Source organism: Tachysurus vachellii, chromosome 1, assembly GCF_030014155.1.
Source record: "Tachysurus vachellii isolate PV-2020 chromosome 1, HZAU_Pvac_v1, whole genome shotgun sequence".
Taxonomy (NCBI): Eukaryota; Metazoa; Chordata; class Actinopteri; order Siluriformes; family Bagridae; genus Tachysurus; species Tachysurus vachellii.
Window position 1 is genome coordinate 4,093,129 of NC_083460.1, and position 144,179 is coordinate 4,237,307.

Consider the following 144,179-nt stretch of genomic DNA (forward strand, 5'->3'; position numbering starts at 1 on the left):
GAATAATTCAATTTTACAGTTAAGTCAGGATCATGTCTTGTCCAGGGTGTGTTCCCAGGATCCACCACAAACTGGACCAGAATAAAGTGATTACTGCAGATGAAAAAAGATGAAGAAAAATGAATCATCGTCATCATCAATTTAGCAACTTATTATATTTTTACAACAGTTAATAACAGAATTGTACTTTCACATCTCTATTTTTGCCATTTTGAGCCAGACCACAGGTTCTTATCTGTATGGAAAGTCACATGCTCTTCCCTGGGTTTCCTCAAGCTCCACCAGTTTCCCCCCCACCTCACAAAAACATTCCCATAGATGGACTGTCATTCTATTCAACTTATATTCCAGCCTCATGCCCAGTATTCTCAGTATCCACTGTGACCCTGATGCGAATAAAGTGCTCATAAGGTGAATGAATGATGCATCACTTGTAACTGAAGTGGTACCCTTAAGAATACCTCTATTCTATCTTTAAAAAAAAAACTGAAAATGTTTCTAGTAAGCCATTTATAGCATTATGGAATATTCTTCCCTTTGTTCCATTAAGTGCAAAAGTTGTATTTGTTCATAACGCAACATGTGTTAGCGTGTAGTACTCTGTGATGTCTGTAAGCACTCCATTCAACAGTTGCAAGCAGAAAAGCTCCTCGCACCGTTAACCCAGTTTTAGAACAGTGCGCCTAATAATTTGGCTGGTGTCTTTATCTAGGTTTATAGCATGAGTTTTAATGAAAAAAAAGTTGCAAAAGTGATTAATTTTCAGTCTAACACAAAGGCATTTTCACTGATTCAAAGATTTTCTTAATGACACAGACTATATGGGCAAAAGTATGTGCACCCTGACCATCACACACATACAGTTTGTGCTTGTTCAGATTTATTCCTTCTTTACGGTTATAATAAGCTTCATTGATGTGGGAAGACTTTAGAGTAGATGTTGGAGCACGGCTGTTGGGATTGGTGTTCATTCAGCAGCAAGAGCATTAGTGAGATCAGACACTGATGCTGGGATGGTGAGGAGGTCTGGGTTGCAATCAGTGTTCCAGTTTATCCCAGAGGTGTTAAATGAGGTCAGTGAGGTCTGTGCAGGTCACTCAAGTTAACCTTAACACAGGGAGATTGTCATGCCAGAACAGTGTTTAGATCCAGCGACGCGACATTGTTATGCAACAGTCTATACACATGTCTGCTCCTAATATTGTGGCAACAGTTATTTATTTATTTATTATGGGAGGCCTATATGTAGGTGTCAAGAATCCACAAGCATTTAGCCATATACTGAAGCTACTGTACTAAATAATTGGCTAACTTTCTATTCCAGCTAGTTACATAGTAGATGTCATATAGGGATTTGAGGGCACCTACTGAGACAGCTTCAGTGTTATACTGAAATTTCTCTGTATGGTACATTTACAATACTTTGACTGTTTGATCTTTATAAACTGCAAAAATATTAGAAAATGTACTATTAAATTAGAAATAGGTCGAATAATCTTGACTATATGCAAGATGTTTAAACTTGGGAAATGCGTTTCAATTGTACAGCATTGTGTGTTTTGTGTGTTTGTGTCTGTGTTTGTGTGGACACTGGAGATTCATTCTGTGTTGTTAGCATTCATGGCTGTCTCTTATGGAGTTGCAGTAATTAGCAAGGGTCGGTGCTTGTACACTTTAAGTGGCTGGTGTAAGCTACTTATTGAACACTCCATAGCTCTCCTGCCCTTCACGCTCATTTCCACGCTCAGGCGCGGTCACGTTCAGGCGCGGTCACGTGTCGCTCTCCATAGTGCTGAAATTCCCGCTGCTCATTTCTGCATTCTCTGAGCAAGTAAGCTCTCCAGATGAATTAATCACTTTAAACGGTTAGAGGTCACATTTATTCCAATTACATCTTCAACTTTTACTCCCTATTATTTATTTATTTGTTTAATTTCATTTCATTAATTAATTAGAGCTTAGGGCCAAATCGAATTTTTCTTTCTTCTTTCGCATTATAAAACTTGGGGTACGTGGCGTGGTCAGAGGTTATTTAAGAAGATAGATAGATAGATAGATAGATAGATAGATAGATAGATAGATAGATAGATAGATAGATAGATAGATAGATAGATAAACAAGTGTAAAGACAGACAGGCAGACAGATAGATAGATAGATAGATAGATAGATAGATAGATAGATAGATAGATAGATAGATAGATAGATAGATAGACAGCTAGCTAGCATTCTTTCTTTCTTTTTGTATGTATGTATGTATGTATGTATGTATGTATGTATGTATGTATGTATGTATGTACTGTAATGTATGTATTTATGGATATATTTCTTATACTTTTAGAGACCTGTTTATTTATGATTGCTTATAGTTTTAGAAGTTGTTTATATTTCATTTTTGTTAATTTCAAATTTCAAACTGTTTTTTTTATTTATTTACTGATTGATTTATTGATTTATTTGTAGATGTTTGCATGTCATACATGCTTATACTATTAGACACTTGCTTTCGTTTGACTTCTAGACTTCTATCCTCAGCTTCTGTATTAAAATATAAAAATTTTCACAAAGGGTTTTGGATTTTTGGATTTTGATTTAACTTCTAAATAAACAGCACGCATTGTTTACACCAGTTACGAACGTTATGGACGTGTGTGAGCATCGGCGGCTGTGCGGTGCGGAGAGGAGGTGGGATGGGGTGGCGGTGTGTATGAGGGGTAGAAGGGGGGGCTGCTTGACAAAGGAGAGAAGGGGAAACGGAAGGGCGAGAGCGCGTGAGGGAAACGAGGTGTGAAATCCGCGGTCAGCGCCGACGAGGACGCCGGATGTTTCGCGAGGACGGAAGAGTGAAAGGAGTGTGAGAGTGAGAGTGAGAGAAAGTGAGAGGGGTGTGAGAGTGTGAGAGAGAGAGTGTGGACGCGAATCTGAACACCGACAAGTGATTGACGTTCATTCGGTGTTTGTGAAACGTGGACACATCGAGCGGAGCGCAAGGTACATCTGCGGTGGGTGATCTGAGCAATCAGAGGGACAGACCTCTGGCACCTTTAGGCACCAGATGACAATCGGCGTGATTTTTTTACTCTGAAATGTCCAGGGGACCGAACTGAATCCACCGAGACCGGATAAAGAACGGAAACGGCGACACCGCGACACAGCACTCAGCACGACCCGCCTGACAGCCAGGTCGGTTTTTTGTTATTCATCGTATGTGCGTTTATTAGACTGCGTTTATTTGAATGCACAATCTTATAATTAATAAACAATCACGTTTGCATTCTCATTGGATAAAACAAAACTGAGACTGAAAGTATAACCTGATTGTGGGTTTAACATTTGCTACCGACTTTAATGTTTAATATTGTTTTCTTCTTATTATTTATTTGTATTATTATTATTTTTTTTAATTTCACAAGAAGTGTTTATTGCTGCAGCTGCACAGCAAGCATTCAAAATGCAGACATAGCAAAACAGAGTACATCTGACCAAAGTGACCATCCACCACCGATACACAGCAGTATGGAGTTCTGCCAGAGAGAGAGAGAGAGAGAGAGAGAGAGAGAGAGAGAGAGAGAGAGAGAGAGAGAGAGAGTAGAAGAAGGTGAAAATCAGAAATTATACAGCAACAAGACTGATAGAAGAAACAAGGAATAAGCATATGAACTGTTGGAGGAGAGAGGGAAGAAGAGAAAAACAGATTCATAGAAAAGTACAGTAGAGTAAACAAAAATAAGAAATGATGGAATGAAAGATGTGTATGAACGGAGTGACAAAGAAGATGGAGGAAGGAAGTTTAGAAGAATAGTGGACAAGAGTGAGTAATGAATGAGAAAAAGACAGGAAGAGAGAGAGAAAGAGGTGGGAGAGAGAATAAAGAGTGCAATGAATGAAGGACGCTAGGAGAGAGTGAAAATAAAGAGAGAGATGATAAACACTGAAGAGAAGACTGAAGAAATGCAAGCAAATGTGAAGATGAGAGAGGGGAAGGGGATGGACAGATAGAATGTCTGAGAAAGAAGGAGACAAGAAGAAAAACATGGAAAGGAAGAGAAAATGTATCAGAGAGTAATAAAAAAAGACAAGTACTGAAAGTGAAAAATGGAGAATGGAAGGAATAAAAAAGAGAGAGTGTGTCTGTGTGTGTGTACAGAGAAACAAAACTGAATGGAAGAATGAGAGATGAGAAAGAAATAAGCAAGAACAGTGGGATAAAAAAGCAATGCAACAAGGAAAGGAAGGAAAGGAAACGTGAGGATTGAATTTAAAGACAAGGAAAGATGGTGTGATGGAGGGAAGTGCAATAAAAGCAGGAAATAAATCAAAAGTAGGAGAAAGTGAAGAGAGAAAAAAGAAGAGAAATGTGGGGAAAAAAGAGGAGAAGCAGGAGAATGAGTTTTAAAATGAAAAGAGGAAAGAAGAGAAAGAGAGGCAAATGGAGAAGTGTGAAAAAATTAAAGAGTTATGGGAAAGAAAGAACCATTAAGGATGAGTGTAAGGTGAGAGAGAGAGAGAGAGAGAGAGAGAGAGAGAGAGAAGAATGAAGATGAAATGATTGAAGGAAGATAAAAAAAAGGTGTGAAAAGACAGGAGCAGGGAGGAATAGAAGAGGGAGAGTGCACTGAAATAGTACAGGGGTGAAGGGATCAGCTTATTGGCCATTTGTCGTGCACAAAGGAGCCTCTCATATAGATGGATAAGTGGTGACAGGAAGTGAAGAGGTGAAGCTTTTTCTCCTCCATTTCATCAGACTGGAAGAGGAAGTGAGTAGATAGAACCGATCACATGTCAACAGCAGACAGCATAAAGAATAAAACATAAGGCATCTATATATATATATATATCTCAAATAATATAGTCAGTGCAGCATAAATAAAGAAGAAACCACTTGGTATGATTTATAGAGAAGAATGTTTATTAATGAAATATCATTAAAATATCATGATGTAATTATTTAAGCGTTTGAACACTAAATGGTCAAAAGTATGCAGACGCCTGTGGATGTCTGGACTCTGTAGAATTCCAATTTTGCTTCCCTGGGAAATTTAAGAGACTCAACCTACTGTATGCATGACAAAACCTCTGAGCTTCATGAAGACACGGTGTGTTGAGTTTGGTGTGGATAAATAAGGTGATGTGGTAGCTTAGTGGTTAAGGTTTTGGACTACTGATCAGAAGGTTTTGCCACTGCTGAGCCCCTGAGCAAGTTCCTTAACACTTAATTGCTCAGTTGTATAAGAAAATGAGATTAAATATAAGTCAATCTGGATTAGGTTGTCTGCCAATCCTGGAAATGGAAATGAATGCTTTGAGTGTCCTGCAAGGAGCCCTGACTCGGACTCAATTTCACTGAACACCTCTGGGATGAACTAAAACTGGAGCCTCCTCACCTAGCATCAGTGTCTAATCCCACTAAAGCTGTTGTAGCTGAATGAACATATGATGACATCAAGATATGCATTCTACATTCTACATTTATGACATTTAGCAGACACCCTTATCCAAAGTTACTTAGATTTCTATCTCATTTTATACAATTGAGCGTTAAGGGCCTTGATCATCTTCCAATTGGTAGCCCAAAACCTTAACCACTAGGCTCCAACATCTAATGCTCCAACATCTAATGGAAAGCCTTTCCAGGAGAGAAGAGTTGAGGTTATTATTAACAGTAAGGGGAATAAATCTGGAATGAGATGTACAACAAGTACATATGAGCATGATGTCCAAAACCTTTCTCCAATCAACTGATCCATGGAGAACACAGAGCTGGGCTCAATAAATTGGTGTCCCGTGGCTCAGTCTTTAAAATCTCATCCACAACCAAAGCACACGGTTTGTCGGTTTCACTTCCTGCAGTCAGGAAGGTTGATTCAGAGTCAAATCGCTTTGGTACTGCAAATCCAACCAGACTAGAGTTTGATTGGAGCCATACCGGGACCACCTTGCGGAGATGTTCTCGAAACACTTATTTTGATCCCCACCTGAGTGGATTTCTGTGTTGTCACCTGTACAAGTGAACCACAACAAAGAGTTTGATTCAAACAGACTAAACACTGCACGTGTGAAAACATCTTTGTATTATTATGTGGATATTCTAATCTAATCTAATCTAATCTAATCTAATCTAATCTAATCTAATCTAATCTAAGTGATTAGTAAGTGAATAAGTGAATAAGTGATTACTATAGAAACAATATTGTATTATTGATTAGAGAATTCAATGTTATGGCATAAGTAAAGAAGAAAACTCTCTGGTACAAGAAGCTATAGGAAAAAACACAAAGTTATGCTTGCATATGTTTTGATTTTGTGCTCTTTTCAGTCGTTCCCTTTCTCTTAGTTAGTAAAATGGCTTTCTTGAGTTGAAAAAAAAAAAAGCTTTTGGAAAAGCTTGTGAATAAAGCAATGACAATGGAAACTCACCAAAATAACAATAGCAAAAAATCCATTATATATATATATATATATATATATATATATATATATATATATATATATATATATATATATATATATATATATATATATATATATATATACGTATATATATATACGTATATATATATATACGTATATATATATACATATATATGTATATATATACATATATATATATATATATATATATATATATATATATATATATATATATATATATATATATATATATATATATATACTGTATATATATATATATATATATATATATATATATATATCTATGAAATTATATGCATTGTTTGCCAGGCAAGTCCCTCTGTAAGCTGTAACCATAGAAACCATTATGTATTAATAACAAACACATTATTATATGTCTGTGATTTGCCTTGCAGCCAGAACTACTGTCAGACCTTTTATTATAAACAAATGAATCCTAACCTTCCGACCAATCAGAACGGAGAATAAGAAGACGCTAGGCTGATTGTGATGAACATAAGCGAGAGTAATGTGTTCATAAACCTCTCTGAGTTTGTGACTGTGAAATATGTTGCGCATCTCTGAATCAAAATCGAATCAAGTTGTCGTTTCAGCCTCGGTTCCAAAAAACAAGGCAGATGTTGGATGTATCGAACAAGCTCATTTTTCAGAGGCCATGTATTGAATGTCAGCTTGATGACCTGTCAGTCACGGATTTGAGATATGTGCAATAAGCATGGCGTTAGGTATCAGACAGAATGGATTTTCCTGGCGTAGGGTATCGACCACAGCAAATGGAATCCACAGGTCGCTGTGGAGAGAAGCTGTGTGTCTCGTGTGTTCGGTGCAGCTCTAGTGACTAAGACTTCAGCTTCACTGAAAGCACAGAGCTGTGGTGTCACAGCCGGTTTGGACGTGCCGGGAATTAAATAGGCGACGATCGATCCGTTTAGCAGAGCACATGACCGGAGTAGAGATTCACATCCTTTTAGGCTTCTGGTGAGAATGCAATCGGATGAAATCAATCTTAACCTGTTCTTTCAATCTGTTTTGTGTGTTTGTTTGTGTGTGTGTGTGTGTGTGTATACGTACATTGATTCACACTGGCTCGTCCAATATGCGTGTTTTATATTTTCATTACTTGTTTCTTGAGTTAATAGGTTTTAAAATAGCTCAAATAAATAAATGCACAATTTAAACAGCACTTTGGGGGTCCAAGCACCACTGTTTTTTGCTAACATAGCCAGCAGATATGATTAAAGATGCTGGATAAATTAGTAAGTTGTTCATTCCCAGACATTTGCAGGACTAATAGGCATGCATTTCAACCAAGATGTGTGAACTGAACTAACGGTGTCAGGTCTTCTGAGTTTTGGGCAGGAATATATTATTAAAAGAAACACAGTATATACAGTAGAGTGTGATACAAACAAATTATGTTGGGACTGGACGCAGAATTTTCAGCTAAGCTTCAACTACAGGGAAAGCTGTGATGGTAATGAGTTTTTAGAATTAGTATGATTTGATCAATATGTATTACATACACATGAACCGGGTTATGTTGATTTACATATATACGATTTGACAGACACTTTTATCCAGAGTGACTTACATATAATCACTACATTTATCTATGTATTATGTATACAACTAAAAAATTGACAGTTAAGGGCCTTTGTTCAAAGGCACATCAGTGGCAGCTTTTTGGCCCTGGGATTTGAACTCACAACCTTCCATCCAACCATCCTTTCATGTGTCCAGTCATGCCATCCAGCCTTTTGCTCAGCCAGTCTTTCATCCATCCATCTTTCCATTATCGCTATCCTTCAATCCATCCCAGACAGCCTTAAAACAATGGGTCAGAGGTGGGATAATTATAAATTACAAAATCAGTGCCATCTGAAATTATCCAAGGTGCCATGGGGGTACATCAAGTACTCTTCCTGCCTCACAGCCCCAGGCTCCTCAGTTCACTCCTGAGCAAAGGTTTTTGCATTTAACAAATGCATTTATATCTATCTATCTATAACGTTTCCTCTCTCAGTTCTTAATACTCCTCATAATTTCCAAACAATTGGTGGATTAATGACCTAAACAGCATTTACCGATTAATACCAGAAATCACATCGCAGGCATTTTCCTGCCTTGTGCCCTGCGTTCCTGGAACAGGCCCTGGACCCACTGTGCTCTGGAAAAAGCATTTACTGAAGATAAATAAATTGACCAATATACATTTACTGGACATCTACGTATGAGGTTTTTATGACTGCAAAAGTACATTTTTTAGTGTAACCCAAGAAAAACATTTATTATGTTATCTTAAGGTTCACATTTGGACCTTTTTTGATGTATAAACTTTGTTGAGAATGATCAAAGCTGTGGGGCTTATAGACCTGTGATGTATTGTGCTTGAGTGCAGCACTCTTTAATAAGAGCGTTTTTTCCACACTAGTAGATGCCAGAGCACAAAATAAAATCAATAACTGAGAGGTTTTAAACCTCAAAAGCTCAAAAGTACACTAATAAACAACTATTCACCCATCTACTGAAGTTACTGTGGGTGACAAATAGAGTTTGGATTTAAGATTTAGTGAAAAGTCTATTTAGAAAGGTGAGCTTGGATCAGGTCGGAGAAGCAGAAGACCGATTATACGAGGGTTATACCTTGTTTTTTCTTGACATTGCTAGCAGGTGAATTTTTCTGTGAGTAGAAGTTTATTTAGCATTCGTGGAAGGTGTGAGTGCTTTGTAATTGTCGGAGGTAAAGCTGTAATGTTCGGTTTTCCGTGGCAAGCTTTCAGACTTATGAAATTCTAAGAGAGGCTACTGAAGGAACTGATGTTTAAAGCTATATAATGTAAGGGCTAATCCTGGGCTTTATTCAATACTTAATTACATTCACATTGTCTCAAAGCAGCTTTACAGAAGTATAGAAACAGAATAAAAATTTTAAGTTTTAAAAAGTTTACCTGAGGTGAAGGTGGCAAGGAAAAACTCGCTGAGATGATATGAGGAAGAAACCTTGAGAGGAACCAGGCTTTGAAGGGAACCCATCCTCATTTGGGTGACACTGGACAGGAAATAATGTAAATGTAATTAATGTCCTTTGTAGTTGAGTGGAATTGAGCGACCAAGAACTAATAGGTCAGCACAATTTTTGAGTTCATCACAGACCCCAATACTAATTCCTTCCTGCCAAAGTCTTCAAATGATCGCTGATGAAGACCCGACCATGAAGCTGACTGACACAACAGCGGTTCATAGTCGCCGTGACAGTCTCCAGGCGGCAGGAGTCACTGACAATGTTTGCTTAGCCTACTTAGAATTAATAATCCAGTTATTGTTATTGTACTTATGACAGAACCGTTTTAATCAGTGATGATGATGTGATTTGGAGTCTATAGTCTGGGCTAGACAGAAATCAGCCCCAGCTTTTCTTTTTAATACCATTCTTTGTATTTACTCCCTATTATTGGTGATGGTATTGTGCCTGGTTCTGGAAAAGAACATCCAAAATAACGAAATAATGCCAAATAATGCCAAAAACTAATATTGATGTGTTTTTTATTCGACAGACGATGAAGATGATTTCATGTTCTTGGCACACTTTACATTAGCATTACAAAAGCAGCAAACACATCAGACATTTAACGTCCAGACGAAAGTAATACACTGTGTCTCAGATTGTTTTTCCCAACGTTTAACTGTCAAAAAATTTCCTTCGCAAAATGATATCTTCAAGTAAAGGATTTCCAGTGTGTAAAAAAAAAAAAAAAAAAAAAACCTTTGGAGGATCGTTCAAAACATCCTCACAAAATAGAAATGTGATTTTTTTTGCTTATGTATCATCATCACAAAAGCATTTTGTCCAGACAAAGAGGACAAAACTATCTACACAAGCACACTCACATAACAACCTGCCAGAGAAAGTCTTTTGTCAGCGTATTAAATTTTTTTGTTTGCATGCTGTTCTGCCTTCAGTGGGTCCTGCTGAGCAATCACTAACTGACCAAGACCACACAAACACACAGTGATTTTGGTACATAAACTCAGTATTCCTTCACCGTTTTGGTACACCTTGCATCAGCAAATAAAAAAAAAACAAAAAAAAAAAACAATCAGCCAGGCTACATCGATTGTCTTTTGAGTTTAAACTTCATTTTCTACAGGTACAACAGGAAGCAGGACTCAGGACTCTTAAGCACAACCTCAGCAGTGCTGCGATCATTGATTCGCTGCTCTGTCCTGGTTTGAATTGGATGGTGGTGTGCTTACGAATTTGTTCGAAATTCTGCGTTGTTTTGAGTGCGCTTTAGATGCAAAGGGGTGTGTAAGCACTGATGACCCTCCAAGGCTCTGGTGTCGTTATGGAACGCTTAAGATGAGTGCAATGAGAGTGTAAATACACACAACCTTGACAACACAAAACACTTAGCCGGGCGGAAGTACTTTAGACGGCACAACAGGATGGAGCCGGAGTGCAGGCGAGAGGATAATTGAATGTTTTTCGCTGTTCTATTATTGCCTCCGTACATACAGGTACACATAAATACACTTAAGAACAACATTTACATAAACACGTAGATGAAAAAAAAAAGAAAAACACAAGCAGGCACTTGCACCAGAGAGACACATTTAGCTGCATTCAATGATACTAAACTTACTGCATAAGTCTGACAAGCCAAATGTAAGGTGTAACACATCACACGACAGGGCATGCAGTTAGGGGAAAATAATCAAAAAACAGGGTTATGTTAGGCAACTAGGCACTAAACAGAGTTTGGTTGTCACATGGAAGTGTAATGATTTATTCTTCTTATAAATCACACCAGCATCATTTCTTATTTATTGATATCCTGAACAGAACTTTATCCATTTAGGGTTACGTTTAAATATGTGGAAGGTCACTGAAACAAGCTAGTTTTTCTATGTCTTTCTCTCTTTCTCAGCTAATAAGGCAGAAAAGAAACAGCTTGTCATGTTATTGGGAATCTACAAAATCCTGCATCCTCATGCAAATAAAACCTACAGCTTAACCTCGCTCTTGACTCTTAACAGATCATTCAAATGATCTGATATATATGTGAAACCTCAAGCATACTAATTCCTATGCATTTGTTGTTGTTGTTGTTTTTTTTTACTAAAGATATATTATAAGGAGCGTGTTTATTATAACCCGTTGTTTACTTACTGTAATTGCAACGTGAAAGGACAAGTCCTGGTAGATTATCTGTGGAATGGACATCGGTTTGGATGCAAGTGCAAACTTTACTGATGCAAATGGCAATGCAGAGAAATTCAAAGGGCAAAGACAGACTTTAAACAAGCAATGGTTCAGACCATCAACAAAGGGACTAGAGTAAGCAGAGCAACTCAATGAAGTAAACAAACAGAGTCAAAACCTGACTATGCTGCACATGATAGAAAAAGCTTTGGGGATGTGATGAACTAGTGATGAGGATGAGGATGAAGATGAGGTGAGGTGCTTTGCACTGAACAAAGTTTGTGATGCGAATGTGTGTAGGTAAGCACACACATTCAATTAAAAGAAACAAGTGTGTTTGCGTGTATCTGTGGAATGTGATCTGGTCATGTGACATCAAGTCACGTTTTATTGGTCGATGTGATAAATTGTTCTCGTTACAGTGTCGTTATTTGATTGGACTTTATGTTATATGAATCTGCTATGTTGATTTTTGTGCTAGATATTAAAAATTTATCAAAGAGTATAAAATGTGTGTGTGTATTGGTTCAAGGGCATAAATCATATTCACCTGAGCCGCATCTTCAGCCTTGTGTGTTTCGTTCCTCGATAACAGCCAGCAGTGGCATAAAGGAGAACGGGTCGCAGTAAAAGCTCTGACCGTTAGCGTTATTCTGTATCATCAATATGGCGCATTTGGACAGGAGCATTTAATCAATGTCCTCACTTTTGCACAGTCACCAAGATAATAAGAGCAACTGAGTCACTCTTTGAGCATAATAAGACACTTGAAAGCTGTCACATTCACAGAAATAAGGAGGGAAGAAAAGAGAGAGAGAGAGAGAGAGAGAGAGAGAGAGAGAGAGAGACTGAATGAATTAGCCTTTAGGCCAGGCCATGGTGTCATGGAAACAGCAGAGAATGAGCCCTAATGGGTGATGGCTTTGGGGCATTGATTAGGGTTCAGTGCAGGTCAGAGATCATCTGAGCCACTGACTGAATGTGTTATTAAATAATTTAGCACAGTGCTGTCGAATGTTCGATTCTGATTAGTCAGTTTTCTCTAACAGCAGCTCTAAAGGTCATCTCACAGATTCATATAAATTCAGTCTCTCTGATACATTTTCAATTGTATAGTAACAACTTAGAGAACTTTCCTCACAATCTGATTAAAAAGTATCTGTTATTGATTATAGGGACATTTTTAATCCCTACCCCTTTTTAATCAGATTTTTTTTTTGTAATCGTTGTAGGCAGTAATTATTTTTTTGTAGCTTTTATTTTTTATTCAATTTTGCGACGCAATTCTGAGAATTGTTTGTGTATTTTTTTTTATGGAAGACTACACGATTGCTGAAACTGCAAGAACACGATTCTTTCATGTTTGCTGTACTCAAGATGGACGCATCTTGTGAATTGAAGAGGACATTTGTGACGACTTCACACGATGCGTCTCGGCCTGACTCTCGAAAAATTCCACCAAATTCCGTTATTTCTCTCCATTTTGTGTTTAATTCTGAAGTGAGAACAGAAACTTGTTTCCTAGATGATCCAGAACATCAACCAAAATGGTTGACATAGGATACAATATGTTTTTTTTTTTTTTTTTTTTTACGTTTTCCTCCATGGGAAAGTCTTCATTATGGATAACTTTATGTTTTTTTAACTAAACTCAGAAGCTGATACAGGAAAAAAGAGAGATTGACTGTTATAGCTGCTATAACGAGAACGTACTTGTATTGTGTATAAATAGTTAAGATGTACAGTACAATGCATTTCTCTATAATACATAAATCCTTTTGGCAGAATGCTGTGATATAAGTGGAATAAAACCTGCCTGCTGTACTAATTATATATTAGTTATTATATCTAACTCATCTTGTCAGTAAACATCATCTATTCCTCACTCATCATTTCCTGAGATCATTTTTTAGCAGTTTGTATTTATCTGAATCATTCTCTGTCTCTTGGCAATACTTCAGATGCACCGTATATGAATTCATATTCATACAACATTAAATACTGACACATTACTGTATGATAGACTTCCATTCAGCCGCACCGACCTCCAGATCCAAAAGGTGAGCAAAAGGCTGGGACCTGTTTTTTTTTTTTTTTTTTTGGCAGCAAGGCGGCTTGTTTTTTGGCAGAAATTTGACTTGTTCAGCATTAAACGATGATTCCATGATGCATCAAGCGACAGATTTAGAATAATTAAGCTGGAGAGGATTACAAAGGCCCGTAACAAACCATGTTGGCTTGTAGACAAATGATTAGTAAACGGCAACTGAGCTAGCATACAAAACATCCACTCAGACCGGACGCCTTACACGTGATCAAGTGTGAACGACCTTCAATACTGAATACGTTTGATTTTTTCTTTGCTCACGCAACGCATCCTAACGTCAAATTGTGTCTTGTTTTGGTCATAACCTCCTACAGAACAGACCTGGCACCAAACTCAACCGTGCCATGCTTCCACGTGGCTGTTCCGATAGATTGATGTATTCCAGCTGGCAAAAAGACAACAGGCCAAACGCTCTGCTGGTGCAGCTTCGTTCTTGCCGTATTAGCAAGCAAAGTGTGTGTCCGATGCGGAAGGCAGTGTGCGATTGGCAGTTCATTTCAAATGAGGGAAAATCCTTAATGAAGTGTATGTATGAGTGAGGGTGCCATCTGTTTTGCCATCTCTTCTTCTCGTGCGCAGACACACACACACACACACACACACACGAGGGCTTGTGCACAATTGCATCAGGATTGTTTTCTGTAAATGTGCAAATGTGACTATGACTTCATTGGGGCAGTGGTGGCTCAACTGTTTAAGGCTCTGGGTTGTTGATTGGAGGATCAGGGTTCTATTGGGCCCTTGAGCAAGGCCCTCAACCCTCCCTGCTCCAGGGGCGCTGTATCATAGCTGCCCCTGCACTCTGACCCCAACCTCCTCAGTTGGGGTATGTGAAGAAAAGAATTCCACTGTGCTGTAATGTATATATGGGTAATAATAAAGGCTTCTATGCCCCCGTTCTATGCCGTTCTATTGTGTCTGTATACAAGTGTGTTATGTTGCTGTATCATTTTTTGAGGGGGGAAAAAAAAAACAGCAGGATTTGTCTACTCTTGCTGAATATCATCGAGATTTTGCAGCCTCTCACTAAAGAAAAAAAAAATAGATTTACTGATATTACTTTTCATTACACATTCGACATCTGAACCCTGCACACTGCATTAGATGTTAGGACACTTTTTAATAGTATTTCAATTCTAATGCTAATTATTTTTAGTGCCATTTTAACACCTACAGGATCTTACTTTAGAGATCTCTAAAGTAAGACTGTTAAGAATCTCAACACCAAATAAAGACATTATAAAAGGTGATAGTGTGTGTGTGCCCTGCGATGGGTTGGCACTCCGTCCAGGGTGTATCCTGCCTTGATGCCCGATGACGCCTGAGATAGGCACAGGCTCCCCGTGACCCGAGGTAGTTCGGATAAGCGGTATGATGATAAAAGGTGATATCCTTTATAATATTTATTTCTTTCAAGCATAGGAATTGTATTATATACCACAAGTATTCACTGTTACTATTATACAAGTAGCTGTATATAATATAATCTAATGGGGAAAATATGTAAAAAATTGTAACAAAAAAGTCGACTAGAGTCCCGTCCAGCTTGTTACTGATGCATATAGCAGAACTACTCTTAAAATATACTTCAAACAGGAAGTAAGTTATTGAAGAAAAAACTAGTTCAGACCTTCTGTGATCTTGACCCTGTTCAGTCGTTTTCAAAATGTAATTCGCTCATCACAGTGATACTTCATATAAATTCTATGAGCATTTAACCAGACGAAAACCTCAGACAGACCACAGAAAGGCTGACGGCTAAACAGACAGGAAGCATAAAGATGGAGGAGTAATTAACATATTTGACAACGTTGACAGAAGATAAAAAAACCTTGTTGTGCCCTTGAATCAATTCTAAAATGTAGTCAGTTGAATTGAATCTGCTGAGTGCAAAAAATCAATCTGGAGATACTGTGGAGAAAGAAGATCTTAGATGGAACAACATCAGCAGCAGCACCACCACCAGCACCACAACAACCAACAATATCAGCAGCAGCAGCACCACCACCACCACCAACAACAACAACACCACCAACAACAACACCACCACCACCAACAACACCACCAACAACACCACCACCACCACCAACAACACCACCAACAACACCACCACCACCAACAACAACAACAACAGCAGCACTACCATTACCAATAACAGCAGCACCAATACCACCACCAAGAAAAACACCACCAACAACAACAGCAGCACCACCACCACCAACAGCAGCACCAATACCATCACCAAGAAAAACAACAAAAACACCACCAACAACAATAACAGTAGCACCACCACCAATAACAGTATCAACAGCATCATTGGCACCAACAACACCACCAACAACAATAACAGTAGCACCACCACCAATAACAGATTCAACATCATTGGCACCAACAACACCACCAACAATAACAGTAGCACCACCACCAATAACAGTATCAACAACATCATTGGCACCAACAACACCACCAACAACAATAACAGTAGCACCACCACCAATAACAGTATCAACATCATTGACACCAACAACACCACCAACAATAACAGTAGCACCACCACCAATAACAGTATCAACAACATCATTGGCACCGTCAACACCACCAACAACAACAGCACCAATACCATCACCAAGAAAAACAACAACAACACCACCAACAACAATAACAGTAGCACCACCACCAATAACAGTATCAACAACAACATTGGCACCAACAACGGCAACAACACCACAACAACCACCACCACCACCATCATCATCACCATCATCATCACCATCATCATCAACAACAACAACAACAATTCCTAGACAAACAATTAAAATAATTAAGACAATTAAAACACAGGACGTTATATGGGGTGCTGATTAGTTACACAGAACAGGTTTGAGACATGGACATGGGGCTGATGGGTAATCTGGCATAACCATGACAATAATACATCTTTAGATGGCCACTTGTTCTGTGTGTGTGTGTGTGTGCTTCTCTGCATGTCCATAATAAAAGTCTATGTCATAATAAGAGCTACACAGTAGTGAATGTTTACTGGTTTAACGTGGTTGAGCATTTTCCTGATCTACAGGCACCTTACAGTACATATACATTTTTTGTAGTGCCCTTTCTATTCTGCTGCTAAATCATCGTCGAGTAATTGAACTCGGAACAATTTCAGTTGTAAAACCTCTTCCCTACAAACATACTGGCACAACGGACCAAAATATTTAAACCAGCATCTTTCATGATTGTTTAACGACATTATCATCACCATCACAGTTTATTCTCCAGCTTACAGTTTACAGATACATAGCTTTATCTCCTCCATTGTTTGGGAGGCTGTTCACGTAGCAAATGAAACCCTTGGAAGCAAAACTCATTCAAAATGCATTTTTATTTATTTATTTTTTTTATTTTTTGCTCACTATTTCTTCCTGGCAGGAAGAGAATAGCGTCTGAGCAAAGGACAGTATGTCTGTTTGGCGCTGGCGGAAAGAGCTTGTCATTTCTCTGGCAATGTTTATCGGCCCATTTTTTCCAATTTCATGCTTGGAAAAGAAAAAATGGCTTATGTAGGGCACATTACATTAATCTCGAACCTCTAAATACTTGCTGAATTAGGCAGCTGCATGAAATATTAACGGCGTGTTCACGCCTCACTGCTCTGTTTATGTGAAGTTTTACTCGGCCGAAGTTGCTCCAGAAACACAGGTTTCGGAGATAATACATGTCCACACATCGCTTTTGATCAGATCCGAGGTGCTTTGTTATACATTATAGATATATTTGGCATGACTTTTTCCGTGACCTCTTTTTTAAAGTAGAGATGACATCCCACTGTTATGCGCTAATCTCTGTTTGCGATTCCTCCAGACTTCGGCTTTCATTGACATGCTTTCCCAGAGCCGGCATTCTGATCAGCATGCTGCTGTTCTCCTACACCATCTGGGCTCATCACGGAGCATGATTTTGATCTCTACTGAGCATTCCTGGATTTCTATGCAGTCTTGCTTTAAATCTAATGCCTGAGGGTTTGTGTTCGTAGCCTCAAAATAAAAAAGGGGAAAGACGGAATGACAGAAAAGCCTTCTAGGCAGTAGATTTATGTATGCGAATGATTACAGTGACAAAACTCTCCCAAGGGGTTGCAGGGTACGTGCTAGGCCTTGAGAGGCAAAAAATCCATCTCATCTGTTTATCCTCAGGAATGAAAAGAAAGAAGCTGAGAGGAGGGCGTGCCTTTTTTGCACGTCTTTCATTAACAAAAGCTGGAAAGAAACCATGGGGTTGCTCTCTGGAGACCGTTCTATAGGGCTGAGCAGAGCAGGAATAGATTCTAATATTACTTTAGTGGATGTTTTTGTTGTTGCTTGTGGTTGTATTCAGTGTAACTTGTGTGCGTTTGTTGTGGCTTCTTTCATTTCTTTCACCTTTTTCCAGGTTTCTCTCTTCTCTCTCTCTCTCTCTCTCTCTCTCTCTCTCTCTCTCTCTCTCTCTCTCTCTGCTGACAGATTGCACAGCTGATCTCCTCTAACGAGATGCCTGTCATAAATTGGTGCGGATGAAAGCGAGGACGAGGATAATAACCTGAGAGAGTGGCAGTGTTGTGCTCCTGCTTCTACATGTATTGGCGCTGTAGCCGGTCTAGTTCTCGTTTCATTAGGAGTCGTCTCACTACAGTCCTGCCATCCGGACTGGCAGTGCATTTGTAAACAGAATTTTCTGTAAGAATTACATATAAGCAGCAGAGAGAATTTCAGGACATGATTTTTGCCCTTTTCCTTTTGGTTTTGTCTGCAAGGAAATGACACAAGCTTCCTGTTGTTCTTTCGGTCTTTTGTTTGCCGGGTTAATTGGATCCCACCGACTGACGGCTCGTCACGATAATCAGACACGGAGTCTAAAATCAAATAGCTATGAATAGCTTGACGATGCAAAAATTAGGGGTCTCGCAAGGTCTCATAATAAGGATATATTTATAGATCAATATATATATAACTAAATCATATATTTATATATATCTATATTCTAAATCATACACATCACTGTACCATATTCAGATCTATTTACTTCCTCCATATTTTCCCTACATACTCTATATATTCGATATTCACTTTATTGTACTGTATCTTATCTGCAGTGGCGGTTCTAGGATTTATCTGTAACAGAGGCCATTAAGGGGCCACATGTTACATTCAGGGGCCAAGTACAGGGTACATTCAAGCACACAAAATAATTTATTCAGTACGGTGCAAATACATTTCGGCAGTCATTCCTTCTTCAAACGTTCGAGTGCCGCCAATTGGCTTAGTGGTTAGCACGTTCGCCTCACACCTCCAGGGTTGGGGGTTCGATTCCCGCCTCCACCTTGTGTGTGTGGAGTTTGCATGTTCTCCCCGTGCCGCGGGGGTTTCCTCCGGGTACTCCGGTTTCCTCCCCCGGTCCAAAGACATGCATGGTAGGTTGATTGGCATCTCTGGAAAATTGTCTGTAGTGTGTGAGTGAATGAGAGTGTGTGTGTGCCCTGTGATGGGTTGGCACTCCGTCCAGGGTGTATCCTGCCTTGATGCCCGATGACGCCTGAGATAGGCACAGGCTCCCCGTGACCCGAGGTAGTTCGGATAAGCGGTAGAAAATTAATGAATGAGTGCCGCCAATTGTTTGGGGGTGGAATTGCATCTGTGATTGTTGTGAAAAATTCTCCTGTTGCTCTTCTCGTCGACGATTGATGGAACGGGGGCCAATCAGGAGCCAATCAGATTGCTTATCTGTGTCTTTTTTTTTTACCTTATTGCTCATTGGCTCTATTTTTATATCAACTTTTATATCAATTTGTATTTAAAACTTAAACACACACTCAGAGTCACATAGACAGCTCTGCATTTATGATTTCTTCTTCTCTTGCTCCTTTAAAGTACCAAACCTACCAAACAGAAAAAAAACCCCTCTAAATTCAGGATTCTAGTATGGATCCTTTCATGTGCTTGCTCTCTACTTTTATTTTCTCCTTCAAAAGGCATTTTAGAGAGGGAAAAAAAAAAGAATGAATGGTCCACTTTGTTCATGTTCATTACACCCATGACGGTATTTCACGTGCGCTTTCTTAATCCCTGCTGATGGGATGTTATGAGCAAAGCAGGCTGAAAAATATCGGCTCAAATCTAGAAGGAGTTTCTTTATAGCATTCGGTGTTTTTTTTTTCTTCTTAAAAATAATGATGTCGATGTATTTATAATTATACTGGGGGAGTTATTTTGCCCTTCTCTCATGCTAGTCACCGCTGATCCAAGGTTTTGTTAAGAGTTTGGTTTGAAATCGTTCCTACTGTTTCATCTACGATTGACTTTTAATGACTGGCAATTAAGGTGCTAAGACAAGATAATGGAGGTCTGTGGAGAAGAATTTTCAGCTTGAAACTCTTTGTCAGGGGGCACGGTGGCTTAGTGGTTAGCACGTTTGTCTCACACCTCCAGGGTTGGTGGTTCAATTCCCGTCTCCGCCTTGTGTGTGTGGAGTTTGCATGTTCTCCCTGTGCCTCAGGGGTTTCCTCCGGGTACTCCGGTTTCCTCCCCCGGTCCAAAGACATGCATGGTAGGTTGATTGGCATCTCTGGAAAATTGTCCGTAGTGTGTGAGTGTGTGAGTGAATGAGAGTGTGTGTGTGTGCCCTGCGATGGGTTGGCACTCCGTCCAGGGTGTATCCTGCCTTGATGCTCGATGACGCCTGAGATAGGCACAGGCTCCCCGTGACCCGAGGTAGTTTGGATAAGCGGTAGAAAATGAGTGAGTGAGAACTCTTTATCACACTTTGTGTTCTTATGCTCATTTTGGTCAGTTCACTGCTTTCTTGTCTTGTTAGAGGAATTGGTTAGATGTTATGCAGCTCCAGAGTTTGATGCATTTTAATGTATTTCTGATGTTCCTCTTTAATATTTTGGTTTTATGTTCAGCTAAAAAAAAAGAAGAGGAGAGTGAGGATGAATCTCGCTATAAATCCATATTAAAAAACATTAAAAGGCAAGTGCTTGGCATTTAACAGAGCAAGTCCATCTGTGAGAGACAGATCTGGATCGAGAAGGAGTTCGATTGGACAGGATTCACATATAACCTCTCACGCATTATTCCTTCCAGCGCTGCGTCTCTTTCCTGCGTCTCTGCGTTTTTTTGGATCGAGGTGGTTTTAAATGGCTTGACCTTGAGGAACAAACATACAATATGTGATCCAATAAAAAAAACATGCAATTCCAAATATCCTTTTTTCTGAGCAAAAAAGACATCAGTGGAAGAAAGACATGAGAACATTTAAATTTTTACACTCTATAGAAAATATAAACGTTTTCTGATGGATTTTAATGACTCATGGTTGACTCAGCGCTCTCACAGCCGCGATGAATGTAACGTGGCTGTGTTCTATCATGCCGGTTAATGTCATTAACACGGATTTATTCTTGTGTGGGTGTGTACACATGCAGAGACCTTCTACACCATCAATTCTCAGTGCCACATTAATGACTAACTTCTCCAAATTTAAGCTGGCAGTTTATTATGAACATTGGGTCGAAAAAAGGAAAAGAATTTTTTGGTATGCTGAATTGGGAGGAAAACTCACCGGCTTGACTTCACTCTCTCACTCTCTCAGTGTGCCAAATCATCGGAGTGCCAACCCATCGCAGGGCACACACACACACTCTCATTCACTCACACACTCACACACTACGGACAATTTTCCAGAGATGCCAATCAACCTACCATGCATGTCTTTGGACCGGGGGAGGAAACCGGAGTACCCGGAGGAAACCCCTGACGCACGGGGAGAACATGCAAACTCCACACACACAAGGCGGAGGCGGGAATCGAACCCCCAACCCTGGAGGTGTGAGGCAAACGTGCTAACCACTAAGCCACCGTGCCCCCCGGCTTGAGTTCAAGGACTTGATAAAAAAAAACTCAAAAGCCGTGATATTATTTGACTGGTAAAAAAAGTCTTCCCTGATTCTCTATGTCAGGATGGAAGACTTGTTGAATTGCCCGAGACACAAATTTCTCATTTTTTGTATTCTTTTAAAATTGATGTTGCGTGTAGCCCTGTTCCTAGCACTGGCTCTGTCTCCTGAATCAGAATTAAAGTGTGATACAGATTCTTTTGCCGTCTCCTCGTATGTGTTGCGACTTAGGAATTGAGTTTTTCTACTAATTATATAGTTTGGCTTCTGTATTTTAAGAACTCAAATATCTATTCTATGGGGGAAGTCATGGCCTAATGGTTAGAGAGTCTGACTCCTAACCCTAAGGTTGTGGGTTCGAGTCTCCCCGGGTGCCGCAGCGTAAATGGCTGCCCATTGCACCGTGTGTGTGTTCACTGCTGTGTGTGTTCACTGCTGTGTGTGCACTTTGGATGGGTTAAATGCAAAGAACAAATTCTGAGTACGGGTCACCTTACTTAGCCGTATGTCACATGACTTGTCATCTATTCATCTTCATTAGCATTTATTCTACACATGGTCTCAGGGAGCCTGGAGCATATCCCAGGGTACTCGGGGCACAAGTCACCATGGACGTGGTGCCAACTCATCACACAAACAAATGCACTCACACACACTGCAGATTACAATTTAGAGATCAGCCTACAATGCATGTCTTTTAATTGGAGGAGGAAACCAAAGAACCCGGAGGAAATCAACAAAAAACGAGGAGAACATTTAAACTCGCAGCATGTAAGCTGGAGGTAGGAATCGACCCCCGACCTCAGACTTGCAAAGCAGTTTCTCAATTTCAATGAGGAATTTTTTCAAAAAGTCAGACGGTGATATATCACTGATTCTTTTTGTGCCATTATCACTCACAAGTTCTAAAACTAGAGTCGCACGGCCCGTCCACCTGCTCTCCAGCCCCATGTCACAGCGGTGCTTTGTTATAAAATTAGATCTACTCAAAGACTTCTATCTTTACCTGTTCAAGCCTCAGAGATCTCTCGTAGCGAGGCACCGTAATGCCTTTCACCAGTATGCACATTGCACCTGACATTTTCCAGACTCTTTTCTAGATCTCTTCTCATTGGTTGTGCCTCCAAGTGCATGTTAATGATATACAGTATATGTCAGGTTTGGTGGGGAAGACGCTGAGGACGAGTATGGCGAAGCATCGTGAGAGGAGACGGCTTCGGGATTAGCATTTTCCTGCTATTAGAATTTTGTCTGTTTCTCGAGGTGCTGCATACATTTGAAGATTGTAAATGTCATTCTAGGATTTTTGTTGTAAACAGATTAAAAAATGTTGTTGGTTTAAAGCCAACAACTGCGAGGACCGCATGCGGTTTTTTTGGAATTAATTCTTTTTCCTGTTTTGTTAATGAGGCAGTAAGGGAGGTTTTCTTGTTGTTGTTGTTGTTGTTTTTTTTTAGTGTTTTATTTTTGAGCCCAATTAGTCCTTCTTCTTTTGTTAGTCGACGTGTTCTCTTTATTATCTCAGCCTCGCTCTCTCCATGTTCTCCTCCTGTGCTTTTGTTTAAACGAACGTGTTCAGTATTGAATTTACATTTTAATAGCAATAGAGTAAACTTTCACACCAGTTTTATACCATGGATCAAACCCTAAACTATGATGTAACATTATCCACTTGTTTCCTGTTAAGGCTTGATATTTTTTAGGCATAAAATATTAAAGCCGTCTTCATGGCTCGCTGCTTTGTTTATTGTGAGGATCCGCACGGACTCGTTTTACAGAAGATGAAACATTTTCATGCTCCACAACCACAAATATTTTGAGGTAATGGATATTTTGGCAGCACTTTGGCACGGCGTATTGGCTACGACTTTGCGATGACACATAAATGACTAAACGATGGTTAATAATGTTACAACCTAATCTTTTTGAAATTCTGTTACTGACTCAGACAATCTGATCAGCATGCTGTGGAGCTCGTCCTCCATCTGGGTTCATCATAGTACGTGATTTTGATCTCTGCTGAGTATTCTTAGATTTACATCCATGCTTGTTTTAAAAAACAGTGCCAGAGGCTGTAATTTATGACTGTGTGTTTCTTATACGTGTCTTCATCAAAGGGAAGAAAGACAGAGTGATATAAAAGACTCATAGGTGGTAGATTCTGATTGCAGCGAGAAAGCATCCCTGGGGAAGAGCAGCGTGACAAGACACACTACACCTCATCTTTTTATCTGAGAAAATGTAAGAGACCGAGAGAGAGAGATGGAGAGACTTCAAGACTACATACGTACCCTTTTTGCATCCATCTTTAATTAACTGAAGCCCAAAACAGAAACAGTGAGAAAGGATCCTCAGTACAGGCTGTTTCAAGAGCAAGAACAGTTTGTAAAGCAAGAGCGGTTTCAATCCGTCTCAGGCTGCTTCGTCTTGCTTGAAGTTTTCTGTCACTTAATATCACATGGCCTCTTTTCACATTCGCTGCCACGCTATTCCATTTCACATACACTTGCTCAAGCATTAGATATCTGATTAGGTTCCTAAGGGGTGCACAATCTTTATTCTTTGCTTATTCCACAGCGGTATTGAATTCTATAAAAACATGTTCAGAAGCTGTGCATTAATTTTCTGACAGTAATTCAAATCCAGCTGTTATTCAAATCACGTTTATAGGAATGCGGTCATGCGGATGCTTTATTGTTACTATAGTAACAGCTGCTTCACAGGGTGTTATGTATATGCCAGGTTAACTATTATATATAACCATTTAAGGCTAAAAATAAATAAATGTCAAAAAAAAAAAAAAGATATTGCTTTACATATTATATATAATATACACTCACCGGCCACTTTATTAGGTACACCTTACTAGTACCGGTGTGGTCTTCTGCTGCTGTAGCCCATCCGCCTCAAGGTTCGACGTGTTATGAGTTCAGAGATGCTCTTCTGCATACCTCGGATGTAACGAGTGGTTATTTGAGTTCCTGTTGCCTTTCTATCAGCTCGAACCAGTCTGGCCATTCTCCTCTGACCTCTGGCATCAACAAGGCATTTGCGCCCACAGAACTGCCCTCACTGGATATTTTCTCTTTTTCGGACCATTCTCTGTAAACCCTAGAGATGGTTGTGCATGAAAATCCCAGTAGATCATCAGTTTCTGAAATACTCAGACCAGCCCGTCTGGCACCAACAACCATGCCACGTTCAAAGTCACTTAAATCACCTTTCTTTCTCATTCTGACGCTCGGTTTGAACTGCAGCAGATCGTCTTGACCATGTCTACATGCCTAAATGCATTGAGTTGCTGCCATGTGATTGGCTGAATAGAGATTTGCATTAACATGCAGTTGGACAGGTTTACCTAATAAAGTGGCTGGTGAGTGTGTGTGTATATATATATATATATATATATATATATATATATATATATATAATCTTTGATATGGTGATGTTTAATATAAGGAGATTATCAATTACTTAACATTTATAAAAGGAGACTCCATTCCCATTCAGTACTTTGTATTCAGAAGTTTCTACGACTGGAACGTCTTTAGGACAGAGGAGTTAAATTTCTTAGTAACATTTTAGCTGCATTTTCTTCTTTTTTTTCTTTTTTTTTTTTTATCATTAACTTCAAAAGAGGGAAGGTGAGGGAACTAGTGCTTTTAGCAGTAGCGTTAACAGAAAGGTTTCATGTTGACAAATTGCTGAGGTATATGAGGAATAAAACACTTCAGGAACAGCTGATATTGGAAAATAATCAACTTTGCACCAGGCTGCATCACCCCACCCTGCTGTTAATCATTTTCCAATAACAGCATGCCCCGAAGGACTTATACTTATCCTCATCTTTCAGTGCTCCCCTTTCCATCTCACTCTATTCCTATTCCATCAGTCACCTTTTTCTAATCCATTTCCTTTTCTCAAAGTTATTCACCTCTCTTTCTGCACCTGTGTCTTCTTTTCTTCTCTAGGCGCTGTCTGTTCTGAGATGGCTTTCCTCTTCCATTGTCTTTCACCTCTGCTGGTGGTTCTGGTACTATTACCTGTGCCCTGCACCGGATGTCCCTCTGGCTGCCGGTGCTACAGCCTGACAGTGGAGTGTGGATCCATCGGACTCAAAGAGATACCGCGAGGCATTGCTCATGGAACACAGGTCGGTGTTTGAAAACAGCATCGTTTCATGTATAACAATATTATTTCCTATTATGTTTCATTTAGACAGTCGTAGAGGAACCGTCAGCGACTATTAGATTTCGCGACAAATTTATCTATGATACAACAGATGTTGATCAAACTTCAGCAATAAGCGTCAAAGAAAAATAAACTGGATTACATGCATCAAAATCACAAGATACAATAAAACGCCGGACTCATAAATTGCATAGCAAAAAAAAAAAAATCTAATAAAAGGCAGAACAATATATGCGAGAAAAATAAAATGAAAGCACAAAGCACTAAGAAGGATTGAAGACTAAATTAAAGCAGAGTATTCCGCATCCTTTAGGCAGAACAGAGAAGCCGAGTCGAAATTAAAATTAGAAATGCACAAATATTGGGTATGAATCAGTCTAATCAGTTAGATTTTGTGCCATTTGATAATCAGACTATAATGCAGGAGCTTCTGTGTTCCTCTGTTTTAGGTTTGTTTTAAATGCTAATTAAAATACTCGACCAAACTCATTTTATATAACATAAAAAAAGAAATATCTCGTCCGTTTCACCCAAGCGCACAGATATAATCCTCCTCCTCTAAAGTAGCGCCTAGATTCCCTGTCTCTATACATTAACCTGTGCTGCAACCATGACGCCACAGCAGCCTTTCCATTTTCATAAGCTTCTTTACATGGATGATGCAAATAACCTGAGGAACCCCGTGCCATACAAATGAGCCCATGTTGCTCCGCCTGCATTAATCTGTGAAGAAACAATACGAGAGAGAAAGAGCGCGAGCATGAGCGATCAAGTAAAGTAATGAATTATGCAATTGATGCGGTGTTGATAAATCACTAAAGACAAGACGAAAAGCCTATACAAGCTCACTAGTTTTCACATAAAAAACTTTCTAATGCAAATGCCGTCTCTACCAATTGAGTTGTTTGCAGGTATGTGTACTGTGGAGACTCTGGGGAGAGCGTTTACGGAAGAGTCGATTCAGGGCCTAGAGCTTCCCATTGATCCAGTTCTCACAAAAAAAGGAAGTAACATAACGATAAGCTACCTTCTAGCAAATACTTTTATTATGTAATTGAAGTGTCACTCACTAAACAAACACTTTCAGATAAATATAAATGTCTTATAGGTTTTTATATGTTTTACCTCTGTGGCCTGTAAGAACCGGAGGACTTCCTAACAAGTCCACTGATTTATTGTCTGCCAGAATTATTGGCAACCTTGGCAAAAATATGCATTCATTTTTAGATCTTCAGTAAGCATTTTATCCTGGCCAGGGTCACGGTGGATCTGGAGCCTGTCCCAGGAATCCTATGGGATGTTAAGCAGGAATACATAATGCGTCCATAAGAGGCCCGTCCATTGCATGGCACCACCCACCTTCACACACTCATTAACACCTCAGGAAATATTGGAGTAACAAATTCGACTACTGGCCCGTGTAGGTGGTGGGAAAAAAAAATCAGATTTCTCTGGTATTCTAAGCACAAGTAACACAGTACCGCTGTGTTTATGTTTTTTTACCATTTCATTTTTCATCAAAAGTCCTAATCGTTCTACAGAGCAATGTTTATCTCCGATAGAACCAAAAAGATTGTTGGATGTTGTTGAGCTTTTATTTTGAACTCTTTACAGACTATATTCCTGCAGGATAATGCAATTGGTCAGATTCGGGCAGAGGACTTGTCTGGCTTGGGTCACCTGCACTATCTGTACCTGCAGAATAACAGCATCTCAGCTCTGGAATCCAGTGCCTTCGTGAGTCTGGGCCAACTGCTAGAGCTTGCGCTCAATGGCAACCGTCTCCATGTGATCTCTGCCGATGCCTTTCGTGGTCTTGAGCACCTGCGCATCCTCTACCTGGCAAAGAACCACGTCAACCGGCTGGAGGATTACACTTTCCGTGGACTGCAGGTGTGTGTTGTGGCTTCTATTCCTGGATATTTGAGTCCAGTTTGGATTATATAACACTGTGCAGAATAATTTCCCTGTCAATTAGAGTGTCATAAATACGACAGCGTAAATATGCAGATACAGGCTGTACGCACTGCACAAAATGGACGCAGGAACTGTGAACACCATAGATTTAAATGAAAGTAGTGGTTATGATGATGACAGTGATAAACATGAGGATGTCGAAGGTAACAAGAATGATCACACTGAAGATGATGCAGAGGAAAATGAGATCTTTTTTCTCCCCACTCAGCGTCTGCAGGAGCTGCACCTGCAGGAGAACTCGATGGAGGTGTTAGATGAGCAGGCTCTTATGGGCCTGTCTTCTCTGGCTCTGCTGGACCTCAGCAAGAATAACCTGCGCACCCTAAGTGCAGTCACTCTCAAACCTCTCATCAGCTTGCAGGTGCTACGCATCACAGGTATCTTCATAGACATGTGCACAGACTTAAAAAGAAGAAGATTCAAGCTGATGAAACCATAATTAAATATGGTTGATCCTGGTTAGGGGGGCACGGTGGCTTAGTGGTTAGCACATTTGCCTCACACCTCCAGGGTTGGGGGTTCGATTCCCGCCTCCGCCTTGTGTGTGTGGAGTTTGCATGTTCTCCCCGTGTCTCGGGGGTTTCCTCCGGGTACTCCGGTTTCCTCCCCTGGTCCAAAGACATGCATGGTAGGTTGATTGGCATCTCTGGAAAATTGTCCGTAGTGTGTGAGTGAATGAGAGTGTGTGTGTGCCCTGCGATGGGTTGGCACTCCGTCCAGGGTGTATCCTGCCTTGATGCCCGATGACGCCTGAGATAGGCACAGGCTCCCCCGTGACCCGAGGTAGTTCGGATAAGAAAATGAATGAATGAATGAATGAATGATCCTGGTTACAAAGAGAAACAATATTAAATGTAAGGAAAGAGGAACGAGACTAAAAAGGAAAGATGTTGAGCTCAAGGGAAATCTTTATTTTGGAGTAGAAGGCCATTTTAAGGAAAGACGGATTAGCACCATATCAAACATGTAAAGCCAGAAATCATGCACAAGGTTTGAAATTAAGTTGTGTAGGATTCAAATTCAAAAGATTCCTCTTTTTTTTTCCCTCTTGTTCACCTTTTCTCCTGCTGAAGCTTTCCTAATCACTCTGCATGTGACCTTTAAAAGTCATAACTTTCTCATATCTTAGTTAAAACTTGAAAATTCTCTTTTCCTTCTGTGTTTCTTGTTCCTCTATTAAACAAACTTGATCTGTTTAACTATACCATTTTCTCTTCTCCACTCCATTTCTCTTTTCAATTTCTCTATATTTTGGTTAGATAACACATGGCGTTGTGATTGTGCTCTTCACTGGCTCCGAGGCTGGATAAACACTGAGGGCCAGCGGTTGCTGAGCTCAGCCGAACGGAGGCTGCTGTGCTCTGAACCACCGCGGCTCTCGCACCTCAGCCTGGTAGAGGTGCCAGCTAATAGCCTGGTGTGCATCCCGCCTGCTGTACAGCTTGAGCCGAGGGAACTGAGTGTACGTTTGGGTGAGAGCATCCGTGTATCTTGTCAAGCTTCGGGTTACCCGCAGCCTCAGGTCACCTGGAGGAAGGTGTCCTACGGTAGGGCTCAGCTATCACCACGAGGTCTGGTGCAAGAAGAAGGGATAGATGGGGACAGCAGGAAGCCAGCGACAGCCAAGCCTGGGGGTAATGGGGTCAATGTGGGAAATCATGGACCAACAGATGATGTTGGGGACAGAGAGAGCTTTGATCAAGACATGGGCAGTGGAATGCTGTTTCTGAGTAATGTTACAGTGGCACATGCAGGACGCTATGAGTGTGAGGCTTGGAATCCTGGAGGAGTGGCACGTGTGACCTTCCACCTCGCTGTCAATGTTTCATCTTCATCCTTGTCCTCATCCTGGCCTCGCCTGCACCCTTCATCATCCTCCTCATCTTCTTCGCACCACCGCCCGTCCTTGGGGGATGTCAGTCAGGAGCCGCTGTATGAACTTGAGAGCATGGACTTCAGTGCCCTGGGCACAGCCACCCAAACAGCCATCGCTGTAGGTATCTCACTCCTGGCACTGACTGCCCTGCTATTGCTGTGCATGATTTACAGCCGCCACCGGCAACGGCAGAAAGAGGATGGTGCGTTTAGCAAGGAAGAGAGCATCCTATATGTCAATGACTACTCTGATGGACCGACCACATTTGCACAGCTTGAGGAGTACCGAGATGAGCGTGGCCATGAGATGTACGTGTTAAACCGGGCCAAGCCTGTGCTGCCTCCACCACCCACTTCAGTCCAGCATGGTGTACTACAGCCTAGAGAAATGCTCCAGGGCCAAGGCACTCTGACATCTACCATTGGATCACGCAGAGCCCCAGCAGAGGGAATAGAAGGTTCACCACCAGACCCAGAGGGACTATTTCTAAACCAGGGTCTGCTTTTTGACACACAGATTGCATATGAGATCCACTGCTGAAGAAGACTAAAAGCAGATCGTTAAAAGAAAGCAGTCCATAAGGCCAGTTATAGAAATACTCTTTGTGGCTTGACGTTAGCCCTATGGGATCTCTGATTAGTTTGCCTACCAATTCTATTTTTTGATTATCGTTAGAGGAAAGAGTAAAGCCGAATTTTGCGTCAAAATTATAACATCGCAGGCGAACCTTGCACAGGACACAGGATACAGAAATTACTGTCACCTGACATAACACATTAGAATTCAAACTCCCAAACAATTACCTAGGGAGACATGGTAGTACTGCTGCCCCCCAGCTCAAGGGTCCCCGGTTCAATCCTGAGCATGGGTTTCTGTCTGTGTGGAGTCAGTGTGCATGGTCTCCATGTGGGTTTCCTCTGGGTTTTACAGTTTCCTAGCACCTTGCTGAAAGCCTGCCTGCTAGATGGATTGGCTGCACTAAATTGCCCCTAGGCATGAATGAGTGTGTGAATGTGTGTGCGCATGGTGCTCTGTGATGGACTGGTGGTATATTCTTCATTCAAGCCCAGTGTTTTTGGGATAGTTTACGGATCCACTGCAGTCATGAACGGGAGAAGGCGCTTGCTAAAGACGAATGATTCAATAATAAAAAAAAAAACCCACAAAAACACCTTCAATAGTTAGAAGGCCTACTGAGAAGAAAACCAGCACATTGGACACTTCATTTATTTTTCACCAAGTTGAAAAACAGGAAGGATGCTTGAGCAAGCTGCTATACTCTAACAGACATTCATCTTTTTTTTTTTCTTTTGCATAGTGAGTAAAGGGGAAAGCCATTTTTTTTTCATCTAAAAATAATTTCTTGTTTCACCCAGACAGCATGAATAGTTTTATCATCTATTCTTACTGCCTATTCACATTATTAAATGTCTTTATGTTTTAAGAGTCTTTTATTTGTACCTACAAATGATTTTGATGCCCATTTAGTTGTGCATAAGAAGACCAGTGAGTCATATAGACAGAGAAAGAGTAAAGTTATGTCTGTATTTGTGATAGCCAACAAACTACTGAATTCATTGTCTTTAATTAGGTTGCTTTCTCTCTCTCTCTCTCTCTCTCTCTCTCTCTCTCTCTCTCTCTCTCTCTTTGCTTTTGACCTCTGTTTAAATAACACTGTGAAAAGTTCTAGACACTAGATTTCCTGATCAGTTACCAACATCTCTATAATTGCATTGTGCTCTGTTTGTCTCCAGACAGTATTTTGTATGACATTATAATATTGATCTCTGGAGTGTAGGTCTTTTTTTTTTTTTTTTTTTTTTTTTTAAATCTTGCCAGGTTTGTACAGAAAAAGCCTAGTAATTACTTCAGGGTAAAAAAAAAAACACTCCACAGCTGGTGACAGCATTTGAAGGTGTTCAGCTTAAGCTCAATACATTAATTTGGAACAGTATGTAATTTTTGTTTGTCAAATGTCCAATAAATGTGACTTTATGTTTATCTAAATAAATAAATCTGTTTTTTGGTCCAACTTTCGATCTGGATTTCTTTCAAGAAAAAACCTTGAAGTTTCATTATATATTGAAACTTATTTCTTTTTTCCTTAAAGCTATGATGGAATTTAAAAAAAATGACCAATGTACCGATGTTAAATTTGACCCTGACCAAATATATCTTATGGGCAGATGGAAGGAATAAATCACCTGGAGCTGTGCAGCTATTGGAAAATAATCAATGATGAAGTGAAATGAGGCAGCCAAGTATTAATGGTCAATGTGCACGGTGGCTTAGTGTTTAGCACGTTCGCCTCACACCTCCAGGGTTGGGGGTTCGATTCCCGCCTCCGCCTTGTGTGTGTGTAGTTTGCATGTTCTCCCCATGCCTCGGGGGTTTCCTCCGGGTACTCTGGTTTCCTCCCCCGGTCCAAAGACATGCATGGTAGGTTGATTGGCATCTCTGGAAAATTGTCCGGAGTGTGTGTGTGTGCCCTGCGATGGGTTGGCACTCCATCCAGGGTGTATCCTGCCTTGATGCCCGATGACGTTTGAGATAGGCACAGGCTCCCCGTGACACAAGGTAGTTCGGATAAGCGGTAGAAAATGAGTGAGAGTAATATTGAGGAAGTTCATTCATTCATTCATCTTCTTCCACTTATCCGAACTACATCGGGTCACGGGGAGCCTGTGCCTATCTCAGGCGTCATTGGGCATCAAGGCAGGATACACCCTGGACGGAGTGCCAACCCATCGCAGGGCACACACACTATCGAGGAAGTTGTGTTCCAGTTATCAGTTACACCATAGCGTGTACACACAGTCAACAAGAAAGGGAACCTGGTTAAAAATGTGGTTGAAACCATTAAGTAAATGCGCTGAGTCTAGTGTTAATTTCGTCAGACGAGACGAAATATGTTCGTCAACAACCTTTTTTTTCATGACTAAGACGAGACGATGACAAGACTGCACCACTGTCCAAAAACGCTGACTAAGACTAAATTAACATGCATTATTGTTGACGAAAAAAGACGAGACGGAAATGTTTTGTATAAAATAAAAACTAAGCTAAAATCTCTCTTCATTTTCGTCTACAATTGTCTCTGCTTTTTCATCAGCTGTTACGCCTTTAAAATGTTCAGCACGAGTTCGCGGCTTCGCTGTTGCTCAAGAAAAAAAATAGTGCGCTCCGTCTCTACGGTTAGAATCCTGTGTGTCCATGGCAACGCACTGTTTTTCATGGCAACGGTGTGTTATAGTTCGCAGCGGTCTGTTATCAAGAAAAGTCCACACGCCGCTCAAATAAATAAATAAATAAATAAATAAAAACTCCTGAACGCAAATCCACCCCTGGTCTAGGCGGCTTTTTGTGTTAAATTATATTTCCTGTCGCTGCACAGGCTCTTTTATTGTACATGACAGCTTATGTCCCGATGACCGGTCTTTGCATTACGATTAAAAGCAGCATCAATAAAGTAAAAAATGTGATGTGCAGTCAAGTTCGAGTGTATGCACTGTTTAAACGAGTGTTCTCAACTTCTCACTGATACTTTTGTGATTCGCGGAGTTTTGAAAAGTTTTATAGCCTTGATATTGTTTCTTATTCAAAAGTGGTGACAGAAAAACCTCAGCACCCCCAACCTGAAACCTCTTCCCACACCTCTGTCACAATCACATCATAATCAAAATTAATAATTAGGCTTAAAAGCAAATGTATATGTAAGGGAATCAAGTTTAACAATTACATGTAATATTGCTCCAAATATCATCAATAATGGTGTGTGCAATACCATGTATAACTTGCATTAAGTTGGTAATTTATATATATATATTTATATATATATATACACATCTACAGTTTTGATCTTAGGCTTTTCTCATTAAGTTATTTATTTCCACTATAACACTTGTGTTCCTGATATTATTGCATTTAATGAGGCCTCGTTGGATTTATTCTTACAATAGATTCCAGATGTGGTCAAGCTACAATTTTTTGACGAAAACTAGACTAAAATTAAAAGACTTTTAGTCGAATAAAACTAGACTAAGATACCTTGAGTTTTCTTTTGACTAAAACTAGACTAAAATGACGAGACTTTTAGTCGACTAAAACTAGACTAAGATACCTTGAGTTTTCTTTTGATTAAAACTAGACTAAAATGACGAGACTTTTAGTCGACTAAAATTAAGACTAACAAAAAAGATATGTGAATGACTAAATATGACTAAAACTAACAAGGACATTTGGCACAAGACTAAGACTAAGACTAAATTAAAAATAGGTGACGAAATTAACACTAGCGCTGACACTAAAAACTCCTTCTGAAATATGTTAAATAATTATTTGTGTTCTTATAGAAAGCTTTTGACTATATTTCATATTTCTACATATGTTAAACTAATCCGCGATCAGTATCAGGCTGATATAAACTGACAATTCTGGATGTAGCAGGAAAAATCCTGATTCTCTAACAAATCCGTGCTGAAATATCACAAAATTGTAAACAAGATCCAGATTAGCAGTACAAATCTGTTAAAATTAAAAATTAAGTTAAAATTATTATTATTAATGGTGCTTGCAAAGCAACATTATTACTATTGTGCCGGACAAAACTTCGGCGCGTAACTTGTCCCGCAGCTTATCAAAACATTTACATATCAAAACACACAACAATGAGGGGAACTTCCTCACGTGTATTTTGATGACGTCACGTGATGTCACGTGAAAATAAAAAATTAGCACAACATGGACATGTGACATATCAAAACGCTCAGCACAATGAGGAAAACTTTCTCAAGAGTATTCAGATGACGTCACATGCTCGTCTCGACTAGCCTCCGGGATTTGCCACGTGCAAGCATTTTCTTCAGGAAATGTACGCTCTAGTTTTAAATTGTTGTTTTGCTTTTGCACAGATTTTTTTTAAAGCTTTTTATAGCTAATAAAAAAAAATTGAAAGATGGCACTTTTCAAGCTTTCTGGGTTTGGGGTTCGCTCTACATATCAGAATCATCTTTTTGTCAACATCGTATGCTGGAAACTACAGACACAACTCAAATCCAAATGCTGTTCAGTTACATCCCGAGCACTATTCCAAGCCAATGAAAATTGAAAAGTTGTTATGCAGCTCAGGATTTCCCTAAGGCCATGCTGCAACCACTTCTTAATAGGTGCAAAATTCAACAGCACAGCAGAATGATGCTAACTCCAGGTTCTACAGGATATCTGGCCCATGGGGCATGGCAGTACATACAGTACTCTTGTATAACCTGATGGAATAATACCCTGCTAGTGATAAGCATAATCCTGTTTCTTTACATGATGCCGGATTCATTCTCTATTCTTCTAAATCTATTTGAAATGATTGACTGAAGCTTCATAGCCTCGAGGGAGATTCAGAGGAAACGTTAAACATATATTATTGATGCATATAAAGCTGAGAAACTTGGCATTTTTTTTATTTTTTGTGCATTTAGCTGTTTAGCATTCTGATCCTGTTGGAGATAAACGATCGTTGTTTGTAATATGTGTCATTCTGTATTTTCTTCCTTTAAAATGGAGGAATGAGGATGGGAGGGGTTGAGAAAAATGTTGTTTTTTTTTTTTTGCCCTGCCAAGTGCGCATTAGTCTGTGAGCACAGATATGGAGCCTAAATCCACATTGATAATCTTGCTTCCAGTGTGTTTGGCCTTGTTGATAATGTTCAAAATGTTCATGTTTAGAGATGCTTTCAGCACAGAGGTAAATATATACAGGGAATGTCGATAAGAAATATTACAAGGATGTCAAGTAAATTTTAGACATACTAAAGGAAAGGAAACAACAGTTGACAATATTTAGTTTCATCATTGCACTTTTTTTTTTTTCAGCTAAAACCGCAGTTAGACTTATATAAAATTATTATTCCATTAATCACACCTTCAGGGTTGCAGTGTGGTCTGAAGATAATATGAAGAAAAATGTCTTTTTTTTTAAATCCTTTTCAGTCATTTAATCAGTGATATTGACTGATTGACTTTGAAAGTATAGCACGGTTACCAAAATTATAGCTTAAAAGTCAATTATTTTTCCATTTTCAGTAATCGTTTGTATTCTTGATGTCCTCATGCCATTAGCATGGACGTTTACATGACTGCAAATGTTATGCTTAAAAAAATAATAATATAAGAGCGTTCACGGTCAGGTTTTTTTTTTATTAGGGTTATTAAGGTTGAAAAATGATTTAAAAATAAAGTGATATTTTAAGAGCTACTATGACTAAATGGTACTTTTTTTTTTTTTTCAATTACCCATAAGGAACAAACATTGGAGATTTCTGCCAGTCTGCATTCAGAGATTTCCTTCTGGGTCTTATTGGCAGCTCTGAAAACCAAATCATATATTGTTCTTTATTACTTTCTCATATACTTCAGCATCACTGAGATGTTCATTAATGCTTAAAAAGAAGTAATCAAGAACCACAATGCATAACGCTCACCAGGCCCGCTGTTTATTTGTATGCACGCTCCAATCCTTTTTTTTTTCCACGTTCCAGGTACACGGTTCACGACATTAATTAAAATCCCAGGTTAATATGACTGCACTCCTTCTAATACATTATCGTTGCTATAGTAACAGCGAATAGGCATGGATTTGCATGCTGGATGCTGCACATAAACATCCTACAGTGGCTGATGTGGTGAGGTTCTCTACTTGGAGACGTTCATTTGGCATGTTGGGAAGGAGTCTACAGTGTCAGCACTTTGTAACAGATAGAGATAAAGCTGTAACTTCAATGACGCTAGCATGCTGTGATGCAGAGACAGGCTGAAAAACTACCCCAGAGAAGGATGGGCTCAGTGAATTGCCACCACTTGGTGGCACTAAAGGTCTTACTGAGGTCTTACAAAAAAATATCTCAGTTCCTTACAGTTTATAGATGTAATCACAATGTGAGAGTCCTGACCATCAGCAGAAATATGTAGATCATCCTTAAAACGAAAGTATACACTTTCTTCCATATCCCACTTTTTTTAATTAGTAAAGACATGCCGAATATTAATTTTTTACATTTTTGTATTTTGTCTTTTCTTAGCAACAAACCTAGCTGTAGCGTCCTGTACAGAGTGATGTATATTTACCTCCTCGAAACAGCGACCTGATAAGTCAGGGTCATAGATTTAAGGGAATTCTTTATATAAGTTTTTAACTGTTTGCTGTTAATGCTGTGGGTTCATGTCCCGTGTTTAATTCTTGACATGTTTAAAAAATAATAATCACTTTTCACACATTTGGACAAAACAGTGCATTTAATTTTTTAAATAAATACAGAAGCCTTCATTACAGTAAAGATATGACTCTATATTTCTATCTGATTCTATCATGTAGATATTTGATTATCTATCTATCTATCTATCTATCTATATATCTATCTATCTATCTATCGATCTATCATGTTGCTTTGTCTTGAAAAATATTCAGCATATATTACACACAAAAAAACTGTGTAAAGAAATGAATTGATGGGATTATAAAGCTTAGTTCACACACACACACAAACACACACACACACACACACACACACACACACACGCACCCAAGTGCACACACACACACGTGCACCCAAGTGCACACACACACAAGTGCGCACAAGTGCACACACACTCACATACACACACACACACATACACACACACACACATGCACCCAAGTGCACACACACACTCACACACGTACACCCAAGTGCACACACACACACACACACACACACACACACCCAAGTGCGCACACACACGTGCACCCAAGTGCACACACACAAGTGCGCACAAGTGCACACACACTCACATACACACACACACACATACACACACACACACACGCACCCAAGTGCGCTCACACACGTGCACCCAAGTGCACACACACAAGTGCGCACAAGTGCACACACACACTCATATACACACACACACACATACACACACACGCACACAAGTGCACACACACACTCACACACGTGCACCCAAGTGCACACACGCACACACACACACACACACACACGTGCACCCAAGTGCACCCAATTGCACACACACGTGCGCACAAGTGCACACACGCACACTCACACACACACACACACACACACACACACACACACACACACACACACACACACACACGTCAGATCTTGAGCAGACCAAAGAAAAACTTCCTCCCAAACACAGACACGCTTCACCAGATACAAAAAGGGAAGTTCATGGTCTGAAAGAAAATAAAATCCACTGGCTTTCTTATTGTTTCACAGTAAATGACCCCCATATTCTGGATGCAGTAACACAAGAATGGTGGGTAGTATCACCGGTGTGTACAAGCACTTTGCAATGCTGGTGTTTTTTCAGTAGCCTGAGGAAAAATATCATTAAAAATACATTTTAAATAATTGTGCTTCCTGCTCATTATTATAAAGCACTGCATGTGGAAAAAAATTCAAAATTCACATTAGATATTCTACAAATATCTACAGTTTTATCTGTAAATACAGAAAGCAATAATAAAAATCTGAATACATTAATATATTATATTAACCACAAAGCTTCTGAATTCTTGATTCTCGATTCTAATTGGTCAGGAGGTGTTGACTCATTTCCTATAACATCAGGTACAATAATAATTTGGCTGTAATTCAAATCCCAGGTTAAGTTTACCGCACTCTTTCTAATATGTTATCGTTGCTATAGTAACACAGAGAATTGTACGCTGAATGCTGCATGTAAACAGATTTAAAAATGTGTGTAAGCGTCGATATGAAGAAGTTTCCTGTGAGAAGAGATTAAAATAGCTTAAAGTTTTTCACCATTCGTGTCATGTCAGGCTGGTGAGAGAATGACGGCTGTTTTTACATCTTGTATAAAATAAAATAACAGGAACTAACTTGTGTTTTTTTTGTAGTATGAGGAATTAACACTTTAAGATTTTCAGAGAACAGAAGAATAATTTACTTTGGTGTGCTAACAGTAACTGTGCTTTAAATGTACATCTAAATATCTGTAAATATCTGAGATTTGATTATACTCACTTCTCATTGCTGATGTTTTACCGAGCTGTAGATGACACTGTTATTAGAGGGGACTTCAGAGACCTGAAAATGAATAAAAGAATAGAGAATATGCATCTTTATATAGCTGACTTTTTTTCTAGCACTTATCCTACACAGGGTTACAGAGAACCGGGGCATCAACCCTTCACACACACACTAACCCCCAAACCCCTCCCCCCCAACCCCCATTCACACACTATGGACAATTTAAAGATGCCATTCAGACCACAAGACGTGTCCAAGGAAACTGGATCACCTGGAAGATTCCGCTGAGTTATTGTGAGAACATGCAAACCCCATATTTAGTTTAGATGAAGTTAAACCCCCAAACACGATGGTGCGAGGCAAACATTCTAACCACTATGTACCACCCACCTGAATAAATGCATAATTAAATGTCATTTAAAAATATCCATTGTAATTCATTTGGGTTTTGGTTTGAATTTAATGCTCGGCTGCTTTATTAACACATGGTTTAGACCAGGTTTTGTGCCTCAGTATTTCATTATATGTGAATCTCACCGTTGCCTGCTGAGATATTCTGACTGAGCTGTAGGAGACTTCAGGCTCAGAGGTCGATGATGCCTGTAGATACAAACACACAGTTACTTTAGATAGATAGATAGATAGATAGATAGATAGATAGATAGATAGATAGATAGATAGATAGATAGATAGATAGATAGATAGATAGATAGATAGAATTCAGTCAGACAGACAGATAAACAAGTGTATAGACAGACAGGCTGACAAGCAGACAGACAGACAGACAGACAGACAGACAGACAGACAGATAGATAGATAGATAGATAGAATTCAGTCAGACAGACAGATATATAAGTGGATAGACAGACAAACTGACAAGCAGACAGACAGACAGACAGATGACAGATGATAGATAGATAGATAGAATTCAGTCAGACAGACAGATATATAAGTGGACAGACAGACAGACAGACAGACAGACAGACAGATAGATAGATAGATAGATAGATAGATAGATAGATAGATAGATAGATAGATAGATAGATAGATAGATAGATAGAATTCAGTCAGACAGACAGATATATAAGTGGATAGACAGACAAGCTGACAAGCAGACAGACAGACAGACAGATGACAGATGATAGATAGATAGATAGATAGATAGATAGATAGATAGATAGATAGATAGATAGATAGATAGATAGATAGATAGATAGAATTCAGTCAGACAGACAGATATATAAGTGGACAGACAGACAGACAGACAGGTAGATAGATAGATAGATAGATAGATAGATAGATAGATAGATAGATAGATAGATAGATAGATAGATAGATAGATAGATAGATCATTAAACTTATGAATGAATACAATGCACTGAGCACATGAGGAAATAAGAACTTAAATAAATTAGAACATAGTGTAGCTGGAAGCAATATTAGAATAAGGAACTTGGGACAATTTGCAATTCAAATACATCAGCACTAACCATTCGAGACAAAGTGATCAAAAATTAAACCGTTTTATTCTTAAATTATTATTTTTCTTTTTAATTCATTCATTAAACCACCCAATAAGAACAGTGACAATATTTAAAGAACTGTTTTAATAATTACTGTATGGATATTTTATCTATAATTATAATGTTTCCTGCTTTGTTCTGAATTTTGGGTGAAAAGAAAAAAGAAAAAACAAAACAAAAATTGTCTGAACTTTCTGTATTAATATAGTTTAGAATTTACATTATATCCAAACACAACCTACCACGAATCTTGATATACAAAAAAAAAAAAACAAGAAGGAAAGGCTATAATTTAATTATCGCCATTATTAATGTCGCTCTGTTCTGTAGAAACACAAACTTAGAGTAAATTTAATGTACCTTGCGTTGTCCATGTGTCACAGTACTATATGTCACTTCATCCTCACATCGTTTGGGATTCTACAGTTGGACACACAAACGCACACAAAGTTGGGTGAATAATTAGCTAATTTTGTTTACCGTATCCTGTATTTAAAAAATATACTGATGAGGATTTTAAGATTTTCATAAAGAAAGTAAAACCTCATTTGGATGGCTCTGTGACAAAATATTATCATAAACCACATCAGCACTTATCTGTGTAAAAAAGGAACAACAGTTAACAAAAACTGTCAGTTTTCATACCTCTGTATGCTTATGCAATGGGAACTACATGAAGAAATCGTATGAAGTATAACACATACCAGACTGTGACTATATCCTTTGTTTGCAGCTAAAAGTTCAGCTGAAAAAAAAAAAGAAAAGAAAAAGTACATACTAGAACTGCTTCTCTTTTTTTCTAGAAGTAACAAGAAATTAAATTTTTAATACATATTTATTCATTGTCTTGACATAAAGTGGAAAGTGGATACAGATATGTTAAAATAGTAAATACGTACCACAGGGATTGTTGGGAAAACATTACATAAAGAAGTTACATAAAAAAAAAAGTTATTTATTTATATATATATATATATATATATATATATATATATATATATATATATATATATATATATATATATATATTCACTGCAACATATACATTTTTAATAATTATAAAAAAGCGTACTGACTGCGTTTCTGTTTAAGCTTCCAGATGCCCAAACCAACCACCATGAGCACCAACAAGAGTCCGGAGATGATGCCAAGAGTCAGTAAAGTGTCACTGCTGTGTGATTGGAGACATTGAAAATGTTTCCCAGATTTATTACTTTGTAAAGACATACATTTTTTTTTTACAGAGTAATTTTTCATTAATAGTGATCTAATAATTCTATGTATGAATAAATTCTACACATTTGGTAGCAGGGGTATAAAATATCTCAGTACTTACAAATGATATGGATTGTTTATTGTGTGATTTCTAGGAAGACCTGAATAGATTAAACATAAAGGAAACATAAGTGTTGGCATTTAAGCATAAAGTTTCAGTTTTATTTTGATGTTTTTTTGATTCGGAGGAACAGGAACATTTCAACTTCATGAATGTTTACTGAAATTATGGACTCTTTTAACTGGCAAAAAGTTAAAAACCTTTTAGTAGAACCAGCCTGACTAATTATAAAAAGGTTTGCTAGTATTAGCTGGTTTAGTTGGTCCTCTTACCTTGTCCTTTAGTCTTTTCAACAGTGGTTAACTGCTATCATGAGTTGGTTCACTTAAGCAGTTTGTTAGTATTAAAAGCCCCTCTAAACCCATAACTGACCAACTAGAACCAAGCTGAATAAATAATACCATTCTGACAATCTAAGCTGGTCATCATGTCCAACTGGAACCAGCTGGAGCAGCTAGTAGCAGATTATCCATTTTGAGACCATTTTAATTCAAAAACTGCCCTAAAATGGTTAAACATGATCAGCTAGAATCAGCCTCTATGTGTTCAAAACCTCTAAAAACCTTTATACCCCACTAAATAGAACCAGACCCCAAAGCACCACTACAACCACTAAACTAGAGCTTGATCAGCTAGAATTAGTCTGACCATCCAGACTGGTCAACAGGCTGGTTACTCCAATTCTAAGTGTCAAAAATCCCAATAAATTCATCAAAAAATACAGACCAACCTTACTTGCTGAGGCTGGTGACAAATTAAAGACAGCCTTCTGGCATGAATAATTTCCAACCAATGTTTTAGTAATCATATGTAATACCTGGAGCTTCACTACCAACACTGATGTGAACAGGAACCTGCAGATCTCCTGCACTGCACGAGTACCATCCAGCATCACTCTTCTTCATTCCACTCATCCTCACATTGAAGGTTCCTCTCCCATCATCACTGATGTACACTGCTGGAGTCTGGGATGTTTCAGTCCCCACTGAGTTGCATTGTTCATCTTTAAATCTGCACCACTGCTTCTGTGTATACTGATACGCAGCACTGTAGAGACACTGGACTGTGATGCTGCCTCCTTCCTCACCTCTCACTCTGCTCTCATTCACTGACAGATCAGGATCTGAATAAATAGGCAGTAAATGAGTGGTGTAAGGGAATCTATAACAATTATAATTCTGACTCATTTCAGCTTCTTACCTTGACTAACTGTCAGGTACAAATAATCACGGTCATCCGGCTGCCATTTATCCCCAATTTCTACAGCACACCAACTCGTTCCAGACTCAGAGACAGAGTTCAGTTCCACCGTCAACAAATTCTGCTCTGGATGATCAATGACTGATGGATTTCCACTTGAGTTTGCAGAGGCTACGATACTGCAGGTAGCCCAATGGTACCCTTTGCACCAGTATTTATAGTTTGCTTTGTACTTCTCTTCATAAAGACATGGAATAGTGACAGATCCTCCACTTTTTACAGCTACATTTTTCAGTGTCCTCATGCTCTCTACCTCTGCAAGCAAGCCACATTAGGAAGCAGTATTAGTGTTACTCAGACACTGAATCAGGACGATCAGAACATTCAGGAATCACTGTGTCACTACTGAGGTACATTTAATCTACCAGTGATGAAAGCTGTTAACAGCCACTGCTCCATGAAAGGAAATAAACAACAAGAGCTTCTTTAACCCTTTAGAAAATGAAGGATACCCAGACAGTATATGAGAATGATAGAGTTTTAGTCTTACCTGATATACAGAGGAAAAACCCAAGGAGAGTTACAGAACCACACAGTGAGTAAAAGGTCATGTTGCTCTAAGAGACTTGTATAACAAATACACTTCCTACTTGTGGCTGATGTAACTTTGTACTAGTTGACTTCCTGTTTTTTCTTTTTTGTCTCATTTCATTACATGCTTGGACATCCTTTTAGAAAACCGGTAGCAGAATGTTGGAAGTTCACTAATAGTGTAATAAATGCATACATACATGCATACATACACAAAAGACAGATAGTCAAAAATAATTGAAATAATAAATAAATTGAAATATTTTTATTACAAAAAATAAAAAATATCTATTTTATAGATATCTATCTATTTTATTAAAAATATTTTATTTTTATTTGTTCACAGAAGAACTAAAAGTCAGTGTGCACATTTTGCCTTTTGAGATTTGTCGGAAAGCCAGATGTTGAGTTATTCATCATTACTCTAGTTACATCTCTTAAACCTTTTATAAGTGCACACTGGCCACATGATCACACACTTTTGACTGCATCATCACCGAGTATCATTTGCAGTTGTGAAGTAACTGATGTTTCTGGGTCATAATTGTGAAAAAAGCTCGTAAAAGTAGTTACACTCAACTGCAGTCAGTTCTGCAGTCAGTACAGAGTCTGTTCTGTCTCCTTCTATATTTTCATTAAAATGAATAAAACTTTGCCCGATGACGCCTGAGATAGGCACAGGCTCCCCGTGACCCGAGGTAGTTCGGATAAGCGGTAGAAGATGAATGAATGAATGAATAAAACTAAAGGTTTCAACCAATGACTATTTTTGGCAATGAAATATTGGAGAGAATTTTTTTTTTAAGATATGGTAAACATGCAGTACATTTTATTTACAATATTAAACTCACAGTTCATAGCAAGTTTTGATTGATTTGGTTTATTCACACAACAAATTTTAAATCCTGTCACAATGTAAAAAGCAGTAATGTGAGAACTTGTCACCCAGAGGGAGCCCTTTCCAGAATACTAACTTCAAGGTGTGTTAGCATTTAAGTGAAGCACACTCTACACACCACGAGAAGTATCATCAACTCTGTTGCGTACGAAGCCATTTGTTTTGCATAGTGAAGAAGAACTCTCCGTGCTCCAGAATACCAATGACCACCTCTTTCGAGCACTTGCGAGCACTCCGTGACCAGAGTGGAGCCCCTACGCATGGCGTTACTTGAAATGAATCTCCATACAGGGAGAGCTCTAGACTGGACAAACTGGTCTGCTCCTCTTTCGTTTACTTTACCTAGTTAATCTATAAAGTGTTTGAATACCCAGCTGGAGGACATGACGTAGCTGTGCAGATTATTCAGCTCTGTCAGGGCACAAACTCTTTGTAAAAATTGTAAAATCCTTTACACTTGCTGCTCAGAGCGTTTGAAAGGATGCAGCACTGAAAGCCGTGTTCTAAGAAGGCTTAAACCCTTCCCTTCAGGTGGAGCTCATCTGCCAAGACTTTAAATTGCCAGATGTACTGTATCTCCAGAGAAGCGCTAGTGTCGTCTGTGCATACAGCTCTACCCTTTACTGTGGTCAAGCAGGTCATTGCTGTGCAGTCTGCCCTGAGAAGGCCACTCCATGCAGCACTATGGTGAGCCCTGACAATTGCCCTTTTAGTGTACAATTACAAATGTACAAACTCCCACAAAAGTTTCACCACAGCCCCTATTCTACGACAGCCAGACCCCAACCTACCATTTGTTCCACGTTACAGTATGTACCAACAAGTTCTGCACATGGATTTCACCACTCAGTCATTACAGTTAAATTACTGCATCTTAAGCAAACATTAAAAACATAAAAGTTTCAAATATTTATCAGACATTTACAGTATAAGCAGCACTTTGTGGGTTATTGCATTTATATGTAAATGTAAGTGCATAAGATGAATAAATATGTTAGATGTTTTTTTGAAAAAAATTGAAATATAGACATTTATGCTCCAGTGTCATATACTGTATGTGTCACATCCTGGAATGGAAGGAGACAGACTCGTACGCAGGATAGCTTCAAATGAAAGGGGTTTAATAAATAATGAAGACAAAGACAGAAAAGACGATAACTGAAACAATACAAATGACGACACTTAACATAGACTAGACATGACGAGGAGTAAACGTAACTAATGGTTCCGCGCTGCCATCGGCAACGCGGCTCACTTAAATATAAAAGACAATGATGACACAATAAGGATCAGGTGTGACGACAGGGAGGAGCAGACGAAGGTGGGGCAGACATGTGACGAGGAACGACAACAAATGCACATGGCCAAAAAGTCCGGGCTGAGTCCTGACAGTACCCCCCCCTCGAGGCGCGGCTCCCGAAGCGCAAAACCCAGACAAGGTCCGAAGGCAGATGGGGGGAGCAAGGAACACGGCAAAGACAGATGGGGGAGCGAGGAACACGGTGAAGGCAGATGGGGGAGCGAGGAACACGGTGAAGGCCGGTGGGGGAACGAGGAACACGGCGAGGGCAGATGGGGGAGCGAGGAACACGGCGAAGGCAGATGGGGGAGCGAGGAACGTGGCGAAGGCAGATGGGGGAGCGAGGAACATGGCGAAGGCAGATGGGGGGAGCAAGGAACACGGCGAAGGCAGATGGGGGAGCGAGGAACACGGCGAAGGCAGATGGGGGGAGCTAGGTCCACGGCGAGGCCGGTGAGGGGAGCAAGGCACACGGCGAGGCCGGTGAGGGGAGCAAGGCACACGGCGAGGTAGGTGGGGGGAGCAAGGCTCACAGCGGCACAGCCAGCGAGGGCCAAGCGACGTCCACAGCCAAGCAGAGGGGCCGACCGACGTCCACAGCCAAGCAGAATGGCCGAGCGACTTCCATAGCCGAGCTGAAGGGCCGAGCAACGTTCACAGCCGAGCTGAAGGGACGAGCGACATCCACAGCCGAGCTGAAGGGCCGAGCAAAATCCCCGACGCACCGCGGCCAGACCCACGTCCTGATGACCAGAATACAAAGGGTGGGAGGGTGGGAAAGATCCTTCGCCATGGGCCTGCAGCACCCCCCGCGGAAGAAGTGAAGCGACGCCTTCCTCGGACGGTTTTCTGCTTAAAGCTTTGACGTTTCCACTTTTATAATATATGGTATGATTTTAGGTTTAACAAACACGGTGCTACAATACAGTCAGACTACAGATTGAGTGTGATGTTCTCCCACAGTGAATGGTCTGTTCATCGTTACAGGGTCATGAGCCGAATCCATTCAGATTGTAATCAGATTCCAGCATAGTTTATTAGAATGTCCATGCTGCTTGTGCTACATCTGCTTTATGTACATATACAGTAGTCGAAATTTCACCATGTGAAGGGTTTTCCTAATCATCACTCATATTAACACTGGCTTCACTAGGCGGTTATAATAATAGCGTAGCATAGCAGTGTGTAATAATAGCATGCTTTAATTTAAAATCAGAAGATATTTTTCCTACAGGTTTTTACTCATTAAGCTTTGTGGGTTCTGCAGTGTGTTATGTTGTACACTAATGTTGTATTTAAGGACTGTAGACCATGTGAACAGAAATGATAAAAGCTAATGTAAAAGGATTTTGAGTTAAAATATAATGAAATAAAAACATGAAATATAAACACTTTAAATACATTTCAGATCAAGCAAAAGCCTAAAAAAATTAAAGTACAGAAGAGAATAAGTGAAATCTGATATCTACAGTGAGGAAACTGTTTTTTTTTTTCTGAATGACTGAGGGTCATGTGACTGTGATGTAAGTCTGTGGAGTGAGTGTGGGGCATGTTGTCCTTGTCCTGACTGACATTTTATCTGTTAGGATGTTGAGGATGAACACGCGACCCAGTAGAGATCCCTGAGGCTCCACAGCCAAACAGTAAGTCAACCTCTAAAGGGAATAAACACAATTGCTGTGTGAAAGTTTTGTAATTTACTTTACATATTTGAGTGGGTTAAGTATAAATTTTTAATCACAAACCTCTTACTGGTAAACCTCATAGCTGTAGAGGGTCTCATTAGTGACATCATTTGGAGAAACCTAGAACAGGATATGAATAAAGTCCCTAACAGATTAGTGAGTAAAGTGTTTATTATGGATTTATACACTTAGATCTGTAGCTTGGACTGAACTGGAACAGACTCCATTTAACAGAGTTTACAGAGCTGTAGGTCACATCCTGCTTATTATAGTAATACTAATACTACTACTACTACTACTACTACTACTACTACTACTACTACTACTACTAATAATAATAATAATAATAATAATAATAATAATAATGTAGACTTCCACCAGTGGATTGCCATCTTTACCTTTGGCTTGCTTTTAGCCACAGTGCTGTATGTAATGGAGTCTTCATCTGTAAACGTGGCCTGTTTTTTACTCTAAATCACACACACACACACACACACACACACACACACACACACACACACACACACACAAAGATTTGTTTTAAATTATTATAATTATAATTCCAAGTTTTATTGTTACTACATGAAGTGAAATTTAGAGATTCCTGTTTAGGACAAAATAAATCACAGAAATGCTTCATACACTTTAAACAGACTTTATGAGACATTTCATCATCAGAGTATAAATACAGAAACTAATATGAAACACAGAACAGGTGAAGACAACAGGATAACATTGGACCAATGGATTGCCAGCTTTACCTTTGGTTTAGCTGTAGCCACAGTGCTGTATATAATCGAGTCTTCAGCAGAACAAGTGGGCTTATTCTTAGCCTAAACCACCAAGAACAACAAGAACAACAAGAATAATCATCATTATTATCATTTAAATGCAGAATTGTACCAATGTATTGATCTTACCTTTGGCTTAGAAACAGCCACTGTGCTGTATACAATGGAGTCTTCATCAGTGTTCGCCTGTTTCACACACACACACACACACACACACACACACACACACACACACACACACACACACACACACACACACACACCACTATTTATAATTTATTATTATTAATACAGTTTATTAATTCTATTGTTCACATTAATGTAACTGTAATCTGAAGTCACTTAACCAAAATGACATTTTATTTATTTATTATCATTTTTAATTTTATGTTTATTAAAAAAAAACTGCAAAAATATGTCAAATGTTAAAACTGCCATCTCTCTGGGGAATGTTTGTGGCCAGAGTTTAAAAAGATTTTATTTACTGTTAAGTAACAGCACTGATGAGAAATTGTGGTGATGAAAGTTCATTAAAAGTGCTAAAAGGTACTAAAGGCACTGAAATAAGACATAAGACACAGTACTAACTGTGGGAACAGTGGTGTCATTGCTCCTCTCTCTGATCCTGGTTTGATTCTCTAACTCTGGAATAGAGAATAAGTAAATAAATAAAAATAAGTTTACACATAGTCAACTGAATTCAATATTTATTTAATTGTATTCAATTAAAGCAACAATAACAACAACAATAATAAATATAGCTGCAAGCAGCGATACCGGGGTCAAGCCGATCAGATGCGCTCAGAACATGTCGCTGATGAACCATACCAAGTTTCGTAGCGATATGGCATTGTATTGGTAAAATACTGAACTTAACGTGAAAATTCAAAATGTGTGTGTGTAAGTGTGTGTAGGTGTGAGTGTGTGTGTAAGTGTGAGTGTGTGTAAGTGTGAGTGTGTGAGTGTGTGTGTAAGTGTGAGTGTGTGTGTAAGTGCGAGTGTGAGTAAGTGTGCGAGTGTGAGTTTGTGTAAGTGTGAGTGTGCGTGAGTGTGAGTGAGTGTGAGTGAGTTTGTAACTGTGAGTGTGTGTATGTGAGTGTCAGTGTGCGAGTGAGTATGTGAGTGTGCGAGTGTGAGTAAGTGTGCGAGTGTGAATGAGTGTGTGTGTGTGTGTAAATGTGTGTGTGTGTGTGTTCCTCGTATGTGAAAACATACTTGGCAATAAAGTGTGTGTGTGAGTGTGTCTGTGTGAGTGTGAGTGTGCATGTGTGTGTGTCTGTGTGTCTGTGAGTGTGTCTGTGTGTGTGTGTGTGTGAGAGTGTGTGTGTGTGAGTGTGAGTGTGTGAGTGTGAGTGTGAGTGTGTGTGTCTGTGTGTGTATGTGTCAATGTGTGTGTCAGTGTGTGTGTGTGTGTTCCTCGTATGTGAAAACATACTTGACAATAAAGTGTGTGTGTGTGTCTGTGTGTGTGTGTGTGTGTGAGTGTGTGTGTGTGAGAGAGTGTGTGTGTGTGTGAGTGTGTCTGTGTGAGTGTGTGTGTGTGTAAGTGTGAGTGTGTGTGTAAGTGTGAGTGTGTGTGTAAGTGCGAGTGTGAGTAAGTGTGCGAGTGTGAGTTTGTGTAAGTGTGAGTGTGTGTGTGTGCGCGAGTGTGAGTGAGTGTGAATGAGTTTGTAACTGTGAGTGTGTGTATGTGAGTGTGAGTGTGCGAGTGAGTATGTGAGTGTGCGAGTGTGAGTAAGTGTGCGAGTGTGAATGAGTGTGTGTGTGTGTAAATGTGTGTGTGTGTGTGTTCCTCGTATGTGAAAACATACTTGGCAATAAAGTGTGTGTGTGAGTGTGTCTGTGTGAGTGTGAGTGTGCATGTGTGTGTGTCTGTGTGTCTGTGAGTGTGTCTGTGTGTGTGTGTGTGTGTGTGAGAGTGTGTGTGTGTGTGTGTGTGTGTGAGTGTGTGAGTGTGTGTGTCTGTGTGTGTATGTGTCAATGTGTGTGTCAGTGTGTGTGTGTGTGTGTTCCTCGTATGTGAAAACATACTTGACAATAAAGTGTGTGTGTGTCTGTGTGTGTGTGTGTCTGTGAGTGTGTGTGTGTGAGAGAGTGTGTGTGTGTGTGTGAGTGTGTCTGTGTGAGTGTGTGTGTGTGTGTGTGTGTGAGAGAGTGTGTGTGTGAGAGGGTGTGTGTGTGTGAGTGTGTGTGTGTGTGTGTGTGTGTGTGAGTGTGAGTGTGAGTGCGTGTGTGAGTGTGTGTGTGTGAGTGTGTGTGTGAGTGTCTGTGTGTGTCTGTGTGTGTGTGAGAGTGTGCGAGTGTGAGTAAGTGTGTGTGTGTAAATGTGTGTGTAAATGTGTGTGTAAGTGTGTGTGTCCCTCATAAAGACCTTTGTGATTCTGATTCTGATGTTGCAAGAATTTTGCCTCTAGGCCTTACGATTCAGCACAAAATTGGGTTTTTGGACTGTTGGTGGCGCTAGACGGTTTGAGCTAGACACACTAAAGTTGCTACAGAAACTTCTAAGACTGGCCTCTACATGTGTGCCAAATTTCATAACTTTCCTACGTACGGTTCTATGGGCTGCCATTTACTTCAATGACGGACGGAAGAATAATAATAATAAGAAGAAGAAAACTAACGATAACAATAGGTGTCTACGCCCTTCGGGGCTTGACCCCTAATAATAATAATAATTATTATTATACATTTGTGCCACTAGAGGGCACCATCACCTCACCTATATTTACATTTAAATTCTTCCTAATCTTTACACTCATGTTCTGTGTACATCAGTGGAGCTCAAACTTTTTCTGCTTACTGTGGTTGATCTTCAAGCCCCACCTTTCCTCCATCACCCCACGAAATGGTGATGAAATACTCCAAGTTTACAAGGTCGAATTTATTGAAATATCAACTTCTAAATCAATAAAATCAAATAGCATGAAGTTCCAAAATAGAAGAAATAAAAGTGCAGTCGTGTTTCACTTTATGTTGAGTTAAAACACACATGGGTCTGGGCTTTGTCGGGGTTTTTGGTGTTTGTTTGTGGTCCATGTCACACATTTAGACACTGATGTTGTTATGCCCACTACATACACTACTGTCTCTCTATGTGAAGGTTTTTAAGATTGTTCTGTTGTAAATATTTTCCTGACATTAAACTATCATTTTCTCACTATTTTTCCTTCCGGTGCCCTAAATGATGTTTTACTTTAAATGCTTTAATGGCTCATTTGTTTGTTTCTGGTTGCTTTGAGTGTATGAACTTTATTATCCACAAAGAAAAGCATTAATGAAGATAGACACAAAACCCCTGCGCCCTGTCATGCCTTTATTCCCCACTAGGGAGCGACAATAAGACCCGCGGGACTACAGGGTTCAGAAAGCTCATAACCAGCAATCAACATTATCTCCAGAGGAAAAAGACAAGTGATATTCATGACATTACACACAAATACAGTGTAAAGGCTCAGACTGTAATAACTGGTGAGTTCACAATCAGTGTATGTGACTTTCTTCCCCTCTGTTCTCCTGTTTTCTATTTGCCCACAGATTCTAGGTGTACTGTGTTTGACTCCTGACTGATTTATCTGACTGTCAAATCTGTGAATCTGTCCTCTGGTTGTATGAACACTGTATTATATTTGATTGTGTTGAATTTCTTGTTAATGAACCCCCAGTGAATGGATTTTCATATCTCAGACCTGTGCATTTGAAATAATAGAAGAAAGAGAACTAATTCAAAACTACAGACACACCACAGACACTTACCACATTTCTTTCTGAGCATACAGATGATGATGACCAGTATCACCAGTGGCAGAAGAAGGGCCACCAGGTACCAATGGTTCAGGGTCCAAACCAAACTATTGACAAACATTTGAAGCATTATTTAGCACAGACTGGCTGAATCAACTGCAGTGAAAATATTCATTAATTTAGTTCATCATTAATAATCATGCATTAATAATCCTTCATTCATCATCAGTAGTTAAATCATCCTATTGGCATGTTCTCTAGTTAGGCAGAAGTGGAAAGTATCAAACTATTACAACATTTACAAATATTTTAAACATTCTACTTTAATAAAGTACTGTACCAAGAGTACATGTAGTTATTTTATTACTTTATACCTGTGGTGTAAATTGTCATAAAATATAAAATTATATTAGTAGAAAACTTTCTTTCCTAAATCTGGTACTCATTGATTTCATGTTTATTTACATAAGATCATGTGACATGAGAAAGTTTCAACAAGCAAGAAATGATCATGTAATGTTCACATGTTTGTCTTTGAATAAGGCAACAAATTTACAGAGAAAAACATCATGGTCTAAAGTGTTCAACATTTTCTGCGAGAGAGAATAAAGATGTGTTTGTACTTACGTGGTTTCATTACGGCTGGGAACTGTCACAAACACTGTGGGCGAGAAATAACTCAGATTAGAAACATGTGTTAGGAAGAACTGATACACTAATTTTCTTCCAAATATGTACATCTGATGTTACCTGAATTGTGCTTTGAGTCAGATCTGTTTAAAACAGAAAAAGAAAGTTTGGTCACTTTAAATATTTTTCCTTCATTCATACAGTATACATTAGCTCATGGTGATTGCCTCTCAGACAGATTTATAATGATATCCATTATTTTATGATGTTTATTTTTCACATCACTTCCATCTTTGAAAAAGTTTGTAAATATAAAACATGTAAAACTGCAGAGGAAAACACCATGCCTAAATAACATGAAGCTTTCCTACTTACGTGTACGTATTGTGTTGGTGAGCGGTTGTAGTCACTGTTGTAGTCACTGTTGTAGTCACTGTTGTAGTCACTGCTGTTGTCTTTGATGTAGTGACTGTTAACAAAGTAAAATAATCAGTGTGATTTCTTTCTCATCATTTGTTAAAGTTGATCAGTGTATATGATAATACCTGGAGGTGGATCACTGACACTGATGTGAACAGGAACCTGCAGATCTCCTGCACTGCACCAGTACCATCCAGCATCACTCTTCTTCAGTCTTCTCATGGTCACACTGAAGGATCTTCTCCCATCATCCCCTCCTGAAAACTGGGATGTTTTAGTCCTCACTGTGTTGCATTGTTCATCTTTAAATCTGCACCACTGCTTCTGTGTATTCTGATACGCAGCACTGTAGAGACACTGGACTGTGACGTTGTCTCCTTCCTCACCTCTCACTCTGCTCTCATTCACTGACAGATCAGGATCTGAATAAATAGGCAGTAAATGGGTGGTGTAAGGGAATCTATAACAATTATAATTCTGACTCATTTCAGTTTCTTACCTCGACTAACTGTCAGGTACCAATAATCACGGTCATCTGGCTGCCATTTATCCCCAATTTCTACAGCACACCAACTCGTTCCAGACTCAGAGACAGAGTTCAGTTCCACCGTCAACAAATTCTGCTCTGGATGATCAATGACTGATGGATTTCCATTTGAGTTTGCATAGGCTACGATACTGCAGGTAGCCCAATAGTACCCTTTGCACCAGAATTTACTGTTTGCTTTGTACTTCTCATCATAAAGACATGGAATAGTGACAGATCCTCCTCTTTTTACAGCTACATTTTTCAGTGTCCTCATGCTCTCTACCTCTGCAAGCAAGCCACATTAGGAAGCAGTATTAGCGTTACTCAGACACTGAATCAGGACGATCAGAACATTCAGGAATCACTGTGTCACTACTGAGGTACATTTAATCTACCAGTGATGAAAGCTGTTAACAGCCACTGCTCCATGAAAGGAAATAAACAACAAGAGCTTCTTTAACCCTTTAGAAAATGAAGGATACCCAGACAGTATATGAGAATGATAGAGTTTTAGTCTTACCTGATATACAGAGGAAAAACCCAAGGAGAGTTACAGAACCACATAGTGAGTAAAAGCTCATGTTTCTCTAAGAGACTTGTATGACAAATACTCTTCCTACTTGAGGCTGATGTTAATTTGTACTAGCTGACTTCCTGTTTTTTCTTTTTATATCTCATACAGTTACACCCTCTAAAAAAGTCACAAATAATTGAATGTATTAATTGAGGTACATTTTTAAATTAAAGTCAGTGTTGAACAAGTCACAGGCAATAATTGCAAGAAAAAACAGACTCAGAAAGAAACTTTGCCAGCTATTGACACTAAATATTAAGATTATAAATCATTACTCATCCACTTTAAACCTTCTATAAGCGCAGACTGGTCACATGATCACATTTTTACACAGAGACCCTGCACCATCACAGGGAATCATTTGCACTTGTTAAGTGACTGATGTCTCTGGATCACAGTTTCTGAAATGCATTATAGGTTATATGGTAACACAACCAGGTTATAACTGCAAAAAGAGCTCTTAAAATAGAGCACAACCTCAGAAATCGGTCATTTTCGCTGACATTGGAGCTCTTTTTCTCTATTTTCATTAAAATTATTAAACCCAGATGCTACCAGGAAGTTCATCAGGTTTCACACAATCACTCAACACAGAGACTTGAACCTGCAGTACATTTTATTTCTAATATTAAACCTCTGTTCATAGCAAGTTTTGATTGATTTATTCATTTGATTGTTTTATTCACACAGAATTACACCGTTTTTGTTTTATTTATAAAAGTAATAAAGCAGGAAAAACAGGCAGAAGGCAAGTTTTATTTTTTAAGGTGTTAAGTGCTAATTTAAATTCCTCACTAAGTGACACAGCTGTTCAGACATCTACAGGAAGTTTAATGAGGAGCCAAAACAGAGAAGAGACGGTGGGATCAGTGGAGCAGTGCTAGAAGATCAGAGTGAGTGAGGTGTAGTGAGGGGTGTGATAGAGGCTACTGGTCTGTTTTTGGCTCTGTATGCAAGCCTCAGTGTTTTATATTTGATGTATGGAAGCCAGTTTGGGGGAAAATAGCAATGTGGTGGTTTGGGAGAACATAGGAAGGTTTTAAAGAAGTCCTGCAGCTGCATTCAGGATCAGTTGTAGAGGTGGAATGGTGCTCAGAGGCAGACCTGCAGGAGCGAGGTGCAGTAGTCCAGCTTCTTATATTCTCTATGTCACCAAGATCACGTCCTTCAGTTGTCTGCGATACAGAACATCTCTGGCTCTCTGAAACAGAAAACACACCAGGGGTCAATCACAGTGTGTATTACAGCTCACCAGGTTACACAGAACAATAAAGAGACGAGAGATGAACATGCATCTGTCATTGTGATCATATCTGAATGATAATTATGTGAAAAGTCTTATATAATTTGATTGGTTGATGTCAGCCCTGTTCTAGAAATATCACAGCCATCATTATAAAGCTGATTTTGGATAAGTTTTGATACAGTTTTAATTAAATCTAAATGTGTTTTGATATTAATGAGTTTTAAGTGAAAATACAGGAAAAAAATGTAATTACGAAAAAAATCATCAGAAAAAAATATTTTGACCTCAACATGCCACTTTGGTGCTTTGACCCATATAATAATGGAGATTATGGGCAAAGTATAGAAATATTAACAATAATAACAATCAACAACACCGTCATCCAGCCTGTGTGTGTGTGTGTGTGGTTGTGTTTGTGTGTGTGTGTGTGTGTGTGTCTATGTGTGTCTGTGTGTATATTTATGCATGTGTGTGTCTGTGTGTGTATGTGCATGCGTGTGTCTGTGTGTGCATGTGTATGTCTGTGTGTGTTTGTGTATGTGCATGCGTGTGTGTCTGTGTGTGTGTATGTGCATGCGTGTGTATGTGTGTGTGTCTATGTGTGTGTGTCTATGTGTGTGTGTCTGTGTGTACAGTATGTGTGTGTGTGTGTGTGTGTGTGTGTGTGTGTGCATGTGTGTGTCTGTGTATGTGCATGTTTGTGTATGTGCGTGTGTGTGTATGTGCGTGTGTGTGTGTGTGTGTGTGTGTGCATGTGTGTGTCTGTGTATGTGCATGTGTGTGTATGTGCGTGTGCGTGTGTGTGTGTATGTGCGTGTGTGTGGGTGTATGTGCGTGTGTGTGGGTGTATGTGCGTGTGCGTGTGTGTGTGTGTGCGTGTGTGTGGGTGTATGTGCGTGTGTGTGTAATCGCACTTATTAGCACCTGTTTGTTGTATGCAGGGCTCTCAAGTCACTCATGTCTGTCTTTTGTCACACTCTCCTGTCACACATTGTATTTCTCACACAGAACAACCACTGGAGCTGCGAGCATCACTTTGAGCACAGAGTAAGTCATGATCTCCTGTTTTAATGTTACAGCAAATTCACAACTTGTTTGACACAAACACTGACATTGTGACTGCTGTTAGAGACGTTTCCCAGATAATCAGCATCAGTTTTTCATGAGTGTCTGTAACTTAGCCAACAGTTTTACAGCCTGTTCACTGACAACACCTGCTCAGAACAAGTAGTCTAGTCCAGTGCTTCTCAAACCGGGGGCCCTGAGATGGTGCCAGGGGGCCCTGGCTTTATGACATTTTATAAAATAATGAATTCATGATAAATTCTGAGTAATTAAATCTCAGAAAAATAAGGCTACTAACCAACAGCACTACACTGTATAATTTAATATGTTTTGTTTAATTCAAATCTTAAGTTTTGGAATGTTTTATGTCATAAATCTTCTTTTGGGGGGGCAAGTAGGGATGCACTGTATACATGGGGGGCCGCACGCCAAAAACTTTTGAGAACCACTGGTCTAGGCCTAGTCATATGTTCGTTATCACCCGATGACTGACATTGTCCATATTTGAATCTGCACCACTGCTTCTGTTTATTCTGATACTCAGAACTGTAGAGACACTGGACTGTAACTGTGCTTCCTTTCACACCTCTCACTCTGCTCTCAATCACTGACAGATCAAGCAGTTCCTCTTCCTGCTCATCACACTTTGTGCTCTAAAAGCAGTGTGAAGAGAAGAAGGCTGACAAAGGAACACATTTTTATAGCTGTTATAACTGAGACAGACTTCATTGCATGCCTTGAAGTGCAGACACATGGTATACTATTCTTAATAAATCTTTTCTACTTTTATTAATTCATGTTACTTTAAGCTAAATTTTAAAGGTTTTAAACAAGTCCTGCAGCTGCATTCAGGTTCAGTTCTATAGGTGGGATGGTGAGAGGCACACCTGCCAGGAGCGAGGTGCAAGAGTCCAGTGTCGACATATAACAAGGGACTGTACAAGCACCTGAGTGGCCTGACATTTATCATATAAACATTTAACAAGTTAGAGAATGGGAAACTTTTTTGTACTAAACTTTATTGCAATCAAAATAAACTCAATAAATTCTATACGAGGGGGGCACGGTGGCTTAGTGGTTAGCACATTCATCTCACACTTCCAGGGTTGGGGGTTCGATTCCCACCTCCGCCTTGTGTGTGTGGAGTTTGCATGTTCTCCCCGTGCATCGGGGGTTTCCTCCGGGTACTCCGGTTTCCTCTCCCGGTCCAAAGACATGCATGGTAGGTTGATTGGCATCTCTGGAAAATTGTCCGTAGTGTGTGAGTGAATGAGAGTGTGTGTGTGTGCCCTGCGATGGGTTGGCACTCCGTCCAGGGTGTATCCTGCCTTGATGCCCGATGACGCCTGGGATAGGCACAGGCTCCCCGTGACCCGAGAAGTTCGGATAAGCGGTAGAAAATGAATGAATGAAATTATGTATATACATAATTTCATTCATTCATTTTCTACCGCTTATCCGATCTATCTATCTATCAATCGATAGATAGATAGATACTGTCTGTGAAGTTGTAGGATCTCACAGCCTGAAAAGATTTTATTTACTGTTAAGTAACAGCACTGATGAGAAATTGTGGTGATGAAAGTTCATTAAAAGTGCTAAAAGGTACTAAAGGCACTGAAATAAGACATGACACATTACTAACTGTGGGAACAGTGGTGTCATTGCTCCTCTCTCTGGTCCTGGTTTGATTCTCTACTCTGCAATAAAGAATTAATAAATAAATAAAAATAAATGTACACATAGTCAACTGAATTCAATATTTATTGAATTGTATTCAATCAAAACAATAAATAAATAAATAAACAAACAAACAAACAAATAAATAAATAAATAATACATTTGTGCCACTAGAGGGCACCATCACCTCACCTATATTTACATTTAAATTCTTCCTAATCTTTACACTCATGTTCTGTGTACATCAGTGGAGCTCAAACTTTTTCTGCTTACTGTGGTTGATCTTCAAGCCCCACCTTTCCTCCATCACCCCATGAAATGGTTATGAAATACTCCAAGTTTACAAGGTAGAATTTATTGAAATATCAAGTTCTAAATCAATAAAATCAAACATCATGAAGTTCCAAAACAGAAGAAATAAAAGTGCAGTCGTGTTTCACTTTATGTTGAGTTAAAACACACATGGGTCTGGGTTTTGTCGGGGTTTTTGGTGTTTGTTTGTGGTTCACGTCACACATTTAGACACTGATGTTGTTATGCCCACTACATACACTACTGTCTCTCTATGTGAAGGTTTTTAAGATTGTTCTGTTGTAAATATTTTCCTGACATTAAACCTTCATTTTCTCACTATTTTTCCTTTCTTTGCCCAAAATAATGTTTTACTTTACATGCATCAATGACCCATTTGTTTGTTTATGGTTGCTTTGAGTGTATGAACTTTATTATCAATAAAGAAAAGCATTAATGAAGATAGACACAAAACCCCTGCGCCCTGTCATGCCTTTATTCCCCACTAGAGGGCAACGATAAGAACCGCGGGACTACAGGGTTCAGAAAGCTCATAACCAGCAATCAACATTATCTCCAGAGGAAAAAGACAAGTGATATTCATGACATTACAGACAAATACATTGTAAAGGCTCAGACTGTAATAACTGGTGAGTTCACAATCAGTGTATGTGACTTTCTTCCCCTCTGTTCTCCTGTTTTCTATTTGCCCACAGATTCTAGGTGTACTGTGTTTGACTCCTGACTGATTTATCTGACTGTCAAATCTGTGAATCTGTCCTTTGGTTGTATGAACACTGTATTATATTTGATTGTGTTGAATTTCTTGTTAATGAACGGCCAGTGAATGGATTTTCACATCTCAGACCTGCGCATTTGAAATAATAGAAGAAAGAGAACTAATTCAAAACTACAGACACACCACAGACACTTACCACATTTCTTTCTGAGCATACAGATGATGATGACCAGTATCACCAGTGGCAGAAGAAGGGCCACCAGGTACCAATGGTTCAGGGTCCAAACCAAACTATTGACAAACATTTGAAGCATTATTTAGCACAGACTGGCTGAATCAACTGCAGTGAAAATATTCATTAATTTAGTTCATTATTAATCATCATGCATTAATAATCCTTCATTCATCATCAGTAGTTAAATATCCTATTGGCATGTTCTCTAGTTAGGCAGAAGTGGAAAGTATCAAACTATTACAACATTTACAAATATTTTAAACATTCTACTTTAATAAAGTACTGTACCAAGAGAACATGTAGTTATTTTATTACTTTATACCTGTGGTGTAAATTGTATATAAATAAAATATAAAATGATATAAGCAGTAAATTTTCTTTCCTGGGAATATGGTACAGTAGGTTTGATCACTTGAAATATTTTTCCTTCATTCATATACATTAGCTCATGGTGATTGCCTCTCAGACAAATTTATAATGATATCCATTATTTTATGATGTTTATTTTTCACATCACTTCCATCTTTGAAAAAGTTCATGAATATAAATGTAAAACTGTAGAGGAAAACACCATGCCTAAATAACATGAAGCTTTCCTACTTACGTGTACGTATTGTCTTGGTGAACAGTTGTAGTCACTGTTGTAGTCACTGTTGTAGTCACTGTTGTAGTCACTGTTATTGTCTTTGATGTAGTGACCTAACAAAGGAAAATAATCAGTATGATTTCTCTCTCATCATTTGTTAAAGTTGACCAGTGTATGTGATAATACCTGGAGGTGGATCACTGACACTGATGTGAACAGGAACCTGCAGATCTCCTGCACTGCACCAGTACCATCCAGTATCACTCTTCTTCAGTCTGCTCATGGTCACACTGAAGGATCTTCTCCCATCATCCCTGACGTACACTGATGACTTCTGTGATGTTTCAGTCCTCACTGTGTTGCATTGTTCATCTTTAAATCTGCACCACTGCTTCTGTGTATTCTGATACGCAGCACTGTAGAGACACTGGATTGTAACGTTGCCTCCTTCCTCACCTCTCACTCTGCTCTCCCTCACTGACAGATCAGGATCTGAATAAATAGGCAGTAAATGGGTGGTGTAAGGGAATCTATAACAATTATAATTCTGACTCATTTCAGTTTCTTACCTCGACTAACTGTCAGGTACCAATAATCACGGTCATCTGGCTGCCATTTATCCCCAATTTCTACAGCACACCAACCCGTTCCAGACTCAGAGACAGAGTTCAGTTCCACCGTCAACAAATTCTGCTCTGGATGATCAATGACTGATGGATTTCCATTTGAGTTTGCATAGGCTACGATACTGCAGGTAGACCAATGGTACCCTTTGCACCAGAATTTACTGTTTGCTTTGTACTTCTCATCATAAAGACATGGAATAGTGACAGATCCTCCTCTTTTTACAGCTACATTTTTCAGTGTCCTCATGCTCTCTACCTCTGCAAGCAAGCCACATTAGGAAGCAGTATTAGCGTTACTCAGACACTGAATCAGGACGATCAGAACATTCAGGAATCACTGTGTCACTACTGAGGTACATTTAATCTACCAGTGATGAAAGCTGTTAACAGCCACTGCTCCATGAAAGGAAATAAACAACAAGAGCTTCTTTAACCCTTTAGAAAATGAAGGATACCCAGACAGTATATGAGAATGATAGAGTTTTAGTCTTACCTGATATACAGAGGAAAAACCCAAGGAGAGTTACAGAACCACATAGTGAGTAAAAGCTCATGTTTCTCTAAGAGACTTGTATGACAAATACTCTTCCTACTTGTGGCTGACGTTAATTTGTACTAGCTGACTTCCTTTTTTTCTTTTTTTATCTCATACAGTTACACCCTCTAAAAAAGGCACAAATAATTTTATATAATTATCATTTAATAATGTTTTAATTGAGGTATGTTTTTAAATTTCATTCAACAAATACTAAAAGTCAGTGTTGAACTGGCCACAGACAATAATTTAGACTCATGAAGAAACTTTGCCAGCTATTCACACCAAACATTAAGATTATAAATCATTACTCGTAAACTTTAAACCTTCTATAAGCGCAGACTGGTCACATGATCACATTTTTACACAGAGACCCCACATCACCACAGGGAATCACTTGTTAGTGACTGTGACTGTGACTCAGACACAAGTGACTGATATCACAGTTTCTGAAATGCATTATAGGTTATATGGTTACACAACCAAGTTATAACTGTAAAAAGAGCTCTTAAAAATTGCCACACTCTACTGCATTCAGCACAAAACCTCAGAAACCGGTCATTTTTAACCTAGATGACATTCTACTCTTCTTACCTACTCTGGAGACCCATGTTATCCATGTCCGCAAAGTTCTACAATGACACTTACAGAACGAGCTATTTGTAAAAGGGGAAAATGTGAATTTCACCAAATCACAACTTTTTCCTGGGGTACAAAGTAAGCGCTTTGACCCATTGGCCAACTCCAACCAGCATCAAAGAGTTGCAAAGATTCCTCAGCTTTGCAAATTTTTCAAACTGCACTGGTCAGAGTCTGCACAGGTCTTCGACAACCTCAAGCTCAAGTTTCCCCACTGACCCTATTCTATGACACCCAGACCCCAACCTACCGTTCTTCATGGAGGTCGATGCCTCCTGCTATGGGATTGGGGCCATACTATTCCTGTGCCATGGGACCCCAGCCAAGCTCCACCAATGCACATTCTTTTCAAGAAAGCTTACTCTGGCCAAAGCCAACTATGATTTGGATCATGTGGATAGAAATTTTAGGAGTGGAGTAACTGCCATACCATGTGTAACTGCCATACAACGTGTACATGGTTATCCTTATGTGACAATCTCATCCAATACAATAAAGAAACAAAGTGAAATTAATGCAGCAAAAAGAGAGAAACGATTAAAAGACAGAGAGAGATTAAGAGACAGAGACGATTAAGAGACAGAAAGCAAAGAAAAAGGAAGCTGTGGAAAAACTAAGAGAAATGGGGAAATTGTTATATGACATAAATAAATTAAATATATCTGATTAAAACTGTAAAGAAGAAGATCCAAAAGGAAGCTGATTCAACCCAAAGAGGAACAGACACTGTACCTAGACAGTTGGATCAAGACCCATCATCTTGCTGAAAGAAGATTATAGAATTGTTATAATTTTTCTTTTTCATTTTATAGAATGATACGTTTCCTTTACCTTTTATATGAATTTATGTAACCATTTTGTGATTAAGAAATGATATAATGGTCAATAGCATGTTTAAATATTAAGACAGAGAGTAACAGTGAAAGCTTATAAGGAAATCACAAGGCACAGCCGTGCAGCTGAGGAGAATTCTCAGGATGTTTTGCAGAAGCATGAGATCATGAGAGACCTGACAGGATGCTGACAGAAGCAGAATGACCGTTAAGAGATCATACTAATAAATGGTATAAATAGGGTTTTAGAACCAGTTATTGGTGTGCGTTCACCTTGAGGCAAGTTCATTGTGCTATACTTTGTTATTGCTTATAGAAGGTGCATCAGGAGAACAAACCCAAGCTTACACTTGGAGAGTGTTTCCTGGTTTGTTTTATCTTTGCATTTTACTTATTTCTACTTACGCTAGAATTGTTTGACTATTTGAAGGAGATTTTGTTTGTAATTTTCTTTTCTTTTACCTTACATATATTACACACATCTATTTGTATTACACTACTTTTAATAAAAACAAGGCCTCCCATTGTGAGGATCCTGAAAAGACAAAAAGGTCTAAGTCTGACTCCTTCATCTAAAGATTCAATCAATAGATTAGGTAGAAGGACTTAAAGAGGATCCTTTGTTAGAAGACAGAGGGACTACGAAGGACACCTGTGTTCAAGGTAAGACCAACTCTGATAAGTTGATCTTGTGTTTTCAAAACTAACCCGTGCAAACTAGGACACATCCTTTAGTGGGAGGGTGGAAGGGTTTCCTACGCACTCCGAAAACATGTGTTACTAAAGGACACATATGTCAGTATAATTACTTCAATCATCAGGAATTAGGTTCTATTAAGGAGACTTTGGAGGAACGGGGTCACTGGGGCTTGGTCCTAGTCATAAATACCCCATAGTGTGGCACATCATAGAAAAAATTCAAAGAGCACAACAAAACTAACCTCGTCCACCCGAATGCTCGTCAACATTACAGTATGTTCCCACAAGTTCTGCATCATCCTGCACATGGATTTTTACGCTTTTACCATCCATAAATATGTGGTGTGATTTTAGGTTTCATATTGGTTTAGGAGCCAGTTTAACAAACACAGTGCTACAATACAGTCAGAATCTAATCCATTCAGATTGTAATCAGATACCAGCACAGTTTATCAGAATGTCCATGCTGCTTGTGCGCCATTATCTTGAATTATTTCCTTAATTATATTTTCTACCGCTTATCCGAACTACCTCAGGTCACGGGGAGAAATGTTACAGTTACAGTAGTAATGTGTCTTATGTCTTATTGCAGTGCCTTTAGTACCTTTTAGCACTTTTAATGAACTTTCATCACCACAATTTCTCATCAGTGTTGTGCCTATCTCAGGCGTCATTGGGCATCAAGGCAGGATACACCCTGGACGGAGTGCCAACCCATCGCAGGGCACACACACACACTCTCATTCGCTGCATAATAATAGCATGCTTTAATTTAAAATCAGAAGATATTTTTCCTACAGGTTTTTACTCAGGATTTTGAGTTAAAATATAATGAAATAAAAACATGAAATATAAACACTTTAAATACATTTCAGATCAAGCAAAAGCCTAAAAAAATTAAAGTACAGAAGAGAATAAGTGAAATCTGATATCTACAGTGAGGAAACTGTTTTTTTTTTCTGAATGACTGAGGGTCATGTGACTGTGATGTAAGTCTGTGGAGTGAGTGTGGGGCATGTTGTCCTTGTCCTGACTGAGATTTTATCTGTAAGGATGTTGAGGATGAACACGCGACCCAGTAGAGATCCCTGAGGCTCCACAGCCAAACAGTAAGTCATCCTCTAAAGGGAATAAACACAATTGCTGTGTGAAAGTTTTGTAATTTTACGTTACATATTTGAGTGGGTTCAGTATAAATTTTTAATCACAAACCTCTTACTGGTAAACCTCATAGCTGTAGAGGGTCTCATTAGTGACATCATTTGGAGAAACCTAGAACAGGATATGAATAAAGTCCCTAACAGATTAGTGAGTAAAGTGTTTATTATGGATTTATACACTTAGATCTGTAGCTTGGACTGAACTGGAACAGACTCCATTTAACAGAGTTTACAGAGCTGTAGGTCACATCCTGCTTATTATAGTAATACTAATACTACTACTACTACTACTACTACTACTACTAATAATAATAATAATAATAATAATAATAATAATAATAATAATAATAATAATGTAGACTTCCACCAGTGGATTGCCATCTTTACCTTTGGCTTGCTTTTAGCCACAGTGCTGTATGTAATGGAGTCTTCATCTGTAAACGTGGCCTGTTTTTTACTCTAAATCACACACACACACACACACACACACACACACACACACACACACACACACACACACACACACACACACACAAAGATTTGTTTTAAATTATTATAATTATAATTCCAAGTTTTATTGTTACTACATGAAGTGAAATTTAGAGATTCCTGTTTAGGACAAAATAAATCACAGAAATGCTTCATACACTTTAAACAGACTTTATGAGACATTTCATCATCAGAGTATAAATACAGAAACTAATATGAAACACAGAACAGGTGAAGACAACAGGATAACACTGGACCAATGGATTGCCAGCTTTACCTTTGGTTTAGCTGTAGCCACAGTGCTGTATATAATCGAGTCTTCAGCAGAACAAGTGGGCTTATTCTTAGCCTAAACCACCAAGAACAACAAGAACAACAACAATAATCATCATTATTATCATTTAAATGCAGAATTTTACCAATGTATTGATCTTACCTTTGGCTTAGAAACAGCCACTGTGCTGTATACAATGGAGTCTTCATCAGTGTTCGCCTGTTTCACACACACACACACACACACACACACACACACACACACACACACACACACACACACTTCTATTTATAATGTATTAATTACATTAATGTATAAATTAATACAGTTTATTAATTCTATGATTCACATTAATGTAACTGTAATCTGAAGTCACTTAACCAAAATAACATATTTTATTTATTTATTATCATTTTTAATTTTATCTTTATTTAAAAAAAACTGAAAAAATAGGTAAAATGTTAAAACTGCCATCCCGCTGGGGAATGTTTGTGGCCAGAGTTTTAAAAAATGTGAATGTTGTAATTTCTTCTTTCCTGTCTTGAAAACAGATATATAGACAGGTTGTAGGATAGTTGTAGGATCTCACAGCCTGAAAAGATTTTATTTACTGTTGTAATGAGTCTGTCTGTGTTTCTGTCCTGTTTCTGTCTGCTGTCTTTCCCTGTGGCTAATTGTTTGCTCCGCCCACTATTTGGTTTCCATGGACATTAATTGTACTCATTCATCTCCTCAGGTGTGTTGTCTTTGTCTTTGATTGTCTCTGCTTTGTCATTGGTTCCTGTCAGCTATATATACTCTGTTTGTTCACTTCCCTGGTGTTGGTCGTTGTCTGATGTTGGATGTTGGTGTGCCTGTTCCTGTGTCCTGTTAGCTCTGTTTGCTGCCTTGTTCTGTCTGCCTGTCTGTTCATCTGTTTCTTGTGTTTTGGACTATTAAACTCTAAACTGCATTTGGATCCTCACTCGCCTTTGTCCTGCAACGTAACAACTGTTAAGTAACAGCAGTGATGAGAAATTGTGGTGATGAAAGTTCATTAAAAGTGCTAAAAGGTAATAAAGGCACTGAAAAAAGACATAAGATACAGCACTAACTGTGGGAACAGTGGTGTCATTGCTCCTCTCTCTGATCCTGGTTTGATTCTCTAATTCTGGAATAGAGAATAAATAAATAAATGAATAAATAAAAATAAGTTTACACATAGTCAACTGAATTCAATATTTATTGAATTTTATATAATTAAAACAAATGAATAATAATAAGAATAATAATAATAATAATAATAATAATAACAATAATACATTTGTGCCACTAGAGGGCACCATCACCTCACCTATATTTACATTTAAATTCTTCCTAATCTTTACACTCATGTTCTGTGTACATCAGTGGAGCTCAAACTTTTTCTGCTTACTGTGGTTGATCTTCAAGCCCCACCTTTCCTCCATCACCCCACGAAATGGTGATGAAATACTTTTTTTTTAGTTTACAAGGTCGAATTTATTGAAATATCAAGTTCTAAATCAATAAAATCAAACATCATGAAGTTCCAAAACAGAATAAATAAAAGTGCAGTCGTGTTTCACTTTATGTTGAGTTAAAACACACATGGGTCTGGGTTTTGTCGGGGTTTTTGGTGTTTGTTTGTGGTTCATGTCACACATTTAGACACTGATGTTGTTATGCCCACTACATACACTACTGTCTCTCTATGTGAAGGTTTTTAAGATTGTTCTGTTGTAAATATTTTCCTGACATTAAACATATTTTCCTGACATCATTTTCTCACTATTTTTCCTTTCTTTGCCCTAAATGATGTTTTACTTTAAATGCTTCAATGGCTCATTTCTTTTTTTTATGGTTGCTTTGAGTGTATGAACTTTATTATTAATTAAGAAAAGCATTAATGAAAATAGACACACAAAAAAACCTGCGCCCTGTCATGCCTTTATTCCCCACTTGGGGGCGATAATAAGAACCGCACGACTACATGGTTCAGAAAGCTCATAACCAGTAATAAACATTATCTCCAGAGGAAAAAGACTAATCCATTCAGATTGTAATCAGATATCAGCACAGTTTATCAGACTGTCCATGCTGCTTGTGCTCCGTTATCTTCATTATTCCCGTAATTATATTAAAGAGAAGGATTTCATTTTGGATGTTTATGTACATATAGTAGAAATTTCACCATGTGAAGGGTTTTCCTAATCATCACTCATATTAACACTGGCTTCACTAGGCAGTTATAATAATAGCGTAGCATAGCAGTGTGTAATAATAGCATGCTTTAATTTAAAATCAGAAGTTATTTTTTCTACAGGTTTTTACTCATTAAGCTTTGTGGGTTCTGCAGTGTGTTATGTTGTACACTAATGTTGTATTTAAGGACTGTAGACCATGTGAACAGAAATGATAAAAGCTAATGTAAAAGGATTTTGAGTTCAAATATAATGAAATAAAAGCCAAAGACTAAAAAAATGAAAGTAAAGAAGAGAATAAATGAAATCTGATAGATACAGTGAGGAAACTGAGGCTCATGTGACTGTGCTGTAAGTCTGTGGAGTGAGTGTGGGGCATGTTGTCCTTGTCCTGACTGGGATTTTATCTGTTAGGATGTTGAGGATGAACACGAGACCCAGTAGAGATCCCTGAGGCTCCACAGCCAAACAGTAAGTCATCCTCTAAAGGGAATAAACACAATTGCTGTGTGAAAGTTTTGTAATTTTACTTTACATATTTGAGTGGGTTCAGTATAAATTTTTAATCACAAACCTCTTACTGGTAAACCTCATAGCTGTAGAGGGTCTCATTAGTGACATCATTTGGAGAAACCTAGAACAGGATATGAATAAAGTCCCTAACAGATTAGTGAGTAAAGTGTTTTTTATGGATTTATACACTTAGATCTGTAGCTTGGACTGAACTGGAACAGACTCCATTTAACAGACTTTATTCACAGTTTTGTTTTTGAAAGCAGTGTTTACAGAGCTGTAGGTCACATCCTGCTTATTATAGTAATACTAATAATACTAATAATACTAATACTACTACTACTACTACTACTACTACTACTACTACTACTAATAATAATAATAATAATAATAATAATAATAATAATAATAATAATAATGTAGACTTCCACCAGTGGATTGCCATCTTTACCTTTGGCTTGCTTTTAGCCACAGTGCTGTATGTAATGGAGTCTTCATCTGTAAATGTGTCCTGTTTTTTACTCTAAACCACACACACACACACACACACACACACACACACACACACACACACACACACACACACACACACACACACACACAAAGATTTGTTTTAAATTATTATAATTATAATTCCAAGTATTTTATTGTTACTACATGAAGTGAAATACAGAGATTCTTGGTTAGGACAAAATAAATCACAGAAATGCTTCATACACTTTAAACAGACTTTATGAGACATTTCATCATCAGAGTATAAATACAGAAACTAATATGAAACACAGAACAGATCAAGACAATAGGATAACAAATCAGTAATAGAAATATGTAGAATTGGATCAATGGATTGCCATCTTTACCTTTGTAGCCACAGTGCTGTATATAATCGAGTCTTCAGCAGAACAAGTGGGCTTATTCTTAACCTAAACCACCAAGAACAACAAGAACAACAACAATAATCATCATTATCTTCATTTACATGCAGAATTGTACCAATGTATTGATCTTACCTTTGGCTTAGAAACAGCCACTGTGCTGTATACAATGGAGTCTTCATCAGTGTTTGCCTGTTTTACACACACACACACACACACACACACACACACACACACACACACACACACACACACACACACACACACACACAATTACATTAATGTATAAATGAATACAGTTTATTAATTCTATTATTCACATTAATGTAACTGTAATCTGAAGTCACTTAACCAAAATAACATATTTTATTTATTTATTATCATTTTTAATTTTATCTTTATTTAAAAAAAAAACTGAAAATATATGTAAAATGTTAAAACTGCCATCCCTCTGGGGAATGTTTTGGCCAGAGTTTTAAAAAATGTGAATGTTGTAATTTCTTCTTTCCTGTTTTGAAAAAGGATAGATAGACAGGTTGTAGGATCTCACAGCCTGAAAAGATTTTATTTACTGTTAAGTAACAGCACTGATGAGAAATTGTGGTGATGAAAGTTACTAAAAGGCTCTGAAATAAGACATAAGACACAGTACTAACTGTGGGAACAGTGGTGTCATTGCTCTTCTCTCTGATCCTGGTTTGATTCTCTAACTCTGGAATAGAGAATAAATAAATTAAAAAAATGAGTTTACACGTAGTCAACTGAATTCAATATTTATTGAATTGTATTCAATTAAAACAACAACAACAACAACAATAATAATAATAATAATTATAATAATAATAATAATACATTTGTGCCACTAGAGGGCACCATCACCTCACCTATATTTACATTTAAATTCTTCCTAATCTTTACACTCATGTTCTGTGTACATCAGTGGAGCTCAAACTTTTTCTGCTTACTGTGGTTGATCTTCAAGCCCCACCTTTCTTCCATCACCCCACGAAATGGTGATGAAATACTCCAAGTTTACAAGGTCTAATTTATTGAAATATCAAGTTCTAAATCAATAAAATCAAACATCATGAAGTTCCAAAACAGAAGAAATAAAAGTGCAGTCGTGTTTCACTTTATGTTGAGTTAAAACACACATGGGTCTGGGTTTTGTCGGTGTTTTTGGTGTTTGTTTGTGGTTCATGTCACACATTTAGACACTGATGTTGTTATGCCCACTACATACACTACTGTCTCTCTATGTGAAGGTTTTTAAGATTGTTCTGTTGTAAATATTTTCCTGACATTAAATTGACATTTTCTCACTATTTTTCCTTCCGTTGCCCTAAATGATGATTTACTTTAAATGCTTTAATGGCTCATTTGTTTGTTTCTGGTTACTTTGAGTGTATGAACTTTATTATCAATAAAGAAAAGCATTAATGAAGATAGAAACAAAAACCCTGCGCCCTGTCATGCCTTTATGCCCCACTAGGGGGCGACAATAAGACCCGCGGGACTACAGGGTTCAGAAAGCTCATAACCAGCAATCAATGTTATCTCCAGAGGAAAAAGACAAGTGATATTCATGACATTACAGACAAATACAGTGTAAAGGCTCAGACTGTAATAACTGGTGAGTTCACAATCAGTGTATGTGACTTTCTTCCCCTCTGTTCTCCTGTTTTCTATTTGCCCACAGATTCTAGGTGTACTGTGTTTGACTCCTGACTGATTTATCTGACTGTCAAATCTGTGAATCTGTCCTTTGGTTGTATGAACACTGTATTATATTTGATTGTGTTGAATTTGTTGATAATGAACCCCCAGTGAATGGATTTTCACATCTCAGACCTGCGCATTTGAAATAATAGAAGAAAGAGAACTAATTCAAAACTACAGACACACCACAGACACTTACCACATTTCTTTCTGAGCATACAGATGATGATGACCAGTATCACCAGTGGCAGAAGAAGGGCCACCAGGTACCAATGGTTCATGGTCCAAACCAAACTATTGACAAACATTTGAAGCATTATTTAGCACAGACTGGCTGAATCAACTGCAGTGAAAATATTCATTAATTTAGTTCATCATTAATCATCATGCATTAATAATCCTTCATTCATCATCAGAAGTTAAATCATCCTATTGGCATGTTCTCTAGTTAGGCAGAAGTGGAAAGTATCAAACTATTACAACATTTACAAATATTTTAAACATTCTACTTTAATAAAGTACTGTACCAAGAGTACATGTAGTTATTTTATTACTTTATACCTGTGGTGTAAATTGTCATAAAATATAAAATTATATTAGTAGAAAACTTTCTTTCCTAAATCTGGTACTCATTGATTTCATGTTTATTTACATAAGATCATGTGACATGAGAAAGTTTCAACAAGCAAGAAATGATCATGTAATGTTCACATGTTTGTCTTTGAATAAGGCAACAGATTTACAGAGAAAAACATCATGGTCTAAAGTGTTCAGCATTTTCTGCGAGAGAGAATAAAGATGTGTTTGTACTAACGTGGTTTCATAACGGCTGGGAACTGTCACAAACACTGTGGGCGAGAAATAACTCAGATTAGAAACATGTGTTAGGAAGAACTGATACACTAATTTTCTTCCAAATATGTACATCTGATGTTACCTGAATTGTGCTTTGAGTCAGATCTGTTTAAAAGAGAAAAAGAAAATAAGTTTCGTCACTTGAAATATTTTTCCTTCACTCATATACATTAGCTCATGGTGATTGCCTCTCAGACAGATTTATAATGATATCCATTATTTTATGATGTTTATTTTTCACATCACTTCCATCTTTGAAATGGTTCATGAATAAAAAACATGTAAAACTGCAGAGGAAAACACCATGCCTAAATAACATGAAGCTTTCCTACTTACGTGTACGTATTGTGTTGGTGAGCGGTTGTAGTCACTGTTGTAGTCACTGCTGTAGTCACTGTTGTAGTCACTGTTGTAGTCACTGTTGTAGTCACTGTTGTAATATTTGATGTAGTGACTGTTAACAAAGTAAAATAATCAGTGTGATTTCTGTCTCATCATTTGTTAAAGTTGACCAGTGTTTGTGATAATACCTGGAGGTGGATCACTGACACTGATGTGAACAGGAACCTGCAGATCTCCTGCACTGCACCAGTACCATCCAGCATCACTCTTCTTCAGTCTGCGCATGGTCACCCTGAAGGATCTTCTCCCATCATCACTGATGTACACTGATGAATTCTGGGATGTTTCAGTCCTCACTGTGTTGCATTGTCCATCTTTAAATCTGCACCACTGCTTCTGTTTATTCTGATACGCAGCACTGTAGAGACACTGGACTGTGACGTTGTCTCCTTCCTCACCTCTCACTCTGCTCTCATTCACTGACAGATCAGGATCTGAATAAGTAAATGAGTGGTGTAAGGGAATCTATACCAATTTTAATTCTGACTAATTTCGTTTTTTTACCTTGACTAACTGTCAGGTACCAATAATCACGGTCATCCAGCTTCCATTTATCCCCAATTTTTGCAGCACACCAACCCGTTCCAGACTCAGAGACAGAGTTCAGTTCCACTGTGAACAAATTCTGCTCTGGATGATCAATGACTGATGGATTTTCACTTGAGTTTGCATAGGCTACGATACTGCAGGTAGCCCAATAGTACCCTTTGCACCAGAATTTACTGTTTGCTTTGTACTTCTCATCATAAAGACATGGAATAGTGACAGATCCTCTTCTTTTTACAGCTACATTTTTCAGTGTCCTCATGCTCTCTACCTCTGCAAGCAAGCCACATTAGGAAGCAGTATTAGCGTTACTCAGACACTGAATCAGGACAATCAGAACATTCAGGAATCACTGTGTCACTACTGAGGTACATTTAATCTACCAGTGATGAAAGCTGTTAACAGCCACTGCTCCATGAAAGGAAATAAACAACAAGAGCTTCTTTAACCCTTTAGAAAATGAAGGATACCCAGACAGTATATGAGAATGATAGAGTTTTAGTCTTACCTGATATACAGAGGAAAAACCCAAGGAGAGTTACAGAACCACATAGTGAGTAAAAGCTCATGTTTCTCTAAGAGACTTGCATGACAAATACTCTTCCTACTTGTGGCTGACGTTAATTTGTACTAGCTGACTTCCTGTTTTTTCTTTTTTATCTTATACAGTTACACCCTCTAAAAAAAGCACAAATAATTGAATGTATTTATTGAGGTACTTTTTAAATTAAAGTCAGTGTTGAACAAGTCACAGGTAATAATTGCAAGAAAAAACAGACTCATGAAGAAAATTTGCCAGCTATTGACACTAAATATTAAGATTATAAATCATTACTCGTCCACTTTAAACCTTCTATAAGCGCAGACTGGTCACATGATCACATTTTTACACAGAGACCCTGCACCATCACAGGGAATCATTTGCACTTGTTAAGTGACTGATGTCTCTGGATCACAGTTTCTGAAATGCATTATAGGTTATATGGTAACACAACCAGGTTATAACTGTAAAAAGAAATCGTTCATTTTCGCTGACATTGGAGCTCTTTTTCTCTATTTTCATTAAAATTATTAAACCCAGAAGCTCCCAGGATGTTCATCAGGTTTCACACAATCACTCAACACAGAGACTTGAACCTGCAGTACATTTTATTTCTAATATTAAACCTCTGTTCATAGCAATTTTTGATTGATTTATTAATTTGATTGTTTTATTCACACAAAATTACACAGTTTTTGTTTTGTTATTTTATAAAGGTAATAAAGCAGGAAAAACAGACAGAAGGCAAGTTTTATTTTTTAAGGTGTTAAGTGCTAGTTTAAATTCCTCACTAAGTGACACAGCTGTTCAGACATCTACAGGAAGTTTAATGAGGAGCCAAAACAGAGAAGAGACGGTGGGATCAGTGGAGCAGTGCTAGAAGATCAGAGGGAGTGAGGTGTAGTGAGGGGTGTGATAGAGGCTACTGGTCTGTTTTTGGCTCTGTATGCAAGCCTCAGTGTTTTATATTTGATGTATGGAAGCCAGTATGGGGAAAATAGCAATGTGGTGGTTTGGGAGAACATAGGAAGGTTTTAAACAAGTCCTGCAGCTGCATTCAGGATCAGTTGTAGAGGTGAAATGATGCTCAGAGGCAGACCTGCAGGAGCGAGGTGCAGTAGTCCAGCTTCTTATATTCTCTATGTCACCAAGATCAAGTCCTTCAGTTGTCTGCGATACAGAACTTCTCTGGCTCTCTGAAACAGAAAACACACCAGGGGTCAATTACAGTGTGTATTACAGCTCCCCAGGTTACACAGAAGAATAAAGAGACGAGAGTTGAACATGCATCTAGTAATTGTGATCATATCTGAATGATAATTATGTGAAATGTCTTATATAATTTGACAGGTTGATGTCAGCCCTGTTCTAGAAATATCACAGCCATAATTATAATGCTGTTTTTGAATAAGATCAATGATACAGTTTTTTAATTAAATCTCAATGTGTATTGATTATTAATGAGTTTTTAGTCAAAATACAGAAAAAAAATTTACTTACCAAAAAAATCATCAGAAATAAATAGTTTGACCTCAACATGCTGGTGCTTTGACCCATATAATAATGGAGATTATGGGCAAAGTATAGAAACATTAACAATAATAATAATCAACAACACCGTCATCCAGCCTGTATGTGTGTGTCTGTGTGTGTGTATCTGTATGTTTGTGTATCTGTATGTTTGTGTATCTGTATGTGTGTGTATGTGTCTGTGTGTGCATGTGTGTGTGTATGTTTATGGGTATGTGTATGTGTGTGTATGTGTCTGTGTGCGTGTGTGTGCATGTGTATGTGTCCATGTGTGTCCGTGTGTATGTTTGTATGTGTGTGTCTATGTGTGTGTATGCGTGTATGCCTGTGTGTGTGCATGTGTGTGCATGCATGTGTAAGTGCATGCGTGTGTATTTGTCTGAGTGTGTCTATATCTGTGTCTGTGCGTGTGTTTGTGTATGTGCATGCGTGTGTATATGTGTGTGTGCATGCGTGTGTATGTGTGCGTTTATGTGTAATAGCACTTCCTTTCCTGTTTGTTGCAGGGCTATCAAGTGTCACGCATTTGGGTCTTTTGTCACGCTCTCCCACCACACATCCCACCACACATTTACAGTCCCTTCTTAATGTTAATAATACAAGTCGTAATCTGCGCTCTAGCCGATTCTTTCATTTCTGCATTCCTAAAGTCCGTACGTCCTTTGGTCGATGCTCTTTTCAGTTTTCTGCTGCATATGATTGGAATCATCTGCAGCTGACTCTTAAGCTTAGTTCATTTATATCGCTTTCTCCCTTTAAATATTCAATTCAGTCACTAACTCAAGATCACTGTTCTTGTTTTTAGTTTTTTGTTTGTTTTTACATTTCACTGTTTATAGCTGTGTTTGTGTATTGTATTTGTTTTTAAGTTGACTCTTTGTCAGGTCATCATTGTAAATGAGAACTGGTTCATGAAAACATCAAATTTCTCCCGCAGAAAAACTTTTTGGCTATTTATCATATATTTAATAATCCGCAGCACCCAAAATGTATCTGTCCGCACCGCTGTCTCTATGGAACCGGGCAGGAATCAAGCGCGTCTCCCCTGGAGTTCTTAGTCGAACCTGACACTTATCAGCCAATCAAAAAAAGAGGCTATACAATAGCCAATCAGAAAATAGCACTATCTGGATAAGATTTAACGCAACAGGCCGTGTGTGTGTGTGTGTGTGTGTGTGTGTGTGGGGGGGGGGGGGGGGGGGGGATTTTATTATGTTCATTTTTCACATCACTTCCATCTTTGAAATGGTTCATGAATAAAAAACATGTAAAACTGCAGAGGAAAACACCATGCCTAAATAACATGAAGCTTTCCTACTTACGTGTACGTATTGTGTTGGTGAGCGGTTGTAGTCACTGTTGTAGTCACTGTTGTAGTCACTGTTGTAGTCACTGTTATAGTCACTGTTGTAATATTTGATGTAGTGACTGTTAACAAAGGAAAATAATCAGTGTGATTTCTGTCTCATCATTTGTTAAAGTTGACCAGTGTTTGTGATAATACCTGGAGGTGGATCACTGACACTGATGTGAACAGGAACCTGCAGATCTCCTGCACTGCACCAGTACCATCCAGCATCACTCTTCTTCAGTCTTCTCATGGTCACACTGAAGGATCTTCTCCCATCATCACTGATGTACACTGATGAATTCTGGGATGTTTCAGTCCTCACTGTGTTGCATTGTCCATCTTTAAATCTGCACCACTGCTTCTGTTTATTCTGATACGCAGCACTGTAGAGACACTGGACTGTGACGTTGTCTCCTTCCTCACCTCTCACTCTGCTCTCCCTCATTGACAGATCAGGATCTGAATAAATAGGCAGTAAATGAGTGGTGTAAGGGAATCTATAACAATTATAATTCTGACTAATTTCGTTTTTTTACCTTGACTAACTGTCAGGTACCAATAATCACGGTCATCCAGCTTCCATTTATCCCCAATTTTTGCAGCACACCAACCCGTTCCAGACTCAGAGACAGAGTTCAGTTCCACTGTGAACAAATTCTGCTCTGGATGATCAATGACTGATGGATTTTCACTTGAGTTTGCATAGGCTACGATACTGCAGGTAGCCCAATAGTACCCTTTGCACCAGAATTTACTGTTTGCTTTGTACTTCTCATCATAAAGACATGGAATAGTGACAGATCCTCTTCTTTTTACAGCTACATTTTTCAGTGTCCTCATGCTCTCTACCTCTGCAAGCAAGCCACATTAGGAAGCAGTATAAGCGTTACTCAGACACTGAATCAGGACAATCAGAACATTCAGGAATCACTGTGTCACTACTGAGGTATATTTAATCTACCAGTGATGAAAGCTGTTAACAGCCACTGCTCCATGAAAGGAAATAAACAACAAGAGCTTCTTTAACACTTTAGAAAATGAAGGATACCCAGACAGTATATGAGAATGATAGAGTTTTAGTCTTACCTGATATACAGAGGAAAAACCCAAGGAGAGTTACAGAACCACATAGTGAGTAAAAGCTCATGTTTCTCTAAGAGACTTGCATGACAAATACTCTTCCTACTTGTGGCTGACGTTAATTTGTACTAGCTGACTTCCTGTTTTTTCTTTTTTATCTTATACAGTTACACCCTCTAAAAAAAGCACAAATAATTGAATGTATTTATTGAGGTACTTTTTAAATTAAAGTCAGTGTTGAACAAGTCACAGGTAATAACTGCAAGAAAAAACAGACTCATGAAGAAAATTTGCCAGCTATTGACACTAAATATTAAGATTATAAATCATTACTCATCCACTTTAAACCTTCTATAAGCGCAGACTGGTCACATGATCACATTTTTACACAGAGACCCTGCACCATCACAGGGAATCATTTGCACTTGTTAAGTGACTGATGTCTCTGGATCAAAGTTTCTGAAATGCATTATAGGTTATATGGTAACACAACCAGGTTATAACTGTAAAAAGAAATCGTTCATTTTCGCTGACATTGGAGCTCTTTTTCTCTATTTTCATTAAAATTATTAAACCCAGAAGCTCCCAGGATGTTCATCAGGTTTCACACAATCACTCAACACAGAGACTTGAACCTGCAGTACATTTTATTTCTAATATTAAACCTCTGTTCATAGCAATTTTTGATTGATTTATTAATTTGATTGTTTTATTCACACAAAATTACACAGTTTTTGTTTTGTTATTTATAAAGGTAATAAAGCAGGAAAAACTAGTTTAAATTCCTCACTAAGTGACACAGCTGTTCAGACATCTACAGGAAGTTTAATGAGGAGCCAAAACAGAGAAGAGACGGTGGGATCAGTGGAGCAGTGCTAGAAGATCAGAGGGAGTGAGGTGTAGTGAGGGGTGTGATAGAGGCTACTGGTCTGTTTTTGGCTCTGTATGCAAGCCTCAGTGTTTTATATTTGATGTATGGAAGCCAGTATGAGGGAAAATAGCAATGTGGTGGTTTGGGAGAACATAGGAAGGTTTTAAACAAGTCCTGCAGCTGCATTCAGGATCAGTTGTAGAGGTGGAATGGTGCTCAGAGGCAGACCTGCAGGAGCGAGGTGCAGTAGTCCAGCTTCTTATATTCTCTATGTCACCAAGATCAAGTCCTTCAGTTGTCTGCGATACAGAACTTCTCTGGCTCTCTGAAACAGAAAACACACCAGGGGTCAATTACAGTGTGTATTACAGCTCCCCAGGTTACACAGAAGAATAAAGAGACGAGAGTTGAACATGCATCTAGTAATTGTGATCATATCTGAATGATAATTATGTGAAATGTCTTATATAATTTGACAGGTTGATGTCAGCCCTGTTCTAGAAATATCACAGCCATAATTATAATGCTGTTTTTGAATAAGATCAATGATACAGTTTTTTAATTAAATCTCAATGTGTATTGATTATTAATGAGTTTTTAGTCAAAATACAGAAAAAAAATTTACTTACCAAAAAAATCATCAGAAATAAATAGTTTGACCTCAGCATGCTGGTGCTTTGACCCATATAATAATGGAGATTATGGGCAAAGTATAGAAACATTAACAATAATAATAATCAACAACACCGTCATCCAGCCTGTATGTGTGTGTCTGTGTGTGTGTATCTGTATGTTTGTGTATCTGTATGTTTGTGTATCTGTATGTGTGTGTATGTGTCTGTGTGTGCATGTGTGTGTGTATGTTTATGGGTATGTGTATGTGTGTGTATGTGTCTGTGTGCGTGTGTGTGCATGTGTATGTGTCCATGTGTGTCCGTGTGTATGTTTGTATGTGTGTGTCTATGTGTGTGTATGCGTGTATGCCTGTGTGTGTGCATGTGTGTGCATGCATGTGTAAGTGCATGCGTGTGTATTTGTCTGAGTGTGTCTATATCTGTGTTTGTGCGTGTGTTTGTGTATGTGCATGCGTGTGTATATGTGTGTGTGCATGCGTGTGTATGTGTGCGTTTATGTGTAATAGCACTTCCTTTCCTGTTTGTTGCAGGGCTATCAAGTGTCACGCATTTGGGTCTTTTGTCACGCTCTCCCACCACACATCCCACCACACATTTACAGTCCCTTCTTAATGTTAATAATACAAGTCGTAATCTGCGCTCTAGCCGATTCTTTAATTTCTGCATTCCTAAAGTCCGTACGTCCTTTGGTCGATGCTCTTTTCAGTTTTCTGCTGCATATGATTGGAATCAACTGTGGCTGACTCTTAAGCTTAGTTCATTTATATCGCTTTCTCCCTTTAAATATTCAATTCAGTCACTAACTCAAGATCACTGTTCTTGTTTTTAGTTTTTTGTTTGTTTTTACATTTCACTGTTTATAGCTGTGTTTGTGTATTGTATTTGTTTTTATGTTGACTCTTTGTCAGGTCATCATTGTAAATGAGAACTGGTTCATGAAAACATCAAATTTCTCCCGCAGAAAAACTTTTTGGCTATTTATCATATATTTAATAAGCCGCAGCACCCAAAATGTATCTGTCCGCACCGCTGTCTCTATGGAACCGGGCAGGAATCAAGCGCGTCTCCCCTGGAGTTCTTAGTCGAGCCTGACACATATCAGCTAATCAAAAAAAGAGGCTAAACAATAGCCAATCAGAAAATAGCACTATCTGGATAAGATTTAACGCAACAGGCCGAGGGGGTTGGGGGGGGGGGGGTGCACTTTTGCTGTCTTCAAAACTTGAGAGACCCGTTGTTGTATGTATGTATATTAAAAAAAAAAAAAACCTTTGTGTGTCTGTGTGTGTGTGTGTGTGTGTGTGTGTGTGTGTGTGTGTGTGCATGGGCATAAATTTCATTGGGGGGGTCAATAAATATTAAATTTCTCATGAGCAATTTTTGAAGGGGGACACAAATAATACAGTCAAATTGTACTTACAGTATAAAGATATGTCATCATAGTGAAAAACTTTGCTTTTATCATTATTATTGTAGCATGGAGACTGCGTCATTATGGTTATTTTCAAAGTTTTTCTCATGTTCAAATTTTTCTTTTCTCCGTCATTTTATCTAGTCTATGACACTGCAAGGCAAGACAAGTTTATTTATACTGTAGCACATTTCATACACAATGGTCATTCAAAGTGCTTTACATAAAGGAAGTAAAACTATCATAAAAAATAATCACAACAATAAAAACAAGGAATTAAAAAAGGTTTAAAATTTTATTTAAAATTAATTAAGACACTTAAGAAGAGAATAGAAATTGATTATACAAAAAAATACAGTGAGGTCAGTTCGGACGTAACACAGAGCTCATTTAGTAAATGCACCGCTAAACAATAGGTTTATATATTAACATTATGCCAAGTCGTCCCAAATAAAACAATGCATGGGAAACGGCTTTGGCGTACAGTATTAGTTGCAGTGCACTATGCAACAAGCTATTGTTAACAAGCTAACGTTAACTAGATAAGTCATATTTTAATCGCTAATATAGCAGATTCATGTAAAATCAGCATTTTTGCCGCAACTAATTTATAAATGAGTCTGCATCAACTACATTAAAGAGAATCGCTTTATTTAAAGTGAATAAAATCCCCTACTTAATGGAGTTCAACAGTAACTGAGCCGCAGTCACACACCTGACTCGTGTGTGCAGAGTAGGTGAGATGAACTGGGAAAGTAGGCAGTGGGTCAAACCACTGTGAGGAAGGGGAGGGGAGGGAAGGTGAGGGGAACTCAACTGTTTCTAAATGCATTTTTTGCGTTTGTTTTTTTTTTTTTCTACTTACACAATTATTTAGGTATACATACATACATTTTCACAATAGAGAGTGCGATATTTAAAGGGGGGGGGACAATCCTCGGATGGGGGGACAACCCTCGGATGGGGGGGGGGGGGGGGGGGTTGTCCCTTCCGGCCCCCCCAGGATTTACGCCCATGTGTGTGTGTCTGTGCATGCGTTTTTTATGTGTGTGTTTGGGTGCGTGTCTGTGTGTGTATGTGTGTCTGTGCGTGTGTGTGGGTGTACAGTATGTGCGTGTGTGTCTCCTAGCACGTTCCCTGTTTGTTGTATGTATATATATATAAAAAAAACTTTGTGTCTGTGTGTGTCTGTGTGTGAGCATGTCAGACATCCCAACCTGCAAAAAGTATTTCCGGGAGGTATTATTTTTGCGCTTATTGAGGCACACACGCACACTAGCACACACGCAAGGTTTCTCGCTTCCCCTCACTCTATGCCATGTGCGCGCTACAAGGTTTGGAGCGCAGTCACTGTCGCGCATGCGTGCTCTTGCTCGCTCGCTATAGATTCCGGGAGATTTTAACTAATTCGCGGGCATCAGGGAGCCGCTATCAATATGCGGGAGACTCACTTCGGATGTCTGGCGTGTGTGTGTGTGTGTGTGTGTGTGTGTGTGTGTGTGTGTGTCTGTGTGTGTATGTGCGTGTGGGTGGGTGTCTGTGCGTGCGTGTGTACCATCACTTCCTTCCCCGTTTGTTGTACTGTATGTATGTATGTATGTATGTATGTATATATATATATATATATATATATATATATATATATATATATATATATATATATATATATATAAACCTAAAAATCTTAATAATGTAACCTAGTGAACCAGAGTTAATATATTCAATGAGAGATACTTAAGCACTTTTGTACGTTGCACTGGATATTTGTAAACAGAAATAAATAATTAAATAAATAAATAAAGCCCTAAAAAACTCATTTCATTATACTTTAATAAAGAAGTACCCTTACAGTAATCATAGACTTTTTGTCAGACTCCCTTATCCAGAGTCACTTATACTATACATGTGTACTATACTGTGCACTTGAGTGTTAAGAGCCTTTCTCACAGGCCCAGTAGTGGCAGCCTGTTATTGGTGCTGGGATTTGAACTCACAACCTTCCAAGCAGTTGTTCTACTACCCTCACAAACTGTCAGCTTAAGTACTGTAACCAGACAACATGTAGTTATTTACTTCCCTCACTGGTGCACATTATCATGAAGCATGATTTCATGTGTATTTACATAATCCCATGTGACATGACAAAGTTTCTGTAAGCAAGAAAGTATCATGTGTAATAATCACCTGTTCACTTACCGCTTAAATACTGCAGTGTTTGGGTTTGAACTCTAAGCACATGTTCATCTTTTCCATAAAGCAACACATTTACTTATCTATAAAACTGCAGAGAAAAACATCATGGTCTAAAGTGTTTAGCATTTTCTGCAAGAGAGAATAAAGGTGTTTTAAGACTTACATATTTTCATCACTGCTGGGGACAAAATTCAGAAACTCTGTGAGTGAGTAATAACTAAGATTAGAAATATGTGTTAGGATGAACTGATACACTAATTTTATTAAAAATATGTACATCTGATTTTACCTGAATTGTGCTTTGAGTCAGATCTCTTTAAAACATAAAAAAAAGTTTGATCACTTTAAATATTTTTCCTTCATTCATATACATTAGCTCATGGTGATTGCAGCCTCTCAGACAGATTTATAATGATATCCATTTTTTTATGATGTTTATTTTTCACATCACTTCCATCTTTGAAAAAGTTCATAAATATTAAACATGTAAAACTGCACAGGAAAACACCATGCCTAAATAACATGAAGCTTTCCTACTTACGTGTACGTATTGTCTTGATGAGCGGTTGTAGTCACTGTTGTAGTATTTGATGTAATCACTGTTGTCAAGACAAAGGAAAATAATCAGTGTGATTTCTGTCTCATCATTTGTTAAAGTTGATCAGTGTTTGTGATAATACCTGGAGGTGGATCACTGAAACGGATGTGAACAGGAACCTGCAGATCTCCTGCACTGCACCAGTACCATCCAGTATGACTCTTCTTCAGTCTGCTTATCTTCACACTGAAGATTCCTCTCCCATCATCACTGATGTACACTGATGAATTCTGAGATGTTTCAGTCCCCACTGTGTTGTATTGTCCATCTTTAAATCTGCACCACTGCTTCTGTTTATTCTGATACGCAGCACTGTAGAGACACTGGACTGTGACGTTGCCTCCTTCCTCACCTCTCACTCTGCTCTCCCTCACTGACAGATCTGAATAAATAGGCAGTAAATGAGTGGTGTAAGGGAATTTATAACAATTATAATTCTGACTCATTTCAGCTTCTTACCATGACTAACTGTCAGGTACAAATAATCACGGTCATCCGGCTGCCATTTATCCCCAATTTCTGCAGCACACCAACCCGTTCCAGACTCAGAGACAGAGTTCAGTTCCACCGTCAACAAATTCTGCTCTGGATGATCGATGACTGATGGTTTTCCACTTTGCATAGGCTACGATACTGCAGGTAGACCAAAAGTACCCTTTGCACCAGAATTTATTGTTTGCTTTGTACTGTTTTTCATAAAGACATAGAATACTGACAGATCCTCCTCTTTTTACAGCTACATATTTCAGTGTCCTTCAATAGGTTCACACTGGTCACATGATCACATACTTTTATAGAGAAACTGCAGGGCTATCAAGTGTCACGCATTGAGATTGACAGTCACGCATTTGGGTCTTTTGTCACGCCTTACCGCCACACATTGTATTTCTCACACAGAAAAACCTTTTGACTATATATTTAATATGCCCTGGTGCCCAAAATGTATCTGTACGCACCGCTGTCTCTATGGAGCCAGGCAGGAATCAAGCGCGTCTCCCCTGGAGCTCTTAGTCGAGCCACTGGGGGGTTGGAGATGTCAGTCATGCCTGTCTTCAAAACTTGAGAGCTCTGAAACTGCATCATCACCGAGAATCATTTGCAATTGTAAAGTAACTGATGTAAAAATAGTCGCACTCAACTGCAGTCAGGACAGTGTCTGTTCTGTCTCCTTCTATATTTTTATTAAAATGTTTAAAACTTAGGATGCTACCAGGAAGTTTATCAGGTTTCTACCAAGGATTTTTTTTCGGCAATGACATTTTGGATTTTTTTTGGCATAATAAAAAAAAATTGATAATTTAATTATGACATGGTAAACATGCAGTACATTTTATTTATAATATTAAACTTCAGTTCATAGCAAGTTTTGATTGCTTTGGTTTATTCACACAACAAATTTTAAATTCTGTCACACTGTAAAAAGCAGTAATGTGAGAATGCAACCAGTTGTCCCCCAGAGGGAGCCCTTTCCAGAATTATTCCAGGTGCGTTAGAATTTAAGTGAAGCACACATTACACACCATGAGAAGTATTTTGCGTTTTGCATTTGTTTTGCCTAGTACTTTTATTGTCTTTCTGTGTATGACTTACTGCTTTTGTTTCTTGGATTTATTTGCCCCTGTTTGTTTAGTTTGCCTCACTAACTGCTGTTTCTGGTTTAATTATCTCTCTGCCTGTCTGCTATGTACACAAGTGTGTTTTGCGGTTTGGAATTGTTTGCTTTGTCTCATTAAAGTTTTGCATCATCCTGGACATGGATTCCATCACTCAATCATGAAAGAATAATTTGCCTGCTGCAAATCAAGCGGATGTAGCACAGCTTCAAACACTGGTAGCCCAGCAAGTGCCCGTGACCAGAGTGGAGTCTCACTCTGGCGATACACATCGCGATACTTGAAATCAATCTTCTCACCAAGGCAGCTCTAGACTGGGCTGTTGTGGCATGGGATGTAGGCGAAAAGGTGCGCTCCTCTTTCGTTTACTTTACCCAGATAATCCATAAAGTGTTTGAATACCCAGCTGGAGGACATGACGTGGATGTGCAGATTATTCAGCTCTGTCAGGGCACAAACTCTGCGGCTAACTATGCGGTAAAATCCTTTACACTTGCCGCTCAGAGCGGTTGAAAAGATGCAGCACACTGCCACACCCGTATTCCAACCTTTGTCCAATCCTAGTGTCGCGCGACTCTGACGTGTGTGCCAAATTTCAAGAGTTTTCGAGCATGTTAAGGGACCCCAATTGGCCAATGTGTGGGGGGAAAAAAAAAAAAAAAAAAAAAAAATTAATACTCCCGAGGAAAAACAATAGGGCTTCGCACCATTCGGTGCTCAGGCCCTAATAAATGGAAGTGTGTCAGTCACAAAGGTGGATTTTTTGTCAGCTTCATGCGGTAAACTTTTAAATACTCCTCCTAGGGGATTCATGCAATTGAGACCAGACTTGGCCACCATAACGCAGAGATATTGCAGATGCGAAATTGCGAACGGATTTTTGATATCTCAAACACTGTTGCCATGGCATCGTGTCAAAGTTTACTTTTATTTCAGGCATATTTAAGGCTTTTGGCGTGCTTGTATTAACTTGAAATTTGACACATACATCACATTTGTCGGCTGTTAAGTGTGGACAAAAAGGTCAGACAAAGGTGTGTCTCTTAAGTGGCTCACTAGCGCCCCCATTTCTCTATAATGTGGGGTTTCATTTACCTACAGTCCCCAAATGGGTCAGTAACAACATAAAATAGTCCACTGATATTTACCCACTTGATGCACTTGCCCACCGTGCATTGTTTTCTGGAAGGCACCGTATAGCGATGAACAAATGTGCGAAGGCCCGTCATCGCTGCTTGCAGCTATATTTTTTATTTTTTTATTTTTTTTCCCCCCACACATTGGCCAATTGGGGTCCCTTAACATGCTCGAAAACTCTTGAAATTTGGCACACACGTCAGAGTCGTGCGACACTAGGATTGGACAAAGGTTGGAATACGGGCGTGGCAGGGGGGCTCTGTAGCGCCCCCTGTAATGCAAAAACAAACATTGGTGCACAGATCGGGCAATTATGTACGCACATGTACGAGAGTTGGTACGCATATAGATCTCATCGACCCGAACAACTTTCGCGCTCTAAACTATGAGCTCCGCCCAACAGGAAGTCGGCCATTTTGGATTGTTTTATAAGTGCATGCGGTGAACTTTTAAATACTCCTCCTAGGGAATTCATGCGATTGACATCAAACGTTGTGAACATGATGCCGAGACATTGCACTTGCTAAATTGCGAAGGGATTTTTGATATCTCGAACGGTGCTGCCATGGCGAGGCGACAAAGTTATGGAGTATTCAGAGAAACAGGAAGTCTCTAATATCTAAAGCAAAAAATGTCTTATTGGGATGACACGCGATGTGTATGTTCGGCCAAGGACTCCGATCGCATCGATGTGCCTATTGTGAATCTCGGACATAGCGCCACCAACAGGCACCAGGAAGTGTGTCAGTCACAAAGGTGGATTTTTTCACAGTTGCATGCAATGGACTTTTAAATACTCCTCCTAGAGGATTCATGCGATTGACACCAAAAGTGGTCAACATGATGCTTAGACATTGTACATGATAAATTGCGTAGGGATTTTTGCTATCTTGAACGCTGTTCACATGGCAAAGCGTCAAACTTTACTTTCTTTTTCAGGCATATTTAAGGCTTTTGGTGTGCTTAGATTAACTTGAAATTTGACACATACATCACATTTGTCGGCTGTTAAGTGTGGACAAAAAGGTCAGACAAAGGTGTGTCTCTTAAGTGGCTCATTAGCGCCCCCATTTGTCTAAAATGTGGGGTTTCATTTACCTACAGTCCCCAAATAGGTCAGTAACAACATAAAATAGTCCACTGATATTTACCCAATTGATGCACTTGCCCACCGTGCATTGTTTTCTGGAAGGCACTGTATAGCGATAAACAAACATGCGAAGGCCCGCCATCGCTGCTTGCAGCTATATTTTTTAATGTTATCTTTATTAAATAAAATAACTGCAAAAACATGTAAAATGTTAAAACTGCTATCCCTCTGCGGTATGTCTGTGTGAATGTTGAAATTTCTTCTTTCCTGTATTGAAAACAGTTGTAGGATCTCTCAGCCTGAAAAGATTTTATTTACTGTTACTGTAAGTAACAGCACTGATGAGAAATTGTGGTGATGAAAGTTCACTAAAAGTGCTAAAAGGTACTAAAGGCACTGAAATAAGACATAAGACACAGTACTTACTGTGGGAACAGTCGTGTCATTGGTTTCTGATCCTGGTTTGCTTCTCTACTTCTCGAATAGAGAATAAATAAATAAAAACAAATCTACACATTCATTCATTCATCTTCTACCGCCTATCCGAACTACCTCGGGTAACGGGGAGCCTGTGCCTATCTCAGGCGTCATCGGGCATCAAGGCAGGATACACTCTGGACGGAGTGCCAACCCATCACAGGGCACACACACACACTCTCATAATCACACACTACGGACAATTTTCCAGAGATGCCAATCAACCTACCATGCATGTCTTTGGACCGGGTGAGGAAACCGGAGTACCCGGAGGAAACCCCCGCGGCACGGAGAGAACATGCAAACTCCACACACACAAGGCAGAGGCGGGAATCGAACCCCGACCCTGGAGGTGTGAGGCGAACGTGCTAACCACTAAGCCACTGTGCCCCCCTATTATTATAATTATTATTATTATTATTATTATTATTATTTTTTTTTTATTATTATTATTATTATTATTATACATTTGTGCCACTAGAGGGCACCATCACCTCACCTATATTTACATTTAAATTCTTCCTAATTTTTACACTCATGTTCTGTGTACATCAGTGGAGCTCAAACTTTTTCTGCTTACTGTGGTTGATCTTCAAGCCCCACCTTTCCTCCATCACCCCACGAAATGATGATGAAATACTCCAAGTTTACAAGGTCGTATTTATTGAAATATCAAGTTCTAAATCAATTAAATCAAACATCATGAAGTTCCAAAATAGAATAAATAAAAGTGCAGTCGTGTTTCACTTTATGTTGAGTTAAAACACACATGGGTCTGGGCTTTGTCGGGGTTTTTGGTGTATGTTTGTGGTTCATGTCACACATTTAGACACTGATGTTGTTATGCCCACTACATACACTACTGTCTCTCTATGTGAAGGTTTTTAAGATTGTTCTGTTGTAAATATCTTCCTGACATTAAACTGTCATTTTCTCACTATTTTTCCTTCCTAAATGATGGCGATGTGAGCGGTTGTGGTGTTTTGAGCTGAGACAGAAATATGGCGTCCACTTATTATAATAAGTTTTAAACTGCATAGTTGCCAAACATTGTTAGCGATACATTTGTAAAGACACTTTTGGAGACTTTTAACAACTGATTTGTGTTCGGATTATGGAGATGGAGGAATCTGTGGAGATGGAGGACTCTATCAGCTAAAGAAAAGAGGTGTCGTAGGGATCTTCATTCTTATGCCTGTAAAGCGTCTTAAGGAGGTACAGTACCTGTAACACCAACCCCAATACTCCAGAGAAACGTCCAACAAAGATAGTTAAGAATGATGGGGAGAATGAACCGTCTTTGGCTGAGATGCAAGAGAACATTATCCGCGTTGTGACAGGTGCCATCGATACAGTCCACAGGATTGGCAAACCTCCAGAGATGAAGAACAACGTCACATCGCGACCAGTAATCATCAGGTTTCTTTCACGGACGGCAAGAGACTTGGTGTGGAGATTTGCCAAAGCTAATGAATATTTACAAAGAAAGCATCTTCGCTTCAAAGAGGATCTGACTGCTGCAGACTGGCCTCTTGTAGAAAAGGCACGCAAAGAGGGAAAGAGAGCATACTTTGTAGGTGATAAGGCTTACATAGATAAGAAAGAGGTTCGAGTTACCTAAGGTTTCGTTAACTGGAACATATATTGATCGGAGCAAGCAACTTTTCTTATTTTCGTGTAAGCGACAGCCGACTTATGTAGGCTATATTGGTAACAAGTTGTAGTTATGTTAAGAATGGCATCTATACAATCTACTTAAAAATGTTTGAAAAAGTGTTCATATGTAACGGTAGATAATCTGCATTTACTGGCGGTTACATATTTATTATATGTTGCAGAGGATTATGTAGAAGATATTTATGCGACAACAGCAAGTGAAAGACCCTAGTTTAGGAACTAATTTTTTGTTATAAAAAGGGTAAGTTTTCATGTCTATTTCAGATTTTTCGATTAATGTCAGAGGTTTACGTGATCCTTTGAAAAGGAAATCATTATTTTTATATTGTAAAGAAAGGGTGTCGATTTTTATTTCGTACAAGAAACACATTCTTGTAAGGAAGATGAAAGGTTGTGGAGAAGTCAATGGGGAAATGACATACTGTATGGTTTACACATTTCAGCACTAGGACTGCAGGGGTCGCTATACTAAAGGGAAAGTTCATGGGTCAGGTTCTTAGCCACGAAATTGATAGTTTGGGAAGAATGGTAATAATACATGTTAACATTGATCAAACTCGTTACATGCTTGTAAATTCATATGCCACTAATAATAGACGGCTAAATGAAACGTTTTTCACAAATATCGAAATTAATCTGAAGCAAATTAAAAATAAATTTCCCTTGGCAAAAATTGTATGGGGTGTGGGGGGTGATTTCAATAGTGTATTTGATGAAGTTATGGATCGATGGCCATCGAGAAGCAATGAAACTCGTTGTGAAATCGTTGTGAGAATATATACATGGAGCAACAAAGATTATTCCAAACAATCACGCATTGATTTTTTCCTAATATCACATGAACTGGAACAGTATGTCCAGACTGTTTCTATAGAGCCGTCAGTTTTAACTGATCATAAGGGTATATCAATTATGATTAATATGCATGGTCCAGCTGAATTTAAACTAAAAAGGGGTTATTGGAAGTTGAATAAAAAGTTATTAAATGATGATCATTTTAAAACGATGGTATCAAAGTAACAAAAAAATAAGCATTGGTTTCAGGCTGAAATAACAAAAATTTATGTGAAACACTGGGAAATAATGAAATACAAAATTAGGAACTTAGCTATTTCAATGTTGCTTCAGTTAAAAGACAAAAAGAATATAGTGTTATAAAAGAAATAATGCACCTGTCTAGTAAAGTTAATTTGAATGCACAGGATTTGATGGATATATCATCATTACAAGTACAATTGGATAACATTTATCAAGAAAAAGCAGAGGGTGCTTTTATTAGGTCAAGACATAAATGGTTGGAACAGGGCGAAAAAAATACTAAGTATTTCTTTAATTTGGAGAAAAGTAATGGCGAATTGACTTCTTTAAGCAGGTTGTTAATTAATAATACAGTTACAGAGGATGGAAATAAGATATCAAAGTTTGTTACTCAGTTTTATAAAGACCTGCATACTTCCAATTTTGTATCTCCTGATCTGAATGACTTTCCGTGTTAAAGACAAGGCCAAAGTTATTGATAATGATTTTAAATTGTTTTGTGATGGTAATTTAAGATTAGAGGAAGTTAAAGAGTGTATTGGCAGCCTTAAAGATAATCGTTCTCCAGGTAATGATGGACTTGTTAGTGAGTTCTATAAAGTGTTTAGATATAAATTAGCTCCCTTTTTGTTAGCTGTCTTCATAGAATCTGTTGAAAAGGGGGAATTGCCCGCTTCTTTAAGACAAGGCGTTATTAATTAATTCCAAAACCAGATAAAAATACTCTATGTTTAGAAAATTGGAGACCCATTAGTCTATTAAATAATGATGGCAAACTATTTGCTTTAATTTTTGCCAAAAGACTGAAAAAAGGATTGGAAAATATTATAGATGAGGAACAGACTGGATTTATTCAAGGAAGGCACATTAGTAATAATATTAGATTAGATCTTAGATATGATAGATTACAATGAATATGTCTTAGATGATAGTTTTATCTTTTTTATTGATTTTCACAAGGCATTTGATACCATAGAGCACAACTTTTTATTTAAAGCAATTGACTTTTTTGAGTTTGGCTGTTATTTTCAAAAAGCTATTAAAACTGTATACAAAGGATGTACCAGTTCTGTAAAATTAGCAAGGGGGACATCTGGAAGATTTGAAATAAATAGAGGGATTAGACAGGGATGTCCGATCTCTCCCTTTTTGTTTTTATTAGCAACACAAATAATGGCTCTTCACATAAAAAAAAGGACATTTTCAGGGAATCACAACATTAGGAAAAACATTTAAGTTGTGTCAATTTGCAGATGACACTGCCTTGTTTGTGAAAGATAGGTATGAAATCAGTAAAGCAGTGAAATGCATAAAAGATTTTTCAGGTGTTTCAGGGCTAAGAATGAATGTGAATAAGTCAGTTCTGTTTCCTCTTAAAGATTGTAATTTACCAAATCTTTGTAATATTCCAACTGCAAATCAATTAAAATATCTAGGAGTTGTTATATGTAAAGATGAATATTTGCGTAATAGTTTAAACTTTAATCCAATTATTAACAAAACGAATAAGAAGTTTAATATGTGGTTATAAAGGGATTTGTCAATTCAGGGGCGGGTGCTTTTGTCAAAAGCCGAAGGAATCTCCAGATCAGTATATGTGTCATTATCATTAGACATTCCCCCTAAAGTTACAAAACAATTAGATAAAATGCTTTTTGATTTTATTTGGAAAAACAAGCCTCATTATCTGAGAAAAGAAATTTTATGCAATTCCAAAGATCATGGTGGTTTAGAAGTGTTGAGTTATGATGCTTTAAACAATGTATTTAAAATAAATTGGCTTATTAAATATTTAAAAGATAAAGACAGTATTTGGAACTCCTTTCCCAACTATGTATTCAAGCAATTGGGTGACCTCTTGTTTTTATTAAAGTGTAATTATTCAATCGAAAAAATACCGGTTAAGCTTGCAAAATTTCATAAACAAGCTCTCATGGCATGGACACTGGCCTATAAGCATAACCTTTCACCTAGGAGATATTATATTTGGAACAACAAAGACATCCTATATAAAAATAAATCTCTTTTTTTAAAATACTGGGTTGAAAACAATATTATATTAGTTAGTCAGCTTTTAATTAATGATGGAAATTTATTGACATATAGAGAATTTTTGAATAAATATAAAATACCAGTTAGACCTAAAGAATTTGCTGTTGTAATGGATGCAATTCCCCAAAAAGTATTGATACTTCTGAGGAATGCATTACAGGAGGAAGATCTAAATTTTACAGATATCAAGGGTTAAATATTTATTGGTAATACGAATATTTTACAAAATAGAGTCTCAAAAAACTATATTAGAAATATACTCAATAATATTGTTTATCCTCCAGCTCGTTTTTTTCTGGTCTACTGTGTTTGGGGATGTGAAATGGCGTAAAGCTTGGCGAACGGTGGATAATAAACGGTGGAAGTAAAAGAAGTCTCTTTTAAAATAATGCATAAAATATACCCGGTAAAACATGTGCTGAAACGTTTTAAATTATATATAGATTACTCCTGTAATTTCTGTAAAGATGAAAAGGAAACTATTTTTCATTTGTTTTTCCATTGCCTACATACAAAAATATTTTGGATTGAGATTCAGAATTTAATTATGAAAAAACTGAACATTGAATTGCAGTTGAGTGGACTCGATATAATGATACACTTTAATGATCACGGGATTGAAAAAGAGAAGGCATATTTCATACAATTGTTATTATTAATGGGAAAATTTCACATTCATAAAATGTAAAATAAAAAGGCAATTCGAGCTTATAATATTGTAAGCAGATATGATGTATAGGGTAGCACCCTTTTCCTTTTGTTTGTTATAATTTTGCTCTTGTCATCTGGCATTGTTATTTTATTTTAGTTGCTGTGTATTTGTACTTTAAAGAATATATCTCATTGTATTGTTGGTTTCATTAATAAAAAAAAAAGTGCCCTAAATGATGTTTTACTTTTACTTTACAATGTCCTATTTGTTTGGTTATGGGTGTTTTGTGTGTATGAACTTTATTATCAATAAAGAAAAGCAATAAAAAAAAAACCTCTGCACCCTGTCATGAATAAGGTGACAAATTTACAGAGAAAAACATCATGGTCTAAAGTGTTCCGCATTTTCTGAAAGAGCGAATAATGGTGTTTTGGCATTTACATGGTTTCATCACTGCTGGGAACTGATGTCACAAACACTGTGGGTGAGAAAGAACTCAAATTAGAAACATGATGAACTGTTTCTCTAATTTTCTTGCAAATATGTACATCTGATGTCACCTGAATTGTGCTTTGAGTCAGATCTGTTTAAAACATAAAAAAAAAAGAAAGTAAAGTTTGATCATTTGAAATAGTTTTTCTTCATTCATATACATTAGCTCATGGTGATCATGAATATAAATGTAAAACTGCAGAGGAAAACACCATGCCTAAATAATATGAAGCTTTCCTACTTACGTGTACGTATTGTCTTGGTGAGCGGTTGTAGTCACTGTTGTAGTCACTGTTGTAGTCACTGTTGTAGTCACTGTTGTAGTCACTGTTGTAGTCACTGTTGTAGTCACTGTTGTAGTCACTGTTGTAGTCACTGTTGTAGTCACTGTTGTAGTCACTGTTGTAGTCACTGTTGTAGTCACTTTTGTAGTATTTGATGTAGTGACTGTTGTCAAATCAAAGGAAAATAATCAGTGTGATTTCTTTCTCATCATTTGTTAAAGTTGATGAGTGTATGTGATAATACCTGGAGGTGGATCATTGACACTGATGTGAACAGGAACCTGCAGATCTCCTGCACTGCACCAGTACCATCCAGCATCACTCTTCTTCAGTCTGCTTATCTTCACACTGAAGGATCTTCTCCCATCATCACTGATGTACACTGTGGAATTCTGAGATGTTTCAGTACTCAATGTGTTGCATTGTTCATCTTTAAATCTGCACCACTGCTTCTGTTTATTCTGATACGCAGCACTGTAGAGACACTGGACTGTGACGCTGCCTCCTTCCTCACCAGACATGGAATAGTGACAGATCCTCCACTTTTTACAGCTACATTTTTCAGTGTCCTCATGCTCTCTACCTCTGCAAGCAAGCCACATTAGGAAGCAGTATTAGCGTTACTCAGACACTGAATCAGGACGATCAGAACATTCAGGAATCACTGTGTCACTACTGAGGTACATTTAATCTACCAGTGATGAAAGCTGTTAACAGCCACTGCTCCATGAAAGGAAATAAACAACAAGAGCTTCTTTAACCCTTTAGAAAATGAAGGATACCCAGACAGTACATGAGAATGATAGAGTTTTAGTATTACCTGATATACAGAGGAAAAACTGAAGTGCATTATAGGTTATATGGTAACACAACCAGGTTATAACTGTAAAAAGAGCTCTTAAAATAGAGCACAACCTCAGAAATCGGTCATTTTCCCCGACTTTGGCGCTCTGATTCTCTATTTTCATTAAAATTATTAAACCCAGATGCTACCAGGAAGTTCATCAGGTTTCACACAATCACTCAACACAGAGACTTGAACCTGCAGTACATTTTATTTCTAATATTAAACCTCTGTTGTTACAAACTCAAATTTTTCTAGGGGTTATTGAGAACGTAAACAAGTAAAATAAATAAATGAGCCCTTATCCCAGCTCTTCTCACTTCTTAAACTGGTACTACCCAAAAAAGGTTCACACAAATCCCCTCTTTGTTAACACCGTAATCGAAAAGAACACCACACCAAAGAAAATACTCATATTTTCTTTATTGTCCAGGGCGTAACAAACCAATGAATACAAACTGTAAATAAGCCTAAACAACCCAAAGCGTCAGGAGAGAGCAAAGGCCAAAACAACAAACAAAACAGAAACTTACTTAAAAGTAACTATGTAACTTCCCTGCCCAAAATAACAATAAAATTAAAGACAATATTCTTACCTCTCTCCCTGACTAACGAAAAACAGGTAAAAAATAGAGAAGGGGGTATATGAACCCAAACAAATCGGCACCCATCTCCCTACACAGGTTGACCAAGGCAGACTCACACATTAACACTATGTTTACATTTGACCAATTTCACAATAGCAGCCACAACCGCCACGGTGCTGGGATAGCGGATAAGGAAAGTCTCTCCCGTGCGCTGGGTCTCTCCTGTTTTATCTCTCCGGCACGCCGTATAGCAATTAAGCCACACTGCTGCTAATTGGCCTCAGCTGCTGATGATTTAGAAGTGCTGCTTAGCAGGGAGAACACCACAACAACATCCCAAAACCTACACATTACGTAATGAAACGTAACACCCCCACCGTTAAAATCATAAACCACCAACACCGTTTATGATAACCAATCAATAACTCACTTTGACCCGACAACCACAAATTGTCATCATAAGGACAGTAATCTATGATCTGGACAATGCATCCGCAACAATATTGTCTGATCCTTTTTTATAGCAAATATCAAGATTAAATTCTTGAATGGCTAGAGACCACCGCATAAGGCGTTGATTTAAATTAGACATGCGTTCAAGAAAAACTAGCGGATTATGATCTGTGTACACTATTATAGGGGTCACACTACCACCCAAGTATACTTCAAAGTGCTGTAGTGCCAGCAACATTGCCAGTGCTTCCTTCTCTATAACACTATAGTTCTGCTGACACTTGGAGAACTTTGAGAAATAAGAGACAGGATGTTCTACACCAACTTGATCCTCCTGCAACAGGACCGCACCCGCTCCTGTGGCTGAGGCATCAACTTGCAACTTGAATGGGACATCAAACTGAGGGGCTTTGAGTATAGGAGTACTACAGAGCAAGTCTTTCGCAGCATTAAAAGCATGTTCACAGCTGGATATCCAGATAAACCTTTTTGTAGTGCTTAATAAATCGGTTAGTGGTGACACAACAGAGGAAAAGTTTGGACAAAAAGCACGGTAGTATCCACACATTCCTAGGAACCTTCGAAGCTCACGTTTATTAGAAGGAACAGGGTACTCAAGAATAGCTGTAATTTTGGCTTCAACAGGCTTGACCATCCCTTGGCCAACTTGCTTACCCAAATAGGTGATTTTTCCTTTCGCAAACTCACACTTAGCAAGGTTCAGGGTCAATGAAGCATCAGCTAACCGCTGAAGTACCTCTTTGAGGCTGAATAAATGTTCTGCCCAGGTAAGTGAGTGGATAACTACATCGTCCAAATATACTTCACAGTTCTCCATATCTAACACTGAATTCATTAACCGTTGGAAGGAGGCGGGTGCATTTCGCATCCCAAAAGCTAAAATAATATTGTAGAAAACTGTCTGGAGTAACAAAGGCTGATATTTCTGATGCTCGCTGAGTCAGAGGCACCTGCCAGTATCCTTTAAGAAGATCTAGCTTTGTTACATACTTGGCATTACCCACCCTGTCCACACAGTCTTCCATCCTAGGAAGCGGGAAGGAATCAGCCTTAGTTACCTTGTTGACGTTGCGAAAGTCAGTGCAGAAACGATAGCTGGAATCAGGTTTTGGTATGAGCAGGCAGGGCGAACTCCAAGGACTCTGACTCGGCACAGCAAATCCATACTTCAACATATATTCCACTTCAGCCTTCATTATATCCCGCTTTTGAGGGTTCACTCGATAAGGATGCTGTTTGATTGGAAACGCATCTCCAACATCAATGTCGTGGGAACAAACTGTAGTTTTTCCAGGCACATCTGAAAACAGACTAGAGAATTCATACAGCAAGTTAGTCAAATCATTAGCTTGACTCTCACCAAGATGAGCAAGATAAGACTTCAAATTGCCTAGAATGACAGAATTCTGTAGGCATGTGGAGGAAACTTGAACTTCTGTTACCCAGTCCATCTTCTTCCATGGTGTAGCTGGAAACCATAGCAACGGTTGAAGTTGGCACACACACAATCTCACACTATCATTTGCGGTTTTGTCACACTTTGTTTCACTTTTACACTGTGTAGTCACATACCTTTTTAGCATGTTAATATGGCACATACGGCTTTTACGTCTGCGGTCAGGTGTGTCAATGACGTAATTTATGTCACTCACTTTCCTTTTAACTACGTAGGGACCAGTAAATTTCGCCTGGAACACAGAACCAGGGATAGGCAAGAGAGCCAGAACAGAATCACCAGGCTGGAAGGATCTGACAACAGACTTATCATAGTGTACTTTCATTTTGCTTTGTGCTGTTACAAGATGTTGTGCTGCCACTTCACGAGCATGTTGCAGTCTCTGACGAAGAGACTGGACATAGTCAGGAACAGTCATAGGGGTCGGATGTTCAGCCAACAGTTGTTCACTTAACAATTTTAGCGGTCCTCGTACAGCATGACCAAAGACAAGTTCTGCTGGACTAAACCCTAAGGACTCTTGCACTGTCTCTCTCACAGCGAACAATAGAAAGGGAAGACCTTCGTCCCAATCTTTTCCTGTCTCAACACAGTAACTCCGCAGCATCGTTTTTAAAGTTTGATGGAACCTCTCAATCACCCCCTGTGACTCTGGATGGTAAGCAGTGGATAACTGGTGACTTATGCCAAGCTCCTTCAAAATCTGTTCAAACATTCTTGACGTAAAATTGGTGCCACGATCTGTCTGAATTATCTTGGGCAAACCGAAAGTAGAACAGAACTTGATCAGCTCTTTCACAACCGCTTTGGCTTTCAAATTACGCAAAGGAATTGCTTCGGGGAAGCGTGTTGCAGCACACAATAGTTACCAAATACTGATGCCCTGTCTTGGTCTTCGGCAACGGGCCAACACAGTCAATGACAAGTCGTTCGAATGGCTCACTCATGACAGGTATTGGATTAAGCGGAGCAACTGGAACTCTCTGGTTCGGCTTTCCGGCCAGTTGACAAATTTTGCAAGCTTTACAAAAGGCAGACACATCAGCTTTTATACCAGGCCAATAGAAGTATCTGGAAATTCGATAAAATGTCTTCGTCACGCCCAAATGACCGGACATTACATGTTCATGGGCAAGTCTTAACACATCTGCACGATAGTCAATACGTAAAACTATCTGTCTTACCTCCTGACAATTCTTATCATCAATATCTGGTTTCCATCTGCGCATCACCAGTCCATCTTCCCAGAAATACATCACATCTGACAACGACATTTGCCCAAGATCTGCAGCTTTAATACTTTCAGCTAGTGTTGTGTCCCCTCGTTGTGCTTTCATCAACTGTTCTCTGCTCACTGTTAAGGGGATTTTAGGCTCTGCAATGGAATCATGCTTTAGCTCTGGCTCTACAGACAGTATACCCTCTACTGGAGAAGAGCCAGAAACTAAAAAGGAATCAGCGATATTTACCGTATCGGTGAATTTCTGAGCTTGTGCACGGGTCACTACGCATGCCGGAAATGCTGAAGGAAACAAAACAGAAAGATCAGATTGCTCCTTTTCAATCGGGGTTTGAGTCACCATTGGAATAGGAAATACTTTGCCACCTGCTAAATCATTTCCTATTACTACATCTACCCCTTCTACAGGTAACAGTTTACGGACACCCAGCTTGAATGCGCCACTAACCAGATCTGACTTCACATGAACCATATGCAAAGGCACATTAACACAGCGCATCTCAATACCTCGAACTAATACATCAAAATTAGTGTAAGTATCAGCAGAAAATGGTAAACAACTGTCAAGAATAAAGGATTGAGCTGATCCAGTATCTCTTAACATAACAACTGGCTTAAACTCAGCATCAGGAAGAAGGGAAACCATGCCTTCTAACATAAATGGCTGATAACTTTCCACATCAGTTGTTCTTGGTTTTGGTAAAGACTGAGAAAGTGCCACACTTTTAGTTTTCAAATTCTTCTGCTTCCACAACTGACAGTCTGCAATCAGATGTTCAGGACTCAAACAATAGAAACAAACATTCTCGTTTCTCATTATTGCCAGATTTAGTTTTACGTACTGTGACGGCGGCACGTGCACCACCGCAAACACACGGAGGAAAAACCGCTCTTCGCCCACGGCATCGGCAACCCGGAAGCGGGAGAGTGGAACAGGCGGTGGTTCAGCACCCTGGCCAGCGGCACTAACCGCGAGCCCCCGATCTCCAGCACCTTGGTCAGCACCGCGGCAAGTGATCCCGGACCAAAAATCCCGGACCAATCAGGAGCGCCGCTGGAGCGTTCACCCTCCAGGAGGAAAGCACAGCAGGAAGCAAGGCTCAGCGACTGAAGAAAGGAAAGGGGGGCGTGCTAAACGGAACTAATGTTGGTTATCTTTCTTCCCTTGTTTTTCAGAGACATCCAACTGACCTGGGACTCCACATTGCTGGCTGAGCCTTGCTAATATCCTGGGAGGGCTGCTGTATTATTCTCCTGCCGTCCTCCTCTTGCTACCGGGTTGTGGAGCCTGATTCTCTGCCCAACCGCCCCTACAGGAAGGACTCAGTTTTCTGCCTTCCTAATTTCTGGTTTTTGCTTTGAGTGAGTGAGGAAATAAATACCTCATTTCTTGGGTTCTCTCACACCGTCTCTGTGCCCTTTTTTCCGTGTCCCATCTCTCGAAGAGCCCTACAGTACACTCTTGGAAAAGTTTTCCCCTCTAACAGGGCGCATTACACGAGACGTTACATTGTGCACATCAACCGATCTCGGAGCAAAACTTGACTGTCGCTCTGCAGGAAAAACTGCACGATGTGTCAGCACAAACTCGTCAGCCAAAACGGCTGCGTTAGACAAGCACGCAACTTTTTGTTCGTTCAAGTAAACTACCAAATTCTCTGGCACACGATTCTTAAAGTCCTCTAGCAAGACTAACTCCCGTAACTGTTCCAGGGTCGTTATCTTGGTAGAGGCACACCACTTATCAAAGAGGACTTTTTTCTCCCTCGCAAACTCTACGTAAGATTGCCTGGCTGTTTTCTCATGTCGTCTAAATTTTTGTCGATATGCTTCTGGGACAAGTTCATACACACACAAAACCGCCGCTTTAATTGTGTCATAATCAAGAGAAGATTCAATTGGCAAAGCCGAACAGACTTCTTGTGCTTTTCCTGTGAGACTACACTGCAACAACAGGGCCCACATGTCTTTTGGCCACCCCAATTTGCCTGCAACTCGCTCAAACGCAACAAAATAAGAATCTGCTTCTGCTTCCCTGAATGGTGGTACAAGTTTAATATATCTACTAGGATCAAACAGAACATCAGAAGATGCAGGACCACGCCCTCCAGAGAAAGAACTAACTACAGCCGATATAGGAGAGGAAACTGATTGAATTTTAGTACGTGGTAAAGGGACTGGTTGCTCAGCCATACGCTGGGCTTCTAACGCCAGTCTCCGCAATTTAATATCCCTGTCAGCCTCCGCTTCAACAGTTCTCAATATAAGCATTTGGGCTTCACACTCCTGTTTCTTTATCTCCAATTCCAACTCTTTTAACTTAACTGCTAACCTAGGGTCTAGCACAGCCACAGCATCCGTGTCAGGTGGATCTACACTATCCAATTCTTTAACTGCTGTAACTTCGAGTTGTTCTAGCGCTCCACTATCAACGCTTTGTCTTGGTAAAATTCCCTCAACTACTAGTTTATCATACAGCTCATCCTTAATGACCTGTTTGGTAGCCTCTCTAGGTATATTAACCCTAAAGAAGTCTGCTATCATCACAAGCTCACTCTTTTTACAGCGGTTTTCAGTAGTTGGCGCAAGCGTAAACGAGATTAGATCAAATTCCATCATTAACTCGAACACTCTCCTTTCACTCAAAACAAAAACAGCCAGCAACCCAACCCGACGCTGCGTTATATGGTACCAAATCGTGAATTTAGACGTGACGTTCATACAACTGTCACAAAACAATGGTGAAAAATTTCACAATTTTGGACAAAAGACTGGACGAAAGACAAACAAGCTCCCATTAATTTAAGATCCCGGACGAGCCCCCATTTGTTACGAACTCAAATTTTTCTAGGGGTTATTGAGAACGTAAACAAGTAAAATAAATAAATGAGAACTTTCCTTTGCCCTTATCCCAGCTCTTCTCACTTCTTAAACTGGTACTACCCAAAAAAGGTTCACACAAATCCCCTCTTTGTTAACACCGTAATCGAAAAGAACACCACACCAAAGAAAATACTCATATTTTCTTTATTGTCCAGGGCGTAACAAACCAATGAATACAAACTGTAAATAAGCCTAAACAACCCAAAGCGTCAGGAGAGAGCAAAGGCCAAAACAACAAACAAAACAGAAACTTACTTAAAAGTAACTATGTAACTTCCCTGCCCAAAATAACAATAAAATTAAAGACAATATTCTTACCTCTCTCCCTGACTAACGAAAAACAGGTAAAAAATAGAGAAGGGGGTATATGAACCCAAACAAATCGGCACCCATCTCCCTACACAGGTTGACCAAGGCAGACTCACACGTTAACACTATGTTTACATTTGACCAATTTCACAATAGCAGCTACAACCGCCACGGTGCTGGAATAGCGGATAAGGAAAGTCTCTCCCGTGCGCTGGGTCTCTCCTGTTTTATCTCTCCGGCACGCCGTATAGCAATTAAGCCACACTGCTGCTAATTGGCCTCAGCTGCTGATGATTTAGAAGTGCTGCTTAGCAGAGAGAAAAAGAGAGAGAGAAAAAACAAAACAAGGGAGAACACCACAACAACATCCCAAAACCTACACATTACGTAATGAAACGTAACACTGTTCATAGCAAGTTTTGATTGATTTATTCATTTGATTGTTTTATTCACACAAAACTACACAGTTTTTGTTTTGTTATATATAAAAGTAATAAAGCAGGAAAAACAGGCAGAAGGCAAGTTTTATTTTTTAAGGTGTTAAGTGCTAGTTTAAATTCCTCACTAAGTGACACAGCTGTTCAGACATCTACAGGAAGTTTAATGAGGAGCCAAAACAGAGAAGAGACGGTGGGATCAGTGGAGCAGTGCTAGAAGATCAGAGGGAGTGAGGTGTAGTGAGGGGTGTGATAGAGGCTACTGGTCTGTTTTTGGCTCTGTATGCAAGCCTCAGTGTTTTATATTTGATGTATGGAAGCCAGTTTGGGGGAAAATATAACAATGTGGTGGTTTGGGAGAACATAGGAAGGTTTTAAAGAAGTCCTGCAGCTGCATTCAGGATCAGTTGTAGAGGTGGAATGGTGCTCAGAGGCAGACCTGCAGGAGCGAGGTGCAGTAGTCCAGCTGCTTATATTCTCTATGTCACCAAGATCACGTCCTTCAGTTGTCTGCGATACAGAACATCTCTGGCTCTCTGAAACAGAAAACACACCAGGGGTCAATCACAGTGTGTATTACAGCTCACCAGGTTACACAGAACAATAAAGAGACGAGAGATGAACATGCATCCGGTCATTGTGATCATATCTGAATGATAATTATGTGAAATGTCTTATATAATTTGACTGGTTGATGTCAGCCCTGTTCTAGAAATATCACAGCCATCATCATAAAGCTGCTTTTGGATAAGATCAAAGATACAGTTTTTTAATTAATTCTCAATGTGTTTTGATTATTAGTGAGTTTTTAGTCAAAATACAGGAAAAAAATGTAATTACGAAAAAAATCATCAGAAAAAATAGTTTGACCTCAACATGCTGGTGCTTTGACCCATATAATAATGGAGATTATGGGCAAAGTATAGAAATATTAACAATAATAAAAATCAACAACACCGTCATCCAGCCTGTGTGTGTGTATTTATTGGTGTGTGTCTGTGTTTATGTGTGTGTATGTGTGTCTGTGTATGCGTGTTGTGTCTGTGTGTGCATGTGTGTGTGTTTGTATGTGTGTGTATGCGTGTGTGTCTGTGTGTGCGTATGTGTGTGTGTTTGTATGTGTGTGTGTTTGTATGTGTGTGTGTATGTGTGTGTGTATGTGCATGCGTGTGTATGTGTGTGTTTGTATATGTGTGTGTCTGTGTGTGTGTATTTGAATGCGTGTGTATGTGTGTGAGTGAATGGGTGGGTGTGTGTGTCTGTGTATGCGTGTATGCCTGTGTGTGTGCATGTGTGTGTCTATGTATGTGTGCATGCGTGTGTATGTGCATGCATTTGTATGTGTGTGTCTGTCTGTGTATATGCATGCGTTTGTATGTATGTGTGTGTATGGTTGTGTATGTCTATGTGTGTGTGTATGTGTGTGTCTGTGTGTGTTTGTGTATGTGCATGCGTGTGTGTATGCGTGTGTGTCTGTGTGTGTATGTGCATGCGTGTGTATGTGTGTGGGTCTATGTATGTGTGTGTGCGTGTGTCTGTGTGTGTATATTTATGGGTGCGTGTGCATGTGTGTGTCTGTGTATGTACGTGTGTGTATGTTTGTGTGGGTGTATGTGCGTGTGTGTGGGTCTATGTGCGTGTCTGTGTGTGCGTTTGTGTCTATGTGTGTCTGTGTGTACATTTATGGGTGTGTGTGTACTGTATGTGTGTCTGTGTATTTGCATGTTTGTGTATGTGCGTGTGTGTGTATGTGCGTGTGTGTGGGTGTATGTGCGTGTGTGTGTAATAGCACTTATTAGCACCTATTTGTTGTATGCAGGGCTCTCAAGTCACTCATGTCTGTCTTTTGTCACACTCTCCTGTCACACATTGTATTTCTCACACAGAACAACCACTGGAGCTGCGAGCATCACTTTGAGCACAGAGTAAGTCATGATCTCCTGTTTTAATGTTACAGCAAATTCACAACTTGTTTGACACAAACACTGACATATAAGTAGTCTAGGCCAGTGCTTCTCAAACTGGGGGCCCTGAGATGGTGCCAGGGGGCCCCGGCTTTATGACATTTTATAAAATGATGAATTTATCATAAATTCTCAGAAAAATAAGGCTACTAACCAACAGCACTACACTGTATAATTTGTTTTGTATGTTTTGTTTAATTCAAATATTAAGTTTTGGAATGTTTTATGTCATAAATTTTCTTTTGGGGGGGGCAAGTAGGGATGCACTGTATACATGGGGGGCCGCACGCCAAAAACTTTTGAGAACCACTGGTCTAGGCCTAGTCATATTTCCGTTATCACCCGATGACTGACATTTTGTCACATTAAACATCTCTCTTCAAATAGGCTTAATAATTTTATTAACACTAAATAAATTAAAGTGTGTTGCATCTTCGATGTTAAAGGTCACTTTTAAAATCATGTTCTATTTGATATCCTGGCCATTGATGCATTAATCATTGCATCTGTCTTTAAAATATTTCAATTAAAAGGCAACTAAGCATTCTATCATTCGCCATGAGAGGAAAGACCCCTAAAAAGGCCAGGTTGCAGGATGCTGGACCAGAGAAGGTGGTGAAAAGTGTAGGCCCATTGTTGTGTCTGGGTGGGGGGTTGGAGATGTCACTCTTGCCTGTCTTCAAAACTTGAGCGCCCTGTGTATGTATGTATGTATGTATATAAAAATAAATAAATAAATAAAAACTTTGAACACTGTTTTAGATTCATGGGATCTTAATAATGTAACCTAGTGAACCAGAGTTAATGTATCCAATGATAGATACTTAAGCACTTTTGTACATCACTCTGGATAAAGGCATCTGCCAAATTCTGTAAATGTAAATGTGTGTGTGTGTGTGTGTGTGTTTCCTTAATTTGTTCATCTTCTAATTTGAATAATTTCTCCAGTGACGTCTAGTCGCTTTACAGCACTGAAGTACATGGTTCACTGTATGTGTGTGTATGTACGTACGTAAAGCAACAAATTTACATATCTATAAAACTGCAGAGAAAAACATCATGGTCTAAAGTGTTCAGCATTTTCTGCCTGAGAGAATAAAGGTGTTTTAGCACTTACGTGGTTTCATCACTGCTTGGGACAAAATTCACAAACACTGTGGGTGAGAAATAACTCACATTAGAAACATGTGTTAAGATGAACTGATGCACTAATTTTATTCTATATATGTACATCTGATGTTACCTGAATTGTGCTTTGTGTCAGATCGGTTTAAAACATAAAAGAAAAAAGTTTGATCACCTGAATTTTTTTCTTCATTCATATACATTAGCTCATGGTGATTGCAGACCCTTCTCTTTTTAAATATACAGATTTAAAATGATATGCATTTTAACTGGTGTTTAGAGGAAAACACCAGGCCTACAAAAATGGAGCTTTCCAACTTACGTGTATGCATTGTCTTGTTTAGTGGTTGGTTAGTGGTTGGTTAGTGGTATAATTCACTATTATAATGACATGGGATGGTGAAGGATGATCCAGGTTTAAGACTAAAGTACCTCTGTGACTGAACGACATCAACTGCATACAGAACAGAAAAACACTGCAATTACTCAGACAATAAAATATCGATACTTGACAATATGTTACATTGCATATGCAAGACTGCATGAGAAATGAACTTACCGGAAATGATGAGAATAAAAATAAAAAAAGCAGCTCATGTTGATTTGTTCTGATGTTGAATCAGATGTAAGGGTTTCTTACGTCCTGCTTCTCTGTGAATTTGGTACTGTGTCTGTAGCGGCTCAAGCCGTTCCTCTTCCTGCTCATCACACTTTGTGCTCTAAAAGCAGTGTGAAGAGAAGAAGGCTGACAAAGGAACACATTTTTATAGCTGTTATAACTGAGACAGACTTCACTGCATACCTTGCAGTGCAGGCACATGGTATACTATTCTTAATAAATCTTTTCTACTTTTATTAATTCATGTTACTTTAAGCTAAGTTTTGCACCACAGTGTCAGTAATTGATAAGATCATATGTTTATTACATTGTTCATAAATAATTTATCTGAATTCCTCCTACTGTATATGGTTATAAAACATGTTGCTGTGAGACGTCCAGCCCTGTGAAAGGCTCTGTGAAATTTCTCTTTAAAATGAACCACTGTTGAACTCACAGGACTCGATATGTCTGTGTCTTTGTCAGTATTTCTGGTCATATATGAGGAACCTGGAAGGACCAGTTTTTTTAATGGCCTGCCTCATTGTGCCCACAAAGGCCTCATTGTTCCAATCATGAAACTTAATCTTCTTTTTAATAATTTGTACTTATACAATATATAGAATTGGGGAAGAATTATGAGCTAATTGTGAACAGAGAACAAACTTGATATGAATCTTGGTGTGATCAGTGGTGCAGTGAGAGGTTAGAGGCTGCGGGTCTGATTTGAGGTTCGTAGACAAGCCTCAGTGTTCTAAATCTGAAGTGTGTGGCTACTGAATGCCAGTAGGGGGAAATCATAGCAATGGGGTGGTGTGGGAGAACATAGGAAGGTTTTAAACAAGTCCTGCAGCTGCATTCAGGTTCAGTTGTAGAGGAGGAATTGTGCTCAGAGGTCAGACCTGCAGGAGCGAGGTGCAGTAGTCCAGTGTCGACATATATCAAGGGACTGAACAAGCAACTGAGTGGCCTGACATTTATCATAGAGACAATTAACAAGTCAGAGAAACTTTTTTGTACTAAACTTTATTGTAATCAACAACCAAATGTAATATTCCTTCACACAATGTTAATAGATGAATGCATGCACTTATGCTTTTTTTTACAGAAAAGTTCCACTGACCAAGATAAGAGATTGTGATGACTAGATAGATAGATAGATAGACAGACAGACAGACAGACAGACAGACAGACAGAACCAACATTCCAGCTTCTTATATTCTCGATGTCACCAAGATCACGTCCTTCAGTTGTCTGCGATACAGAACATCTCTGGCTCTCTGAAACAGAAAACAGAAAACACACCAGGGGTCAATCACAGTGTGTATTACAGCTCACCAGGTTACACAGAACAATAAAGAGACGAGACATGAACATGCATCCGGTCACTGTGATCATATCTTAATAATAATTATATAAAAATCACTGATGAAATTTGATTGGTTGATGTCAGCCTTTTTCTAGAAGTATCCCAGTCATCATTACAAAGCTGCTTTTGAATTAGATCAATGATATAGTATGCAAAGTTTAAGGTTTTTATGTTTCTTGTTTGTTTTTTTCTTTTCCTCTGCAAATACAGTCAGCTATTAGGCTGTTAATCATGTAACTAAACTCTGTACATTACAGTTGTCTGAGTGCATTAGGCCTGTGGCTGCCATGTTTTGTTGTTATTGTTTGATTTCAGTTTTATAAATTAAATCTCAATGTATTTTGATTACTAATGAGTTTTTAGTCAAAATACAGCGAAAAATATTCTAGAACTTGTTCACAAAATTCTTATACATCTTTTTACAAATTATGTTGAAATTGAAGTTGGGAAACTTAATAGTCTGGCTTGCAGTTTGGATTGATTGAAAAATCATCAGAAAAAATAGTTTGACCTCAACATGCCACTTTGGTGCTTTGACCCATATAATAATGGAGATTATGGGCAAAGTATAGAAATATTAACAATAATAACAATTCATAACACCATCACCCAGCGTGTGTGTGTGTGTGTGTGTGTGTGTGTGTGTGTGTGTGTGTGTGTGTTTTTCCTTAATTTGTTCATCTTCTAATTTGAATCATCCCATGGTTTACTGTACTGGATTAATGTACTGGTAGTGTCTTTGGTTATAAGTCATCCAAAGTACGTTTGCTTACATCTTATAGTACATTTATTTTAATGTTTACCTTTTTTATTTATTTACATATTTATTTAATAAAATATCTACACTATCTACATTTTTAATTAATTAACTATCTACATTTTTTTCTATTATTTAATAAAATATCTACAGCTTCTACACTTCAGGCACCAGCTGATGTCTGAGACAGTGGAAACAGATGAGCATCACTGACCAGAGTGATTAAACAGCTAATAGGAAGCTTAAAGGCTGTTGTTTTGTGGGTTGTAATGATATTTTTTAATAGCAAAACTGTATTATTTATTTGTAAAAAATCAAAAAGAAAGAAAGAAAACCTCAATCAAATAAAACAAACTCTGATTTCATTACACTTTAATAAAGAAGTACTGTACCCTTACAGTAAACATAGTCTTTTTGGCAGACTACCTTATCCAGAGTCACTTATACTATACATCTGAGCACCTGATTGTTAACAGCCTTTCTCACAGGCCCAGTAGTGGCAGCCTGTTATTGGTGCTGGGATTTGAACCTGGGATTTGATCACAACCTTCCAAGCAGTAGTTCCACTACCCTCACAAACTGTCAGCTTAAGTACTGTAACCAGACTACATGTAGTTATTTACTTCACATGTTCTTTTGTGTTTTTTTTGCAAAATAATTATTTATTATTAGTGATCTAATAATTATATGTATGAATAAATTCTACACATTCGGTTGCAAGGGTGTAAAATATCTCAGTACTTACAAATGATATGGATTGTTTATTGTGGGATATCCAGGCAGACCTGAATGGATTAAACATAAAGGAAACATAAGTGTTGGCATTTAAGCATAAAGTTTCAGTTTTATTTTGATGTTGATTTTTAATTCAGAGGAACAGGAACATTTCAACTTCATGAATGTTTACTGACATTATGGACTCTTTTAACTGACAAAAAGTTAAAAACCTTTCAGTAGAATCAGCCTGACTAGCAAGAACCAGCGTGACCAACAAATTCTAAAAAGGTTTGCTAGTATTAGCTGGTTTAGTTGGTCCTCTTACCTTGTCCTTTAGTCTTTTCAACAGTGGTTAACTGCTACTGTATCATGAGATGCTCCACTTAAGCAGTTTGTTAGTATTAAAAGCCCCTCTAAACCCATAACTGACCAACTAGAACCAAGCTGAATAAATAATACCATTCTGACAATCTAAGCTGGTCATCACGTCCAACTGGAACCAGCCGGAGGAGCTACAGTAGTAGCAGATTATCCATTTTGAGACCATTTTAAGTCCAAAACTGCCCAAAAATGGTTAAACATGATCAGCTAGAATCAGCCTCTATGTGTTCAAAACCTCTAAAAACCTTTATACCCCACTAAATAGAACCAGACCCCAAAGCACCACTACAACCACTAAACTAGAGCTTGATCAGCTAGAATTAGTCTGACCATCCAGACTGGTCAACAGGCTGGTTACTCCAATTCTAAGTGTCCAAAATCCCAATAAATACATGAAAAAATACAGACCAACCTTACTTGCCGAGACTGGTGACAAATTAAAGACAGCCTTCTCAATGTTTTATTAATCATATGTAATACCTGGAGCTTCACTACCGACACTGATGTGAACAGGAACCTGCAGATCTCCTGCACTGCACCAGTACCATCCAGCATCACTCTTCTTCAGTCCACTCATCCTCACATTGAAGGTTCCTCTCCCATCATCACTGATGTACACTGCTGGAGTCTGGGATGTTTCAGTCCCCACTGTGTTGCATTGTCCATCTTTAAATCTGCACCACTGCTTCTGTGTATTCTGATATGCAGCACTGTAGAGACACTGGACTGTGACGCTGCCTCCTTCCTCACCTCTCACTCTGCTCTCCCTCACTGACAGATCAGGATCTGAATAAATAGGCAGTAAATGAGTGGTGTAAGGGAATTTATAACAATTATAATTCTGACTAATTTCGGTTTCTTACCTTGACTAACTGTCAGGTACAAATAATCACGGTCATCCGGCTGCCATTTATGCCCAATTTTTGCAGCACACCAACCCGTTCCAGACTCAGAGACAGAGTTCAGTTCCACCGTTAGCAAATTCTGCTCTGGATGATCAATGACTGATGGATTTCCACTTGAGTTTGCAGAGGCTACGATACTGCAGGTAGGCCAATAGTCCCCTTTGCACCAGTATTTATAGTTTGCTTTGTACTTCTCATCATAAAGACATGGAATAGTGACAGATCCTCCTCTTTTTACAGCTACATTTGTGAGTGTCCTCATGCTCTCTACCTCTGCAAGCAAGCCACATTAGGAAGCAGTATAAGCGTTACTCAGACACTGAATCAGGACGATCAGAACATTCAGGAATCACTGTGTCACTACTGAGGTACATTTAATCTACCAGTGATGAAAGCTGTTAACAGCCACTGCTCCATGAAAGGAAATAAACAACAAGAGCTTCTTTAACCCTTTAGAAAATGAAGGATACCCAGGCAGTATATGAGAATGATAGAGTTTTAGTCTTACCTGATATACAGAGGAAAAACCCAAGGAGAGTTACAGAACCACATAGTGAGTAAAAGCTCATGTTTCTCTAAGAGACTTGTATGACAAATACTCTTCCTACTTGTGGCTGACGTTAATTTGTACTTGCTGACTTCCTTTTTTTTTTTTTTTTATCTCATACAGTTACACCATCTAAAAAAGGCACAAATCATTTTTATATAATTATTATTTAATAATGTTTTAATTGAGGCATGTTTTTAAATTTCATTCAACAAATACTAAAAGTCAATGTTGAACAGGTCACAGGCAATAAGTGCAAGAAAAAAATAGACTCATGAAGAAACTTTGCCAGCTATTCACACCAAACATTAAGATTATAAATCATTACTCGTAAACTTTAAACCTTCTATAAGCGCAGACTGGTCACATGATCACATTTTTACACAGAGACCCTGCATCACCACAGGGAATCACTTGTGAGTGACTGTGACTGTGACTCAGACACAAGTGACTGATGTCACAGTTTCTGAAATGCATTCTAGGTTACTGTATATGGTTACACAACCAAGTTATAACTGTAAAAATAGCTCTTAAAAATTGCCACACTCTACTGCATTCAGCACAAAACCTCAGAAACTGGTCATTTTTAACCTAGATGACATTCTAATCTTCTTACCTACTCTAGAGACCCATGTTATCCATGTCCACAAAGTTCTACAATGACACTTACAGAACGAGCTATTTGTAAAAGCGGAAAATGTGAATTTCACCAAATCACAACTTTTTCCTGGGGTACAAAGTAAGCGCTTTGACCCATTGGCCAACTCCAACCAGCATCAAAGAGTTGCAAAGATTCCTCAGCTTTGCAAATTTTTCAAACTGCACTGGTCAGAGTCTGCACAGGTCTTCGACAACCTCAAGCTCAAGTTTCCCCACTGACCCTATTCTATGACACCCAGACCCCAACCTACCGTTCTTCATGGAGGTTGATGCCTCCTGCTATGGGATTGGGGCCGTACTATTCCTGTGCCATGGGACCCCAGCCAAGCTCCACCAATGCACATTCTTTTCAAGAAAGCTTACTCTGGCCAAAGCCAACTATGATTTGGATCATGTGGATAGAAATTTTAGGAGTGGAGTAACTGCCATACCATGTGTAACTGCCATACAACGTGTACATGGTTATCCTTATGTGACAATCTCATTCAATACAATAAAGAAACAAAGTGAAATTAATGCAGCAAAAAGAGAGAAACGATTAAAAGACAGAGAGAGATTAAGAGACAGAGACGATTAAGAGACAGAAAGCAAAGAAAAAGGAAGCTGTGGAAAAACTAAAAGAAATGGGGAAATTGTTATATGACATAAATAAATTAAATATATCTGATTAAAACTATAAAGAAGAAGATCCAAAAGGAAGCTGATTCAACCCAAAGAGGAACAGACACTGTACCTAGACAGTTGGATCAAGACCCATCATCTTGCTGAAAGAAGATTATAGAATTGTTATAATTTTTCTTTTTCATTTTATAGAATGATAAGTTTCCTTTACCTTTTATATGAATTTATGTAACCATTTTGTGATTAAGAAATGATATAATGGTCAATAGCATGTTTAAATATTAAGACAGAGAGTAACAGTGAAAGCTTATAAGGAAATCACAAGGCACAGCCGTGCACCTGAGGAGACTTCTCAGGATGTTTTGCAGAAGCATGAGATCATGAGAGACCTGACAGGATGCTGACAGAAGCAGAATGACCGTTATGAGATCATACTAATAAATGGTATAAATAGGGTTTTAGAACCAGTTATTGGTGTGCGTTCACCTTGAGGCAAGTTCATTGTGCTATACTTTGTTATTGCTTATAGAAGGTGCATCAGGAGAACAAACCCAAGCTTACACTTGGAGAGTGTTTCCTGGTTTGTTTTATCTTTGCATTTTACTTATTGCTACTTACGCTAGAATTGTTTGACTATTTGAAGGAGATTTTGTAATTTTCTTTTCTTTTACTTTACATATATTACACACATCTATTTGTATTACACTACTTTTAATAAAAACAAGGCCTCCCATTGTGAGGATCCTGAAAAGACAAAAAGGTCTAAGTCTGACTCCTTCATCTAAAGATTCAATCAATAGATTAGGTAGAAGAACTTGAAGATGATCCTTTGTTAGAAGACAGAGGGACTATGAAGGACACCTGTGTTCAAGGTAAGACCAACTCTGATAAGTTGATCTTGTGTTTTCAAAACTAACCCGTGCAAACTAGGACACATCCTTTAGTGGGAGGGTGGAAGGGTTTCCTACACACTCCGAAAACATGTGTTACTAAAGGACACATATGTCAGTATAATTACTTCAATCACCAGGAATTAGGTTCTATTAAGGAGACTTTGGAGGAACGGAGTCACTGGGGCTTGGTCCTAGTCATAAATACCCCATAGTGTGGCACATCATAGAAAAAATTCAAAGAGCACAACAAAACTAACCTCGTCCACCCGAATGCTCGTCAACATTACAGTATGTTCCCACAAGTTCTGCATCATCCTGCACATGGATTTTTACGCTTTTACCATCCATAAATATGTGGTGTGATTTTAGGTTTCATATTGGTTTAGGAGCTAGTTTAACAAACACAGTGCTACAATACAGTCAGAATCTAATCCATTCAGATTGTAATCAGATACCAGCACAGTTTATCAGAATGTCCATGCTGCTTGTGCGCCGTTATCTTGAATTATTTCCTTAATTATATTTTCTACCGCTTATCCGAACTACCTCAGGTCACAGGGAGCCTGTGCCTATCTCAGGCGTCATTGGGCATCAAGGCAGGATACACCCTGGACGGAGTGCCAACCCATCGCAGGGCACACACACACTCTCATTCGCAGCATAATAATAGCATGCTTTAATTTAAAATCAGAAGATATTTTTCTTACAGGTTTTTACTCATTAAGCTTTGTGGGTTCTGCAGTGTGTTATGTTGTACACTAATGTTGTATTTAAGGACTGTAGACCATGTGAACAGAAATGATAAGAGCTAATGTAAAAGGATTTTGAGTTAAAATATAATGAAATAAAAACATGAAATATAAACACTTTAAATACATTTCAGATCAAGCAAAAGCCTAAAAAAATTAAAGTACAAAAGAGAATAAGTGAAATCTGATATCTACAGTGAGGAAACTGTTTTTTTTTCTGAATGACTGAGGGTCATGTGACTGTGATGTAAGTCTGTGGAGTGAGTGTGGGGCATGTTGTCCTTGTCCTGACTGAGATTTTATCTGTAAGGATGTTGAGGATGAACACGCGACCCAGTAGAGATCCCTGAGGCTCCACAGCCAAACAGTAAGTCAACCTCTAAAGGGAATAAACACAATTGCTGTGTGAAAAGTTTGTAATTTTACTTTACATATTTGAGTGGGTTCAGTATAAATTTTTAATCACAAACCTCTTACTGGTAAACCTCATAGCTGTAGAGGGTCTCATTAGTGACATCATTTGGAGAAACCTAGAACAGGATATGAATAAAGTCCCTAACAGATTAGTGAGTAAAGTGTTTATTATGGATTTATACACTTAGATCTGTAGCTTGGACTGAACTGGAACAGACTCCATTTAACAGAATTTATTCACAGTTTGGATTTTGGAAGCAGTGTTTACAGAGCTGTAGGTCACATCCTGCTTATTATAGTAATAATAATAATAATAATAATAATAATAATAATAATAATAATAATAATAATAATAATAATGTAGACTTCCACCAGTGGATTGCCATCTTTACCTTTGGCTTGCTTTTAGCCACAGTGCTGTATGTAATGGAGTCTTCATCTGTAAAAGTGGCCTGTTTTTTACTCTAAACCACACACACACACACACACACACACACATACACATACACACACACACACACACACACACACACACAAAGATTTGATTTTAAATTATTATAATTATAATTCCAAGTATTTTATTGTTACTACATGAAGTGAAATACAGAGATTCTTGTTTAGGACAAAATAAATCACAGAAATGCTTCATACACTTTAAACAGACTTTATGAGACATTTCATCATCAGAGTATAAATACAGAAACTAATATGAAACACAGAACAGGTGAAGACAACAGGATAACACTGGACCAATGGATTGTCAGCTTTACCTTTGGTTTAGCTGTAGCCACAGTGCTGTATATAATCGAGTCTTCAGCAGAACAAGTGGGTTTATTCTTAACCTAAACCACCAAGAACAACAAGAACAACAACAATAATCATCATTATTATCATTTAAATGCAGAATTGTACCAATGTATTGATCTTACCTTTGGCTTAGAAAAAGCCACTGTGCTGTATACAATGGAGTCTTCATCAGTGTTTGCCTGTTTCACACACAAACACCCACCCACACACACACACACACACACACACACACACACACACACACACACCACTATTTATAATTTATTATTATTAATACAGTTTATTAATTCTATTGTTCACATTAATGTAACTGTAATCTGAAGTCACTTAACCAAAATGACATTTTATTTATTTATTATCATTTTTAATTTTATGTTTATTAAAAAAAACTGCAAAAATATGTCAAATGTTAAAACTGCCATCCCTCTGGGGAATGTTTGTGGCCAGAGTTTAAAAAGATTTTATTTACTGTTAAGTAACAGCACTGACGAGAAATTGTGGTGATGAAAGTTCATTAAAAGTGCTAAAAGGTACTAAAGGCACTGAAATAAGACATAAGACACAGTACTAACTGTGGGAACAGTGGTGTCATTGCTCCTCTCTCTGATCCTGGTTTGATTCTCTAACTCTGGAATAGAGAATAAATAAATAAATAAACAAACAAATAAATAAATAAATAAAAATAAGTTTACACATAGTCAACTGAATTCAATATTTATTGAATTTGATTTAATTGAAATAATAATAATAATTGTACATTTGTGCCACTAGAGGGCACCATCACCTCACCTATATTTACATTTAAATTCTTCCTAATCTTTACACTCATGTTCTGTGTACATCAGTGGAGCTCAAACTTTTTCTGCTTTCTTTGGTTGATCTTCAAGCCCCACCTTTCCTCCATCACCCCACGAAATGGTGATGAAATACTCCAAGTTTACAAGGTCGAATTTATTGAAATATCAAGTTCTAAATCAATAAAATCAAACATCATGAAGTTCCAAAACAGAAGAAATAAAAGTGCAGTCGTGTTTCACTTTATGTTGAGTTAAAACACACATGGGTCTGGGCTTTGTCGGAGTCTTTGGTGTTTGTTTGTGGTGCATGTCACACATTTAGACACTGATGTTGTTATGCCCACTACATACACTACTGTCTCTCTATGTGAAGGTTTTTAAGATTGTTCTGTTGTAAATATCTTCCTGACATTAAACCGTCATTTTCTCAATATTTTTCCTTCCGGTGCCCTAAATGATGATTTACTTTAAATGCTTCAATGGCTTATTTGTTTGTTTATGGTTGCTTTGAGAAAGAAAAGCATTAATGAAGATAGAAACAAAAACCCTGCGCCCTGTCATGCCTTTATTCCCCACTAGGGGGCGACAATAAGAACCGCTGGACTACAGGGTTCAGAAAGCTCATAACCAGCAATCAACATTATCTCCAGAGGAAAAAGACAAGTGATATTCATGACATTACACACAAATAAAGTGTAAAGGCTCAGACTGTAATAACTGGTGAGTTCACAATCAGTGTATGTGACTTTCATCCCCTCTGTTCTGTTTTCTATTTGCCCACAGATTCTAGGTGTACTGTGTTTGACTCCTGACTGATTTATCTGACTGTCAAATCTGTGAATCTGTCCTCTGGTTGTATGAACACTGTATTATATTTGATTGTGTTGAATTTCTTGTTAATGAACCCCCAGTGAATGGATTTTCACATCTCAGACCTGCGCATTTGAAATAATAGAAGAAAGAGAACTAATTCAAAACTACAGACACACCACAGACACTTACCACATTTCTTTCTGAGCATACAGATGATGATGACCAGTATCACCAGTGGCAGAAGAAGGGCCACCAGGTACCAATGGTTCAGGGTCCAAACCAAACTATTGACAATCATTTGAAGCATTATTTAGCACAGACTGGCTGAATCAACTGCATTGAAAATATTCATTAATTCAGTTCATCATTAATCATCATGCATTAATAATCCTTCATTCATCATCAGAAGTTAAATCATCCTATTGGCATGTTCTCTAGTTAGGCAGAAGTGGAAAGTATCAAACTATTACAACATTTACAAATATTTTAAAAGTTCTACTTTAATAAAGTACTGTACCAAGAGTACATGTAGTTATTTTATTACTTTATACCTGTGGTGTAAATCGTCATAAAATATAAAATTATATTAGTAGAAAATTTTCTTTCCTAAATCTGGTACTCATTGATTTCATGTTTATTTACATAAGATCATGTGACATGAGAAAGTTTCAACAAGCAAGAAATGATCATGTAATGTTCACATGTTTGTCTTTGAATAAGGCAACAAATTTACAGAGAAAAACATCATGGTCTAAAGTGTTCAGCATTTTCTGTGAGAGAGAATAAAGATGTGTTTGTACTAACGTGGTTTCATTACGGCTGGGAACTGATGTCACAAACACTGTCAGTGAGAAATAACTCAGATTAGAAACATGTGTTAGGAAGAACTGATACACTAATTTTCTTCTAAATATGTACATCTGATGTTACCTGAATTGTGCTCTGAGTCAGATCTGTTTAAAACAGAAAAAGAAAATAAGTTTCGTCACTTGAAATATATTTTTCCTTCACTCATATACATTAGCTCATGGTGATTGCCTCTCAGACAGATTTATAATGATATCCATTATTTTATGATGTTTATTTTTCACATCACTTCCATCTTTGAAAAAGTTCATAAATATAAAGCATGTAAAACTGCAGAGGAAAACACCATGCCTAAATAACATGAAGCTTTCCTACTTACGTGTACATATTGTCTTGATGAGCGGTTGTAGTCACTGTTGTAGTCACTGTTGTAGTCACTGCTGTTGTCTTTGATGTAGTGACTGTTAACAAAGTAAAATAATCAGTGTGATTTCTTTCTCATCATTTGTTAAAGTTGACCAGTGTATGTGATAATACCTGGAGGTGGATCACTGACACTGATGTGAACAGGAACCTGCAGATCTCCTGCACTGCACCAGTACCATCCAGCATCACTCTTCTTCAGTCTTCTCATGGTCACACTGAAGGATCTTCTCCCATCATCACTGATGTACACTGCTGAATTCTGTGATGTTTCAGTCCTCACTGTGTTGCATTGTTCATCTTTAAATCTGCACCACTGCTTCTGTGTATTCTGATACGCAGCACTGTAGAGACACTGGACTGTGACGCTGCCTCCTTCCTCACCTCTCACTCTGCTCTCCCTCACTGACAGATCAGGATCTGAATAAATAGGCAGTAAAGTGAGTGGTGCAAGGGAATCTATAACAATTATAATTCTGCTTCATTTCAGTTTCTTACCTTGACTAACTGTCAGGTACAAATAATCACGGTCATCTGGCTGCCATTTATCCCCAATTTCTGCTGCACACCAACTCGTTCCAGACTCAGAGACAGAGTTCAGTTCCACCGTCAACAAATTCTGCTCTGGATGATCGATGACTGATGGATTATTACTTGATTTTGCATAGGCTACGATACTGCAGGTAGCCCAATAGTACCCTTTGCACCAGAATTTACTGTTTGCTTTGTACTTCTCTTCATAAAGACATGGAATTTCTTTATTAATGTAATAGTACATTAATTTGTACTAGCTAACTTCCTGTTTTTTCTTTTTTTATCTCATACTGTTACACTCTCTAAAAAAGCACAAATAATTGAATGTATTAATTGAGGTACATTTTTAAATTAAAGTCAGTGTTGAACAAGTCACAGGCAATAATTGCAAGAAAAAACAGACTCAGAAAGAAACTTTGCCAGCTATTGATACTAAATATTAAGATTAGAAATCATTACTTGTCCACTTTAAACCTTCTATAAGCGCAGACTGGTCACATGATCACATTTTTACACAGAGACCCTGCACCATCACAGGGAATCATTTGCACTTGTTAAGTGACTGATGTCTCTGGATCACAGTTTCTGAAATGCATTATAGGTTATATGGTAACACAACCAGGTTATAACTGTAAAAAGAGCTCTTAAAATAGAGCACAACCTCAGAAATCGGTCATTTTCGCTGACATTGGAGCTCTTTTTCTCTATTTTCATTAAAATTATTAAACCCAGATGCTACCAGGAAGTTCATCAGGTTTCACACAATCACTCAACACAGAGACTTGAACCTGCAGTACATTTTATTTCTAATATTAAACCTCTGTTCATAGCAAGTTTTGACTGAATTATTAATTTGATTGTTTTATTCACACAAAATTACACAGTTTTTGTTTTGTTATTTATAAAAGTAATGAAGCAGGAAAAACAGGCAGAAGGCAAGTTTTATTTTTTAAGGTGTTAAGTGCTAGTTTAAATTCCTCACTAAGTGACACAGCTGTTCAGACATCTACAGGAAGTTTAATGAGGAGCCAAAACAGAGAAGAGACGGTGGGATCAGTGGAGCAGTGCTAGAAGATCAGAGGGAGTGAGGTGTAGTGAGGGGTGTGATAGAGGCTACTGGTCTGTTTTTGGCTCTGTATGCAAGCCTCAGTGTTTTATATTTGATGTATGGAAGCCAGTATGGGGGAAAATAGCAATGTGGTGGTTTGGGAGAACATAGGAAGGTTTTAAAGAAGTCCTGCAGCTGCATTCAGGATCAGTTGTAGAGGTGAAATGATGCTCAGAGGCAGACCTGCAGGAGCGAGGTGCAGTAGCCCAGCTTCTTATATTCTCTATGTCACCAAGATCACGTCCTTCAATCGTCTGCGATACAGAACATCTCTGGCTCTCTGAAACAGAAAACACACCAGGGGTCAATCACAGTGTGTATTACAGCTCACCAGGTTACACAGAACAATAAAGAGACGAGAGATGAACATGCATCCGGTCATTGTGATCATATCTGAATGATAATTATGTGAAATGTCTTATATAATTTGATTGGTTGATGTCAGCCCTGTTCTAGAAATATCACAGCCATCATCATAAAGCTGCTTTTGGATAAGATCAAAGATACAGTTTTTTAATTAATTCTCAATGTGTTTTGATTATTAGTGAGTTTTTAGTCAAAATACAGGGGAAAAATGTAATTACGAAAAAAATCATCAGAAAAAAATAGTTTGACCTCAACATGCCACTTTGGTGCTTTCACCCATATAATAATGGAGATTATGGGCAAAGTATAGAAATATTAACAATAATAACAATCAACAACACCGTCATCCAGCCTGTGTGTGTGTGTATTTATTGGTGTGTGTGTCTGTGTTTATGTGTGTGTGTCTGTGTGTGCATGTGTGTGTGTTTGTATGTGTGTCTGTGTATGCGTGTGTTTGTATGTGTGTGTGTCTGTGTGTGTGTATGTGCATGCGTGTGTATGTGTATGTTTGTATATGTGTGTGTCTGTGTGTGTGTGTATGTGAATGCGTGTGTATGTGTGTGAGTGAATGGGTGGGTATGTGTGTCTGTGTATGCGTGTATGCCTGTGTGTGTGCATGTGTGTGTCTATGTATGTGTGCATACGTGTGTATGTGCATGCATTTGTATGTGTGTGTCTGTCTGTGTATGCATGTGTGTCTGTATGTGTATATGCATGCGTTTGTATGTATGTGTGTGTGTGTGGGTGTATGTGCATGTGTGTGGGTCTATGTGCGTGTCTGTGTGTGCGTTTGTGTCTACAGTATGAGGAACCTGGAAGGAGCAGTTTTCTTTTTTTTATGGCCTGCCTCATTGTGCCCACAAAGGCCTCATTGTTCCAATTATGAAACTTAGTATTATTTTGAATAATTTGTACTTATACAATATATAGAATTGGGGAAGAATTATGAACTAATTGTGAACAGAGATCAAACTTGATATGAATCTTGGTGTGATCAGTGGTGCAGTGCTAGAAGATAGGAGTAAGTGTGGTGCAGTGAGAGGTTAGAGGCTGCGGGTCTGATTTGGGCTTTGTAGACAAGCCTCAGTGTTCTAAATCTGAAGTGTGTGGCTACTTAAAGCCAGTATGGGGAAATCATAGCAATGGGGTGGTGTGGGAGAACATAGGAAGGTTTTAAACAAGTCATGCAGCTGCATTCAGGATCAGTTGTAGAGGTGGAATGGTGCTCAGAGGTCAGACCTGCAGGAGCGAGGTGCAGTAGTCCAGTGTCGGCATATATCAAGGGACTGAACAAGCAACTGAGTGGCCTGACATTTATCATAGAGACAATTAACAAGTCAGAGAAAGGGAAACTTTTTTGTACTAACGTTTATTGTAATCAACAACCAAATGTAATATTCCTTCACACAATGTTAATAGATCAATGAATGCAGTTATGCTTTTTTACAGAAAGGTTCCACTAACTAAGATAATAAATTCTCTATGAATAGATAGAGACAGCTGAGTCACTGGCTATTTTCAAGCGGCGGTTGAAGACCTACTTATTCAGGAAATACTTCAACTAGCACTTCTTTCATTATCTTTTGCATTTTTTTAAAAAAAAAACACACACACACACACAACCTTTGACACTTTTTCATTGTAACTTTGAACAAATGTTTTAAACTCATGGTATCTTAAGTATGTAACCTAGTGAGCTAGCATTAATGTATCGAATGTTAGAGATTTAAGCACTTATGTACGTCGCTCTGGATAAGGGCGTCTGCCAAATGCTGTAATGTAAATGTAATGTAAATGTAATGTAATGTAGATAGCTAGCTAGATAGATAGATAGATAGATAGATAGATAGATAGATCGATCCACATTCCAGCTTCTTATATTCTCTATGTCACCAAGATCACATCCTTCAGTTGTCTGCGATACAGAACATCTCTGGCTCTCTGAAACAGAAAACACACCAGCCGTCAATCACAGTGTGTATTACAGCTCACCGGGTTACACAGAACAATAAAGAGATGAGAGATGAACATACAAGAAGTCATTGTGATCATATCTAACTATGTGAAATGACTGATGAAATTTGATTGGTTGATGTCAGCCCTTTTCTAGAAGTATCCCAGTCATCATTACAAAGCTGCTTTTGGATTAAGTCAATGATAGAGTATGCAAAGTTTAAGGTTTTTATGTTTCTTGTTGGTCTCCCCGTGCCTCAGGGGTTTCCTCCGGTTACTCCGGTTTCCTCCCCCGGTCCAAAGACATGCATGATAGGTTGATTGGCATCTCTGGAAAATTGTCCGTAGTGTGTGATTGCGTGAGTGAATGGGAGTGTGTGTGTGCCCTGCGATGGGTTGGCACTCAGTCCAGGGTGTATCCTGCCTCGATGCCCGATGACACCTGAGGCTCCCCGTGACCCGAGGTAGTTCGGATAAGCGGTAGAAAATGAGTGAGTGAGAGTGTTTCTTGTTGGATTTTTTTTCTTTCCCTCCCCAAATACAGACAGTTATTTGGATGTAACTCTGCTCCAATGACCATGTAACTAAACTCTTTATGTTACAGTTGTCCGAGTACATTAGGGATGTGAAAAGTATCACGTGTAATACAGTAGTCACCTGTTCACTTACTGCTTTAATACGGCAGTTTCCAACTCTAAGCACATGATCATCTTTTCAATAAAACAACAAATTTATCTATAAAACTGCAGAGAAAAACATCATGGTCTAAAGTGTTCAGCATTAACTGCAAAGAGAATAAAGGTGTTTTAGCACTTACATAGTTTCAACACTGCTGGGAGCTGATGTCACAAACTCTGTGGGTGAGAAATAACTCAAATTAGAAACATGTGTTAAGAAGATCTGATACACCAATTTTCATCCATATATGTAGATCTGATGTTACCTGCTTCATGCTTTAAGTCAGATCTAAAAGAAAAAGAAAGTAAAGTTTTATCACTTGAAATATTTTTCCTTCATTCATATACATTAGCTCATGATGATTGTAGTCTCTCAGACAGATTTATAACAATATCCATTTTTTTATGATGTTTATTTTTAACATAACTTCCATCTTTGAAAAAGTTCATGAATATAAAATGTAAAACTGCAGAGAAAAACACCATGCCTAAATAACATGAAGCTTTCCTACTTACGTGTACGTATTGTCTTCGTGAGTGTTTGTAGTCGCCATTGTAGTATTTGATGTAGTCACTGTTGTCAATACAAAGGAAAATAATCAGTGTGATTTCTTTCTCATCATTTGTTAAAGTTGACCAGTGTATATGATAATACCTGGAGGTGGATCACTGACACTGATGTGAACAGGAACCTGCAGATCTCCTGCACTGCACCAGTACCATCCAGCATCACTCTTCTTCAGTCTGCTTATCCTCACACTGAAGGATCTTCTCCCATCATCACTGATGTACACTGCTGAATTCTGGGATGTTTTAGTCCTCACTGTGTTGCATTGTTCATCTTTAAATCTGCACCACTGCTTCTGTGTATTCTGATACTCAGCACTGTAGAGACACTGGACTGTGACGCTGTCTCCTTCCTCACCTCTCACTCTGCTCTCCCTCACTGACAGATCAGGATCTGAATAAATAGGCAGTAAATGAGTGGTGTAAGGGAATCTATAACAATTATAATTCTGACTCGTTTCGGTTTCTTACCTTGACTAACTGTCAGGTACCAATATTCACGGTCATCCGGCTGCCATTTATCCCCAATTTCTACAGCACACCAACCCGTTCCAGACTCAGAGACAGAGTTCAGTTCCACCGTGAACAAATTCTGCTCTGGATGATCAATGACTGATGGATTTCCATTTGAGTTTGCAGAGGCTACGATACTGCAGGTAGCCCAATGGTACCCTTTGCACCAGACTTTATTGTTTGCTTTGTACTTCTCTTCATAAAGACATGGAATAGTGACAGATCCTCCACTTTTTACAGCTACATTTTTCAGTGTCCTCATGCTCTCTACCTCTGCAAGCAAGCCACATTAGGAAGCAGTATTAGCGTTACTCAGACACTGAATCAGGACGATCAGAACATTCAGGAATCACTTGCCCCTTTTCCACCGAGGCAGTTCGAGTGCTGGTTCGGAGCCAGAGCCTAATTTAGAACCAGTTCTTTCTGTTTCGACAGCCAAAGCACCGGCTCTGAACCAGGAAAAGTGGTTCTTAAGTAGCACCAAAACGTTGCTGGTCTAGACTTAAGAACCGCTTGTGTCAGGGGCTGTGGGCGGGGCTTATTTGATAAGGGGGTACATTTGATAATGTACCTTAAGTATAGTAATGTTTAATACTTTTTTACTTTAAGCACACATGATAGTAAGTAGCTACATGCTAAGGCTAACTTTTTTCTGTGTTAATGAAAAATAACGTTATGTACTTTCTCGGTTACAACCTCCGTTTTTACAGATTACATGGAGCTGCACGTACACGTTGGATTCGCTCCGTTTGGGTGTTAATGTAGGTTCACAAAGTCATTGACAGTAAAGCAACATCCGCCATTGTTGATGTGTTTGTGTTTGCCGCTGCTGCGCTAAAGTTGCTGGGACACGTGACACGTATACAGTGACGTCAGACTCGGCTCTGTGATGGCTCTTTAGCCGATGGAAAGACAAACCGGTTCTTAGAAGGTTCGCCAGTGGAACCAACTTTGAACCAGCACCCGGTTCTTTTTGGTGGTAAAGGGGCAACTGTGTCACTACTGAGGTACATTTAATCTACCAGTGATGAAAGCTGTTAACAGCCACTGCTCCATGAAAGGAAATAAACAACAAGAGCTTCTTTAACCCTTTAGAAAATGAAGGATACCCAGACAGTATATGAGAATGATAGAGTTTTAGTCTTACCTGATATACAGAGGAAAAACCCAAGGAGAGTTACAGAACCACATAGTGAGTAAAAGCTCATGTTTCTCTAAGAGACTTGCATGACAAATACTCTTCCTACTTGTGGCTGATGTTAATTTGTACTAGCTGACTTCCTTTTTTCTTTTTTTATCTCATACAGTTACACCCTCTAAAAAAGTCACAAATAATTGAATGTATTAATTGAGGTACATTTTTAAATTAAAGTCAGTGTTGAACAAGTCACAGGTAAAAACTGCAAGAAAAACAGACTCAGAAAGAAACTTTGCCAGCTATTGACACTAAATATTAAGATTATAAATCATTACTCATCCACTTTAAACCTTCTATAAGCGCAGACTGGTCACATGATCACATTTTTACACAGAGACCCTGCACCATCACAGGAAATCATTTGCACTTGTTAAGTGACTGATGTCTCTGGATCACAGTTTCTGAAATGCATTATAGGATATATGGTAACACAACCAGGTTATAATTGTAAAAAGAGCTCTTAAAAATTGCCACACTCTACTGCACTAAGAGCAAAACCTCAGAAACCGGTCATTTTCCCCGACTTTGGCGCTCTGATTCTCTATTTTCATTAAAATTATTAAACCCAGATGCTACCAGGAAGTTCATCAGGTTTCACACAATCACTCAACACAGAGACTTGAACCTGCAGTACATTTTATTTCTAATATTAAACCTCTGTTCATAGCAAGTTTTGATTGATTTGTTCATTTGATTGTTTTATTCACACAAAATTACACAGTTTTTGTTTTGTTATATATAAAAGTAATAAAGCAGGAAAAACAGACAGAAGGCAAGTTTTATTTTTTAAGGTGTTAAGTGCTAGTTTAAATTCCTCACTAAGTGACACAGCTGTTCAGACATCTACAGGAAGTTTAATGAGGAGCCAAAACAGAGAAGAGACGGTGGGATCAGTGGAGCAGTGCTAGAAGATCAGAGTGAGTGAGGTGTAGTGAGGGGTGTGATAGAGGCTACTGGTCTGTTTTTGGCTCTGTATGGAAGCCTCAGTGTTTTATATTTGATGTATGGAAGCCAGTTTGGGGGAAAATATAACAATGTGGTGGTGTGGGAGAACATAGGAAGGTTTTAAACAAGTCCTGCAGCTGCATTCAGGATCAGTTGTAGAGGTGGAATGGTGCTCAGAGGCAGACCTGCAGGAGCGAGGTGCAGTAGTCCAGCTGCTTATATTCTCTATGTCACCAAGATCACGTCCTTCAGTTGTCTGCGATACAGAACATCTCTGGCTCTCTGAAACAGAAAACACACCAGGGGTCAATCACAGTGTGTATTACAGCTCACCAGGTTACACAGAACAATAAAGAGACGAGAGATGAACATGCATCCGGTCATTGTGATCATATCTGAATGATAATTATGTGAAAAGTCTTATATAATTTGATTGGTTGATGTCAGCCCTGTTCTAGAAATATCACAGCCATCATCATAAAGCTGCTTTTGGATAAGTTTTGATACAGTTTTAATTAAATCTAAATGTGTTTTGATATTAATGAGTTTTAAGTGAAAATACAGGAAAAAAATGTAATTACGAAAAAAATCATCAGAAAAAAATATTTTGACCTCAACATGCCACTTTGGTGCTTTGACCCATATAATAATGGAGATTATGGGCAAAGTATAGAAATATTAACAATAATAACAATCAACAACACCGTCATCCAGCCTATGTGTGTGTGTGTGTGGTTGTGTTTGTGTGTGTATGTGTGTCTGTGGGTGTGTCTCTGTGTGTGTATGTGTCATTGTGTGTCTGTGTGTGTGTGCATGTGTGTCTATGTGTGTCTGTGTGTATATTTATGGGTGTGTGTGTCTGTGTGTGTTTATGTGTGTCTGTGTATGCATGTGTGTGTCTGTGTGTGTGTGTGTGTGTATGTGCATGCGTGTGTATGTGTGTGTGTCTATGTGTGTGTGTCTGTGTGTACAGTATGTGTGTGTGTGTGTGTGCATGTGTGTGTCTGTGTATGTGCATGTTTGTGTATGTGCGTGTGTGTGGGTGTATGTGCGTGTGTGTGTATGTGCGTGTGTGTGTGTGTGTGCATGTGTGTGTCTGTGTATGTGCATGTGTGTGTATGTGCGTGTGCGTGTGTGTGTGTGTATGTGCGTGTGCGTGTGTGTGTGTATGTGCGTGTGTGTGGGTGTATGTGCGTGTGTGTGGGTGTATGTGCGTGTGCGTGTGTGTGTATGTGCATGTGTGTGAGTGTATGTGTGTGTGTGTGTGTGTAATAGCACTTATTAGCACCTGTTTGTTGTATGCAGGGCTCTCAAGTCACTCATGTCTGTCTTTTGTCACACTCTCCTGTCACACATTGTATTTCTCACACAGAACAACCACTGGAGCTGCGAGCATCACTTTGAGCACAGAGTAAGTCATGATCTCCTGTTTTAATGTTACAGCAAATTCACAACTTGTTTGACACAAACACTGACATTGTGACTGCTGTTAGAGACGTTTCCCAGATAATCAGCATCAGTTTTTCATGAGTGTCTGTAACTTAGCCAACAGTTTTACAGCCTGTTCACTGACAACACCTGCTCAGAACAAGTAGTCTAGTCCAGTGCTTCTCAAACCGGGGGCCCTGAGATGGTGCCAGGGGGCCCCGGCTTTATGACATTTTATAAAATAATGAATTCATGATAAATTCTGAGTAATTAAATCTCAGAAAAATAAGGCTACTAACCAACAGCACTACACTGTATAATTTAATATGTTTTGTTTAATTCAAATCTTAAGTTTTGGAATGTTTTATGTCATAAATCTTCTTTTGGGGGGGCAAGTAGGGATGCACTGTATACATGGGGGGCCGCACGCCAAAAACTTTTGAGAACCACTGGTCTAGGCCTAGTCATAATTCCGTTATCACCCGATGACTGACATTGTCCATATTTGAATCTGCACCACTGCTTCTGTTTATTCTGATACTCAGAACTGTAGAGACACTGGACTGTGACTGTGCTTCCTTTCACACCTCTCACTCTGCTCTCAATCACTGACAGATCAAGCAGTTCCTCTTCCTGCTCATCACACTTTGTGCTCTAAAAGCAGTGTGAAGAGAAGAAGGCTGACAAAGGAACACATTTTTATAGCTGTTATAACTGAGACAGACTTCATTGCATGCCTTGAAGTGCAGACACATGGTATACTATTCTTAATAAATCTTTTCTACTTTTATTAATTCATGTTACTTTAAGCTAAATTTTAAAGGTTTTAAACAAGTCCTGCAGCTGCATTCAGGTTCAGTTCTATAGGTGGGATGGTGAGAGGCAGACCTGCCAGGAGCGAGGTGCAAGAGTCCAGTGTCGACATATAACAAGGGACTGTACAAGCACCTGAGTGGCCTGACATTTATCATATAAACATTTAACAAGTTAGAGAATGGGAAACTTTTTTGTACTAAACTTTATTGCAATCAAAATAAACTCAATAAATTCTATACGAGGGGGGCACGGTGGCTTAGTGGTTAGCACATTCATCTCACACTTCCAGGGTTGGGGGTTCGATTCCCACCTCCGCCTTGTGTGTGTGGAGTTTGCATGTTCTCCCCGTGCATCGGGGGTTTCCTCCGGGTACTCCGGTTTCCTCTCCCGGTCCAAAGACATGCATGGTAGGTTGATTGGCATCTCTGGAAAATTGTCCGTAGTGTGTGAGTGAATGAGAGTGTGTGTGTGTGCCCTGCGATGGGTTGGCACTCCGTCCAGGGTGTATCCTGCCTTGATGCCCGATGACGCCTGGGATAGGCACAGGCTCCCCGTGACCCGAGAAGTTCGGATAAGCGGTAGAAAATGAATGAATGAAATTATGTATATACATAATTTCATTCATTCATTTTCTACCGCTTATCCGATCTATCTATCTATCAATCGATAGATAGATAGATACTGTCTGTGAAGTTGTAGGATCTCACAGCCTGAAAAGATTTTATTTACTGTTAAGTAACAGCACTGATGAGAAATTGTGGTGATGAAAGTTCATTAAAAGTGCTAAAAGGTACTAAAGGCACTGAAATAAGACATGACACATTACTAACTGTGGGAACAGTGGTGTCATTGCTCCTCTCTCTGATCCTGGTTTGATTCTCTAACTCTGCAATAAAGAATTAATAAATAAATAAAAATAAATGTACACATAGTCAACTGAATTCAATATTTATTGAATTGTATTCAATCAAAACAATAAATAAATAAATAAACAAACAAACAAACAAATAAATAAATAAATAATACATTTGTGCCACTAGAGGGCACCATCACCTCACCTATATTTACATTTAAATTTTTCCTAATATTTACACTCATGTTCTGTGTACATCAGTGGAGCTCAAACTTTTTCTGCTTACTGTGGTTGATCTTCAAGCCCCACCTTTCCTCCATCACCCCATGAAATGGTTATGAAATACTCCAAGTTTACAAGGTAGAATTTATTGAAATATCAAGTTCTAAATCAATAAAATCAAACATCATGAAGTTCCAAAACAGAATAAATAAAAGTGCAGTCGTGTTTCACTTTATGTTGAGTTAAAACACACATGGGTCTGGGTTTTGTCGGGGTTTTTGGTGTTTGTTTGTGGTTCACGTCACACATTTAGACACTGATGTTGTTATGCCCACTACATACACTACTGTCTCTCTATGTGAAGGTTTTTAAGATTGTTCTGTTGTAAATATTTTCCTGACATTAAACCTTCATTTTCTCACTATTTTTCCTTTCTTTGCCCAAAATAATGTTTTACTTTACATGCATCAATGACCCATTTGTTTGTTTATGGTTGCTTTGAGTGTATGAACTTTATTATCAATAAAGAAAAGCATTAATGAAGATAGACACAAAACCCCTGCGCCCTGTCATGCCTTTATTCCCCACTAGGGAGCGACAATAAGACCCGCGGGACTACAGGGTTCAGAAAGCTCATAACCAGCAATCAACATTATCTCCAGAGGAAAAAGACAAGTGATATTCATGACATTACAGACAAATGCAGTGCAAAGGCTCAGATAAAATGATATAAGCAGTAAATTTTCTTTCCTGGGAATATGGTACAGTAGGTTTGATCACTTGAAATATTTTTCCTTCATTCATATACATTAGCTCATGGTGATTGCCTCTCAGACAAATTTATAATGATATCCATTATTTTATGATGTTTATTTTTCACATCACTTCCATCTTTGAAAAAGTTCATGAATATAAATGTAAAACTGTAGAGGAAAACACCATGCCTAAATAACATGAAGCTTTCATACTTACGTGTACGTATTGTCTTGGTGAACAGTTGTAGTCACTGTTGTAGTCACTGTTGTAGTCACTGTTGTAGTCACTGTTATTGTCTTTGATGTAGTGACCTTACAAAGGAAAATAATCAGTATGATTTCTCTCTCATCATTTGTTAAAGTTGACCAGTGTATGTGATAATACCTGGAGGTGGATCACTGACACTGATGTGAACAGGAACCTGCAGATCTCCTGCACTGCACCAGTACCATCCAGTATCACTCTTCTTCAGTCTGCTCATGGTCACACTGAAGGATCTTCTCCCATCATCCCTGACGTACACTGATGACTTCTGTGATGTTTCAGTCCTCACTGTGTTGCATTGTTCATCTTTAAATCTGCACCACTGCTTCTGTGTATTCTGATACGCAGCACTGTAGAGACACTGGATTGTAACGTTGCCTCCTTCCTCACCTCTCACTCTGCTCTCATTCACTGACAGATCAGGATCTGAATAAATAGGCAGTAAATGAGTGGTGTAAGGGAATCTACTGTATAATAATTATAATTCTGACTCATTTCAGTTTCTTACCTCGACTAACTGTCAGGTACCAATAATCACGGTCATCTGGCTGCCATTTATCCCCAATTTCTACAGCACACCAACCCGTTCCAGACTCAGAGACAGAGTTCAGTTCCACCGTCAACAAATTCTGCTCTGGATGATCAATGACTGATGGATTTCCATTTGAGTTTGCATAGGCTACGATACTGCAGGTAGCCCAATGGTACCCTTTGCACCAGAATTTACTGTTTGCTTTGTACTTCTCATCATAAAGACATGGAATAGTGACAGATCCTCCACTTTTTACAGCTACATTTTTCAGTGTCCTCATGCTCTCTACCTCTGCAAGCAAGCCACATTAGGAAGCAGTATTAGCGTTACTCAGACACTGAATCAGGACGATCAGAACATTCAGGAATCACTGTGTCACTACTGAGGTACATTTAATCTACCAGTGATGAAAGCTGTTAACAGCCACTGCTCCATGAAAGGAAATAAACAACAAGAGCTTCTTTAACCCTTTAGAAAATGAAGGATACCCAGACAGTATATGAGAATGATAGAGTTTTAGTCTTACCTGATATACAGAGGAAAAACCCAAGGAGAGTTACAGAACCACATAGTGAGTAAAAGCTCATGTTTCTCTAAGAGACTTGTATGACAAATACTCTTCCTACTTGTGGCTGATGTTAATTTGTACTTGCTGACTTCCTTTTTTTCTTTTTTTACCTCATACAGTTACACCCTCTAAAAAAGGCACAAATAATTTTATATAATTATCATTTAATAATGTTTTAATTGAGGTATGTTTTTAAATTTCATTCAACAAATACTAAAAGTCAGTGTTGAACTGGCCACAGACAATAATTTAGACTCATGAAGAAACTTTGCCAGCTATTCACACCAAACATTAAGATTATAAATCATTACTCGTAAACTTTAAACCTTCTATAAGCGCAGACTGGTCACATGATCACATTTTTACACAGAGACCCCACATCACCACAGGGAATCACTTGTTAGTGACTGTGACTGTGACTCAGACACAAGTGACTGATATCACAGTTTCTGAAATGCATTATAGGTTATATGGTTACACAACCAAGTTATAACTGTAAAAAGAGCTCTTAAAAATTGCCACACTCTACTGCATTCAGCACAAAACCTCAGAAACCGGTCATTTTTAACCTAGATGACATTCTACTCTTCTTACCTACTCTGGAGACCCATGTTATCCATGTCCACAAAGTTCTACAATGACACTTACAGAACGAACTATTTGTAAAAGGGGAAAATGTGAATTTCACCAAATCACAACTTTTTCCTGGGGTACAAAGTAAGCGCTTTGACCCATTGGCCAACTCCAACCAGCATCAAAGAGTTGCAAAGATTCCTCAGCTTTGCAAATTTTTCAAACTGCACTGGTCAGAGTCTGCACAGGTCTTCGACAACCTCAAGCTCAAGTTTCCCCACTGACCCTATTCTATGACACCCAGACCCCAACCTACCGTTCTTCATGGAGGTCGATGCCTCCTGCTATGGGATTGGGGCCATACTATTCCTGTGCCATGGGACCCCAGCCAAGCTCCACCAATGCACATTCTTTTCAAGAAAGCTTACTCTGGCCAAAGCCAACTATGATTTGGATCATGTGGATAGAAATTTTAGGAGTGGAGTAACTGCCATGCCATGTGTAACTGCCATACAACGTGTACATGGTTATCCTTATGTGACAATCTCATCCAATACAATAAAGAAACAAAGTGAAATTAATGCAGCAAAAAGAGAGAAACGATTAAAAGACAGAGAGAGATTAAGAGACAGAGACGATTAAGAGACAGAAAGCAAAGAAAAAGGAAGCTGTGGAAAAACTAAAAGAAATGGGGAAATTGTTATATGACATAAATAAATTAAATATATCTGATTAAAACTATAAAGAAGAAGATCCAAAAGGAAGCTGATTCAACCCAAAGAGGAACAGACATTGTACCTAGACAGCTGGATCAAGACCCATCATCTTGCTGAAAGAAGATTATAGAATTGTTATAATTTTTCTTTTTCATTTTATAGAATGATACGTTTCCTTTACCTTTTATATGAATTTATGTAACCATTTTGTGATTAAGAAATGATATAATGGTCAATAGCATGTTTAAATATTAAGACAGAGAGTAACAGTGAAAGCTTATAAGGAAATCACAAGGCACAGCCGTGCACCTGAGGAGACTTCTCAGGATGTTTTGCAGAAGCATGAGATCATGAGAGACCTGACAGGATGCTGACAGAAGCAGAATGACCATTATGAGATCATACAAATAAATGGTATAAATAGGGTTTTAGAACCAGTTATTGGTGTGCGTTCACCTTGAGGCAAGTTCATTGTGCTATACTTTGTTATTGCTTATAGAATGTGCATCAGGAGAACAAACCCAAGCTTACACTTGGAGAGTGTTTCCTGGTTTGTTTTATCTTTGCATTTTACTTATTGCTACTTACGCTAGAATTGTTTGACTATTTGAAGGAGATTTTGTAATTTTCTTTTCTTTTACTTTACATATATTACACACATCTATTTGTATTACACTACTTTTAATAAAAACAAGGCCTCCCATTGTGAGGATCCTGAAAAGACAAAAAGGTCTAAGTCTGACTCCTTCATCTAAAGATTCAATCAATAGATTAGGTAGAAGAACTTGAAGATGATCCTTTGTTAGAAGACAGAGGGACTATGAAGGACACCTGTGTTCAAGGTAAGACCAACTCTGATAAGTTGATCTTGTGTTTTCAAAACTAACCCGTGCAAACTAGGACACATCCTTTAGTGGGAGGGTGGAAGGGTTTCCTACGCACTCCGAAAACATGTGTTACTAAAGGACACATATGTCAGTATAATTACTTCAATCACCAGGAATTAGGTTCTATTAAGGAGACTTTGGAGGAACGGAGTCACTGGGGCTTGGTCCTAGTCATAAATACCCCATAGTGTGGCACATCATAGAAAAAATTCAAAGAGCACAACAAAACTAACCTCGTCCACCCGAATGCTCGTCAACATTACAGTATGTTCCCACAAGTTCTGCATCATCCTGCACATGGATTTTTACGCTTTTACCATCCATAAATATGTGGTGTGATTTTAGGTTTCATATTGGTTTAGGAGCCAGTTTAACAAACACAGTGCTACAATACAGTCAGAATCTAATCCATTCAGATTGTAATCAGATACCAGCACAGTTTATCAGAATGTCCATGCTGCTTGTGCGCCATTATCTTGAATTATTTCCTTAATTATATTTTCTACCGCTTATCCGAACTACCTCAGGTCACGGGGAGAAATGTTACAGTTACAGTAGTAATGTGTCTTATGTCTTATTGCAGTGCCTTTAGTACCTTTTAGCACTTTTAATGAACTTTCATCACCACAATTTCTCATCAGTGTTGTGCCTATCTCAGGCGTCATTGGGCATCAAGGCAGGATACACCCTGGACGGAGTGCCAACCCATCGCAGGGCACACACACACACTCTCATTCGCTGCATAATAATAGCATGCTTTAATTTAAAATCAGAAGATATTTTTCCTACAGGTTTTTACTCATTGATTTTGAGTTAAAATATAATGAAATAAAAACATGAAATATAAACACTTTAAATACATTTCAGATCAAGCAAAAGCCTAAAAAAATTAAAGTACAGAAGAGAATAAGTGAAATCTGATATCTACAGTGAGGAAACTGTTTTTTTTTTTCTGAATGACTGAGGGTCATGTGACTGTGATGTAAGTCTGTGGAGTGAGTGTGGGGCATGTTGTCCTTGTCCTGACTGAGATTTTATCTGTAAGGATGTTGAGGATGAACACGCGACCCAGTAGAGATCCCTGAGGCTCCACAGCCAAACAGTAAGTCATCCTCTAAAGGGAATAAACACAATTGCTGTGTGAAAGTTTTGTAATTTTACGTTACATATTTGAGTGGGTTCAGTATAAATTTTTAATCACAAACCTCTTACTGGTAAACCTCATAGCTGTAGAGGGTCTCATTAGTGACATCATTTGGAGAAACCTAGAACAGGATATGAATAAAGTCCCTAACAGTTTAGTGAGTAAAGTGTTTATTATGGATTTATACACTTAGATCTGTAGCTTGGACTGAACTGGAACAGACTCCATTTAACAGAGTTTACAGAGCTGTAGGTCACATCCTGCTTATTATAGTAATACTAATACTACTACTACTACTACTACTACTAATAATAATAATAATAATAATAATAATAATAATAATAATAATAATAATAATAATAATAATGTAGACTTCCACCAGTGGATTGCCATCTTTACCTTTGGCTTGCTTTTAGCCACAGTGCTGTATGTAATGGAGTCTTCATCTGTAAACGTGGCCTGTTTTTTACTCTAAATCACACACACACACACACACACACACACACACACACACACACACACACACACACACACACACACACACACAAAGATTTGTTTTAAATTATTATAATTATAATTCCAAGTTTTATTGTTACTACATGAAGTGAAATTTAGAGATTCCTGTTTAGGACAAAATAAATCACAGAAATGCTTCATACACTTTAAACAGACTTTATGAGACATTTCATCATCAGAGTATAAATACAGAAACTAATATGAAACACAGAACAGGTGAAGACAACAGGATAACATTGGACCAATGGATTGCCAGCTTTACCTTTGGTTTAGCTGTAGCCACAGTGCTGTATATAATCGAGTCTTCAGCAGAACAAGTGGGCTTATTCTTAGCCTAAACCACCAAGAACAACAAGAACAACAAGAATAATCATCATTATTATCATTTAAATGCAGAATTGTACCAATGTATTGATCTTACCTTTGGCTTAGAAACAGCCACTGTGCTGTATACAATGGAGTCTTCATCAGTGTTCGCCTGTTTCTCACACACACACACACACACACACACACACACACACACACACACACACACACATCAGTGTTTGTAATTATAATTTTATAATGTTATTTATAATTTTATAATGCTATTTATAATGTATTAATTACATTAATGTATAAATTAATACAGTTTATTAATTCTATGATTCACATTAATGTAACTGTAATCTGAAGTCACTTAGCCAAAATAATAATAATATAATAATAATAAAATTTTATTTATTTATCATTTTTAATTTGATCTTTATTTAAAAAAAAAAAAAAACTGAAAAAATATGAAAATGTTAAAACTGCCATCCCTCTGGGGAATGTTTTGGCCAGAGTTTTAAAAAAAATGTGAATGTTGTAATTTCTTCTTTCCTGTCTTGAAAAGGGATAGATAGACAGGTTGTAGGATCTCACAGCCTGAAAAGATTTTATTTACTGTTACGTAACAGCACTGATGAGAAATTGTGCTCATGAAAGTTCATTAAAAGTGCTAAAAAGGTACTAAAGGCAATGAAATAAGACATAAGACACAGTACTAACTGTGGGAACAGTGGTGTCATTGCTCCTCTCTCTGATCCTGGTTTGATTCTCTAACTCTGGAATAGAGAATAAATAAATAAATAAAAATAAGTTTACACATAGTCAACTGAATTCAATATTTATTGAATTGTATTCAATTAAAACAACAAAAACAACAACAACAATAATAATAATAATAATAATAATAATAATAATAATAATAATAATAATAATACATTTGTGCCACTAGAGGGCACCAACACCTCACCTATTTACATTTAAATTCTTCCTAATCTTTACACTCATGTTCTGTGTACATCAGTGGAGCTCAAACTTTTTCTGCTTTCTTTGGTTGATTTTCAAGCCCCACCTTTCCTCCATCACCCCACGAAATGGTGATGAAATACTCCAAGTTTACAAGGTCTAATTTATTGAAATATCCAGTTCTAAATCAATAAAATCAAACATCATGAAGTTCCAAAACAGAAGAAATAAAAGTGCAGTCGTGTTTCACTTTATGTTGAGTTAAAACACACATGGGTCTGGGTTTTGTCGGGGTTTTTGGTGTTTGTGGTTCATGTCACACATTTAGACACTGATGTTGTTATGCCCACTACATACACTACTGTCTCTCTATGTGAAGGTTTTTAAGATTGTTCTGTTGTAAATATCTTCCTGACATTAAACTGTCATTTTCTCACTATTTTTCCTTCGGTGCCTTAAATGATGTTTTACTTTAAATGCTTCAATGGCTTATTTGTTTTTTTCTGGTTGCTTTGAGTGTATGAACTTTATTATCAATAAAGAAAAGCATTAATGAAGATAGACACAAAACCCTTGCGCCCTGTCATGCCTTTATTCCCCACTAGGGAGCGACAATAAGACCCGCGGGACTACAGGGTTCAGAAAGCTCATAACCAGCAATCAACATTATCTCCAGAGGAAAAAGACAAGTGATATTCATGACATTACACACAAATACAGTGTAAAGGCTCAGACTGTAATAACTGGTGAGTTCACAATCAGTGTATGTGACTTTCTTCCCCTCTGTTCTCCTGTTTTCTATTTGCCCACAGATTCTAGGTGTACTGTGTTTGACTCCTGACTGATTTGTCTGACTGTCAAATCTGTGAATCTGTCCTCTGGTTGTATGAACACTGTATTATATTTGATTGTGTTGAATTTCTTGTTAATGAACCCCCAGTGAATGGATTTTCATATCTCAGACCTGTGCATTTGAAATAATAGAAGAAAGAGAACTAATTCAAAACTACAGACACACCACAGACACTTACCACATTTCTTTCTGAGCATACAGATGATGATGACCAGTATCACCAGTGGCAGAAGAAGGGCCACCAGGTACCAATGGTTCAGGGTCCAAACCAAACTATTGACAAACATTTGAAGCATTATTTAGCACAGACTGGCTGAATCAACTGCAGTGAAAATATTCATTAATTTAGTTCATCATTAATCATCATGCATTAATAATCCTTCATTCATCATCAGTAGTTAAATCATCCTATTGGCATGTTCTCTAGTTAGGCAGAAGTGGAAAGTATCAAACTATTACAACATTTACAAATATTTTAAACATTCTACTTTAATAAAGTACTGTACCAAGAGAACATGTAGTTATTTTATTACTTTATACCTGTGGTGTAAATTGTCATAAAATATAAAATTATATTAGTAGAAAACTTTCTTTCCTAAATCTGGTACTCATTGATTTCATGTTTATTTACATAAGATCATGTGACATGAGAAAGTTTCAACAAGCAAGAAATGATCATGTAATGTTCACATGTTTGTCTTTGAATAAGGCAACAAATTTACAGAGAAAAACATCATGGTCTAAAGTGTTCAACATTTTCTGCGAGAGAGAATAAAGATGTGTTTGTACTTACGTGGTTGATCGTGTAGATCTGATGTTACCTGAATTGTGCTCTGAGTCAGATCTGTTTAAAACAGAAAAAGAAAGTAAGTTTGGTCACTTGAAATATTTTTCCTTCACTCATATACATTAGCTCATGGTGATTGCCTCTCCGACAGATTTATAATGATATCCATTATTTTATGATGTTTATTTTTCACATCACTTCCATCTTTGAAAAAGTTCATAAATATTAAACATGTAAAACTGTAGAGGAAAACACCATGCCTAAATAACATGAAGCTTTCCTACTTACGTGTACATATTGTCTTGGTGAGCGGTTGTAGTCACTGTTGTAGTCACTGTTGTAGTCACTGCTGTTGTCTTTGATGTAGTGACTGTTAACAAAGTAAAATAATCAGTGTGATTTCTTTCTCATCATTTGTTAAAGTTGATCAGTGTATGTGATAATACCTGGAGGTGGATCACTGACACTGATGTGAACAGGAACCTGCAGATCTCCTGCACTGCACCAGTACCATCCAGCATCACTCTTCTTCAGTCTTCTCATGGTCACACTGAAGGATCTTCTCCCATCATCACTGATGTACACTGCTGAATTCTGTGATGTTTCAGTCCTCACTGTGTTGCATTGTTCATCTTTAAATCTGCACCACTGCTTCTGTGTATTCTGATACTCAGCACTGTAGAGACACTGGACTGTGACGCTGCCTCCTTCCTCACCTCTCACTCTGCTCTCCCTCACTGACAGATCAGGATCTGAATAAATAGGCAGTAAAGTGAGTGGTGCAAGGGAATCTATAACAATTATAATTCTGCTTCATTTCAGTTTCTTACCTTGACTAACTGTCAGGTACAAATAATCACGGTCATCTGGCTGCCATTTATCCCCAATTTCTGCTGCACACCAACTCGTTCCAGACTCAGAGACAGAGTTCAGTTGCACCGTCAACAAATTCTGCTCTGGATGATCAATGACTGATGGATTTCCATTTGAGTTTGCATAGGCTACGATACTGCAGGTAGCCCAATGGTACCCTTTGCACCAGAATTTACTGTTTGCTTTGTACTTCTCTTCATAAAGACATGGAATAGTGACAGATCCTCCACTTTTTACAGCTACATTTTTCAGTGTCCTCATGCTCTCTACCTCTGCAAGCAAGCCACATTAGGAAGGAGTATTAGCGTTACTCAGACACTGAATCAGGACGATCAGAACATTCAGGAATCACTGTGTCACTACTGAGGTACATTTAATCTACCAGTGATGAAAGCTGTTAACAGCCACTGCTCCATGAAAGGAAATAAACAACAAGAGCTTCTTTAACCCTTTAGAAAATGAAGGATACCCAGACAGTGTATGAGAATGATAGAGTTTTAGTCTTACCTGATATACAGAGGAAAAACCCAAGGAGAGTTACAGAACCACATAATGAGTAAAAGCTCATGTTTCTCTGAGACTTGCATGACAAATACTCTTCCTACTTGTGGTTGACGTTAATTTGTACTAGCTGACTTCCTGTTTTTTCTTTTTTTATCTCATACTGTTACACTCTCTAAGGCACAAATAATTGAATGTATTATTTGAGGTACATTTTTAAATTAAAGTCAGTGTTGAACAAGTCACAGGTAATAATTGCAAGAAAAAACAGACTCAGAAAGAAACTTTGCCAGCTATTGACACTAAATATTAAGATTATAAATCATTACTCATCCACTTTAAACCTTCTATAAGCGCAGACTGGTCACATGATCACATTTTTACACAGAGACCCTGCACCATCACAGGGAATCATTTGCACTTGTTAAGTGACTGATGTCTCTGGATCACAGTTTCTGAAATGCATTATAGGTTATATGGTTTCACAACCAGGTTATAATTATAAAAAGAGCTCTTAAAATAGAGCACAACCTCAGAAATCGGTCATTTTAGCTGACATTGGAGCTCTTTTTCTCTATTTTCATTAAAATTATTAAACCCAGATGCTACCAGGAAGTTCATGAGGTTTCACACAATCACTCAACACAGAGACTTGAACCTGCAGTACATTTTATTTCTAATATTAAACCTCTGTTCAAAGCAAGTTTTGATTGATTTATTCATTTGATTGTTTTATTCACACAAAACTACAAAGCTTTTGTTTTGTTATTTATAAAGGTAATAAAGCAGGAAAAACAGACAGAAGGCAAGTTTTATTTTTTAAGGTGTTAAGTGCTAGTTTAAATTCCTCACTAAGTGACACAGCTGTTCAGACATCTACAGGAAGTTTAATGAGGAGCCAAAACAGAGAAGAGACGGTGGGATCAGTGGAGCAGTGCTAGAAGATCAGAGTGAGTGAGGTGTAGTGAGGGGTGTGATAGAGGCTACTGGTCTGTTTTTGGCTCTGTATGCAAGCCTCAGTGTTTTATATTTGATGTATGGAAGCCAGTTTGGGGGAAAATATCAATGTGGTGGTTTGGGAGAACATAGGAAGGTTTTAAACAAGTCCTGCAGCTGCATTCAGATGTTTTCAGATTTGTTCATTTGTTTACAGATTTGTTAATTTGTTTTCGGATTTGTTAATTTGTTTTGCAGTTCCCGGCCACCGTATTTTCACAATAGAGAGTGCGATATTTTAAAAAAAAAAAAATTGGGGCCGGGGACAATCCTCGGATGGGGGGACATGTCCCTTCGGGCCCCCCCGGGATTTACGCCTATATGTGTGTGTGTGTGTCTGTGCATGCGTTTTTTATGTGTGTGTATGGGTGCGTGTCTGTGTGTGTATGTGTGTGTCTGTGCGTGTGTGTGGGTGTATGTGCGTCTCCTAGCACGTCCTTCCCTGTTTGTTGTAAGTATATATATATATATATATATATAAAAACTTTGTGTCTGTGTGTGTGTCTGTGTGTGAGCATGTCAGACATCCCAACCTGCAAAAAGTATTTCCGGGATGTATTATTTTTGCGCTTACATGCGCTTATTGAGGCACACACGCACACTAGCACACACGCAAGGTTTCTCGCTTCCCCTCCCTCTATGCTGTGTACTATCACTTCCTTCCCCATTTGTTGTATGTATGTATATAAAAAAAAACAAAAAAAAAAACCTAAAAAATCTTAATAATGTAACCTAGTGAAACAGAGTTAATATATTCAATGATAGATACTTAAGCACTTTTGTACGTTGCTCTGGATATTTGTAAAAATAAATAAATAAATAAATAAATAAATAAATAAATAAAAAACTCATTTCATTATACTTTAATAAAGAAGTACCCTTACAGTAATCATAGACTTTTTGGCAGACTCCCTTATCCAGAGTCACTTATACTATACATCTGAGCACTTGAGTATTAAGAGCCTTTCCAGTAGAGGCAGCCTGTTATTGGTGCTGGGATTTGAACTCACAACCTTCCAAGCAGTTGTTCCACTACCCTCACAAACTGTCAGCTTAAGTACTGTAACCAGACAATATGTAGTTATTTACTTCCCTCACTGGTGCACATTATCATGAAGCATGATTTCATGTGTATTTACATAATCCCATGTGACATGACAAAGTTTCTATAAGCAAGAAAGTATCATGTGTAATAATCACCTGTTCACTTACCGCTTAAATACTGCAGTGTTTGGGTTTGAACTCTAAGCACATGTTCATCTTTTCCATAAAGCAACACATTTACTTATCTATAAAACTGCAGAGAAAAACATCATGGTCTAAAGTGTTTAGCATTTTCTGCAAGAGAGAATAAAGGTGTTTTAGGACTTACATGGTTTCATCACTGCTGGGGACAAAATTCACAAACAATGTGGGTGAGAAATAACTCAGATTAGAAACATGTGTTAGGATGAACTGATACACTCATTTTATTCCAGATATGTACATCTGATGTTACCTGAATTGTGCTTTGAGTCAGATCTCTTTAAAACATAAAAAAAATGTTTGATCACTTTAAATATTTTTCCTTCATTCATATACATTAGCTCATGGTGATTGCAGCCTCTCAGACAGATTTATAATGATATCCATTTTTTTATGTTTATTTTTCACATCACTTCCATCTTTGAAAAAGTTCATAAATATTAAACATGTAAAACTGTAGAGGAAAACACCATGCCTAAATAACATGAAGCTTTCCTACTTACGTGTAAGTATTGTCTTGATGAGCGGTTGTAGTCACTGTTGTAGTCACTGTTGTAGTATTTGATGTAGTGACTGTTGTCAAACCAAAGGAAAATAATCAGTGTGATTTCTGTCTCATCATTTGTTAAAGTTGACCAGTGTTTTTGATAATACCTGGAGGTGGATCACTGAAACAGATGTCAACAGGAACCTGCAGATCTCCTGCACTGCACCAGTACCATCCAGCATCACTCTTCTTCAGTCCACTGATCCTCCTCACACTGAAGATTCCTCTCCCATCATCACTGATGTACACTGATGAATTCTGAGATGTTTTAGTCCTCACTGTGTTGCATTGTCCATCTTTGAATCTGCACCACTGCTTCTGTTTATTCTGATACGGATGATCTGCGCATTTCTGCTCTGGATGATCAACGACTGATGGATTTCCACTTGAATTTGCATAGGCTACGATACTGCAGGTAGACCAAAAGTACCCTTTGCACCAGAATTTATTGTTTGCTTTGTACTGTTTTTCATAAAGACATAGAATACTGACAGATCCTCCTCTTTTTACAGCTACATATTTCTATTTTTTTCGGCAATGACATTTTGGATTTTTTTTGGCATAATAAAAAAAAAATTTATAATTTAATTATGATATGGTAAACATGCAGTACATTTTATTTATAATATTAAACTTCAGTTCATAGCAAGTTTTGATTGATTTGGTTTATTCACACAACAAATTTTAAATTCTGTCACACTGTAAAAAGCAGTAATGTGAGAATGCAACCAGTTGTCCCCCAGAGGGAGCCCTTTCCAGAATTATTCCAGGTGTGTTAGCATTTAAGTGAAGCACACATTACACACCATGAGAGGTATTTTGGTTTTGCATTTGTTTTGCCTAGTACTTTTATTGTCTTTCTGTGTATGACTTACTGCTTTTGTTTCTTGGATTTATTTGCCCCTGTTTGTTTAGTTTGCCTCAATAACTGCTGTTTCTGGTTTAATTATCTCTCTGCCTGTCTGCTACGTACACAAGTGTGTTTTGCGGTTTGGAATTGTTTGCTTTGTCTCATTAAAGTTTTGCATCATCCTGGACATGGATTCCATCACTCATTCATGAAAGAATAATTTGCCTGCTGCAAATCAAGCGGATGTAGCACAGCTTCAAACACTGGTAGCCCAGCAAGTGCCCGTGACCAGAGTGGAGTCTCACTCTGGCGATACACATGGCGATACTTGAAATCAATCTTCTCACCAGGGGAGCTCTAGACTGGGCTGTTGTGGCATGGGATGTAGGCGAAAAGGTGCGCTCCTCTTTCGTTTACTTTACCCAGATAATCCATAAAGTGTTTGAATACCCAGCTGGAGGACATGACGTGGATGTGCAGATTATTCAGCTCTGTCAGGGCACAAACTCTGCGGCTAACTATGCGGTAAAATCCTTTACACTTGCCGCTCAGAGCGGTTGAAAAGATGCAGGACCAAAACCCTTCCATTCAGGCAGAACTCATCTGCCAAGATGAGAACACATCTTTAATACTGTACTGTACATCACACTAGCCATCTGTCTGGAGCGGGGGAATCAAACCGCGACCCTGGAGGTGTGAGGCGAACGTGCTAACCACTAAGCCACCGTGCCCCCCTCTAATCTACACATATTCAACTGAATTCAATATTTATTGAATTGTATTTAATTAAAACAATGAATAAATAAATAAATAACAACAACAACAACAACAACAATAATAATGATAATAATTGTTATTATTATCATTATTATTATTATTATTTTTATTATTATTATTATACATTTGTGCCACTAGAGGGCACCATCACCTCACCTATATTTACATTTAAATTCTTCCTAATCTTTACACTCATGTTCTGTGTACATCAGTGGAGCTCAAACTTTTTCTGCTTACTGTGGTTGATCTTCAAGACCCACCTTTCCTCCATCACCCCACGAAATGGTGATGAAATACTCCAAGTTTACAAGGTCGAATTTATTGAAATATCAAGTTCTAAATCAATAAAATTAAACATCATGAAGTTCCAAAATAGAAGAAATAAAAGTGCAGTCGTGTTTCACTTTATGTTGAGTTAAAACACACATGGGTCTGGGCTTTGTCGGGGTTTTTGGTATTTGTTTGTGGTTCACGTCACACATTTAGACACTGATGTTGTTATGCCCACTACATACACTACTGTCTCTCTATGTGAAGGTTTTTAAGATTGTTTTGTTGTAAATATCTTCCTGACATTAAACTGTCATTTCCTCACTATTTTTCCTTCCTGTGCCCTAAATGATGGCTCAAGATGGCGATGTGAGCGGTTGTGTTGTTTTGAGCTGAGACAGAAATATGGGGTCCACTTATTATAATAAGTTTTAAACTGCATAGTTGCCAAACATTGTTAGCGATACATTTGTAAAGACACTTTTGGAGACTTTTAACAACTGATTTGGGTTCGGATTATGGAGATGGAGAACTCTGTGGAGATGGAGACTGAATCAGCTAAAGAAAAGAGGTGTCGTAGGGATCTTCATTCTTATGCATGTAAAGCGTCTTAAGGAGGTACAGTACCTGTAACACCAACCCCAATACTCCAGAGAAACGTCCACCAAAGAAGGTTAAGAATGATGGGGAGAATGAACCGTCTTTGGCTGAGATGCAAGAGAACATTATCCGCGTTGTGACAGGTGCCATCGATACAGTCCACAGGATTGGCAAACCTCCAGAGATGAAGAACAACGTCACATCGCGACCAGTAATCATCAGGTTTCTTTCACGGACGGCAAGAGACTTGGTGTGGAGATTTGCCAAAGCTAATGAATATTTACAAAGAAAGCATCTTCGCTTCAAAGAGGATCTGACTGCTGCAGACTGGCCTCTTGTAGAAAAGGCACGCAAAGAGGGAAAGAGAGCATACTTTGTAGGTGATAAGGCTTACATAGATAAGAAAGAGGTTCGAGTTACCTAAGGTTTCGTTAACTGGAACATATATTGATCGGAGCAAGCAACTTTTCTTATTTTCGTGTAAGCGACAGCCGACTTATGTAGGCTATATTGGTAACAAGTTGTAGTTATGTTAAGAATGGCATCTATACAATCTACTTAAAAATGTTTGAAAAAGTGTTCATATGTAACGGTAGATAATCTGCATTTACTGGCGGTTACATATTTATTATATGTTGCAGAGGATTATATAGAAGATATTTATGCGACAACAGCAGGTTAAAGACCCTAGTTTAGGAACTAATTTTTTGTTATAAAAAGGACAAGTGTAAGTTTTCATGTCTATTTCAGATTTTTCGATTAATGCCAGAGGTTTACGTGATCCTTTGAAAAGGAAATCATTATTTTTATATTGTAAAGAAAGGGTGTCGATTTTTATTTCGTACAAGAAACACATTCTTGTAAGGAAGATGAAAGGTTGTGGAGAAGTCAATGGGGAAATGACATACTGTATGGTTTACACATTTCAGCACTAGGACTGCAGGGGTCGCTATACTAAAGGGAAAGTTCATGGGTCAGGTTCT

General features: G+C 38.4%; 4 protein-coding genes, 3 long non-coding RNA genes and 1 pseudogene across 7 annotated transcripts; 1 reads left to right on the plus strand and 7 right to left on the minus strand.

Moving 5' to 3' along the window:
• The first annotated feature begins 2,814 nt into the window (after window positions 1–2,814).
• Window positions 2,815–31,412, plus strand: lrrc24 (leucine rich repeat containing 24). The gene is made up of 5 exons (XM_060868727.1): window positions 2,815–3,181; window positions 25,642–25,823; window positions 27,476–27,754; window positions 28,047–28,215; window positions 29,098–31,412. The coding sequence occupies exons 2-5, from the start codon at window positions 25,659–25,661 to the stop codon at window positions 30,252–30,254; spliced, it is 1,770 nt and encodes a 589-aa protein (XP_060724710.1). The 5' UTR covers window positions 2,815–3,181; window positions 25,642–25,658; the 3' UTR covers window positions 30,255–31,412.
• A 5,805-nt stretch (window positions 31,413–37,217) lies between these two features.
• LOC132844776 (polymeric immunoglobulin receptor-like) lies at window positions 37,218–53,884 on the minus strand. Its single transcript, XM_060868589.1, has 14 exons — window positions 53,379–53,884; window positions 53,005–53,301; window positions 52,870–52,907; window positions 46,894–46,911; window positions 42,821–43,133; window positions 42,438–42,743; window positions 41,621–41,660; window positions 41,361–41,455; window positions 40,989–41,029; window positions 40,828–40,881; window positions 40,645–40,704; window positions 39,299–39,361; window positions 38,756–38,818; window positions 37,218–38,082 (listed from the first exon to the last, which is right to left on the minus strand). Exons 1-13 carry the CDS (start codon window positions 53,680–53,682, stop codon window positions 38,759–38,761), a joined length of 1,689 nt encoding a protein of 562 aa, XP_060724572.1. The 5' UTR covers window positions 53,683–53,884; the 3' UTR covers window positions 37,218–38,082; window positions 38,756–38,758.
• LOC132844878 (uncharacterized) lies at window positions 48,068–52,001 on the minus strand. The gene is made up of 3 exons (XR_009648381.1): window positions 51,842–52,001; window positions 48,674–48,729; window positions 48,068–48,127 (listed from the first exon to the last, which is right to left on the minus strand). It is a non-coding gene; the product is annotated as an uncharacterized LOC132844878 (long non-coding RNA).
• Window positions 53,885–55,126: 1,242 nt separating the features above from the next.
• On the minus strand, window positions 55,127–76,452 carry LOC132843023 (polymeric immunoglobulin receptor-like). Its single transcript, XM_060866072.1, has 14 exons — window positions 76,149–76,452; window positions 75,766–76,071; window positions 72,149–72,463; window positions 71,773–72,078; window positions 69,325–69,380; window positions 68,654–68,716; window positions 67,677–67,763; window positions 65,083–65,154; window positions 64,191–64,277; window positions 63,399–63,456; window positions 60,394–60,708; window positions 60,011–60,316; window positions 56,740–56,921; window positions 55,127–55,183 (listed from the first exon to the last, which is right to left on the minus strand). Exons 1-14 carry the CDS (start codon window positions 76,450–76,452, stop codon window positions 55,127–55,129), a joined length of 2,514 nt encoding a protein of 837 aa, XP_060722055.1.
• Window positions 57,732–59,428, minus strand: LOC132860433 (uncharacterized). Its single transcript, XR_009649820.1, has 3 exons — window positions 59,200–59,428; window positions 57,939–57,993; window positions 57,732–57,818 (listed from the first exon to the last, which is right to left on the minus strand). It is a non-coding gene; the product is annotated as an uncharacterized LOC132860433 (long non-coding RNA).
• A 6,001-nt stretch (window positions 76,453–82,453) lies between the features above and the next one.
• LOC132843030 (uncharacterized) lies at window positions 82,454–117,267 on the minus strand (annotated as a pseudogene).
• LOC132844888 (uncharacterized) lies at window positions 104,237–105,002 on the minus strand. The gene is made up of 3 exons (XR_009648383.1): window positions 104,791–105,002; window positions 104,554–104,685; window positions 104,237–104,260 (listed from the first exon to the last, which is right to left on the minus strand). It is a non-coding gene; the product is annotated as an uncharacterized LOC132844888 (long non-coding RNA).
• Window positions 117,268–119,875: 2,608 nt separating the features above from the next.
• On the minus strand, window positions 119,876–141,869 carry LOC132843041 (polymeric immunoglobulin receptor-like). The gene is made up of 18 exons (XM_060866095.1): window positions 141,775–141,869; window positions 140,807–141,108; window positions 137,368–137,682; window positions 136,984–137,289; window positions 136,873–136,883; window positions 130,174–130,223; window positions 129,198–129,502; window positions 128,810–129,115; window positions 126,273–126,407; window positions 124,684–124,745; window positions 124,585–124,632; window positions 123,355–123,421; window positions 122,166–122,480; window positions 121,783–122,088; window positions 121,644–121,701; window positions 121,394–121,416; window positions 121,268–121,304; window positions 119,876–120,438 (listed from the first exon to the last, which is right to left on the minus strand). The coding sequence occupies exons 1-18, from the start codon at window positions 141,867–141,869 to the stop codon at window positions 120,405–120,407; spliced, it is 2,775 nt and encodes a 924-aa protein (XP_060722078.1). The 3' UTR covers window positions 119,876–120,404.
• Window positions 141,870–144,179: the final 2,310 nt, after the last annotated feature.

What these genes read in the sequence shown, in the direction of transcription:
- lrrc24 (XM_060868727.1), top strand. Translation starts at nt 25,659, where the DNA reads ATGGCTTTCCTCTTCCATTGTCTTTCACCTCTGCTGGTGGTTCTGGTA. An exon ending in GCATTGCTCATGGAACACAG is followed by an intron (nt 25,824 to 27,475) that starts GTCGGTGTTTGA and finishes AACTCTTTACAG; the next exon opens with ACTATATTCCTGCAGGATAA. An exon ending in GCAGGTGCTACGCATCACAG is followed by an intron (nt 28,216 to 29,097) that starts GTATCTTCATAG and finishes TATTTTGGTTAG; the next exon opens with ATAACACATGGCGTTGTGAT.
- LOC132844776 (XM_060868589.1), bottom strand. Translation starts at nt 53,682, where the DNA reads ATGAGGACACTGAAAAATGTAGCTGTAAAAAGAGGAGGATCTGTCACT. An exon ending in ATAAACAATCCATATCATTT is followed by an intron (nt 41,456 to 41,620) that starts GTAAGTACTGAG and finishes CCAATCACACAG; the next exon opens with CAGTGACACTTTACTGACTC. An exon ending in GAAGCTTAAACAGAAACGCA is followed by an intron (nt 41,030 to 41,360) that starts GTCAGTACGCTT and finishes TTTTTTTTTCAG; the next exon opens with CTGAACTTTTAGCTGCAAAC.
- LOC132843023 (XM_060866072.1), bottom strand. Translation starts at nt 76,452, where the DNA reads ATGAGGACACTGAAAAATGTAGCTGTAAAAAGAAGAGGATCTGTCACT. An exon ending in TCCTAACAGATAAAATCCCA is followed by an intron (nt 65,155 to 67,676) that starts GTCAGGACAAGG and finishes TTGGTGGTTTAG; the next exon opens with GCTAAGAATAAGCCCACTTG. An exon ending in GTACCTGACAGTTAGTCGAG is followed by an intron (nt 60,317 to 60,393) that starts GTAAGAAACTGA and finishes CTATTTATTCAG; the next exon opens with ATCCTGATCTGTCAGTGAGG.
- LOC132843041 (XM_060866095.1), bottom strand. Translation starts at nt 141,869, where the DNA reads ATGTGTATCGCCAGAGTGAGACTCCACTCTGGTCACGGGCACTTGCTG. An exon ending in CAGATTCAAATATGGACAAT is followed by an intron (nt 124,746 to 126,272) that starts GTCAGTCATCGG and finishes ATTATCATTCAG; the next exon opens with ATATGATCACAATGACCGGA. An exon ending in CACGAAGACAATACGTACAC is followed by an intron (nt 121,417 to 121,643) that starts GTAAGTAGGAAA and finishes TTTTTCTTTTAG; the next exon opens with ATCTGACTTAAAGCATGAAG.